This window comes from Dromaius novaehollandiae, chromosome 4 (genome assembly GCF_036370855.1).
Source record: "Dromaius novaehollandiae isolate bDroNov1 chromosome 4, bDroNov1.hap1, whole genome shotgun sequence".
NCBI classification, from domain to species: Eukaryota; Metazoa; Chordata; class Aves; order Casuariiformes; family Dromaiidae; genus Dromaius; species Dromaius novaehollandiae.
In genome coordinates this window covers 87,040,632-87,184,810 of record NC_088101.1, presented here as the reverse complement: position 1 = coordinate 87,184,810, position 144,179 = coordinate 87,040,632, and positions in this window count along the sequence as shown.

The window sequence follows — 144,179 nt, the reverse complement described above, 5'->3', positions numbered from 1 at the left end:
CTCCTGATACTCTTTTTTTCCCCCTGTCACAGAAGAGTATTGCAACTGTTACTCTGACCCATGGGAGAAGATTTCATGAGAATCATCCGCCAGAGGTAAGGCTTGACAAGTTTCCTCTGGTCTTCTGAGGAAAAGAGGGACAGAGATCTCTGTTCTGCTAAGACGACAAGCAATGCTCCTTTCCCTGACAGCAGATACCTAGGAGACAAGAGAGTTTGTGCAGCCCTCAGCTAACTTCCAGAGCCCACTTGTGGATTGCATTGCAAGGAGAATTTGCAGGCTGGGCTGGTGAAAGAGCTTTCTCCTGAAAACCAGCAAGGACTCTTATCTGCCATTTCCTTCATGAGGAATGTCTTCTCACAAGTCTCTCTGGAATAACCCAGGCAGAGCCTTGCAGAATGCTACTGGAGTCCCATCCTCTGGGGGAAAAAAAAGAAGAGAGTATTTTTGTTCTGGTGAGAATGAGAATTCATTGACTTGAGAGATGGATGTACAACTGCATGGCTGTGGGGCCTGGGCCCTGCACTGCCAACAGTTTTCTGTTACTTATCTTTCACTTCATTTGCGCATGAGCATGCTGGACCTTCTTGCAGCAAGGGGATCGGAATGGCTGTGAGGGCAGCAGCCAAAGGATTTGCTTCACTAACAAGTATAAAGTCTTAGATGTCAAGGCTGAAAACGGGCACAGAAAGGTTAAAGTCACTTACTCAAAGTATGCTTATTTGTCCAGAGTATTGCCAATGAAAAAAGACTGAAAAGGCTGGTACTCTTCAGTTTGGAGAAGAGGCTGGAAGAAGCTTCTGTTTGGCTGTAGTGGGTAAAAGCAAGCTTTGCAAAAAGTAAATCAATCAGTAAACTGAATACAGAACTGTTGTTCAAATCCTGTAATACAAGAACTAGAAGGCATTCAGCAAAATTAGCAGATACTTCAGACAGCTAAAAGAAAGTACTTCTTTGCACGAAATGTAGTGAATGTCTGGAAGCTGCTGCTGCATGAAGCAGACAGGATCAACAAAGGATTAGAAAAATCAATGGACAAGTTCATAAGTGAATTCTAAAGAGACCAGACAGGGCTGGGCACTGCAATATTGCCAGAGCAGTGACTGTGGTTGATGGGGGATTAGGGTGCAGTGGACTACAGAAAATGGCCCAGAATAGCCTCCCCACTGCTACTGCATGTGACAGAGCCTGGGCTAGCTGGGTCATTGATCTGATCCCACAGGACATCTCATGTTCTCATCCACCAACCTGTAGACAAGGCTGAGCAGCACCCAGGTCTTTGGAGTCCTAGTCCTGCGGAGCTGGTGAGGACTCCACCACCAAAACACACCTCTGGCAGTCTCGCAGATGCATCTACATTGCTCCTCTCGCTGCAGCTTCTGAGCATAACTTGCATTTGTTTAAGTATATTTCCCCCCCTCATTTGGGCATGGCATGATGCTACTTATGTTAAAGATGAGAAAAGAAACCCAGAGACTGGATAGTTTCCATGGTGGGTAGACACCAAGCTAACTTCTAATAAGACTACTTCTGTAGCCACATAGTTCTGCCGCACGGAGTTATTAGCTACCTACCATTTCTTCAGCACTGACTGCTGCTTTGTGGTGTGCTTATTAGCTGGCTGAGAGTTCAGTGCAGACACCTGGAGAGCAGATGACATGAGAGGAAAACACCATTAGTTCTGCCCTTCTACACCCTAGTACAACCATTGTGTTGATTTTTTAGATAGTACTTGTAGGATCTTATATAGAGCAAAAATGTATGGATGGATAGATGGGAAGGTCGGTAGATGAGCAGTCAGATCGACAGTATAATGCACTACCTTTTCCTCTTCAGGCAACTGTGTTCAAAACACATCATGAGCACAAAGGTGAAGGCACTATATAAATATATCTACATAGCTCTCGCTGTATTTGTAGAGACATACACATACATGTGCATAGAAATCCTCATATGCCTATTGGATTTCTAACTACTCACAAGAGCAGAAGCTCTTCCTCCCCTGATGTTAGCTGACAAATGCAGACACCTAAATTTAAGTGCCTTCATACAGGTATTTGGAGTGAGCCTAAGCTCCCGTCTGAGGCTCTGGAAAGCCAACTAATGCAGCCGGAGGAGCCTAGAGAGTCTCAGCTCACTCACAGACCCCTGAGATTGGTTCAGTTGCCTAAATGCAGGTATCTAGAACCATATGGGATGAGCTGGAGTATCCCACCAGGCACCCCCTTGCCAGCACGCAAAGGATCAGGTCTTACAAAAACCGTGGCTTATCTGCCAGCTCTGTGCAGATGTCTCGATGTCCTAGACATCTCCAGGGTACCATTTTATGTACCCTGTTGAACACGAGCTTTAGAAGGGATGACTCCCTCCAGTAATGTAGAAGAAATGCAGTTGATGAAGCCAGAATCTGCTCCTTGTAAATCTAGAAAAAAAAAATCCAAAAACTCTGCAGACTTAAACACAGCAGAGAGCAGCATCTGGCTCAGAAACCAAATTCTTCAGCACTCTCTGTTGCATCACTATAGGAAAGGGAGGAAAACAAACGGCTTGATGCCTATAAACAAGGGCCATTGTTAAATGTACTTGAGGATTTTCGTGGAGACAGAATCAAATTTCAGGCTTCCTGCTACTAAGTAAACGCTCTCTGATATGTGGAGGCTGTTGCTGTCTCTGAGTTTGCAAAAAGAAGAATTGCTAGTATGTTAAAAATGTAACAATTATCTTCCTTCCCTGCAGTATCTGAACTTTAACTTGCCTTGAACTAGGGTCCAAGATACAAAATAAACCCAAGAGAAACACAGATGCAGGCTCCATGGCATGAAAAATCCCTTGTTCCAGGCTAAAAGACCAGTGTATTTGTTCACCCAGCTAGATCCCAGTTCACCTGTGCTATTTGGACTTAATACAGATTGTGTGTGTTGGGGCTGGGGATAATAAATTGGGCCGTGAATTTTGTGTTGGATGTGAACTGGTGCTGGTCCAGGTGTCAGGAACAAACCACAGCAATATCTCATGGCCTCATGAGAAGATTCGCTGCTCTGTCTGATGGCACAAAAGTGGCTTTTGGCTCTGGAAGAGCAGAGAACATTTCCAGACATGCTGAAAACCAAATGGGATCTACCTACCCCATCCCCTAAATTCTCCTGCTTTTGGCGTGAAAGTTGCAACCCTTCTTGCACATCACTGGATCATGTCAGTGAAATTCTGGGCCAGAGAACAAGGCTGAAGAGGGAACATCAGACTTCAGGAGGAGAGCACGGCCACGGGAAAGCAAGAGCAGCCCATGCTGCTGCCATTTGTAGCTCTGATTCCTCTGTGGAAAATGGACATACTGGCATGTTCACTAAAGACCTACTGGCCTAGAGTTTGTGTCTATCCCATCTTTATAATCCTGATTTACTCTGCTCTTTCCTCACCTTCTTCCAAAAATGCTCTAGGCAAAACCGGTTCTGGCTGAGACAAGAGAATGGACTGAGACTACTTGAAGTCATTTCCAGCTTTTTGGTAATTTCATAGAACTCTGGATTGTAGGTTGATTCAAGTATGTTTGAAATATTAAGTGAATGAGCATGTTTCTGGAAGATCTATACATGCCTATGGCAGCACATACGGCAGAAGGCAGCTCTATATGTAACCTAATGGCTTGAAATCTGTCTGTTATCAGATTCTCTGCTGCTGCCCATCTTGGTATCTGCACCTCCTCTTCATGAAATCAAAAGCAAGAATTTCCTAGAGTAAGAGGTTTTGGGGTTTTTCTTGCTTTTTTTTGGTTTTCTTGGGGGCAATGAAAGAAGGCATGAGAGAGTAGTTAGAACCAACCAGTCCAGCAAAGGGGAGGTGGTTTATTCACACTGATATTTTTCCATGAAACAATATTAATTCCTCAGAGATATACTTGGCAACCAAAAATAAGGTGGTTTTCATTTCTTGTCACACCAGCCCTTGCACTTGTCCTGCAGCAGAAATATACAGAGGAGGCAGTGTAGATTCATGAGAAAGCATTTGCCAAAATGGCCATTTGGGCTGCAGTGCCCTTTACAAGTGGGAGTCATCGGAGCTGTTTCCCACTCCATGGAGAAGCAGTGTCTGCGGTGGAAAACAGCAGCTGTTTTAACAGCAACTTGCAAAACTCCACAGTAGCAGCATGAATATCCCTGCAACTTCCTCCAATTCTTATTGAGGGTTTTCAGGAGGGGCAGTGGGACAGAAAACTTTGCTCTGGGGAGAAGCATTTTGCAAGCCCAAGGACCTGGAGTCTGTGGACTTTAGATCCCCCATCTCCTTCGGGCAGCCCTGCTGCACTACTGCCCTAGATAAGAGTGCTGCCGTCGGCGGGCAGAGCAGATCCCTGCTTCCCCTAACTGTTCCTTGAACCCCTTCCCTGGAAACATTCACCCAGCCTGACCTTGCTTAGCTGGAAGAAGCTTAACACAAGCATCTGAGGGCTTAAAGCAAGACAAAAGCAGTTTCTGTAAAAAGTCTGTCAGGGCTGATTGAAACCATATTGGCTGCTTCAACTTGAAAGGCCCTAATCTCCGAGGGACAGTGCGACAGAGGGTTGCAGGATTCTGGGGCCGGTTATCTGCCTTCGTAGCCCGCATCTGGGTGGACTTAACTTCAATCCCGCCTGTTGCAGCAGCCACTGGAGGTGGGCAGCCCATCTCTGGACCAGGGGAGGGAAGGCTTGTGCTCCTGGTTGTCTTGAAAGGAACCATCAATCATCCGCTCAAGAAAACACCCCCTGAATCTAAACAGCATCCATAGCAGCTGTTGGAGCCCTCATCGATGATTCCCCCTGTGCACAAACAGAGATCCTGTTGTATTAAAAAAAAAAAAAAAGAAAAAAAGGAGGAGAAAGAGAAAGAAAAGCCCTACCAAAACCTGAGGTTCTGAAAGTTCACTCAGAAGACACGTCCAGGCTTATGAGAGGCCCGTGGCGCATGGCCAGCGCAGTGTGACCTACAGGCTGCTCCCCCGATGGGACTCGGATTACACTAACCATCCTGTTCCTTCCAGACGGTACCATTAGCGCTCGACGCCTATCGATCATCCCGCCGGCTCTCCGGCCTCGGGAGCTCTGTCGTGCATGGGATGTGCTGCACAGCCCCCTCCTCCCCCAGCTCCCTCCATTTCTCCTGGCCGCCCCTCGCTGCATCGTGCTCCAGCTCCGAGCTTCTCTCTTCCAGGCACTGAGCTCATCCCTCTTTCGTTACATGGTTTGTTTTTCCTTTTTTTTTTTTTTTTTTCCCCTTTTCACTCCCAGGCTGCTGACACATAGATTTATAGCCAAATGTCAAAGCTCTCTGGGTTTTGGACTAGTTCTACTTACTCTGGGAAACTTCTGGAAAAAGAATTCATGGGCTGGAAAGGCTTAAATGCATCTGTGGCAAATTCAGCTCCTTGCTGTTAGCACCCTTCAGAAGAGCTGAATTCAGGCCAGGTTTTGTTTATTTTTCCTCGGAATCCCTTCCCCCCACCTTTTTTGCTCTCCAGTGCAGAGGTTAAAAAAAAAAAAAAGTCTGATAGGACCTCAGTCTTGTTTAGTTCCCGTTTCTTTCCCTTTCAGCATCTTATCACAGTTGCTCCTAATTCCACTCCCTCCCTCCGCTGCCTCCCCCAACACCTCCTCAGCATCCTCATAAAACGGGCTCGGTGGCTGCTGGAATTTCCTTCCCATCATGACGATGGTCATGGCAGTTAGCAGTTCCTAATTCACGCTCGCATGCATGGAGACTTGGCTACTGCTGCTCAATTCTCACCAGTCTCAGCGTGGAAATTCCTTCAGAAGCCGAAGATCTCTCTCTGCTGCCAGCCGGCAGGGTAATGATCCAGAACTAGAGTCACCACGTTCATGGCTAGTTTAGCAACTTATTTTATTTCCAGCACCATGCACTCCTTGCCTAACTCTCAGAGGTTTCCAGTTTTGGACTGGCAGCCCCATTTTAACCTGCAAAGGTCAAGCCCCTTGGGAAAACATAGGTAATTTCATTTTCCAAGTTTGACCCCAGCGTAAGGGAGACTTTCTGTGCACTCACCCTTTTCTGTTCTGAAGAAAGCATCATAATTTTATTTTTTGCTGAGATCTCAGTTTTGATTGCAGGTCAGGTTCTGAAACTCGTGCAAAGCGAGGGCAGATTGCGTTGGAAAGGCCAGGAAGACACTGCAGACAGCACAAACTGTCCTTTCACAAAGGTGTGATTTCTACAGCTGTCTCCTAAAGCCTGTCCTCTCAACCTGATTTTCATACACTGACCAAGAGGGCTCGTGGCCTTCCTCCTGCTCCGTGGACCCACACCGGGCACATTTGGGTGCCTAGCTCTGAGATTTGCAGAGTGACTTATCTAGTGTCCAGGTTCTTCAGCAGCTGCAGATGTGTCATCAAGTGTACTGAAGAGACCTCTTCTGAAAAGGTTAGTCCCAGGCCAATCTCTCCCTGAGGACCCTCTCTTGGGTCATATACCACCTCCCCACCATGTCATATGAGCTACCTGGGGCTGCCCCATTTCATGGCTTGATGTGGCCCTGCATCCTATGCAGGGCAGGAAGATTTTACGGAGAAATGGGATTGCCCCCATTCAGAGGTGACAGGTAAGGCTCCCTGCAGGAGCTCGTGCTCTGGGTGAGGTCACACAGTACGGACGTGGAAGGAAAAAAACAGAGGTTTCCGCTTTAAAGTGCGTTAAGTAGCTCTGCAGACTGCAATGACTGGATCTCCAGCAACTGCATGGGAGCACAGAGAGCCCATGCATGTATAGATACCTGCATTATGCACACTTTAAATTAGGGGTCTATGACTGGGAGCTGAATCCCATTTCTTAAGTATGGTGAGATGAATCCTAACAGTCGCCCCTCCAGGACTGGGCCACGTAGAATCCATTTCTGCGGCAATGGGGACAAATGAGGCCTACGCTCACCTTTCAAACTTATTGAATTTTAATTCTACCTTTCTCCTGGGATTTTAGGGCCTGATGCTTCTATTATCTCCAGTGGTGTTAGCATCTCTCCTGCAAATAACTGCCCACCAGAAGGTGTAGCATGTCCCTGGCTGAGAAGGTGCCTAAGACCAAACTCTATCCCAAAATAGCCTCAAAGTGTAGATGCTGCCATGCCTGCATCAGAGAGTAGGATTTGTCCCTTGGACTGTAGACCTTACTGGATGGACACTTCTCAGTTTTATGTTGCCCCATGAGCTTTCTTGAGCTTTCTTGAGCTGGGTTGTGTGTGTTCAGCTCTTAGCAAGTCTGGAGGAAATGGTCATGCCATGGCCATGGCAGAAAGGGCTTCTTATATCCTGGTCGGTTACCTCGGCACTTTCCTCCTCTTCCTCTTTCTCCTCTGCTGCCTTATAGCCCGAGTCTTGGTGATGTGTGATCACAGGACAAGGGATAATCCTTCCCCCACTGCGCTTATCATCAAAGCCATGCATGTCACTTACGATCACAGGCCACGGAGTTCAGAGAAATAATGCCCACTCTTAGCCAGCATGACAAATGCAGTCTTAGCAGCCCAGCAGACTTGTTACTGTCAAGGGTCTGCATCAAAAGAGTTTTAGAGGGGGCATAAAACAGGATGATGATGAGGAATATCTCTGAAAATGTGGGGCAGCATGTGCTAAAGGTGTTTAACAGGTGGGTGAGAAGTTGCCCTAGAAGCTGCAGGGACATTGATCATGAAAGACCCTGGAAAAGAAGAAGGTAAGATTGGTTGGACAGAGAGAGGGGAGCCAGAGGGAGGGAAAATGTGAACACGGATAATGTGGCATGAGGAGGAAAGTGGCATGGGTCACCTCTGACCCCGCATGCCAGGGAACCATGAGTTGAATCCTTTGACTGGATGACTCCCCATCTTGTCCTGCATTGGCAGGCTCTTTAAAAGCTAGTCAGGCTTCCCCATACAGGGAACTGCATTGTCTGAAGGAAACACAAAGTCTTGCATGAGTCAGCCTTACCTGGAAATCTTGCTTCTACCCAGGCCAACCTATGAGATGAATAAAATGACTTCATTCTGTCCAAGTACAGGTCAAACCCAGATTGCAATCTTCATCAAACAAAGCCACACAACAAAAAAACCCAAGAAACGCCTTGTTTATGCTACCCAAAAGTAATTCACAGATTCTGCAGATGTCATTTTCTGAAATTCTCCCCAGACAGCAGTACGGAGAGTATATTCTAGTGATGCAGCTCTGCTTCAGCCTGGCTGATGCTCGAACAGGACTTGCATGCCGCATATGGCTGCAAGCCTCACCAGTGCCGCTTCTCACAGATGCTTACACCCTGTGCAATCTCTGAGGAGCACATTTGGTACGGTGGGGAAGATGGGAAGCTCCAGAGAGTACAACAGGCTGCAAAACCTGTGTCAGCCTTCCTGCAACCGACACTAACCGTTTCTTAAATTCTGAGACTTCCTGATGCTGGAGAATGTCAGAACAAAAGTAAATCATTTCTTTCCTGAGGAATGTGGAGTCCTTCATCTCTGTCTCTTCCCCTTTGGCCCTGGAGTAGCTGCTCTGTGAGGCTCTTTGGTGGTCATCATGCTGCTAAACTTTTCAGCTTCAGCATTCCACCAGCCCCGCAATGTAAAATCGAACGGTCACACGTGTGTCTGAGCAATTTCACAGGTTCAATTTGTAACGTGGATCACACCAGCTGGGATTCATCTCATTTAAATGTAGGCGTCGACAGTGTGGATTTCCCTACCTGTCATCTAGTCTTCCTGTACATTTCATGGCAGAAACAGGAACTTGCAGGCTGCAATTCATCTGACTTATTTTAGGTATCTGCATCAGAATGAGGTGAATCATGCCTGAAAGTTCCTTTTTGTCTTCCCCATTAACTATAAAAAATAATACAGTCTAGACTAGATTTGAGCTGCTGGCAAGACATCCATAAAGAAAAGCCAGAAGGACAGGTCAAGACTTCAGTCCGGACAGAGAGAGAGACTTTTTGGAAGACAGGTGGATTTGGGAGTCGTCAGTACAGACGATGTGTTTGTGGACGAGACTCCCAGAACAGTATAGGGGCACAGGGAGGAAAAAGAGACCATGCACAAAGTCCGGAATATTCCCACAGGCAGTGAGTGAGGAGGTAGGGAGAATCCTGCAAAGGACACCAAGCAGGATGACTAGGAAGCTAGGAGGAAAACCAAGAGAAGGAAGAGGAACAGAAATCAAGAGGAACAAGATCTCAAAGGGAAGACAATGTCTAATGACTGTATGGAAGGGGCTGACAGGTCAAAGGCATTTAGGCATGGAAGGTCAGCTTGGAGCTTGGCTGGGAAGAGGTCAGTCAAGAGTTTAATGGGAGCAATTTCAGCGAAAGGCAGTAGATGGATGCTGCGTTACAAAAGATCTCAAGATCTAGACTTGGGGGTTGGGAGAAACCCAAACATGTTTGCACTGACAGAAAAAAGACAAAAGAGATGAGGTGGCTGAGAGATGGCTGGAAAGTAAGACGAATGGGAGAAGAATGGAAATGAGGAGTTGGGAGGTGCCAGTGGAGAAAGCAATGTCAGAGAAGATGAGAAAGAAGATGAGAAAAGTTTACGTCAGGAATAAAGGAGAAAGAGCCATGATTTATGTCTAGTGACAATCTTCACTTTGGGTATGATTTGACTATGCTATGGAGCACTCGGACAGGAATTTCCAGGAATATGAACGGTTAAGAATTCAAGAATAGTGTCACCTTTTGGATGCAATATAAAGCTTCCTGCTGAAAGCTGAGCTTTAAAAGGGGGAACACAAACTGATTTTCCTTGCGGAGAGGTTACTCCACAGAAGTGAGGTCCTTACATTGCCTCTACTCATCTAGTGCTGCCCATTCTTGGAGATTGGCTACCAGGCCCTACTTCTGGTCTGATACACTCTAGTCTTTCCCTGTTTCTCAATTTTTATAACAACTGTGTAAATTTTTAGCTGAGACAACAGGATATGGCTGAATGCTAAACCTGGATTATGTCCCTGTCACAGAGGTCTCACTTACGGACCTTTAGCAAAAGACAAGAAACAACAAACCAAAATACTGCTTTTCTCTTCACCTTTCTCTCCAAAGCTTTGTCACAAGATACATATACTCATCTGCAGAAGTCAAAGCAGTTCTTGTAGGAGTCTAACCTCAGCTCCCCCCCCAAAATAACAATTTCAAAGATTAATAAAATAGGCCAGCCTGGGCCAGATGCTCATGGCTTCTGCAGAATCACATTCAGAGGAGCACTGTTCCCAGGCAGATGCTCTATCTGAATCAACTTCAATAGCCTCCGTCCAAATCTGCCCACTCTGTCGCTGACAGGGGCCCAAGCATGGTATGAAACAGCCAGAGCTCGATGGTAACCCTGGGGAAGAGCCCAGTGATGTGACTGACCCCAGTGTTATCTCAGCGCAGGATGAGGGAGAGCTCCGAGAAAGCTAGCTCGACCCTCTTGTCCCCTCAGTGGGTGAGTAGACCCCGAGTACAGCCAGTGGCAGTGTTACAGATGGTGCCACCAGCATACCAGGGCACTGTGTCCAGCACTTTTGATGTCCTTCTACCGTAAAGGCCTCTGAAGCCCCAGGCAGATAGCACTGTGTCCCCCGTACCTCACCAAGGAGGGGAGGAATTGCTCAGCAAGCATATCACAGGGATGCAGAGAGAAGAGTCATCCCAGGACCTCAAGCCCAGTCTCTGGCTGTGATGGACGAACTCTTTTATAAATTGATTGAAAGCTGTCTTAAGACTGACTGCTCTAATTAAGACAGCCTGGATTCTTGTAACTCCACTAATAAACCTTAGTCTACCTCCCAGCTTACCCCCATTGCTCAGCATGATTCCTTTGCCCTGTATGATCACAAGCAAAGTACCAGATTCAAGCAACTTCCCTCCTTTCATCTCCAGGTGAGCTATTAAGGACTGTCTAGAAATTCTTGATAAAAGCATCTGTGTTTGCTTGCAGGTGTCTCCACTTTGCCTTTCTTCTTCCCTGAGCAGGAGTGATGGCATGTGTCCGAAATTACAATCATCTGTCACTCGCTGCTAGCTGGGGGACGTGGTTCAGGGGACAACTCCTTCACGTGCACCTGAGATACACAAGAAGAAAGAGAGCAGGGTGAAATCACAAATCTTTTGGGGTGCCATACACGTACTCTCACGTGTGCTAACTGATGCATTTAACAGAATGAGTTTATTCCTTCTTTCCTCACATGGAGCAACTGCAGTGTGTGTACTGAAAAGGGATTTACGGGACACTATTCCACCCTGCCTTCCTCGGACGCCGATCCAGTCTGCATCTGACTGGAAACGATCCCACAAGAGGCACTCTCCAAAATGCCAGACGCAGAAGCTGCTCACGTAGTCCAAGGCGTGTCTCAGCTCAGCCGAAGTGTGAACCGATCACTTCCCCACCGACAGCTTGTCTGCATCCTTCCTGGCACCCCAGGAGCCACCTGGGAGCAAAGCTGCTCAGGGTGCTCTTGTCTGGCACTGGCTATTTCTTGGGCTGTGAGTGTGTTGGTGTGCTGTTGGTGTGAGCGGGTTGCCCCCCTCCCTTTCTTTTTCTAAGTGGGTGCACGATCAAGTCGACTTGGCTTCCCTCAGCCTTAGTAACCCGCTTTCCTCCACGTCTGAATCCTCCTTTCATTCTGCTGACATCCAGATGCAAATTTGTTCTCCCCCTGACCCTGCTCCTTCCCCTCCTGATTTGAAATTAGCTTACTAAAACATGTTTTCTTTTAAGAATCCACAGTCTAATCCAGAACAAACAAAACACATTTTCGCAAACCACCAACTGCATGAACTTCTGCCCTGGCCTTGACCGCACTCTCTCCGCCCCTCGCCTCCCAGTCCCCCCCACTCCCGCCATCACCATGTGAGTGAGGTTTCCAAGACATTTTTTTTCACTGACGAATACAGTTGCAACAGCTCAGAAACTGTGGAATTTTTTGGCAGCGCTAGAGATGTTATTTTATTTACTTTCCTTCTGCATGCATGGATTTGGAGCAGTGGATTTGGAGACATGCATGAAGAAGATGAATTTGCACACGTTGGTTTTCTTCTGCAGACTGTGCTGTAGGTGGAGAAATGCCCTGAAAAGGAGCATTCTTCATTCTTATTAATCTTAGGGGAGGAGCTCTTAATACTTATTAACCTTAAGGTTTCAGAGAACAGATGGTCTGGGACTCAAAGAACTGAAACGAGACTGAGATGAGGCTGTTTGAACAGAAAAGTTAATTATTCCAACAACACACAGGCCAATAGTTGTCCTTTTTCAACATTTCCTATGAATGGCTAGGTTGTTTTGTTGTTTATCTTTTTGGTTAACAAAAACCCCTCACTCCAGAACACACGAATTCAATCTTGGCTTTGCAGAAGAAGAAAAAGTTCGAGTATCAATGCTCTGCACCTCGATCCCATTCTAAAAAACTCATGACATGCAAAACAGGGAGGCGGTCCCCATTTCTACTGTGATTATCACTCACCTCTCCACCTCGTGCTGAAGCTATATGAGATGGCTCCATCCTTGGAGCAGGTTCACCCTTGTGTGCAGAACCTCAGCTCAAGTCTCCTGGTCCTACTTGTTCTTGCTGCTTTTAAGTATCCTCTATTCTCTATAATATCACCTTTTGTGAACCAGGAACGGCATTCACAGCCCATCACCCTGCAGTACCAGGCACAGAATAACACCCAGCTGACCCCAAATTGCTCACCTCTTAGGTGAAAGATCAGAGAGGAGATGAACAGAGGAAGATGCGGGAATACAAAGAAGCAACGATGTGATATTTGCTAGAAATGTGGGTAACCATGTCCACAATTCCGATGGAATGGAATTGTGGACCCCAAAAGATCCATCTGAAATGGATCTGTTCTTGAGTCACAGCTTCAGGGGGTTGATTCAGGAAGCACCAGAAGACAATCTGGTCTTATACCTTCTAATGTCAGCAAATTACTTAGTGATTCCTGATTGATGAGAACTCTGAAGGTGACATTTTAATAATCAGTTCATCAGTCAGAATAATCAGAATAGTCAGTCTTTCCCTCCATCCCTCCCTTCCTTCTTTCCTTCCTCCTTCCTCCCTCCCTCCCTTCCTTCCTTCCTTCCTTCCACCTTTTTCCTGGTTTATACCTCCTAACCCTGAGCTATAGGGCTATAGAAGCAAAAGATTTCAATTCCATGTTGATGAACTCTTTTGATTTTTTAATAGTGCTGTACAAAGTCAGCTGGTCTCGCTGGAGACAAGCTAACAAACCACAACAATAGATAGGTACGGAAGAGGTTTTAAAGTTGTTTTTCTGTGGTAACTGCGGCAAAGGGAGTGTGTTGTTAGCTGTGTCATGGAAGAGTGGCAGGGTTAGCTCATCTAAGCCGGTCTTATGATGGGAGGGAGAAAGAGGGAAACTTAGGGAGATGGGAGAGATTGAATTACTTTCTGAATCTTTTACTACACCGTGAAAAATAAGCATCTATGGAGACCTCTTTTGGCCTACTGATGTTGGTGTATCTGCTCTTTGGCAGTGACCGATACCTGTACTAATGATTAATACAAGTAAGGAAATTTAGATTATTAAATTCCTTTTTAGGGCCCATCTACTCTTCTGTTATGCTGGAGAAAAACTCTGGATCAACACATGACTCTTTACCAATCCACCTTATAGTGCTGATGCAGTTATTCCAATATAAAGGAAATTTATACCAAAATAGATCACCCCAGATTGAGAAAGGTCATGAAAAGATCATAATTTGCAATGCTCTATTAGAATAAGTATATTCCAGATTTCAGGATAACAGAGGAAGGGGTTCTGGTAGGAGCTCACCTCACTTTTGAAAACATCAGTATAATAAAAGCATTACAAGATTGCTAGTTAGATACCAGATTTTGCAATTTTTTTTCTATAGGTCCATGATTTTGTTCAGCATCTCAAATGATGAACAAAAACCAGCTCCCCTTTTTCCCCTTAAAATGATCCTTCCAGAATTTGTCTCAGTTCTGTTTGCTTTTTTGTTCACAGTATAATCCTCAGCCCTCTGTGCTCTGCTCTAGATGTAGCTGCACCACTTTCTCCATTGATAAGTGTCAATTAAGAAAGAAGCAAACCCAAAAATACACGCAGAGTATTTCAACTTTTTATAAAATACAGTTTTAAAACACTTAATCCAAACCCCAGAAGTTTCTTCATTTCTGAGAGTACATTAGAAACCTGCCTGGAAGAACACCTTATCCAAACTCAAATTACTGAGTAAAATACAGAGTAAACGTGATGAAATTGTTCAGGCTTGATTAGAATCAACAAATCAAATTAAAAGGTTAAGAGCCACTTTCCACCTTTTAATCTATACATCTATGAAAAACAAAAGTAAAAATGCAGCCAGGTTGTCAGGGAAAGCAAATATTGTTTTCCTAAATCTTTTCACGTGTTAGAAATCAACTTTCCAATGAAAAACAAGTTCAAGGGAACATTTTCTGCCTGTCCTAATTGTCATCCCCCACTCAGAACTGCGCACACAGCCTATAGCAACCATATTTCAGGGAGCTGACAAGGCACACTGCCTGCTCAACTTGCTTTTAGCTGAAAACCCACCGTTAGTTTAAAAATCACTGCCTGCCAGTTTACTTTTCTGTGCTGAATAGCTGTCTCAGATCATTTTTCTCCAGTAGTCTTAACTTCCATTTTCCAAGTGGAAGATTTTGTGTATTCATTTGCTGACCATGTTACTGATCTCTGCAGATCATTTTCTGTTTTTGTTCATTTATTTATTTATTTTTTCCCATCCACATCCTTGTCCTAATTTTGAATTTCATTTCTGGTATTTTTCCTCCTTTCATCTAGATTGCTAACAAAGATATTTAGCAATAATAAGTCAGACTGACCAGCTTCTCTCAGAAAACATTTTACCAATAGGTCACATGTAAACATTCCTCTTTATTTGTATAAATACATAAATACAGGCTGCCTGAGTGGCACATGTGTCCTGATGGGGGGTGCGAGATATACCATTTTAATGATGGTACATCTGTGTAGGGGCAATGACAGAAGACAACTAGATAGATAGATAGTTAGGGAGAGAGAGGAAAGGAATGTCTACCCCTGAAAACCAGAAGTGAAGGAAAAGGCATTTCGTGCAGACAGTGAAAACAATGTTCAGTCCCTTTAATTCAGGGAGCCTGTCCTGAAATCTCAGCCCCTCTCTACCCTTGGCTGGTAGAAAGAGACATTACAGTGAGTGTAAATGGAGCTCACACTACCAGATCTGGAAACGCCTCCCTAACGTAAATGGGAATCATCCTAATAGCGCAGGTCCCCTGCAGCTTAATAAAGCTGTATAATAAGAAAAGACATCGCTGGAGATGCCCCAGCTACAGTGTGTGTCTGAGGAGGGGGCAACCAGCTGCTGGGGAGGGTTTGTCCCCAGGATCCCAGGGAAATGGGAGGGCTACCCAGCACCAGTGTTATTCCTTGCTTCCCTTTGAACTTCGACCAGGCCAGTAAGGGACAGAAACAAGGACGTAGGATGGAGAAACCAGGCTCACAGAGCAGGCTGGGCAGCCAGGGCATCTCTTTGGAGAGATCCTCTGAAAGACGATTCGTCACAGCTCTTTGGCAACACTCGAGAACAGTGAAGCTGGTCCAGGTCAGTCTGGTCTGGCTGGCAGTGGGCATCTCCAGGAGGAAATGTTCTCTGCCAGGCACAGCTCACCCTGCTCTGAACCAGCACATTGCCAGAACGCCGATTCGAGCACTCCTGGATCATCGGGAGGGTAACTCATCCGGAGCATCCCGAGCAGACTTAGCCTGGAGGTTAACTGGGTCAAAGCATCTGGTTTTAATGAACCGCATGGATAAAACATTAAAAAAAAAGATAGAAGAAAAAAGAAAAAAGGAAAGAAAATACAAAGGAAGCAATAATACAAAATGAGATACGTTGCTGAAATCTTGCATAATTAGACGTGTTCTCCAAGGCTGTGAAAGGAAATGACATACCGCATGACAATACCACTTTTTGCTGTCAAAGAGGTTCTGTAGCCTTCTGACCCAGAGCCTGTCCAAGTTGTGTCATCCGAAGTTGCATTCATCACCTCTCTTTCCCTTTGTTTATTCCTAACATCTGAGTCAGTGAATCAAGTGTCCATCGGTCAGCAGCTAGTGCATGAAAATGGCTCCCTGGGAATGTTTAAAGCTGAACGATATTTGGAGGATGATAGCATTTCCGTGATTATATTTGGGGCCAGGATGTGAAAACCGGTGAGTATCAGAGAGTTGTTCCCAGCCACAGATTCACAAAGTTGCAAACTATTTTGCAGGTCAGGGGACTATGCAGACTCTCTCCCCCCACTCAACCTACCGCCTGGGCTGGAGTCCTCTGTCTTAGATTCATTCCCTTCTTTCTCCCTTTGGTTACATTTTTTTAGTTGTACTTGGGGTTCAGCCTCTCTGCTCTGAGACTTGGCACCGTAAAAACAAGATGCTTGTGTCACGCAGGGACGGCAACACTTGGTCATTCAGGATTTTGGTTCCGGGAGCCCCTAGCTGCTCAGGAAGGTGGTACTGCGGTATAAGTCAGTCCCGCATCAGCTAACTCTTGATATGGTTGGTGGGAGCTGCACTGGCTTGAGCAAAGACCGTTGACTTCTCAAAGCCAGTCCTTCCTCTGGTGTCACTGTCGTGTCGGAGCCAGCTACAGCGATTGCGTGCCCGTGTGTGGGGCGAAGGGAGGTAGGGAGGAGAGGGGAAGCTGCTCTGTCCCACGGGTTCCCATTACCAATAACTCTCTGCCTTGAAAACCACAGCGTCGTGACCCCTCTGCCTGTCACAAGCCTCCTGGACTTCCCCAGGGGAGAGATCGTTTAGATCGTCGCTGTTTCCAAAATTGCAAACAGATGGGCCCCCTCTATGATTGCTCAGCCTGAAGGAGCTCTGACTCATCCTCGCGCCTTAGCATCCAGAAGTTCAGGCTCTGTGCAGGACTTTTCCCATTGACCCTCCAAGTTCAGGCTGCAGAAGGGACGAGGGAGCACTAGCCACACTAGGACTTCGTCATGCATCCATAAGCAGGGTGACTAATTGCGCTTACTAACCAAAATGCCAAGCAAGATTGCTTATCCTGCTTCCAGAGGGGTTAGACCAGAGGTCCAGAAAACCTCCAGAGGTCTCTTTCAATTGAAATTGTTTTATGATTCTATGAAATCCATATTCTTGGAAAAGTTGGGGAGTGTTACTTGGTAGCAGTCAGATTTGTCATCCTGGGAATGGGTTTTTGTTTGTTTGTTTGTTGTAAGAATTTTTTTTTGAATTACTTCACTGATTAGCAGAAAGACTTTCCACTTGGATGCACTTTCCACGAATTAAAGCATGGCAAATTCTTCCTGCCTCTAAAGACCAGGGATGAAACCCTGGCTCCCTGACCTTGACAGCTCAGGGAACATGCTACAGGCTGTTGATCCTTTTAGTACATGGCCTTTTACCAGCAAAGCCCTGACTTACTTCCAGTAATTTGGCCCCAGCTGCTGATCCAAGTCAACAGACTGAACCTGACGTGGCTTCATCGAATTCCTTTGGAACATGCATCCAGGCTGCAAACCCTCCTATTGTGTTACGTGGCTGCTATGCTGACAGTCTCAGCAGAGGCAAAGGGTCACTGATAAAAATATTTTACCTCTCCAGTAGTGATGGAGGCAAGTTTGCAAGGTCAGCCTCCAAGGGGCAGCTTTGCCCCATGGCTGCAGCGCTCATCTGTTGCATCTCCCCTTGCCTGGGAGCATTTTTGCAGACAGAGGCTAAACAGAGCAAGAACTGCCTCTTCTTGGAGGAGAGGCACAAGCCACCTCATTGATAAACCTCCTCCTGCCTTCCACACATGGAGGAAGAATTTGGTCCCAGAGGCTGCATTTGCATGGGGCAGGCTTTCCCAGTGTCATGTCAATGCCCAGCCAAGCAGAGCTCAGTCCTGGAGGGGTAGGCGTTGCCCCCCACCAGCGCGGGAATCTCTTCCTGTGCTTCTCCACGAGAGGGAAAACCTTCCCCGAGCAGCCTGCCCTGCAGAGGAGCTCCTCACAGCTGGGACTACAGGGATTAGCATGGCTCTGAGCAGAAAACAGCCTGGTTCTTCCCTTTGCTCTGCTCTGAAATGCAAGCAGCGCAGCCCCTGCTCTGCAAGAAGCCAGACATCTTTCCCAGGCATCTCCGAAGCATCTGATCTTGGATGGGCTGAGCACGTCATCACCTTTGTTCAATGTTTGCTCCTTTCCTTTGGGCGCAAGAGTCCACCTGAGGGTGAACTGGTCCCGGAGAGAGTGAGGAACTCAGGAGCAAGCAGACCAGGATCTGGACCATTTTCCTGTAGCTAGGAAAAACCACACTCTTGCACTTGGCAAGGCCTCCTGCTTTTCAGGGACCGGCTCTACCTAAGAAAACTACAGCCTCTTGCAGGTCAACCAAGGAATTATAAATGCACCTGAATTTTCCCCTGGACACCGAGGACAGGCAGTGCGAAAATGGGATATTGGACCTGTGGCTCCAGCTACATAAGTTTGGAGAGAGCACAGAATGGCAACAGTGATAAATAGAGAAGCAAACCTTTGGTTTTGGTGGCCACAGGAGTTCAGAAAGATTACTCAGTACTGGCAAGTCGGTGTGTATCTGGACAAAGATGTTAGGGTATAGAGCCAGGGCTTTTTAACCTAATTAAACTTCAGCATGCTCAAATGTGATTCCAGAAAATCTTAAGCACGAGGACTGGAAGAATGGCCAGGATTAGGGTTTGCATTTTCCATTTTATAGGAAGGCAGTGCATGGGCCTCTGCAAATGTCCCAGGGCAGGTCCCTTGCTGGCCCATGGGCTCACAGGGTGGGTGTTGCTACCTCGGGCACAGATGCCATTTCACACCAGTGACATTTTCACAGATGATTCCATAAAGGAAAACATCTGTTCCAGATGACAGAGTCTGTATTTGGTCAGCAGCATGTTCCCTATTTATATAGGAGTTAGGCCAGTGAAACTGCTATTATCTCCTTGCCTATATAAAATGTCCTGTGATGCTGGTCTGACCACAAGTGGCCAGCGACTGTGTCCCACATCTCATTCCAGGGATACCCTGCTAATAACAGCTGGCTTTTCCGCAGCATCCTGGGTCATTGCTCCCATCCTGTGGCGGCTGGGCTGGCCTTTGAGGTATCCCCAGTGGCCAGCGAGATGCCCCAAGGTACAGCGTGTGTCACTATGCCAGGAAAAGGCGGTGTGGGAACTCCTGCATACGTGCATACTGTTTATGCGACTGACTTTGTTTGCACACGTCATCCCAGGGTGTATAGGGACATTCCTGGGTTAGCCTCTTCTTGGTCAGTACATATCAATTAAGGCTTGAGCACGGGGACTTGTTCTCCGCATAGGATCCGCACCCTTCCACAGCCTGATCCAAAGAATCAGCCTTGCTGTCAGAGTTATAAAAGCTTCATTTCCTCTGTGCCTCCTGCCTGGACAGTCCTGAAACTTTTCCTCCTCCCCAAGAGGTTCTCAGATACAAATGGTTGCGCTGTGCACACACGTCAGCAGCCATGTGTGTGATTCACACATGTGCGTGAGCATTGATATGTACACGCCGGGGGTGGGTTTTTTCAGAGAAATTCTGTCCCCCTGGGCTCGCAATCTTTTCTGCATTAGGTTCCCTCTGATGTTGCAGCCAATGGGTTTTCTTGGCACAAGCATTCAAGGAAGAAGCATGTGCTAAAGAGGATTTTGAAGAAACCCCACTGAAAGAGGGGAATTTTTGCATGCCTAAACTTTGAGCTCCTCCCTCCAACGCACTCCTCTCTGAATCCTTGTTCCAAGAACTACCCTCATTCAGCTGGATCTAGCCTCATTCAGCCCTGTCCACTTCTCATTCAGGCAAAACTCAACCAACCCGCATAGCTGGGTTTTCAGCCCTCGCAGAAGATTTTCTGCAAATGAGCTTCATTCAGAAAGAATTACTCCTCTGGGAGCCACTCTGAGTAATCAAGTCAGGCAACTTCTCAACTCCTCAGTGATCATTTGGAACCAGAGAAGACAGAGAGGGTTTTCAGATGAAATGATTTGCTTTATGGGGACTGATGGCTTCTTGCTGTAAGAAGTAACAGGGTTAGAAGCCAGTTGTCCGGATGGTTTGGACTCGGTGGCTTCAGAAGATGTTAATTTGCCTGGTCCTCCTCACAAGCCACCTTAAAGGAAGCTGTGCTCCCTGGGAGAAGTTCCCCACTGCCACAGCTATGCACAGCCTCATCAGCCTTGTGCAAACCTTGGGGGTAACTTTTGAGTGGGGGGTGGCTGCCAATCTATAGAAGTGGGAAGAAGGAAAGCCAGGGACATTAGACAGCCAGAGCACTCTGAAGGTCTGACCTTTGGTGTTTCTGGGCTCCGGTTTTCTGGATGCTACACGCAGTACTTGGGATGCTAGAGTGTTGTGTTAACAGGATCAAGTAGGTAACTGCAGGGAAGATCTTCTCTGAAGCATCACTCCAGCAGCTCGATCTTCTGTGACTTTAATTTCCAATATACTTTTTTTCCCCCTCTTATATCACCCCTAAATGTACTGACACCTTTGGGGTTCAGCTTGACCTGGTGAGACCAGGTGAGAAGGTAACTACCATGATATCTTTGGGATTTTCAGGCTGGTTGGTCACGGCAGATTCCTTTTATCTCCCTCATGAAGACCCTTGGTATCTGGCCATGGCTCGTGCCTAGGTAATGTGGTTAATGTGGTATTTTTTTTTCTTTTTTTCTCTGTATCTGTATCTGCCATGCATGACCCTTTCATCTTCTGTGCCCTTTACATCTTTCCTATGCTTATTTGTTTGCTTTTGTTTTTGCTTTCATTATTTTCAGACAAGCTCGGCTGCCAGCGCTTGCTCTCCTTATTAACCAGGAAATCTTTCTAGCGGAGGTCAGTTTTTTGAAGAGGGAGAAAATGGGACAGGCTCCAGATTATATGTCACCAGACTGATTGCCTTCCCTGCTCTTATAGACCCACTCAGAAGGGAAGTGGAGGAAGAAGTGGATGGGATGCTGAGAGGCTCTCCAGCCAACTTGACTTTTCCATCAGTGCCTTGTTAAGATCGCATATAATTTTCTCCTGGAAATAACCAGAAAAATCTGCTTGGGCCAAAGCAATTCAAGAGTTTAGCAAAAGAGGAAGGAGGAGGCAGCAACTCCTTTGTGTGTGTGTGATCCTAGTGTCAGCCCCTGGCATCTTCCAGCCCTATGGGGAAAAGAAAATGTTTGGGCATAATAAAAAAAATATAATAACTTGAAAAACAAAACAGAACAGTGTGAAGTGTTAGAACCAAAGAAAGCAATGGCAGCACTCCCACTGCTGTAAGCAGGCCCAGGGTTATAGCCTTTCTTCTCAGAATCAAGCAAAGATGAGGCCTTTTCTGAGGCGATGATTAGGAAAAGCCCTAATTTCCCAGGACACATCTGTCCCAAAGCAGAATCTGAGCGAGAAGCCCTGGACACTTGCCATCAGCAGACCTCTCCTTTTTTTTGATTTGCCCTCACGCCTGGCAGGGATCTGTCTAACCAGTGCTCGGAGCCGCCCGTGCTGCCTCCCGGTTACCATCAGTCTCTGCTTCCTTATGAACAATTGCGTCTCTGTGCCTCACTTGTGCTCTTGGCCCCACTTCTAACACCTGCTTCACAGATGTGACCTGAGCCACTCTGCTAACCCGATGGCCCTTGTTGTGTTCTGCATTTGCCCTGCTTTCCCCCAAAACTGAATGCTAAACTTAGGAATAGGCTGGGATATGAGCACACATCCCAGTTCTGTGTAAGACTGCTTTGCTCAGAGCCCCAGCGATCATCCCTGACGGTGAAAGACTAACAGCGACGAAGGAAGGCTTGCACCCTAGAACCGCCCTCTCGATACTGACAGGACCAGGGACCTCAATGACAAAACTTTTCTCCTTCTCTTCACTTTCCCACCTCTCTTTTTAGACATGATGATGTTCTTTTACATATAACAGGTCAAAATTAGAATTTCGGAGCCCCATCCTTTGCCGTAAGAGTATCCTGGATGTGGACAGCAGGTTTTGGACCTGGGCTATCTTGAGCTCTTAATGAAATGTCAGAGGCAGTCCTTTCGAATCTCTGCTTGCTGTGAAGGGCTAACTACTAAGCCCTGTTACTGGTGCAGTGTCTGTGTCCTAGTGAGGTGTGCTGGCGGATGGTTGGTGTGCTGGCAGCCTGCCAAGCCACAGCGTGCTAAACATAACTGTTGAAAGGAAGGGAGAAGAAGGGAAAAGAAAGGAGAAGAAGGGAGAAGAAGGGAAAAGAAAGGAGAATAGGAATGGGGTGGAGAGCAGAGGAGAGCAGAGAGGCTCTGTGACAGTCACAGGTACTAATGGTAGGTTCAAGGACCCATGCTTTTGTTTCTCCAGGGATTCATCCTCCTAAAACGTCTGCAAGAATGGGGCTTCCCATATGAATCCTCTGACTGTGTGTATATATGATGCATGAATACGCAAGTGGATAGGGGATTTATGTATGCTAACATGCAGACCCACAAACGAACATGGACTTCACAGATGAACATTCATGTCTTTGTATTTGATGAATTTCAGTTAAACCTGGCAGAAAGCCAAGGGTTTGCTCTATGAAACATTTGATCCACCGTTTCTTGCAACCCATTGGAGAAAAGATGCATAGCTGGATTTGTGTTTATTTCTAATAAGCTCTGTCTGAAATTGTGTCTGACACTAGGAGCTGTTGACAACCTACCATTACAGACACCGAAGAAGAAAAATACTCCCTCATTTAGCATGTCTAACCTTTCTCCAGCTTTACCACGATGCTGGAAACAGCAATGCACACTGCAGATCAGAAGACTCTGGGGCATCATCCAGAGGGAACAGCAGTACCTTGCCCTAGGGTAAAGTTTGCACACTGTTCTTTTTCCTTTTCTGCTTGGATTCTGTGGATTGTCAGCATTGTCTGGGGCCAGCCTTAAGGCAACAATAATGCTGTGAGGAAGAACTGTTCTTGTGGAATTTCTGGTTCCTCAAGCCCAGGAAGTGCTGTGCACAGCAAAATATTTCCTGCCTGATTTTCCCATTCAGGGAGGTTTGAATCAAATGCAACCATGATAAGCAGTAAGGGTCTGACACTTGTCCAAACCTAAACCTAAAGTTTCTGAGAGTTATCAGTTATACAAAAAACCCTTAACTTCATCTTCCTATTTCTTAAACTCTCTAATAAGGGCACACCGACTTTCAGCTTATGTGTAAGGATGATTAGCTACCTTATATTTCCTATACCTGGAGTTCAGCCAAAGTATCACAATTTGAATCCAAACTTCTTCAAAGTTCCAAACTCTGATGATTTTTTTTTATGAACAGATTTGCAAAGGACCAGTAAGATAATCAAAAGTAACTTTCCTGGTAATTCTAAAATGTCATCCATTAATTCCTACCTTGAGGCCACTGTTTTCTGGCTGAGCATTTATGTTTCAGGGAGAAGTCTCATCCAATCTGGGGGAGAGCTGGTTCTTTGAAAGCCAAGAGCCAGTCATGAAGGTTAGATCCAAACATAACCATTCTCCTGGTTTTGGACTGTTAAAATTAATATATTTTGGAGTTTCCAGCACTTTCATTTAGGAAACCGTCCCGTAGCTCAATGGAGTGCCAATTCTCCCTGTATCCAGACTATATGTCTCATCCATTCCACACTTGCTGAATGATTCTCTCTTTTGACTCCCTTTCATGGTTTCTGATGCCCAGGTAGACTAGGCTTTCCAGGAACACTGGGACTGTTGATGACTTGTCCTAGTTTCCTGATAATGGGTCATGCAGGCTTTTGTCTACATCATCTGGCAGCCCTCCGTTCAGCTGGACACTCAGCAGAGACTGAGCAGTCTTCTGACTGCTCCAGCTGGCTTGGGTCATAGGTGAGGGAGGTAGTGCGGCTTTACCAGGGTGATGTGAAGCTTCTCAAAGCCAATAGCTATTATACAGGGTCCTGGTTTTCACGTGCATTTCTTGTTGCAATGCTACTGAAGACTGCAGTATTCAAATGGGATTAAGATCCAGGTTCAGGGAGAGCTCCTAGTTCAGTGGAAAATGTCCAGCTTACTCCCTTTTGCACAAACTATTTGGTACTGAGGTATCCAGACAGGAAATGAATTCAATACGAGTTTAGGTTTTCGTTGACTTTCACAAAAGCAAGGATAGAGGGGAGAGCAGAAACTTCAAGCAGTGTGGGCACGGAGGGGCCTTTGCAATCATTTCACTCTAGTGAAAAACAAGGCATGATGGAGCAAAAACGCCGAAAGAGTTTTGTTTGGGAATGCTAACTTGGGGATCTGTGTCCTGGAATGGTACCCCTAAAGAAATACAGAACAAGGAAAAGCCATTACAAGTGCCCAAAACCCATTTGCTAGTGTGCTAAGGTCACACTGTGAGGAACCCTGCAAGGACTTCCACACCAGGTCCTTTGCTGTCCCACCCTTGACTGCTCACACAGTGGAACAGTTCGAAGCAGACCTTCGTGATTAGACTTAGCAGACTGTGTCCTTCCTCACTGTTTCTTCAATAGGGACAAGTGGAAGGAAGGGGAAACCCAATCCTCATGGAGACTTTGAATATTAACGCTCATGTCGCTTGGCAGTATCCTCCACAGGAGGAGTCTCTGCCCGTGACTATCCCCTGGAGTGGGTTGAACCAACAAGTGCCAGGATTAGATAAATCCACAAATCAAATGGAAATACAACACCAAAGGTTTTCTGAAATACTCCAGGCAAGGAAGGAGTGCTTTGAACTGCTGATTTTTCGCACGAATTAAATACTGGAGTGGCTGGAGAGTGATTTGTAGATATGCTGGGAGGAGACATGGGAAAAAAATACAACTGTATGCATTTACCTCAGAGCTGTGAGATGGCATCAGCTTTCCCGTGGCAAAGTCTTAGTTATTTTCCACATTATTACTGGATAATGCAAAGGTGTGTCTCAAAGTGCTTCCAGGCAAAAGTATTCGGAATTTCTATTCAGCTGTTAGTAAGGAAAAGTCTCCCCATTGCAGATTTATCTGGTATTACAGGAAATCCCCCAGCTCTGTCAATATTCCTCCCATTGGACAAGGAATTCTGTAAAAAGTACTTCTCAGCCATCACATCTGCATTAGAGCTTCCTAGGAATACTTCAGCACAACCTCTTCTGTGTTAAAAAATGATTCTTCATTCAAACTGAATGTTTCAATGGATGAAAAGAAGAATTTCTTGACTCACATCAAATCTTGAGTTTTGAAATTGCTTCATTTTGATGTGTTTTATGGATATTTTAAATGACCAAATGATGTGGGCTTTTGTTTGAAATTAAACCTCACTGGAATACAAGTGTAAACATGAATCAAAATGATTGAAATAAAAATGAAAATATCTATTCTTTTTTAAAAAATGTTTAAAACCAGACAATTTCATTGAACACCACTATCCTCTTTTCTCCATCACTAAATTTTTGAGTATCAGCACTTTGAATATTTCATCTTTTTATTCCAATTTATTGTGGGAAGCTTGCTGAGATTTTAAAATAAAATTCACAGAGTAGGAAAACAATTTCACACCCAACTGTCACACTCTGTGGACAGACCATGTTCAGACAAACATGCTAATGTTGTGAAAAACAGATTTCTTTACTGCATTTGAGTTTCGTAAAGCAGATTGAAGTGTGGGATTTGGAGGGATCTGGAGTCAGGTCAGTCTTCTACATCATCCACAGAATTGTTTACTGAGTTGGCTTTACATGAATACATTGTTCACATCTGCTAATAGCCCAAAGGTAATGGGCTTACATCAAGCCAAAGTCTGAAGAAAGTGATGTCTCCCAGGTGTCTTTAGTATTTGTAAGAAGGCCAAAAATGAGAGAAGCAGAATCTACTGGGAAAGTGTTTTGTGGAAACTTCCATGGAAAATGTAACTCTTTTCTGTCACCATTATCATGCCATGAGAAAAGGCATCCACATTTTGAAATATTGTCCCTAGATCACTGGGCAGCGCATAAAGAAGGAGCATTAAAAATGCCCTCTTGTTGTGGTATCACAACTGTGAAATTTTCATGAAAAATCCATCTTAAGAAAAAAAGAAAAATCAAAATTTGGCAAACGAATACTGACTAGGCTAGGAAGCTGACTTCCTAGAAAGATGGTGTACACTGAGCTTGAAAAATCAGGCTGTATTTCATTCATTTTCATTTTCTCTTTAGAGATCTATACTTTGAAAAGGATGGATAAACAGGGAAACCAGTAAAAGAACTTGTATGATCAACTTTGACTGAATAAGTGCTTCTCTAAAGTTAAGCATCAGAATGAGATCTTTATTCAGTACAGCCTGAAGTAAACTGCTCGTTAACAGGATGAGGTAATTGCTTGAGGATTGGGACCCCAGACAGTCTGGTTGATGCCTCCACAAATGGCCTTTTGAAGCTTTCCATCTTTCAAGGGAAACATGGAACCTCTATCTTGTTTTACTAGAGGATTTTAGATGAACTCCAAACAAGCTGCAAGTTGGCCTGATGCCACAGTATTACTAACAAAATCTGGCAGCAGGGCAAACAAGCTAACACTGAGAAAAAAAAAAGGCCTTGTGTTACAACAAGTCGATTCTTTTGGAAAATTGCAGTCTATTGTCTGGTGCCAAGAACATCCAAATCAGGTAGATCATTGGCTTTACTTTGTGGGCAGCTTTGATTGTATAAGAATTTAATACTAATGTGTTTGGAGCCGTCAGTACAAAACTGAACTTCCCCAGTCATCTTATAACGTCTGGGATCTCGCAGCAAAACAGCACGTGACTGTGTCAGGTAGAGGGGACGGGGAACAATAGGATTACCTGGCGTGAGATCTTTTCCACCACGTGGGCCAAAAAGGCCCAGGGCTTATCCCTTTGGCCTTCCCTAAGAAGAGAGATCAAATGCTTTGCTGTCTTAGGGATTATGGGAGGGAAGGAGCATGATGGAACACTTCTGACAATGGAAGAGTTGGCCCTGGCGGGAGAGCTGCGGAGCGGAGAGGAGTTTATGCTGGAAAATAAGAAAGTAAGGTGATACGGCTGATGGTTGAAGTCTGAGAAGTCTGGCCTGAGGTCCTCCTTGGGTCAGAAGTGAAAGCAGTGTGCTCATATCACAAAACCCCTCTGTTTGGGTTAGCATAGCTGTGGAAAGTCCCAGGATGAGGAGCAGAGGCAGAAGAGCAGCAGATGCATGGTCAGTTTTCCATGGATGAGCAAGCTGCTGCCTGTCAGCGGACTGCAGGTAACGCTCTGCGTGAGCCCTCTCATTCTGCTTTCGTGGGGAAGGCGGTGACTGAGCCTGCCTTGCTTTCAGTACAGGTTAAATGCACCCAACTTACCTCATGTTTACTGCATGCTGAGTGCGCAATGTAGTCATCGTGCCTTGATGGACACGCAGCAGCTTGGAAGGTCGTGATATCTTGAATAAGGGTCTGGGAACTTAAAAAAACTGCTAACCAAATCAGAGCCAGCCTGGGAAGAGTGTAAGAGAGGGAAGACTAGAAGGCAGATGGAAGAGAGAGGGTGTGTTTTCTTACTTTCAAAGCCCCAGGCCTCTAGGACAGATGTTGTAGGAGAGTCCTATTGAATAATATAAGGCCTGCAACAGGCAGCTGAGCATTTCTACTTTCTGGGAGGGAGGAAGTACATGGGACATGTGCCTCCATGTAGGCAGGTTCTGATGGTAACACGGTGCTGCTATTGTAGGTTACCTATTACTACTGCAGAGGACTGGCTCCAGGACTTCAGGTCGGTGTGGAATTGCCCTGTAGATGGTGAAGCTATGGCTGAGGGACTGCAGTTGATAGGATCATGGGATAATTCAGGTTGGAAGGGAGCTCAGGAGGTCTCTAGTCCAATCTCCTGCTTGGAGCAGGTCAGCTGTGAGGTCAGATCAGGTTGCTCAGCATTTTGTCCGGTCTTGCCTTGAAAACCTTCAAGGATAGAGACTGTACAACCTCTCTAAGCAATTCTCCATCAGGAGAACCAGAGGACATACCAGGACAGAAAGTGCTGGAATGCCTTTCCCCTCCTAACTCCTGTGGTAAAGACGGTCCTGGCATACCTGCATTCCAAAATAACTAACACATTCAGTAATAACTTCAGTGGGCAGTGGGCTCAGCTTGCCTTAACTTCCTTAACATCTGCTGCTGCACATGGTGGGAAGGTGTGGGAGGCTCAGGGAGAGGAGGAACCATCCCTAAATGTCCCCTTTGAACCTGTGCAGCACTGTGTGAGCACTCCGGCTGGCAGACCTGAAAAGCCCAAGCAACTTCTGCTTTCTGCCAGAGTCGGAGGCCCATGCGACCCTGCATCCTGCCAAACCCCATCTGCGTTTTTCTCTGGTTGTTACCTCATCTGGCCAATCTCTCCAGAGCACAGTTTGGCTGTTCTCTCTTTCTCTGATGCCTTTATCTGATTGGGTTTTGTTCCTGGCACAGCTGCACAGCTGCTGGGTGACCTGGGGTAAGTCATTCCTTCTTGGTAAAATGGGGACAGCGCTCACAGCCGCCCTGGGAGCGCACAGTGATGGACTGTGAAATTCACCATGATAATGGGACACAAAGCATTCTTGGTAGTTTCGATGTTGCTTTTATTACTTTCTTAGAAGGAAGGTTCTTTGCCTTCTTTGTCATATGTCTACATAGTGTCTAGGACAACATAATGCAGTTGCACCCGTGCATGGATGTTTGTTACAATTACTTAGGCTGTCCAAACTTTTATTTGCCAGAATTTGATTTTCATGGATTGTTGACCATGAAATTGGTTCTCCTTAAAGCGCATTCTCTGACAGACAAGTTTGACAACCCTGCCTGTATCCCACACCATGTGTGTAGTGCTCCATGATGCTGTTTGGCACAGTCAGCAGCAGAGAAGAGCTGGGATCTCTATTTCTGACTGGTGGCATGAGACAGGATGGAGAGGTTCAGGACAAGCATATGGGCAGGGATTGCAAAAGCAAGAGACGAGTATTGTCTCAGAGTTTTCATAGCTAACCTACCCTTTGAGCAGAATGTGTCTGCTACATCCTGTTCTCCTAAATCAAGTCTCCTTTCCCATCTCCTCACAAATTTGACTCTCATCTGCTGCTCTCTCCTCAGCGACTCCATCCCATCCAGCTCAGATCTGCTCTGTCTTATCAACTTCCCCCTTCCCTCAGCTTCTTACCCCTGTAACAGTTATGGCTCTGCCATTAAGACTTAATGGCTGATTTCACTGCTGAGTGGGGAATATGAGTTACGATACAGGGAATCACCTCTGCAGACCTGCCTGGGACTCTGTTCCCATCCCGTCTATGCCCTCAAAGGCTCACATGCTATTGCCAACTTCTTAACACCCTGGGTAGCTTTCTTAGCATGGAGGTGAAGGACTGAACAAGAGTGCAAACCAGCTGTTCCACCCCCTCTGTCTAAATCTCCCTTTTTCTCTCTCAGAAGTTACTCATTCTTCAGCCATAATAATAATTTTTTAGAAAATGCAACCTCATTGTGTAATTTTGATCGAAATTCATCTAAAAGTTAGGGAGTTGTTAGCTGAAAAGAGGGAGATTGGTTTGACAGGCAGGCAGATACAGTCAGGCACAAGGTGAGTGCTCACGAAATCCTTCTTTTGTCAGGAAACCACATCATGAGATAGCTGACAGATTCAGCACAGCAACTGAGCAGGGCTATTAGGAGAAGAAGCATTAGGGTTTGGTTATTTTTCTGTCAAAAATCCATATCCCTACAGGTGTGAAAGTTCCCTCTTCCCAGAAATCCTGATGAATGGAAAGTCTTTCCTCAGCCAGTCTGATGCTCTTTAAATATAAATATCACTTGAAGTGTACGAATGGGGAGACAGCCTGAATGTCAATGAGTGGAAATGACCTTTCCCTGTGAGGAAAACAGAGGGACAGGGTAGAGTTGTAAGACCTGTCAGCTCACAGCCAGCTGCTGAAGAAGGGTAGGAAATGGTATTGCAGCCCAGGCAGGGTACGTGCACGGCTGACATGGCTGGAATAGGGCTTCTCCTCCCTGATCACCTCTGCAGTGGGGAGAGGGAGCCGGCAAAGCTCCGCGGTGCAACCCAGATGACTTCCAGATGTGGGGGAGACGAACAGGGAGGGGTCATGTTTTGTGCTGAACAGGGATTGGAAAGAGGTTGAAGAGAACCACGGAAGGCTTTGCTGAGGACGCCAGGAGCATAATGCGGAGATGCTGGTGACAGGAGGAAGCCCTTTGAATGCACCATGTGCCCACAGGGCAGTTGCCTGCGTGGGAAACACCACATTAGCTGCATGCCTCCCTCTCTCCACCACCAATGATCCTGCGCGGAATGGAAAAGTTGACTTTAAAAGGGCCTAAACTGTCCAAAATCCAAGCCTTTGGCTTATTTCCCCAGAGGTTGCGTGGCCCAGCTTCCACCTCCTTGGAAATGGGAATGCAGCCGCTACGGATGTCCCTCTCCCAAAGAAGCGACAGTGACATGCTGCTGCAGGAGACAGGACGGCGGAGTCACTATTTCCTCATCAGGTTCTTGTGCATTTTAAGACAATTACTTCCATCCCACAGCGAGAGACAGATACCTCTGTCTGGGGCAGGAGCCAGGGATGAGGCGATGGGAGAGGAGCACTTCCAGCGGTGGTCCAGGGTTCCTCTCCAGGAGGGCTGGGAAAGTGTCATGTCTCTAAGTGCTATGTCCTCTGGGACTTGGAGCAGAGACTTTCTTTTGCATAAAGTCCATGACTGAGCTTCTTAATGCGTGTGGGAATAGAGAGAATGAATTCGGACAGGGCCACCTCATGATGACCCATTTCAGACATCTTCTCAGCTGTGTGCCCTCATTGTACAGCTGCTAGGTGCAACTTACGGGGCTGCAAACATTGTGCTGCATTTGTATCTGACTCCAAATATGTGTGTATCAGTCTCTAAATACAAATAGAAGGAAAAACTGTAGAGAATGTAAATGGAAACAACGTGTGGTTCATCTTGGAGCTCTATCATTTACTTTCCGCAAACATGTCCTTCTAGATCTTCCTCTGCTCACTCGTCTCTACCTTCCTATCTTCTAGGTATGTCTTTGGCTGTTGTTAAAGTCAAGTCTTCATATCCTATTTTGTCCCCTTTAGCAGGGATTACATAGCCATTGGGTAGGTGAGGATATTGTGCATGCAGAGATAGTGTAATTCCGGGAAAGAAGGTGCTTTTTTAATGGCAACCTGAGAATAACAGGCTTCAGGATATGGTCACATCTGGTGTTAATTCTTCCAGTGACTTGCAGTGAGAGCTGAGTGATTTTTTTCTTCTTTTTTTTCCAGAGGTAATAGGACTAAAATGATACAGAAATTCAGGGAATTGTTTCCTACGGGAGAAAAACAATGCAGAGGACTTTCTTTAAAAAGAAAAAAACCCAACAACAACAAAAGAAGTCCTGCCTTTTAAGAATGAAGCATTTAGAATTCTCTGTTTCAAAGTGACTCCCCATCTCAGAATGGAATTTAAACGTTTTTGCAAGGATTAAACAAGCTGAAAACAAAACAAAGCACCTTGGAGTGAAACAAAACATTCTGAGTTGCTCTGAAATAAAAATGCAGTATTATTTGTTCCACACAATAGAAATAGAAACAAATCTCTCTTTTGGTCTGATGCTAAGCTGATCCACTTTTCCAGCAGTTCAGCTACAGCTCTACTCAATGTTCTCTGCAAAAAAAGGTGCAATTCTAAGCATAAAGGCACCTTCTCCTTTTGCTAGTGCAGATATGAAGGGGCAGGGGGGCTGCATAGAAAGCGAATTCCCTTCTCAAGCTCAGAGCAGCCCTTTAAAGGCCTGCTGAATGAGTGAGTACAGGTGGGGACATTTTTCCAGGCAAAATCTGTCCTGTTAGGTATATGGAGTTTCACCCTCTAGGCAGCAGTATAAATTTCACGCAAGTCCCTGTATTTAGTGTTTCCTGTGCAATTACAAGAAGGACAAATGCAGACCCAGTGGAAATAGGTGTTAAAGGCTACAGATTGATTTTTTTCACAGTGTTGTACTGACCTTACCGAAAACCACAGACTAAGCTGCCTTTACCTGTTAATACGAGGCTTCTCATTTGGGGACCAGCTGCTTTGTACACAGAATTTCCTATGAGACAAAAACCTTACTCCCTTCTGTTTCTCCTCTCTTGGACTGGGATAAATGACTTTCTTTGAGTACCTCATCTACTGAGGCTGTGAGATCTTCCATGAAGGGATCGTTTTTACTACTTTCCCTGAACAGCCAGTCCCAAGCATGAGGTGCAGTCCATATCTACAAAGAGCTCTGCTTTTGGTGGCCAAGTCTGAAATGCTGTTCTCTCTGTTTAATAGATATGGAAGGGAGAGTTATAGAAAGTAAAGCTCAGATTCACCAGCTAAAATTCTGCCCAAGTTCGGGTGTGCTATTTTCCACAGGCTGGACACTTCTAAAAGCCTAGAGCTAGTCCACTGGAAGCTCTAGTGCTGGGCCTTGGGTCAGTCTTGGACTGGAGATGTAGGAGTCAAAGAAATTTGGCTGAAATGACAAGAGAGGTTGGAGGTTTGTTAGGAATTGCACTCAGATCTCCCAGATCTTCTTCTACCAACAGAACCCATTCTTCCTTTGCAGTCTTTCTAAATACTGAATAAAGGGGATGCCACAAAAGACTGCATCATGATTGCCATCCTCATTGAGAGTAGTATGTGCATAACAGGGCTCTCATGGATGCAGAAAATGGAATGCATCAGGGGAGGCTTCTGAACTGCTTGCAAAGCAATCTCTGAATTAATAACTGTTAAGCTAAGATGGTTTAGAGGGATGAAGCCTTTTCCAGTCCCAGGAAGAAGGGTGCCCTAGGAATGTAAAGTATTCTTGAAATTAAAATTGTACTTTCCAATCCATGCGTAATTTAGATTTCTGAGCCTCTGGAGAATTGGAACTAGTATTCATTTTCTGGCCTGAAAAAAACCTTCTGTGCCTGTTGATGTGTTCTGAGCAATTCACAAGCATCTGGGAAAATCCTCTCAGCTCTAGTGGAACAAGAACAACTATAGAGTTGGTTTGAACTCTCTGGCAAGAAACAAGTTGAGAAGTGACGAGCCCAAGAGTGTGATTCTCTACTGAATAGCGAACAACTTCTAAGAAGGAGCTGGAAGCAATTCAGACCTTCAGCAGAGCTCCAGAGGCCTAGGAGCCCGGTTTGTAGCCCAGTGCTCATATCCAGTTTGCGTTCAAGTAGGCTGTAATGGAAAACAGCAGGCACTGATAAGTAACAATGGCCATGCTAAAAATGATCTCGAACAACAGGAAGGTTCTCACAAGCTACTGCTCTGGCAAGTCCTGACTCCCAGGGGCACTGGCTACACGGCAGCTTCACTGGCAGTGGAAGCAGAGCATTTGAAATGCTCTTTAAGAGATGGTGGATGCATGAATTGTGAGGTGCTGCAGCATCTGCAGGGTATCGAACAGCCCACAGGACTCTACCCCGTGGGTCAGGGGAGAAAATAAAGCCATTAACTAGGAGATGGGGTGAGGTAAGGAGTCAGTACTGATGGCAACAACCACCACACACTTAGGCAGCATTATAATCCAGGGTCTGCCCTTTGCCCACCTGTGTATCAGGGACACCTGGCCTTAGCTATGGGATTTTTTGTCTCACTAAGTTGTTGATGTGGCAGGTCTACAAAAGTGTCTTGCAGAATCATGGGTCTTAAGGCCGGAGGCCTCAAGTCTGCACAGCCCAGAGAAAATCAAGTGCCTCCTGCATTAAGCCCATGTCTTATGGCTGAGCAATTGGGCTAGACCAAATAGCTCACCTTTTGCGTGCAGCAAAAGGCTTGACCACCAACTCCACATAAGGACAGACACACGCTGCCATAGCCTGTGGGAATGGAGATGTAGTTTTAAAACCATGACAAAACCTGTGTCCATCCCTTTTTGTAGACAAACAACTAAAGCTAATTTTTTCTATATCCCGTTGCTTTGAATTCAGAGTTTTGCAGGCTTGCATTACCTGGTTTTGAAATGAAGCTAACAGTGATGCTGAGCAGCTTCTAAAAGGAAAAATGTGGTCTTCTGTGGCTGGCCTACAGGCAAAATTCATTTCTATGAAGACAGTGGCCATGAGACCAACTTTACATTGAAGCCTTATTCCAAACCAATGGATTGGCTTTGTATGAGAGTGAATCTCCAGTGTGGAGAGAATAATTCTCAGGAAGGTGTTTCTGACACAGCTGGATGCAAGAAACATTTCAAGAGGAAGCCTGATTTCATGAACTTTACGGTGCAGATTAGCAGAGGATTTGGTTGGCATTCCTGGCCTAATCCTAGAAGTGCTTATGCAGGCTTTGTGCTGGCTGTTTGCACTGGATTTGGAAAATTGGATTGGATTCAGAAGAATGACATGTTATTCCAGCTCTGGCCTGCTGGGGGAATGTGGAGAAGCCATTTCTCTGTGCCTCAGTTTCCCCTACATCGAAGACACTCCTTTGGAAGTTGTTTTGCACCTTACAGATTAAAAAAAAACTAGATAAAATCTAGACATTTTCAGCTGCTAGGACCAAAATCTTTTGTGATGACATCCTTAAATAAAGCGAGGGTCTACTGATGAGTCTGCTTGAAGAGCTGAGTCCATACTCAGCCAGTTTGCTTTTTTTTAACACAGCCCCATAATGAACTATTGCTTATACGTAAGGCCAGTGAGTGATCTTCACAGAAGAAGAATACAGAGCCTCTTGCTACTCCCCCCAGGCAGTAGCTAGCTGTGCTCGGCCCTTTGCTGCCGAGGAATTTCTCAGCCTGAGACACGTGTGGTTCCCTGCTCAGATTTGGAGGAATGGGGATGGGGGAAAGGCATTACAGCACCAGACAACCTTTCAGATCTTTTCTCTAGAGAGAGAAGCAGAAAATAGAACAGCAAAGAGACTAAATATATACTTGGAACGACTAGCCTTTTCCCTACCAGTATCTCCAGCGCTCACTGCAAGCACGTATATGCATTTAAAAATGTTTCTTATCTGCACCATTGGCTGAAGAACTGCTGAGATTTCCATCCACTGGGGATTCTCATCTATTTCAACCTCCTGCTCTGGAGAGTGGGTCAGGCTTCCTGAGAGTCTGTCTCTATGGCATGCAGGAAAAGACAGTGGCCCATTACAGGAACGTAGGGTTGCCAGAGTAGCTGCAGACCAAGTCCTGAAGGTGCCTGAAAGCAGAGGTTTTGAGGCTGGTGCAGGAGCATTTCACAGGGGATTGCAAGATTATCTGCTTTCCACCTACACCGCAGGTGCAGAGTTTGCTGCTCTGTGCAGCGCACCGAATAGCTGGCAGGCAGCAAGATGTGCATTGACAGCACAACGCTCCTGATCGATGCAACAGTAGCGTTTGACATTAATCGTTTGCAGATCCCCTCCCAGCACAGAGCTTCTTCGCCATGCCTTCTGCTGCTGAGGGCCTGAGTTTGCTCCAGACATTCTCCATGCTCACCAGGCCCAGGACACAATGTGGGAAGTCTAGATAGCAAAAAGGGATTTTAACTTCAGACATAAGGGAAAGCAGCCATGAGTGAGAGTCGTAGTCCCCTGGAGTGGACTGCCTGCACAGGGCAGAGTGGCCATTTCCTCCGTGAGCAAAGGTCCTCTCCTGGACACAATGCTGAGACTTTGCGAAAGGATTTAGCGAGTCTTTACACATTCAGAGCTCTGCCTTCCCATGCCTCTTTTGACCCTCTTGGGAAATTAATCTAACATGAAAAATAGGTGTACAGGACCTTCTATGGCCATCAGGTCCCTTTCTCTTCCCCAAGGGTGGGATCAGCTCTACCCAAAACAGCCCTGAGCATGAACCATCTGGCCCTAAATGACTTGTTGACAGGGGAAATCCAGGCCGGGTTGGAGATCTAAGGCAAGGTCCATGCATTCTTTGAGCCTGGCAGTTAAACAACACACTGGCTTTTTGCTGGCATCCTTCACGGTGATTTTTTTCCCCCAAGTGAGTTTATGGCTCAGCCAGAGACAGTAATGCCGTGCCAGCATTTTAACAAGGCTTTCCTATAAATATTTCTCTTTTAGCTTATGATAAAGGCAGTGTCTACTCAGATGGAAGGGAAGAGAAAGGCTGGGGAAATCTATTTGTTTTCCCATTTAAGCAAAACCACGCATCCTCGTAATTATAACCAGGGAAAGAAGCAGCATCCTTTGGCAATCATGTTCCTCTTAACTTGCTTTTTTGCTGGAATTATTTATGTCCTGTTAGCTGGAAATATACAGAGTATGGTGATAGTAGAGAACAGCCTTCAACTTCTGTAATGCGAAATGGTTCCCATTTGTGACCAAAAAGAAAAGCCCTAGAGAAACAAACAGAAAACAATTGTTCTTACAAAACATCTGAACATCTGTAGGATTACATTAGAACTGCTGATTGGAAAAAAAATTAACTTAATTTTTTTTCAAAACATTGTACTTATTTTTCAAAATCCCTGTGTTACATGTGTGTGTCTGTGTGCGTGTATGGAGTGTTTCTCTCTGAAAACTGTAGTTAGTTGCATAGGTGGTTATGGAAAAGAAAAAAAAAAAACATGGTGATGACTATCATCAATGTTTCCCAAGGTGAGTAATGTGCACCACGGTTGGGAGAGGAAAAATCAACTGAAAAACAAAAACATCGATAGTGATTTCACATTATATATGAATTTGCAGCCATATGAATGGTTATGTGAACACCCCACAGTATTTGACATGTTTTGCCTTCTAGCACCTTCAGGAGACAGAAAAACAATGTTATCTCCATTTTTCTTACAGACAACTGAGGCCCAAAGAAGAGGAAAGTTGGATTTGAAAAGATATTTATACAACAAAATGATGAGACAAAACATTTTGTGAACTTTCACAAAGCAAAGATGCCCAAATCCCATGGCAATCCATGAGCTCAGGAAGGTAGGCACACACGGAATTCGGAAAAGCCCACCAGGGCCCTGCTTCCATTTCTAGACAATTAGGTGGAATTCTTCTTCTTTAACATCATATCTAAAAGTTCAAAGTTGAGCTTAATCTATTCTTCAAGGTTTCCTCCATACTCAAGAAGAGACATCTTCAGGAGATGTGTCATCCCACCCATGGTGGGATGAACTACCATAGGAGGTTGCCGACCTCTCTTCATCTAAAACAGAGGACATCTTCACTACTGGCTTAGAACTGGCCAGGAGCAGGCTCAGGTGAGATGGATGCCACTGAAACCAAGCACAAAGGGCATATTAGCACCCACAGACCAGCTTGTAATTAACAGTATTAATTAACATTTACATTAACAATTAACATGCTCCCCTCCCACAGATTTTATCTTCTAATAGAGAATTGCATTCTTGTTAACAAGTTATACAAGGATCCTCTTTATTAAACTCCCAAGTTCTTTGACTCAATTCCATAGAGCTCTACTAATTTTTTGTATCATCAGATCGATTTTGTCCTTGTTGCTTTTTATGGGAATTTTCCACACTGGAAAAAAGCAATTAGAACCAATGATGACAAGAGAAAGCATGCAGAGAACTGATGGCATGTTTCTGACAGCCCTGTCCCTCTGAAGCATCCGGCTGCGACTTCAAGAAGCACTTCAATAGTTTAACTCTTTTCAAGTACTCAGACACTTCCTACACTAAACAAAAATGTAAATTTACATCTCTCTTCTGGAGGAGAGGCAGCCCCAAACTCCTGATTCCTTTGCATTTCTTAGTGAAAGGGTGAAAGGGATACGTACAGCAAACTGCATGTCTTATGTCTTTATTACTGATGGATCCAGGCTCAAATTTCCCAAAAGTCTGTATGCTCACATCCAAGTTTTATGCTGTCCCTTTTATAGCAAAAGGGCTGGTTTTTAGGCTAAGTCGATGCAGCTTTGAAAGCACTGTCTCCATATTGCCCATGACAACAGGACGGACAGCTTCCTGCCTGTCTCCGGTGCATATGACGTCTTGGCAGCTGGCAGGTGAATCACGGGTGGTCCCGGTGGGCACAACGGGAAAACTCTCTCCATGGGAATGCTGGATCCCAGAGTTGGGATCTTTGCCCCAAGTCAAATGTCCTTATTTTCCAGGGACTATAGATTCACGTTGATCGAGTGATTATGGCATAAAAAAGCAAGCATCTCCTCATTTATTTGGTTTTTTTTTAAAGCCACTGTCAGATCCTCTTCTCTTGTATCTCCACACTGCAGCATGGCATTTGTAGCATGCTCTGGGTGGGATTGTGTCTCCTGGTTTCCTTCCTGCAGACTGGCAGAGCAGTTAAAAAACAACAACTATTGGGACCATCGGAAGGAAATCCCATCTCCTCTGAAAGTACGTTCAGTAGCTGCTTGGTAGCAATGTTTAACAAGATGCAAAGTCTCCCAGAAGACTGTCTTCCAGTTGGAGCATTCAAAATGTTTCTCTTGGGTGTAGGTTCTCCAGTGTCTAACACTGTGGTTAAGATCCCTGTGCTGCCTTTCCTCAGCTGCCTGCTTTTGTGAATCTTGTGTGAAACTTAATACCTTTGAGGGTCACATCTATTTAAAAGCACCTGAAGATTTAAAATTACTAAGGAGTTACTGGACAGAAAGTCCCTCTCATACACACACACAAACACGCAGAGCCCTGCTTCTCCTCTCACAAACACCCTCTCAAACACATGCAGCATGACTGCAGATGGGGAAATTATTCCTAGCTCTGATAATTTACTTTCTATGGCTGTGAATAAACTTGAGAGCTGGCAGAGTATTATGATACATTTTATTTTTTGGTTGAAAAATACTGATTTGTCTATATCAATACCTTTCCCAGAATGTGTTCATTTTGACAAAGATGTCAACGCAAACATTATTTGAAAAAGAACATTAAGAATTTTTCTTTCGAGAAAAAGATAAATGTTATTTCTCTGGTTCCAAGTGTCTTTTTGTTTTGGAATGTAAGCTAATAGCCTAGAAACCATATAGTGTGGTCTAAACTGCAACAGAAGGTTTCCTGATTATTAAATTGAAATTTCTTAGCTGATCCAAATTCATTCCCCCCCTCCTTGGTTTGTGGTCCAAGATTATATGGAAGATTTTCTTTTCTTTTTCTTTTTCCCTCCCTCATTTCAAGTGGGGAAGACATTTCAGTATCTTGAAAGTTTTCGGGGATTCAGAAAGTCGCATTTTCCTCTGCATCTTTTTCTCACAGGTGACCGAAGCCCATTGACATGGTGAGAAGACACAGAACAAGAAATACAGATTATGTGCCCACATTCCCATGCTCCTTCATCCCTTCTTGTTGAACCCCATCGCCACAAAGAGCTGTGAAATCTCTTGTAGCCATCTGGATGATTAGTTGTAGATTTTAACAACTTGCTGTAACTGTTGAGTGTTATGTTAATCTTACAGGAAAAGGCTCTGAGTTTAGGGGACAGATGTTTGTAATATGGATGTATTGACTACAAAGGAGCCTTGAGCCCCACCCCAGAGGCAGCTGCACTTCATTGTAAGTAAAGTTCTTTTTTCTTAACCAATCCTGTAGACTATTTAGCAGGAAAGATGTGCATGTGCTCAACTCTGATAAGAAACCCGAGCTTGAGTCAATTCAGTTCTCTGGGCTTCAGCTTCCTCACCTATAAAATGTGCCCAATGCTATTATGGCTCCTTTGCAAGGTGCTTGGAATTTCTCCTGCACAAGTGATAAGATTTAGTTTCATGATCGATGACTGTGAGAAAGAACAGAGAACGTGAACACCGGCGTGGAATAAATAGCTCCAATATACTGGCATCAGGCATGGACAATGTGAAAAATACGCTTCAAATGAAATCTCCTCAATGTCAGTTAACACCATTCTCCTGTGTATCATTCCCCAGATTGAACGCGATGGGAAAACGTTCCTCGCCCTAACTCTCACGGGCTGCTTAGAGATAACACCCTCGTATCCCAAGGCTTTCTGGTAACATATCGGTGTGACTGGGTTGGTACTGTTGTTCTCAAAGGGCTGAGAGAAGATGACCACATCTGTTATTCTTACTGCATCCAGGCCCAACTGCACAGCCCAGCATAGCGAGCCGGCTCTTGGAAACCATCTCTGTTCATGATTAGAATTATTTTCTTTAGAAAAGACTTAATGGCCAGCGTGGATTCATTTTTCCTTCCCTGTAATCGAGGTTAGTTAACATTTGCATGTGGTAATCTTTTTCATAAGTTCCTGGACATAAATCACTCATTAAGGAGAGTCTGGTGGCTTGGGAACAGAGAGCAGCCATGCAAAACACCACTGTGTGGGCCAAAGGTTGTGTGTGCTCCTTTCTCCACAATTACAAATATCAGCAGAAAAATGAGTCCAGCCATGCTGAATGGTAGTGCATTAAGTGCACTAAGAAAAGTGACATTTATGAAGAGGTGGTGTTAGAAGTAGAGAGCTGGTGCAAGGTGCTTTGGCCTCACTCTGATTTCATGTGCTCTTGAGTAAAACAAATACTCCTCTGATGGAGTTACCTGTCTGGAAGAGGTGAGAAATCATGGAGAAAGTCCTTGGGATTTTATTAGCCTGGGCTTTGCAACCTGTACCCTGTCCAAATGCAGGCTGAGTGTGAAGCAGGTTTGGATGTCACCACTCTGTTAGAGTTGCCTGCTACAAAGTTTATGCTTGAAAACAAAGATAACAAAAATCAGCATCATCGGTATAGACGTTTAGGGTAGATTCTTAAACCATAGCAACTAACTGATGCACTCACTTACTCAGACTAAGGTTTACATACCGAAAAATTAATCCAAGGCATGATTTAAAAAAAAATCACTGAACATTCTTAAAGCACTTTTTAGATGCACTTGCAAAGTCCAATAATGTAAGATGGCTCTAAAGGTAGACAAGAGCCCCTACACACAGGATTAGGGTGATCTGCTGGATTAGCTAATCCAGTTTATGTTTTCACCTGGAGCTATGTGACACTGTCTCATATGCTCTCTTACAAGCAAGCCACACTCACACTGCTCTGTTTTAAGCATGTGTCCAAGGGAGCCCACCATGGATAATCTGTCCCATGTATGACTAGGGAAGAGGACAAGGAACCCAGGGCTTGGTTCTTGTCCTGACTCTGGTCGTGGTGTTCGAGGCCAGTCCACCGCATGAGCAACAGGGTTAGTGGTAAAGTGGGTTTTATGTGGTTGCCTTGCTCTGTTACACTGGCATATAAAGGCTGAAATTGGCCCTGCGAATCAAGATCCAGGATTTGGGCATCCCAGTCGCTGGACGATGCAGGCCTTAGAGTTGTGTCCCAGGGATGTTCCTCCAGATCTGGAATCCAGCTTTGAAGAGAGACTTTGAGTTGCTCTGAAGACACTTGTTTGCATCAGTATTGATATTCAGGCACTGCACTGCCCCTTCCTCACTGAAGCCCCTGAGGGCTGGTTAATGCCATGGAGTTTCACCACCGGTTCATGCAGCTTTCCCTGAGCAAACGTAACCTCCTGAGTCCAGGTCCTGCCTGCGTCTGTCCCCCAGAGGAAAGGATGCTGCTGTTACAGGCTCCATGTACTGGCAGCACCCTACAGTGCACAAAGGCAATTTATGCCATGGCAAAGCCTCCAAGGAAAGTCAACCAGTGAAGGAAGCTGGGTTTGACCGGGCTGCCAGTGCTCGTAAGCTTTCAACCTGCTCAGCTTATAGCAATTGCAGGACATCTGAAAAAACCTGGAGGCCTCCCAGGCAAGTATGGACCAGATCTGAAGCCTACGTTGCTCACAGGATCCCAGCACCTCAGTGGGGCCTTGGCACATGTCCATACAACCCCATGAGATCACTCATGCATCTATTATTTTAAACATTGTAAGCATCACAGAAAAATAACTGTTTCTTGATGGATGTTGCCTTCACCTGGTCCAAATCCTGAGTGAATCCAATGAAAATCTGTTCGGCAGGAACTCAAGGAGCAATAAAACACATGTTACTGAGTCATGAGACCTAGTCCTGGCCTAGCATGCTATGCCTATTACAGCTCCACTCCACTCTGCTAACTAGGCAGAGAGCTACTAAAACATAACTTCAAGTTTATTATGTTAAAACTGTAGTAAATCTGTCATGGCCATTCAGGCACTAACATGTGACTGTGGAAAATATGTTGGCCTATGATTTGATAGCAGCAGATGGGCACTTTGCTATTGTTTCATCACCATAAACTACAGGGAAACACTTAGTTACAAGGATCCAAACTCTGCAGGACAGATCTTTGGCTGGTGTAAAGCAGCCCAGAGCCAGGGGAGTCCATGGAGCTCTGTCCGTATAAACCATCTTATCCCTGCATTTCCAATTGCCATCTCATAGGGAGATGAGAATGGTCCATCCTGGACCAGAATGCAGGTTCATCTAGCTCAGTGTCCTGTCCCCACCAGAAATAAGTGAGTAGCAAAAAAAGTGTAAGAATGGAGCAAGTTTAGAGTGACCCTTCTTCTAGACAGAGAATTCCAGCTTCTGGCAGCTAATGAGTTAGGAACATCCTATGCCAAATGATCACATTTAATAGCTGCTGCTGGCTCTGTTTCCATGATTTCTTCTGTTCCCTTTGGCAAATCATCACTTATGACCCTGGCAGTGTTCTGTGACAATGCACTCCACATCAATTACACAACATATGCAAAAATACCCTTTTTTGTGAGTTTTTAAATTATTACCTGAAAGTATCTGATTGTCCCTTATTACTTGATTTGTGAAAAGGAGTGGATAACACCTTACTATTCATTATCTCATGCCATGCATGATTTGGTGGACATCTATGATATCTATCTATCTATCAGTCTACCAAATAGATATCAGATAGATACCTATCATAGTCAGTCATTTCTTTTCCAAGGTGGGGAGTCTCTGTCTATTTAGATCTTATTTTTCTCTACCAGATAAACTCTTGAGATGACAGTTTGAGAAAATCTTCCAAAGATGGAAAACGCATAATGTGCTTAGTCTGTGGCCTGAAAATTACTTTATATTTTAAGGTTGTGATTAAGCTGATAGGAGGGAAAAATGAAAAGACTTGAGAGTCTGCATGAAAATGCTGAGCATCAATTGCAATAGGTTTCACTGTGTCTAATGAGGCCTTGTACTAACAGGGCTCATGGGCGTAGGCACTGCTTTACATACCTCATCATGAAACTTTTTCTTTATGTCCAGTTGGAATTCCCCCTGCTGTGACTTGTGCCCTTTGCCTTTCGTCATTTCTCAGTGCATCTCTAAGAAAATCCGCGCTCTTTCTTTTCTACAAATCTCATTTAAGTTTTTGATGGCAATAGTTAGATCCCCTTTCTGGCATCTCTTCTCCAGGCTGAATAAACCCAGCTCCCTTGGCTTCTCTTTGTATTTAACCTGCTCCAGACACTTGACCATCTTGGTGGCCTCCGCTAAACTCCCTCCAGTTTCACCATATTTCCCTGGTCTAAAGGGAGTCCCAGAACTGGATATGGTACCCCACTATGCAGTGGACAGCAGAGCACATCCCTGATTTTCTGTGTGTGTACAACAAAAAAACCTTCTGCTTCTGATTTTTGCCAACCCTTTTCAACAGCCAGTGTGCACAAAATCCCTGGGGGCAGGAAAATTTTATTCTTTACTTGCTTATACAGTTCCTAGCAAAGCAGTTCCTAGTCGTGATTAGGCTCAGCAGTAGTAACAGTAATAATAATAGAAGAATTAATCATAAGCAACATTGCCACCAGTAATAATTAATAATAATATTAACTGGTAATAATACAACACACTCTTCTAGGAGCAGGGGGAATATGCCATTTCAGTGACAGTTATTTGCTCTTGTAACTCCTAGTCCAGAAAATATGTAGGGTTTCGGCCTCTGATCCTTACTAAATCCCTGAAAAACATTGTGGCAAAAACCTCATGGTGCTGTCTGTGTTTTACTAAGATTTTCAGGGCCCCACTTCTGGTGAACTTATTTTTTTACAAGAGGGGTCAAACTTATTCTATATTCACTGAATTATTTGAATTGTTTTCTTATTAAAAAAGGGAAAAAATAAATGACATCTTCCATAAAATTACCCTTGTTTTTAGTCAGGGGGAGGAGGGCTCTGTAGCTGGTTAAGCTTTCTGGATGTCAAACTTCAACCAAAAGAGAGCAATTTGAAAAAATCAGTCTTTTTAACCCATTCAGTGTTCTCACAGGTCCATCTCAGCTTCCCCAGTGGACGGGGTGGTGGCTGGATGTCCTCTCCCAGGCCCTCTGTGTACCACCACTGCATAGGGAGCTCCCTCGAACTGATCCAGGCAAATCCAGCCGGATTATCCTTCGGGAGCTTGCTGTTGGAAGTGTTCCTGCAGGCTGCTCTGCCGGCACCTCGGCCGTGGCTCATCCCCTTCGCTGGGCCGTGATGGGCAGTTCCTCTGCTGGCATGTCTGGAACCAGGAGGGGACAGTGGCTGCCTATGGTCTTTGCCATGAGCATGGCGAACGGTCCTTTACAAGATGATGGGCAGGAGAAAGTGCCTCCAATGTGGCTCAGAGTGATGCAACAACAATTTTTAGGGGTAGATCCACTATCTTAAGGGTTCATGCAGCTGGGAAGGTGACGTGAGTAACTACTGCAGAATAAATTGTCCATCTGGGGTATGAGTAAATAAAATAGGCCAGGGACTGTCTTCTGGCTCTGGACAGCTTATGTCTGTGTAACGAGACACTCTTCCATCCCCTCCCAAAACAGCGTGGACAAATCTCCACAGCCCACTGGGAGAGAACTGGTCCTGGTCAGGAACAATTTCACGAGGTGAGCGCTTTCAGGTCAGTGCCATGGCACTGTTTAGCCTGCAAATATGAACACAAAAAGCTGAGTTTGCTATCTGAAGGAAGAGGCATGCTTGGCACCAGCTTTGGGGTGACACAGCTGGACAGCAAGAAAATTCAAGCACAGGCTGAATTTCAAAGAGCCCTTTTGTTGCACTTCCTGCCACATCATAGAGAAACAGGTACTGGCAGGAGGCAATTTGTGTCACCTAAGTCACACCCATAAAATTGGTCAGAGGAACCACATCTTGGAAATGTCGTATCTCCACAGACAACAGAGAATCTCAGCTGAAGAGGATGTTGAGTTACGATGTACCTCTCATTGCCAGTGTGGGCACAATGGATTTAGGTGGACTCTTAGGCCTTCCTAAACCCAAGCATTTCTATTGATTTAGGGAAGTTCAGCTCATAGTATTGTTTTCTTTAACTTATTACAATTTTTTTGTGGGCACACTCCTCCCTCCTGTGACTCAAAAACTTTTTCAAAGGCTCAGAGGATGTCTTTACCTCAATGGCAAGAAAAAAAAAAACCTTACCTGAAAAAGAGCCTCCTAAGAAATTCTGTTCTCTCCATGCTTCCCTTTCTCTTTTAACAAAACCAGATGCTGAAATGGACAGCAGAACTCCTGTAGGCATCAGAGAGTGCAGAACTGAACCATCAAGAAGTTGCAAGAAGGTCTGGATATAATGATAGCCAGAAGCTTGGAGAAGAGAATAAAAGGAAGCCCACTCTGTACATGCCACGTCCTTAAGGTTTTGCTAAGCATCCACTAAGACCACTGCTGGAAACAGGATAAAAGGCTAAATGGACTTCTCCTCTAATCTATGGCCGTACTTAGGTTTTTATAAACTGGCTTCTGTCCAGGCAGGTTGAAACTCCTGCATTTCCTGGGGTTAACCATAGTGTCCTACCAGAATGGAAAAGTCCACAGGTTCACCCACAGATCTGAAGACCAGAAGGGTCCATAATGATTATATATCTGACCTTTTGAATGGCCCAGCCTGGTGTATTTTACTTGGCAGATCCAACATCAAGAACAAGTCTTGTTCTAACTCAAAACAAAACACACGGCAAGCAAAAGGGAGTACTTCACAAGCCGGGTCCTGACCTCTGCCGTGAAACCCTCCCACTGTCACCTGTGTTAGAGATAGGGAAAAATGGCAACACCGCCGAACTGATTAAATCTGCACACAAATCCATATGTTGCATTATTGAAAAAGGAGAGAAGGAAGAAGAAAACAAGCATTTGTAGCAGGATGAAATCTGGGAAAATGGGACCAAGAACTGTCCGTAATTCAAAGCAGTTGTGGGAGTTCTGAGCCCATAAGCCATAAATGACTAAAACATGTCCCTGCATTTTGGATTATGAAAAAGATATTAGGGTGGGTTTTTCTCTCTTTTTAATGGGATTTGATGTTATGCCAAAATATCAGAGTTTGGGTCTTTCTCTTTTTTTATATTTTTTAAAATGGCTTAACTTGCCAAACGTGCTCATGAATGCAATTTTCTCTAAAAACACACCGACTTAGGAGGAAAAACACACAGACACACACAAATTGTCTCATGTTACTCAGCATGTAAATCTTTTTTACTTGTATTAAAAAAAAATGAAATAAAACATAAGTCCTCCAGCAACCTGGTAGGTTTTGCTTGGAGCTGGTGCTGGGGCCTCCTGGAAGTTGGGAACAACTCTTTTTACACGAACGAGTCTCACTTTTGAATGAAGGGTGTCTCCTTGCTCCCCTCCTCTCCCCAAAACGTTCTTATTTCTGACTTTATGTCACCAGTTCCCACCCTGCCCCAAAGCTGTGGCATCGTCCCAGAGCTACTGATTTCTGATGGCTTTATATCAGTTGAGTTCCACCTGCTCTCCAAGACTGGTGGGGACTGCTGTCTGCCTGCAAATTGTGGCCACTTTTGGAAATGTACAAACTAAAAAGGGCTGATTTATTTGTAAAAGGCAAAGTTTTCTGAATGCAAACGTACCATATGTGTAGACAGCACACAGTCTTGTCATGAACAACAGTCAGTAATAAATTTTCATGAGGTACAAATTTCATCCTTGTATCAGGCTGGTATTTTCAAGCTGTCAGCCTGTATTGAGAGTCTAATACCATGTCTCTCAATACAACGTTCACTCTTTAGAGAGTGCAGTGGTTTTTATTACCATAATATTAGTTATAGTAGTTAAAGAGAACTGAAGGCAAGTGATGTCTAGACATTTAAGAAAGCTGCTATTAAGAAGGTCGTTTCAAAGCTGTAGTTGGCAGATGTCTGGGAATCCTTTGAGCACTTCAAAGGCCTAGAAGCAAGATAACCAAGCTGCGTTAACTTATTGCCAGAAAGCTTCAAGTCACTCAGTGGGGATGGCACATTCCCTGGAAGCCTCTGCAGCTTTGCAAATAAAAAATGATTGGAAACCACTACCAGAGAGAATAGCTGGGGTCTGTGAAGTGATACCATTAAGGAGTACCAAAAACCTGCCTGTCTGCCTTGATAAGGTTTGTCTGTGGCTTTCCCGCAGGTGAGCCTTTATTCTAATAAACTGGTTATACTCCTTTTTAAGAGTTGGTTCAGTGATGATTTATGGAGGATGAATACATGACAAGCAGAAATCACGAGCATGTCCAAGTTACAGGTTTGAGGACCATGTGCTGCAGACTGTAATAAACACATCAATAGAAAGCACTATAAATATTTCTGCGCAATTTCCTGAGCTGTTGGATTGTATAATACTCTGTAGCTCTTTGTGAACAGTTTACTAATTCTTTATAGACTAGCCACGACTAAAATCTTGGGTTTATGTAGGACCAATAAGTTGCTACAGGCCTGGAGTATCGCCCAGGCTGAGGTTTTGCTGTTGTGATTCTATGAAATTATTTGTCTTCTGCTAAAACAGAAGGTTCCCTAAAGCTTGGGAATACAGCCACAAAGGAAAAGGAACATGTTTGATAAAGACTCAACAGTCCCTTTTCCTGGCTGAGCTCATTGCGAGCTGCACATTTACTTATTTATTTATCTTGGATTAGCCTAACAAAGCCAGTATCTAGTCCAAGACCTTTGGGCACCCTCACACATCATTAACAACACACTAGTGACCCAGCAGTGATGAAGCCATTATTCGGCAAGAACTCAGCTTGCAGAAACTTTCTTTAGCCTTGTGATGACCAAACTTTGAGCCTCTCCAAGAATCCTAGCAAAACAGATGGGTCATTCAGTATCTTTCTCAACACCTTCCACCAGTGTCCAAAATGTCAGGCACTTGCAAGACTTTTCCTTCTGCTCTCTGAATCATTTTCTTGGAAAGAAGCTCCAAGGAATGGAAACACTCTTGTTCCCTGTCTGTCACAAGGGACTTAGGCTGAGAGGGACTTGTTTGGTTGTTTGCAGTATCACAAGGGGTGACTCTTCTGCAGGGCAAACGTTTGAAGGAAATGGTTTGATAACACTGCAATTCTTATAGACACATTGCTCATCTGTTCATCGAGACAATGATTAAAAACACAAGTTGGCCACGTCAGCTCACAGACATTGGAGAAGTTCATCTGACAGATATTCTTCAGGGAAAAAAGTTGCCCAGCATCTCAGAGAGTCCTGGCAAGCACCCTGAGATGCAGGAAATGAGAGCAGAGAAAGATCACAAAGCTGTGGAGAGGTTTTTCTCCTGCCAAGTGAGCTAAAGAAAACCAAGCATGGCTGAACATCACAGAAAGAGTTGCCTCCATGTTTCTGACCAAGATGACAAGAGAAATAGCAGTCCGTCAGCAAAAGCTGCACCCGAGTTCTAGAGTACGGGTTGACAACCTCACTGGAAAGGTTGGAGCTCCAGCTTTAGTGATATTTCGATAAACATGCATCCTGGCTGAGGAGCCAGGATAAAAATGGAAGGCTGTAAACACCCCTTGATCAGCTGCAAAGCTCCCATTGACGTCACTGTGATGAGTGCGCAGAGATCAAGGCCAAAATATTGGCGTTGTGTAGTACAGAATATGAAGTTGTTATTATTTATTATTTGTTGAGTACGTCATTATTGCCTACAGTCTTACTCAGTGGGAAAATCTGTCTTTAATGACAGCCAGCATCTTCCCCTTTGTTTCCTTTTCCCTTTTTTCTTGGTCCCTTTCTCCAGCTCTCGTCTCCTTTCTTGCATCTCACCTCCCATCCTGAAGGTTTCTCGCCTGCTCATCAGTGGAATAGCCATTGCTTCAAATGTCGTCGTTAGACAATAAAGTCAACACATCCCTGAGCTAAAAACCACATGGAGACGTTCTTCCCCTCCACTCCCTCTGCCTCCCAAGGCTTTAGAGTTGTTCAATGGCTGTTTGGTGAAGTCTCAAGAAAATGACTGCATTTTGAAGTTTCTCCATGAAGCCCTGATGGCCAGAAACTCATTCCCTGTTTTGCACCTGAGACTTGAAATGAGGTAGAGTGTGAACACTTTCCATGGGCCCACTGTAGACATCAGGAGCCTGGATGCAGCCAGGTGGCTGGGCATCAGCTGCTGCAAGTTGTATGGCACAGATGCTGCTGTTATGTAAAGCTGTCATGTGTGGTTTGGAGGGTAAAAGGTTATTCTACACAGAGAAGAAAAAGACTGAGTGCTTCATATCACCAGCTACAAGTTCCCAGAAGTCATGAAGCAGCATTCTGCTCCCCCTTCCCCTGGCACACATTTTCCAACTGGCTTAAAAATCAAGAGTTTAGGGAAAAAGGATGGCTTGTTTTTATGTCTTCTCCAGCTTTAGAACACTGAACACTGTGAAGCTTTTCCTACCAACAGACGGGCTAGATTCTCACTTATGTTTTGAAAAGAAAACTGAGATTCTCCAAAGTCATATCACTCTGGCTTTGGAGCTATAATATTGTGGGAGTTAGAAGACAATGTTAAATAAGCAAAGAAGTTTGCTAATCACAACTCAGGTCAGCCAGCTGCAACAGGATTTGAACTTTGTGCTATCAACTACACATTAAAATTATGTATTGAAATGTATTGATTCTACAATACTCCTAACGTTAATGTGTAGAAGAGAATAAAATTTACTGATGAGTTCCTTGATCCCAGGAGACAGAGCACCTGCATCCTATTTGGAGCTCTGCCATTATTTGAAAATTTGCCCATCAATGTCCAAAACCATGTTATAATAACAAGTCCTTTCCTCATCTCTAATTTCTGTGATTTTATGAGTACAGCCCTATGCTGTCTAAACTTCTTGGGAAAACATACAGGGCATGCCCATGACCGTGCTTTTGAAAGAATTTGTGGGATTATGTCAGACAGTTCCCAGTGAGCCAACATCAAAGATATTGGGTTGCAGTTTTTAATAAAGCTTAACTGATCGTGACAGCTAGTTCATTCAATATTTTTGAGCTGACAGGATGGATTGGAGGAAATACCCAATTACAGGAGATTATGCGTGCATGAGGACAATGGATGCTGCTGTATATTATTTTTACTGAACATTAGAAAAATAATAAATTGAAGTAGAATTAAAGATGGGGCTGTAAAAGAAATCAGATCTGAACAGGACATTCATACTTAAAATTTCAGGCTATCAAGTGACACTTTGACTACAAAAACAGCATGAGATACATAGAAAATGGATAGATAGATTGATGTAGCCATCTAGAGCGTTATTTAGACCTACTACTTCAGTGCCAATGCAGAATTTAGGTCCAAGAAGAGCTAATTAAAAAGCTACTACACAGGAATGCCTGACTCTGGAAATACTTCAGGTTGCATCGACATCACCTAAATTGAGGTTTACAATGGAGCAAAATTCAGCAACAATTTGAACGTCTAATTTTTTGAAAGAAAGAGACACGTTTTTTCAGACCTCTTTGTTAGGATGAAATGAATCAGGCACTTACAGGTTTCTTTCTATAGATTCTTCATGACGCCGAAGGAAGTATCTTGGATACATATTGGGTATGCACTAAAGGTATCTCCATTTGGTCTGATCAACCCATAGAGCCTAAAAATTGTCTGCCTCTCATGCTCAGTCACACCAAATTGAGCTACTAATAGTCTAGCTCTCCTCTAATTGTCCTCACGAGCCAAGGTTGGCAGGAACACACTGAAACAGGCCTCTGGGAGCCCTGATGGGGCTGGGCCACTGAGCACCAGTAACTCAGACTGACTTCTGCATTCTGCCCAATGCATGGGAAAGCCGAGCTCTGAGCCTATCTCAGCCCCTAGGGCTCACCAGCAGCTCCTGTTTCCTCAGGAGACCTGACCTATAAGCAAGACTTCTGCAGTGATGCTTTTCTTGCTGATGTTGGGCCTTTCTGCGGAGAGGAACACAAGGCTCATGGGTCCACTTGACAAGCAGCTGCCCCACGATCCTGGCACTTTCCCAGGCAGTGGGACCTGGGGAATTTAATGCCTTTTGACTGAGGAGCCCTGGAATCCACCTCCGACACTTAATGGGAAAGAGCTGTAATTATTTTGACCAATATGCAAAAGACAGTCTGCTTCTTCTCACCCCTACGTGTTGCTCTCAGGAGGGGACTTGGCATCCTGAATCCTACCCTTTCTCCTCCACATACCCCCTGTTTCCTAGGGCCTGGATCTGGCAGCTCTCCATCTGACATGCTTGAGCACTTCTCTGTGCTGTTTATATCCATCAGCAGCCAGCCCTGGAGGGACTGCAGTGAAACTGATACCAAGCACCCAGGATCAAGTGTAAAAACAGGATATTTGGCTTCAAAATTTGCAGTTTTTAAACAGTAGGCTAGTTGTTTGTTTGTACTTGACACCCATATTTCAGCTGGTAGGGGGCTGTATGTTCAAGCATTTATTCAAATTTATTATTAATGTTTATTTTTTCAATGATCATGGTGTGCAGTCTTCCTCTCCACTCCCTTTACAACAATTTTTGCAGAAAACTTTGCTTATAGCAAAAGTATAGCAAAAGCTATTACTGCAGCCCCTTTAATCTCATGGTGTGTCTACCTTGGTGAACACCAAGGTGTTTCATCCATTCTGTTAAAGTCATATTTTGGCTTTATGTTTTGTTTCAAATGCTTTTGTGAAGAGTCCCATGATCACATGCATCTTACCTTGGTAACTCAGTCATAATCCAAATCTCTCTCTGGTTTTTCATTTTTTTGTGTCTGTGAACGTGGCTTGTGATGGTACACCAGCTAGTTTTGGATGTTTCATTTTCTTAGCAAAATCAATAGGTATTTGAGGAGTTTGTGAGCTTAGTGTGTCTTTTACGTACTCTGAAACTCACTGTCTTTACTGTCTCTGCTCTCTTCCTCCTGTCTTTAACACTTTCTTCTTCAGACATCTCCCTCACTGCTCGTTAATAAAAGGCTTTGCCAATCGGATGAAATTTTCTCTTACTTCTCTCAGCAGCCATTTCTTTGATCACTTTTTTTCAGATATTTCCACTCATCTCACTTTGTAGTCCTTTGTTTTATGAAAATTTCTTTCTGTTTCTTTTTCAGAAAATATTTTTAGACATATTTTATATTTTATTCCATTTCTCTTTCTTTTGCGCAGTACCACAAATCCTTACTAATCCAGATGTTAGGTATGCTGTTCATGAACACAACTGCAGTCACTGTAGCACAAAGACCAGAATACGCCAGTGTTGACTTCTTGTGGCAGATCTTAAGCCTCGTAGCGTGTGAAATCTGTTCTTCAGCTCAGTTCAAAACTGCTGTTTCAATGCTTTTTTCTGTTTTGACAAGGTTCAGTTTGACCTGGGAAGATCATGTGTCAAACAGATTTTTCACCCTCAGAATAACCATCAAACCAAGTATCAAATGGCAAAATCCACACTGAACAGATTTTCAGAAGGCATTTGACAGCCTTCCTTATGATTCACTGTGGGATACCCTGAAGTGTTGGGGTATTCCAAAAAAAATAATTAACATCATCAAGTCTTTATTTTTTGTCAAAGGGCCGCTTTCACAGGTCAACCAGAAGCATCCCTGAGTTTATGTATTAAGGTAGATACTGATATAAAATAAGGATGAATTATATCACCTGTCCTGCTTGGAACCATCCCTGACTTCTCTTTGGGGTATATTACCAAAAGATGTCAGTTTTGCTGATGACAGCTCTCTTGAGCAACAGCTCAGCTGCTCCACAGGCAGCAACCAAATCACAGTCCGGCGTGACAAAATCCACAAAGGGGTTAATAACTTACGATGAAAATAAAATTAGACTGACATTCCCAGCAGCTTCCAGCTCAAGGATTGCCTGTTAGAGGGCATAAGGTTACAAAAGGTGAAACTTATTCACGTGCCTTGGCAGAATGATGACTGGTGAGGAAATTCAACAGGAAATAATATCATGAATTGGCAAGGCAGCAGATGATATTCAGGAGCTTGGATCATTGAAAACCTACAACCAACAGATCATACTCTGTCTCTTCAGCTCAGACTTTCTTTCCACCTTTACACACAGATGTGAATGCTGGAAATCCACCAAAGGTATAAACAAGATATCTCAATGCTTTGGAAATCAAATGCCCTAGGAAAACAAAACAAAACCCTGAGGATTAAATGGAATGAATTTGTAAGAAATACTGGGATTCCTCAAGCTTTTGACAACCCCTTATCTCCAGCAGGATGTATTTGAGCTATGTGGAAAACACGAAGCCAGAGCGTCTGCCACAGCAGGTGGGACAGTAAGCAGAAGGAAAAACATACGAGAGGAGTTGGCTGAAAGAATATAAATATCAAAACCCACTCAATGAGGGAAAAAAATAGAGGAGTAAATGACAAGGAGGATACGCAAAAAAACAGAGGATAGGGAATGGCAGAGAAGCTGTTTTGAAGTCTAGAGGTTCATCAAAGCAAAAAATTATGGCCAAGACCCAGACTCAAGCACTGGTCTGAGGACTTGGCAGTATCATCATGGAATAAAGTGTGTTGGAGGGGAGCTCTGCAGTTCTCATATCCAGCACCACGCACAAAGCAGGCACAGTGTAGATTGGAATGGAGATTTCATAAACTCTCTAGATCCCTGGTCCAGCGCTTGACCACCCTTATGATAAAGAAAAAAACAAAACAAAACACGCACATACATAGGACCTCTTGCTTCAGTCTTCAATGTGGGAGAGAGGGAGAGAAAGCAAAATGTAGTTTACTGTCGGCTTCTCTTTTCTCACGGGCTAGCTATGCCAGAGCACCCCTGAGAAGCCTGAAGAGCGTTTTGAATGCTGCCTGCAGAAAACTGTTTCCAGAGCTCCTCCGGTGTGTGCTTAAAACATAGACAAAACCACCAGCTACTTTCTTCATTTCTCTCTTTTGGAGCAGCTTTAAGGCCAGTCCCCAGAGCCTTAGCACAAATGGATTTTAAAGCACTTGCCCAGCCAGAGCCTTAACTTGACTCTATAGCCTTGCTCTGAAGCATGCCATCTTCATTACCTGGAACGCTAACCACTATTACATTACCTGCTCTAACATCCCTGGTGAGTGACAATGAGGCTGGCACACAGATCTAACAGTGCTTGAGCAGAGAAACCGCAAGAAATGCACCATATCAGCAGCTACATGCCCTAATCCAGGCACGTGAGCATGCATACATACATGCATGCATGCATAAACAGGTTTTTAAAAAACTGGGATTCTGCACTGAGCTCTATAGGAAGGAATAAGCTGCAGTTACTTCAAGCAATGGCAGCTGAACTAGCAATGGTCACCAGCTGTGACAAATCAAAATAGCTCTTCCTCAGTCTCCAGGTGATATAAATCAGCTGAGTTCCAGCACAGCTGACCTTGGGGTAGGTGATAAATGTGTGTAGTGCTTATGTTTACTCTTTCTGTGCTGGGGACAGGTGCACCTGATCTTCTGGACTAGGAAAGGTGATGGTAAGCATAGCTTTTTATCTTCTTTGGCATTTGGGGAGTAGCTCAGCCAGGGCTGAGTATGCTTGTCTACAGCAGAGGTATGACCTAGGGAGGTGAAGGAGACCAAAACAAGGAAATCTGTGAGAGATAGAAAGGAAGAGAGGGAGGCCATGAAAAAAAAAGGAAGAAAATAAGAACTATGGCAACAAAAGGGAAATGTGGACAGCAAAGAGAGGATAGTAGCAGATATGGGAGAGACAACGTTTCAGCACAGAGTGTTTCAAAGAAGGGAATAAGAATGGAAGACAGGGAGGATGGACTGAGGAAACCATCAGTCCTTCTGGTGGAGGAAGGACATAGTTTTTCCCTAGTCTTCCTTCAGCGAGACTGTTTACTGAGGCAGCGGTAGCCCTAGCCAGAGCTCTGCTGAGCAATTTGTCCGTGTCCCCCAGCCCCTCCCCTGTGAGCCTGCCTGCCATCCACGTGTGATCTGTTTTGACAAAAAACAAAGCCAAAGTCTCGGCGACCCTCTCCTCGGCCCCCCGCTCCCTCCCACACGTGTGCACGCAAACGCTAATTCCTAACCAAACAATTCAGGGGCTGTTGGCTGGGTGCGTGTCCTTTGGCTGCCCTGGTGTAACCCCCAGAAGCAGTGGAATTAAGCCCTTCTCTTTAAATATTTTTGAACGATTTGCTCCAGTGCAAAGCGAAATCTGGAAAAATCCTGCCGTGTGCGGGAGCTGTCTGAGGTCTCCCCATAAGCCCCAATCCCCACTAGAGCCTTCACCTCCCCTGGGACCAGAGGCTGAGACCAGAAAACTCATTCTGGGCTCCCTTCCAGTTTTAAAAATATATTATTTATAGTACACAAATAGCCAAGGGGAATTTTTGTTTGTTCTTTCCATCTGTCCCCTGCAGTATTGTAATCCAGCCTGCAAAGGGATGCTCAGGGCACCAAAGGTGACGGTCACGTATGGTAAAAGCGAGGCAAGGGGAGCTTCTTTTTATGTGGTACTCAGCACTACAACCAGCCACAGAGACGTAGGAACTGTTCTGAGACGGGCTAATCCAGTCACTGCTCATCACATCTATCTGGAAAAGGACTTTTCTTTGACATCTTCCTTTTTCCAGAGGCTGGATAAAATAATGTCTTTTAGAAAGATTTAAAATCTTATCTTCAAGTGAGAGTAAATTCACTAGCTCCCTTCACCTTCTCCTTTTCTTCTTGGGAAATTCATAGGAAAATGTGAGATGATCCACGGTTGTAGGATAATACATCTTTCCTCCCTTGCCCTACCTTGGAAAACTATTTCTTGACTCTCATTTGTTAGAAGCTGGCATGCGTCCTGAAGCAGGCAATTTTGTGGGAAAATGTTGTGGGTACCAAAAGAGATCTGCATAAGCCAGGTCTGAACATTTTCCTGACTGTCAATGAATGAGCTTCCCTTCCAGTCCGTGCTCTGGACATAGCTCACTCCCATGCCTGCATGCACCCTCCTTTGGAGGAATATTGTGCAATTCACCTCTACTTTTGCTGGCTTTTGTCTGCATTCTTTGTAAGGACAACAAAGGCCTAAGACAAGAGGCTGCTTACAAGCCTTGACTTCTAAAGAAGTTTGATGTTTCCCTGGATAAAAATAATAATAATAAAACCCCCTTCTTTCTCTAACTTTTCTCTGTCTGGGTTCTGGAGACTGTGGGGCAAGGATGCAAGTCTAAATCTCATGTCTGGACACATGCAAACTATAGACAAACCAAGGCTTGAAAGCGGTCTCCCAAATATGGGGCCAGTCAGATCAATGATAGAACATTACCAGCAACTCCTGCCTAAGTAATAGGCAGAAAAAGAAAAGTCACAATTTAAGGGAAATCTCACTTCAAAGCCAAAATTCCCTTTGGCCTCTTGGGGAGAGGTGTGTGTTGCAACAAATTGTGCCTACACTGCAAAGGCCATATGCTTAAAGGTGGGCTACCTACTACACAGATGTTTTCTGTGTTTCAGAGCACCTGAAACGATATGGAGGCTGTGTTTCAGCTCACCAGAGTGGTGTTTTTATATATACACATATCTGAGGGCTGTATTGCCTCTCCTGTGGCATGGCATGAGTGCTTGTTGAAGACCATGCAAGGTGTGCTACAACCATGATTATGGATAGGCAAATGGAGCCAGGAACACCTTTGTTTCATCCCTACTGCCTGTAGGAAGAGGGCCATAGTGAGAACTACTGCTAGTCTGGTATCAGATCTGTCTTGGAGGGAATTACCTCATTCAACCCAATGGGGTGAAATAATATCCACGCAGTGTGCATGGTCAGAGGAACAGGACCAAGCTGTGAATGAGGGAAACAAAATTATTTGACAGTGCAGAGGGCTTCTGATCTGTTCTTCAGATGCAAACACAGGCTGCGTGTTGTGTTATGAAAAGCAGCCAGCCCAGATCACACCTCTGCTCTGTTTAATGTGGGTTCTGCCTGTCTTTAGCCAAAAAATGTTTGCACCTGTGTGAATGCTGCAGGAGGCAGGCAGTGTGTACACTTCCTCATGAAGGTCTTACTGAGGTCTTTGCTATCTGAAGCACTGAAGCAGGAGCTTTGCAACTCCTTCCAGGTCATTTTGAGGTTGAGAAAGTTCAGATAACTTCAGTGACCTTGCCTTTTATCTACCATGAGACATAGGCTGTTTATAGCTGATCTGTTAACTGCAGACAATACGGCTGACCCAGGATGAAGGGAAGCAGGAGTCCAGGGAAGGATGTGCCTTGCTGGAGCCTTGAGCAACACAGCTTAGATCTTCAATAAGATGGGAAAAGCCCAATGCCAGCCAAACCAAGGGCTGCCATGCAGAGGAGAAAGGCATGTCCCCCAGTCATCCCTGACCACCTCTGTGCTTGCATTTGCTGCACACTCTTGCACTGGTGAGTTTGTCACCAGACCGTGAAAGGGAGTTAGTTGCATTTGGGCCCTGGGCTTACCTTGTACCTGTTAAAGGCGAAAGAGGAGAGCCCAGTCCCAGGTGGTGGTTCTGGGAAAGGAGTTGGAGGGAACAAAGGATGCAAAGGGAAACAACTTCTGCTGGTGGTAGAGGAAGCATAAATGAACACAAGGGGACCTGAATGGCAGAAGGAAGGGGAATGAAGAGTGCAAAAGCAAAAGAAGAGACCGCAGCTGAGGTTTTGGCTGGAAGCAAGAAATTTGCAACTGCAGAGAAGAAGCTGAGACACTTGTACTTGAGATGGAAAAAGCAAGAGACAGAAAGATAGGAAACACAGGGAAGGGGAGGAAAAGGGCACCTGTGTGGAAGTTATTGATTCAGGGTTTTTTTTGCCACCACATTATAGAGCTAGACAAGTGTACACTCCCACAGGTGAATCTCCTGACCATGTCCTCTCAAATTGCAGTTCACCAAAGTTCACTCTGAGCCCAGCTGTTGTATTTATCTCTGTTTTCCTGAGCCTTTGAATAGAGGGCATTAGCATGATATGCTTGACACCCCTTCTCTTCCCCTCCAAAGTCCCTTGAAAGAGAGGGAACACATCACCACCTAACACTGAGTCATAGGAGTTGGGGTGTGTGTGTTGATTTTAGGTTGGAAAGATTGCTAAAATTAAATAAACAATATGCCAGACCACAAAAAATTTTCCTCAGTCCATAACTCCCTGGATCCATTTACAAAAATTTTAGCTCACCAGAAACCAGATCTTTGTTTGGAGAGGGGAACGCGGAAGGGAGACACTAAGTTGTTAGTTGACACATACAGGATAAAAAATTAGAGTATAAGAACATAGTATCAGAAAGGCCTTTCTGGGTCAATAAATCCACCCCAGGCAAACCCAGACAACCACAACATATCATTGCGTTCCTGCAGTGATCAAGCCTATGTTTAAAATGCTGAGGTTATTTGCTCGCATTCGCCTTTTCTGAGGACCATTGCAGAACCTCCCTGCTCCAGTGGTTACAAACTTTCATGTCCAACCTAAATTTATCCATAGCCAGTTTATAGCCGCTTTGCCAGTACTGCTTCTCCAGTGTTTCATCATCCATGTGTGTAACTAGAAAACAATCACAACCTTCTCGGCCCTCATTTTGCCAAGTCAAATACATCAACGTTATGTAGTCCCTTATTGGAAGATAGTTTCTCTTTTTCCTGATCCTCCATTTAGTGTTAGTTTCTCTGATTTGGAAGACCAGAAGTCTGCAGAACTTGAGGCAAGGTCTCTGTAGACCTACAGCAAAGGCATGGAGACTGCCTCATCACTGTGGGAACGACCGTGTTTGATATATCCTACAAGGCTTTTGCACAGACATATTGCGCTGAAAGCTTATAGCTTTTTTTGAAACTAATTAGTATACGTAGGTCTTCTCTGCATCACATCCAACTGAAGTAGCAGAAATTCTGTCTGAAAGTCCCGAATTGCAGGGCCTTATATTGTTTTCATTATGCCACTTAGCGAAGTCATCTGTTTCTTACTTCCTATCCTACACTGCAATCCTCCTCCTTAATGAGAGTGCTTCCCACCGCTCCCTTAGTAGCAGATTTCGTCAGGATGATCCCATGCTTAAGATGGAGGTTCAATAAACTTGGTTCCCGAAATCATCCCTAAACTGCTCCATTGTACGAACCTCTTTCAAGTCCGGTACAGTCTTTTTCGACAATATTTATTCTCATCTCCTTTTTAGCTAGTTCTGGTGTGCTTTCCATTTACTGTTCAAATCCCTGTCTTAACTGTCTTAATCCTCTTCCCTGTCTTAATCCCCTTCTTAGCTAATGACTCCCATGTGGCACCCTATCACAGTCTTTACTGAGCACTAGGTGGATAAGACCAACTTCATTTCCTTTATCTAGAAAATATTTCACTAAATATGCTATTAAGCTGGTACACTCTGTCTTTGTTATACTCCTGTCACCCCTTCTTCCACCTCCCGTTTATATCCATGCCTTTAAAAATTCTTTCTTTCTAAACTTTTTTCATGTTTTGTCTTGCTGAGGTAAGACTAGTAGACACTTAAATTTCCTGGAAAGTTAGTTTCTCCATTTTTGAAGGTAGGACTCACCTTTGTGATTGAGCAGTCAAACAGTTCTAGACCTGTCTTGACAGAGATCTAAAATTCATATTATCAGATTTTCAGAGTTATATGTCAGTTCCTTTTGCATTCAGAGATGTCTGCCTTCATTTCTGTGTACAGAATCACCTTTTCAAATAAAAACCCAGATACTACTCCTTTCATTTTTACACCATACTCAGAGTACCTTTTCTCTCAAGTCCATATTGAATGAAGAGTGATTGTATTTCTTATTCCTGTATTCTCTTTTTATTTACATAGTTGAAAAACTTGCTGCTCTTTAAGTAGCTCTGAATTATTTTATAATTATTATAATTATTATATAATTTTGTCAGTCCCTTCCTGGCAATGCTCACTTAATCCCAAAAAGCTGCTAGTCTCCCAGCTACCACTTTCTGGGCAATTAGTTTATTTTGTTATTATATTTTTTTCTTTCCTGTTCTTTCAAGACTCCCTGGTTGTTCCTAAATTCTTCTGCAGAAAGTTTGATCTGGTTCCATGTTCCTTTTTCATGACATTCAAAATCCTGCTAGATTTTTCACATTCAAAAAAGCTCCAGCCTTCTCTGCTGTTCCTTATCCATCCTGAGTAGTTACAGTTAGTTGGAAACATCACAAGAGAGAGAAAGCCTTCAGAAGAACCATGCTGTTATGAAATGCTTTAGCTTCATCCATCTACCTAACTATCTATTAGTCTATTCACATATGTTTGGGCAGCTCATTGGTAGATGTGATAGCTGAAGGGTTTAATCATGAAAATGTCATTGAGCATGTTCACTTCTTGCAAGGAAATGGCATACGGGGGATGGTCAAGGTGCAGTTGAAAGAGGTGAGGAAAACTTCCTTGAGAAATTTCTTTCCTTTTTTCTTGTCATTTCTAATGTGTATCTTCAGGCATATACTGGTTTCTGATTGTATGGTTCAATCATATGTAGATTATCCTAAAAGACAATAACACTATTATCTTCCAGCAATACATTGATTTCAAGTGACCTCTTTACATCCCTGTTTCAATCCTAACTTGGAAATCCTTTTACTTACTAGACATAAATTCCCAGCCCTGTGCAGCCACAAGCTCTTTGTTTAGAAGATAAAGGAATGAATCACTTTAGAAATGCTCAAGTGGTTTACAATATGCGATGAAAAATAGACATTGTGTTTAAAATAGATGGCTGTGCAGTGTATTTTTTTTTTTTTTATAAAATTGTGTTTTGCAACTCATATCCCATGGAGGACAGCAAGCTGACAGCAACAGAAACATGAATCCCGGGTGAGTCAGGGTCAGTTTAGTTTCAGTACGTGGATCACCCCACCTCCTCTGAAAACCGTGCTGTTCAGGAACTTTTTCAGCACGAAAAACTGGTGAGTGTGTGTGTGAGAGAGACAGAGAGAATCCTCATCCCCAGGACATAACAACTAATTTTTTATCCATTGGCTCATTTGTTTATAGCATGTCCTGGATGGCTCTGTCACACGTGTTCCTGCCTCGAGGCCACCGGGTTGTGAGGGTACGTCCCCTCCCCGCAGGCTGAATTCTTCCCTCCGGCACGGGGAGGTTCACTGCAGGGTTAGCAGAGAAGTGAGCCTGGCAGCAGGTCACCATGACACAGCGTCAGACAATACAACCCTCATCTTGTTCTACAAGTCCCAGTCAATCAGAGCCTCCAGCCCCTGAGATTTCATTTTCGGGGGTTATTAATTCCCTGGGTCATGAAGATGTGGAATAACATAAGGATCTGAGCAGACTTTATTCATCCTTTCTTTCTCCTTCTTACTCCCTCTCTGTTTGTGTGCTTTCTGAGCATGAGGAAAAGGTTAAAACCATGAATCCTAAGGCTGCAGAAACTCTGGAAGTCAGGGATAATTCAGTGTGCAGTCTGGATGCTGGGAGAGCTGCATTCAATGCCTTGTCCATAAACTCTGTGTGTGGTCTCGGGGAAGTCGTTGAAAGTCCTGCTTTTTCCACCTAGCCGAACTGCCTGAGTCAGGAGCCAAAGATGCAATTCACAACACCTCTCTACAGCTGTCTAAATGTGAGACGATGAGGCTGGACACTTGGCCATATTCCTTGTGTGACTGATGGAGAGGGATTGAGCGGCTCTAAAGATAGCCTCAGATTTAAGGTAGTGTAAATCACACCTTTGGGGGTGTCTGTTTTGGGGGGTGTTAATGGGGTGTGAGCTACCTGTCTGTCTTTTTCCTCTGACCGTAGAAGTCTCTTAGACAACTGGTTTGGAGGAGGCTCCTCACGTAAGCTCTTGTGACGAGATCTCAGAGATGGTGGGGATCAGTCCGGGCCCTGGAAACCCGCAGGAGAGGACAGTTCCAAGACTCTCTGATCCGTTCCAGGAAAACTGATCAGTTCCTGTGGCACAACGATCAGCTGTGGTGTGTCCGGACTGCTAGCTATGAGAGAGCTTCCTCTGATGTAAGAGGAATAACAAAAACCTCAGCTTCCTGAAGCTGAGGTCTTTGTTGCATTGAGCAAGAAGTTACATACTTTTAAGGACAAACTGGCTCTAAAAGCCAGGGTTCTGATAAAGATAGAAGCTCAAAAGATGCCACTGAATCTGTCTGCCTCAGGAAGCCAAGTAGTTTTCATGTGACTTGGTAGAAACTCTGTCTGGTGGACCAAGGAAACCAGAGCAGGAGCAGCCTCTGTGCTTCCAGACGGGTCCCAGCCACCTGGACACCTTCATGTTGTCATATAAGGGTGCAAAAAAAGCCATAAAATGCAGCTTTTTGTAGGTAGGTTTACTTAATAATCAAGCTTCACTTCTGCTTTCACTGATGCAACTGCCCAAAGCTGTTGCAGATTTACCAGTAATCTACATTTATGTTGATTTTACCGTGCTGCTATCAGGGCATATTGCTAGCAATTCTAACTTTGACATCTGCTCCCCAGTAAAAGCATGCTTCGTCCTATCCCCTTCCTACAGAACTAAGTCCTTGGCCTGCCCCATTGCTACATCCACTTTGTACATGTCTGAGATGGTATCTTCAGCCCCGGGTGATTGCAGGGAGCAAAGCTTTTAGCCAAAATGAAATCAGATCAACCATTCCCAGCAATTCCACAAGCCTCTCTAGCCTAAGGTTTGTAACACCGCAGTGAATCTCTCCAGTGGCAGCTGTGTGATGTGTGCTTAAAAGCAACTAAGTCCCCTGTACCTTGCTACTTAGGCACATGCTCAGTCCTATCGTGTAGGAGATAATTGCATGCTCTGTAATTAATCCTCTGGCACGGTATAGAGTGGATACTTAGGAACATTTGAAGGAAGAGGCCAAAGTGGGTTTGTGGAGTGTGTCATATGGCCAAGTCTTTGCAGATTCTTTTCAGAGTGAGAAACTCACACTGTTCATCTGGTATTTCTTCTTATCATGCCAATTTAAATGGAGTCACCTTAGTCCTCTCTGAATATTCATTCAGCTCCTGGAGATTGCCAAGCACAGCAGAAAATGTGAGACATTATAGAAAGGAAAATAACCATGAAAAGAGAGCTCTCTGATATCCCCAAATGACACAAGACAAATCACAGTTATGAACTGAATTAGGGAGGTGAAGGAGGGAGGGAACAGCTCCATTTGCTGGACCTAAAATCCAAGCTGAATCCTGAAGAAACCCCTTTTGAGTTATGAAAACACTGAGTAGACATTTATTCTGGTGGTGTTTCTTCCCCCACCCTCTCCATTTTCACATGCTTTGGTATTACTTCAGTCTTGCAGGATCAGACACAGAGTCACCACATCTCCGGAGAGCACTTCACTTTCCATTTGTCCTGAGCCAGCCATTATAGACTGTGAGTTTTGGAACCTGAGATCTTGCCTGAAGGGCTCTGAGTAAGTGCCACACTGAACCCTTTTGCCTAATAACATTTTTTTCCCCCTAAAACTGGAACCAGCCTTCCACAGGCTGCTTTGGACCATTTCGGTTGTGTCTACACAGCACAGAGAAGCAGTGCACCTAAGTCCCTAGGACAGCATCAAGCCTCGCTGGTACATCCAGACTGTGGTGCAGACTTGCCCCTGTTCCTGGGGGGGTTATCAGAGCCCCATGCTACAGCTGTCCCACATGCAACTCTCACCCTTGCTCATACCAAAATCGTAGAAATCTCAACAGAGTGCTCTGCTGTGCAGAGCTGTCCTTGTCCTTTCTCTCACTGAGGTTGACAACTAGCCTGAGTGGTCATATGAGCAAAAACAGAAGTCCTGCCACCTTCTCTCTTCGTGCAATTGTTATTCCTGCTATTGATATAGTAACCAAAGTGGTTTAGCTGCTTTGCACACTTGTAGTCAGAAAAGACTATCCCTGCCTCAAGGAAGGAACAGCCTCATGACCCAACGTAAAGGGGAACCACAGGGAGTGGGCTGGAAAATTACGGACTCAGTGGTGACGCTTCACACATGCCTGCCTAGTTAAAATACTATTATCTTCAAAGTAATTGTTCTGGACGCGTTTGTGGTAATTCTTCTATGGTTGGGAAACGCTCCTTCAGAAGACAGAAGTATATGTACTGGGGTAACAGCCACTAACTTCTGACTCAAGTTTCTTAGAGCAGATCATTGTTTTTTCCCAGTAAACTGGGGTCTGTATGAATTTTTTCCTGAAACACCAGGCAAGTGCAGTCAGCAGTTTCTTTGAGCAACAGACCAGTGCGAGGAACGTTTGATTTTCCTAGTCATTTCCAGCTTTGCTGACCAGCTACAATTTTTATCCCTCCTGCCTGCTACTTTTTACAAACACATTGCAAGTAAGCCTCAATGTAGCAACATTGTCACAATACTGAAGAATTATGAATGGCAAAATAAGAAACTAAGATATTTCAGATGTCCTGAAATGGGTTCATACATTCAGAAAGAGAGAAATGTGACCTTCTTGTTTCATCTCTGTATCTTTCTACGGCTGAACTGGGAGAGTATGGCTTACAATAAGCCTTGAATTTCAATGTAGAGAAATCAAAGGACGCTGAATCCACAGTGCTACTTGGTAAACCATTAGAGTGATTAATTGCTTTCTGCTTTAAGGAAACTTGTCTTATTCTTAGCCGGACTTTGTAATTCAAGTACTGAATACCTCTTTTTGGGGGGATTTTGACTGTTGTAACATCTCAAAATCCTTATTGCCCACTTTTTCCATGTTGTTTGCCTTGTAGATGTTGACACAGAAGCTCATTGTAAAGGTGGTTATCCTTCTCTTTTCCCAAATCAGCTTCACATAGGAGTGATGCTAGGAAGTGGTGAGTGATAGGGATTGGAGAGACCCGAATAAACCATCCCTCTTCTTGCTGTGTAGTCCTAGAGCCTTTTTTCTGAAAAGCCAGAGTTGTTTATTCATTTTGCCTCTGGAAGAGGTCAGTCTGAACTCAAGGCAAGGCTGACATCAACAACCTGGGCATGCTGTCCCACAAACTTGCAGTTTAGAGTGGGAAAAGCAACTATAATATTTCAAAACAAAGATCTGTTCCTAGCCATCACACAACTTAAAGCACATACGATGTGCTCCTGTGGAGCTCACCACCAAATGTCGTGTTTGGTAGCATCCCTACCACTGAATTAAATGGGGCCAGGGTACAGGCTTGGGCACTGGACTGCGAGCATCTAGATTAAGCCATCTTGTCTAATTGAGCATACCTGAGATAGTTTTTGGTGTGACAAACAGCATTTTCTCTAGCAATGCCCAAGCATGGGTCGGGAGTTAGCTTATACCAGTTCCCAGCAGGCAGTTTGGATGAGGCCATGCTGCTGTTGAGAGAAAAGAGTTGGAAGTTCAACCATCTAGATGCAACTTACCATGTACCACTTACCTTCACAGCCCGTGAACTCTCCATTGGTCATTTTATTTATTAGAGATGATGTAGCCTCCCTGTTTTCAGGCCTCCTTTGAACCTGCCAGGCTTTACTTGGTTTAGCTTCCAGTCAAGGGCTTTTCTTTAGGGCAGAACAGGTGGAGCTAGCGGTTCTTTTGGTGGGGATGAGAAGGGATTTCACCAACAGAACAAACAACAGAGCTGTGAAAAATGTAACAGTAATCCTAGAAGGTACCAGGTGAGATATCTGCAGTAGAGAGAGGGGAAAATTAACGGTGTTGTACAAGGTGGACATGAAAACCCAACAGAGAGGTGAGCACGGTTCTGTGGTGCAGAAGGTCTGGTGAGCAGTGTTCAAAACTAACGGAGTTCAAGTGGAGGCACCCAAAAGCTGGGGTATCAGGGTGCTGATGGAACAGCTCACCGATATCACCACAGCTGGAGAAAGAGGTTCTCTTTTTCAGCCTAGTAAAACAGAAGCTGCTGAGGACAAAGTTTCTCCTTATAAATGCATTAGGGGGCAAATACCAAAGATGAAAATGACACGCTTATGCTAAGGGAAATGTTGGATAGCAGAATAAATGGGAGTCACTCAGCATGGATAAATGTAGGCTGGAAGCAAGAATCAGATCCCTGCCCACTGGAACAGGCAGATCTTGCAGCAGCCTCTGTGACAAGAAGGGAGGAGGGCAAACAAGCCCAGCAAGGGGCTTTCAGCAGGTTAAAGAACAGCTCGTGAAGGGCTCCAAATGACAGTGGATGTCTGCAATAGCAAAATAGTTTGCAAAGGGGATCAGACTCAGTGATCCGGGAAAGGTCTGTGTGCCCTTAAACTCCTAATGCAGGTCTTCTATGTCTTAGTCTAGTGCTGCAGCTTCATCATCTATCTGAAGTGCAAGCTACATTTATAAGCATAAAAAGGTGCATGCTACTAAAGTGAATTAGAGCCTTTTATTAATTAAAGGTACATCTAACTAACGGATGACCTCAGGGAACATTATTCTATTTCTCCATTCCTAATGAAAAAGTGGGGAGTTCCTTAAAAAAAAGTTCTCTTCTCTCTTTCTTCCCCCCGCTACTTTTAGGCTGAAAAATTTTTTGCTTTGAGTTCCAATTTTTTGTAGGAGCCAACATCTTTTTTCTATTTTTTAAAAAGTGAAAGAGATCAGTTAAAGCATGAAATAAAAAAAAAATACTTTTCTCCAAAATGTTTGCAGAGAGCAGTAACAATTTCCCAGCCAAGTCTGTTACGGATGCAGAGAGACACAAAGATTTGGGAGGTAGCATGCACTGCCTGTAAATTTACCTTCAAACAGGAATTTCATGCTGCCTCCCCTCCAACACTGACCCCACACGCTGCCAAAGAGCTCTAGCTGACTGGTTGGGAACGAATGTAAGGAAGTATGCTATATTCAAATGGTCCCTCTGAATTTAGAGAAATCACTCCCCCCTGCTTCACCTTTCCTAAGCATAAAGTGCAGACGATTGTGCTTGACAGCTGATCTCAGAGGAGTGTTGGTAGAATTAAGCCAATGTGCGTAAAAGGCTTTGAACACGAATAAGTGCTTGTTACTATTAGATAAACATTCTGAAAAGTTCATTCATATAAACATCTGCATTGTTACTTAGGAAATTCCTTTGAACTGAATAGTACTTAGCCATTCGGTATGACAAACATTGTCATGCTGAATGACCTCTTCTTGCCCCCAGAAAGTAATCAGGCTCTGCAAAGAAGCACTCACCAAACCTCGGCTTTCGAATGGGGCCCAGCCATCAATGGGACAAGGCTTTATTTTCCAGAGCTCAAACTCTCTGTCCTTCAGAGAGAAGGAAACTGAGGCATGGAATAGTTGAAACGAGTGGTGTCATCAAGGATAGACTTGTATTCTCCCCAGCCTGAGTACACATCTGTGTCCAGCAACTAATACTGTTTTAGGTAGCATCTCCAAGAAGCTTATCTGTTTGTTAAAAATCCAAACTTTTCTTTGGCTGCCATATGGCTGATGGCGACTCTCCAGTTCTGGGGTTTAATTGAAAAGCTTCTTAAAAACAATTAAATGCATTTATAAACTAACTCTTCTGAGCTCTTTTCTCCACTACCCTCCAGATGCCCTTAATGAGTTGAAGCTTTACAGCTCACACACTGAAGGCTGTTGCCCATGTGAGTTTTCCTTTGTTTGGGTTATTCTGATTATTGTTTACTTATACTTCTAGATTTCTTCCTGTTGGGAGCATGTGTCATTTCCTGACCTGCTCTTCTGGGTAAATCTGGGGACGTCATGCCCCTCGTGTTCTTGTGCAGGGTAACGCAGTTCCTCATAGAAAGGATGCTGATTTGCTTTTCCTTGTTTGTAATGGTGATGCACAGAGCTCTGTAAGTTCATTCTGCATTCAAGATGACCTGGAAGATTTCAAGCAAAGCTGGAATAGAGCATCTTCTGAATACACCCAAATATATTAGCAGTCCCAAATAGGATGTGAGCATTCTTATACTGTAAATCTCCGATAGGACTGATTGTGCCATTTTATGAATTCTTCAGACAGGTTTTCACAATTTCATAGGGACAGCAGGAGAAAAAAAACCAGACATTTTTAAGAACGAGTTAGAGAAAGATCTGGCAGGGATGTCTTAAGGTGAGCTGAGCTTGTTTTGAAGTGAGGGGATGGACTAGACCTTTGGATTTCAGCCTGTGGGCCATGGACACCTGGAACTGGTGGGTTATTGCTAAGAAGCCTGTAAAGCAGTCTAAGAAAAGCAAGTTTGTGCTATACAGCGATCTTCATATGTGAAACTCCTGCAGGGAGTCACACCTCTACTGGAACATTTTCAGAGATTCACAAATTGAAAAAAGTTTGGAAAGCACTGGAATAGGAATCTCGGCCAGTCCTGTTTGCCCAGGGTTTTCATTACCGTTACTTCTACACAAACCTCACCCAGACACTTTGTGCGCTAAAAATTGTCATAGCGAAGACTAGAACTCAGAATCTCTCTGCCCTGCAAGCACAGCTTCCAGGACCAGGACAGAGGGAGGACCCCTGTGCTCACCCCCAGGTTGATGGCATGCAGCTGATGACTTCTGATTCCCTGCAGTAGAGGGCAGCAATGACACATAGACAATAGCCCTTGCATTACAAATGGATTTGGAAAAAGAAATAATGTGCCTAAAAAAAGAGGAAAAAAAACAAACAACAATAAAAAGACCTAGCTCCTCTGTAATAAGATCTAAGGTCAGGACCTTGCTTTATTTTTGCAGTGACTGGTTTCATTAACATCCGAAACAATATGAGGAAAGCGAGAGGGGAGACTCCTGGTAAGGGGATGTGGTGCTATGGTCATTGAAACGGAGTAAGTGCCCACAGCCATTGATTGCAGCAGGAATCCCTGAAACCTTGTTGCTTCTCTGGAGGACTTGAAAGTAACAGCCCAGGAAGAGGTTTGCAAGCTTGGGTGAAAGCAGAACTGAACCAGCTCCTCGCCACGAAGTCCCTGGATCTGGACAGGTTGGCACATACTTAAGCTCGCTGTCTGAACTCTTCTAGCAAAGTTGTGGTCTCAGGAAAGCAGGAAGCCTTAGGAATTCAGCCCAAGGCTGACAAGGAGGCTGAAGCTACTCATGGTGCGTAGCCTGGGAATGCACTATGTTGCTGGCGTTCAGACCTGGCTTTGGAGTTCCGTTCTTTATAGCACAGAAAGTTGAACTGCAGGTACAAGAGCAAAGGGGACATGAAACCTGTATGCATCAGCATACTGCACAGAGTGCAAGGCAATAGGAAACCAAGCTGGGAATGGAACTGCAGCTTCTCCCATGAGAACTGCACTGAGAAAGAGCCAGAGATAACAGTCTGAATGGTTTCTTCTTGTTCAGAGATACTGCCAGGACAGCCTTCCATGTGGATACTCTGCTGGTTCTCTGGGCCATCTGATAGCCTCTCCTTGTCTTTTCTTGCTCTGCTTTTGGGTTAGGAAATAACACTTGGGACAGCCTGTCACAGGGGACATGACACATTCAAGCCTGTGCTGCTCTCTGGAGAGAGATATCAGGGCAACCTGGGCAAATTGGTTAGTGTGGTTTTAGCTCCATTTGGATTCAAGAGCCACTGAAGAAACCAACACACAAGAGACCAGGGGGCAGCTATAACTCAAAGCCCAGTCCTCTAGTGCTGTGCATGGGCCAGCACGCTGTGACTGCTCCTGGCAAATGAGAAGTGCAGCATGGCAGGTAAACAGAATAAGGTCTTTTCCAGCAGCTTCTGGGACCATATACACCACTGAAATTGCGGTGTCCATGCCGTGGAAATGCCCCATCTGTGTCCCAGGGACTGAAGGCCATGGCAGTAGGGAAAGAGTCGGAAGTGGGATGCTAGGGCTTTTGTTGAGAAAGCATGGGATGCTGGGCAAGGTAGGGAAAGAGTGAGATTGCAGCAAGGTGGAATCAAAAAAGTGTTATAATCGTTAAAAGCTCCCTTGAACCTGAGGCACCACTAGCAGACATGCCATTTTGTGCTTGTAGCAAGAAAGAAGTTACCTCTTTTGGATCCAGATATTGTATGTTACAGGCTGGGGACTGTGTCCTCAGGACAATATGATTAAAGTGACAATACCTCTGATACTTCGTAGCAGTGCCTGTACCAGTGTTTTCTGCCAGCCAACTACCAGCCCTTCTTTCCAGGCCACTCACCTGTGCTGTGAACCATCTGGTGCATGCTGCAACCAGCCTAACACTGGCAGAAAGCACGTTACTGCCTGTTCCTTCCACAGCACAGATGTGCCCCCCTGTCTTGTTTGTGCTGTAAATGCTTCTGCCTGCAGCCAAGCTCCAAAGCAGCCAAAGGAAGCAGAAACTGGAAATCCTTCCAAGTCCACCTCGTTTTCCCTGCTCTCCCTGCAGATATGCAACTACAGAACAGGTTCAGTGCCCCGGCAGCAGAGGAGGGACTTGTGGACACCCATGATACCAGGTGAGACCTGGATCATATCAGGCATGACTACATGGCTCTGGGAGTGAGGGTCAAGCACATGGGGGCCCAGCTGGTTTTCTCCTCAGTCCTGCCGGTGGAGGAGGAAGGCCTTGAGGAGCAGTGGACACAGATCCTGTGCTCAGCAGTTGATTGCCCAGCTGTAGCTGACTGCAGGGATTCAGCTTTTATGACCGTGGGACCCTCTGTGAGGATGGAGGACTGCTAGAGGACTGCTACCTGACCAAGTAGGGCAAAACCATCTTTGCCAACAGGCTGGCCAGCCTGGTGAGGAGAAGTTTAAACTAGGAATGATGGTAGAGTGGTGGTACACACTAGTGGTGTACCCAGGGGGGGTCAATACTGGGGCCAATACTGTTTAACATCTCCATTAATAACCCGGATGATGGGACTAAATGCAGCCTCATCAGTTTTGCAGATGACATAAAACTGGAGGAGTGGCTGATATACCAGATGGTTTTGCCACCATTCATAGGCACCTCAACACTTACCTCTTCATCTCAGGTCAAAAGTGACTATTTCCATATTTCACCAACTTCCATGGTGTGGCATAAGCAGAAATACTAAACAATAATAATAACAGTAGCAGTAGAAAGTACCTACCAGACCAGACAGCAGTTACTGAGGCTCAGAGGGTTGTGCAGAGAAATATTCTGTGCCTCATTTACTTCATGGGGACATTGAGAAAACAGATGAGTAGATCAAAGATATATGGATAAAGTTGGAGTTAACATACAAAATACTTTGTGATGAGCCACCTGACTGAGGGGACAGAAAACATACTTGGGCAAGTCTTCCTGTTCTTATTGTCTGTGCTTCCAAGACACAGCATTTTCCTAGGGGGCCAGCAAGCATTTCATCTGCCTGCAGCTTTCTAAATAGACAGATTTATTGAGCTCTCCTTCCCCCTCTCCTTCTAGCCAGCTATTCTTCTCGCCAAGTCATCCATCTCTCCTCAATATGTATACTTCTACCCATCTAATCACTAAGTCATTCATGCCTTCATAATATTTATGTATCTGTCCATCTGTCCATTTTGCTTTGCATTAGTTAAATCTTTTACAAGTTCAACATTTCTTGGCCTTAAGTATCCAGTTCCATAAGACTGTCTCTTTAAACATAGCAACACAATTCTATTTGAAATCAAAAAGAAAAAGAAGGAAATCTCACCATGCAGAGAATTGGCATCTAAACCATGCCCTATAAATGTATTCACGGAGGAAGTATTACAATCTTCGAACAGGTTGCCAAACAATCTGACCTAAGCTGGGATTACTGAGCAGAAGAATTTGAGGAGGTCTATCAATGTTGCTTTTTCACATACATGTTTTATTGTATTGTCAACACATTTCTGATCCCTTTCAAGATGAATGCATATTTTCCAGATTTGATTTCCTCTCTGCTTCTTTTGTGGCTTCTTAGTTCAACTGTGCAAGGAAAAGGAAACTAAATTAAATTTAAGCAGCTCGAAGCTCTGCAAGGGATGGCGCGTGGGGTGTATTGGCTCCCATTCGCATCTGGACAGGCGCCGCTGATTCATACATATGAACAAGGAGGTGACAATCATTTATTTCAGAAGCCCAGCCATTCATTTCATAAGGCCCATGCCCCCCTCCTGTTCCCCCTCGGCCTCCCCCTCCCAGAATAATAATACATGATTGAAGAAATCGTATTCTCAGAGAATAGGATCGGAAATGGTTCTGCTGCTCTTCGGCAAAGTCTCAAATAAAATAAGAACATTCTATTATTAACCCTCATTATGGTACGGAATTTTCCCACACTGAGCAGAGAAAATAGCTCAAGTAGGATTCAGTTACGGAGAGTGTCACAGGAGGCCATGCAGCCCGACAGGTTAGGCACTGTGAAAGCTTGGGAAAACCAGCATCTATTCCTGACCACTCCAGTGGTGACCTTCTCGATGTCTGGCAAGTTATCTGGGCTGACTCATCGCTCCTGGACATTTTGTGGGTGGCAAAGTTAGAACTGAAGGTACCTCCAAAGCAAAAGGCAGCAGCTCCTGAGCAGGTCCCAGCAATGTTCCTCTGCCGTTTCAACAAGTGCAGAAGAAGGTTCCTGTAATAGAGATCCCTACTAGGATTCCCCTCAACAGAGGAGGTAGAGGTGATTCCTTTTCCCTTTTCTCCACCTGCCAGTGCGTAAATGCCAACTGGACCTCTCCTCAATAACGTGTCTTACCTGGTCTTAGTGGGAATAAGTGCTGACTGACCCTTTCAGAGATGGATGGTTGGTTGGTTGGATGGATGGATGGAAGGAAGCAAAGAAATGCACATGCAGAGGTGAAAAGAGAGAAGAGGGAGACATTTCTGTGGGAGCCTCTTGTTCAAACATTGGCAGTGCTTCACTGAGTTTAGGACAGGAAGTGATGAATATTTCACTCAATGGAAACCACACAGGGGTTTTTAGCTGCTATGAATATATTTGCCATACCTCCTACCAGTTCTCTAGACATAACAGGAAACTGAACGTTTTATGAATGTGCAAACTTACCTGCCTATAAATAATACAGAATAAATTAAGCACAGTTAAAAGGGGCAAAGCAGGTTGAAAATGTTACTGATCTCTGTCCAAACCAATAAACCATCATGCATTGTCTACTCGGATATTGCTTTCCTTCCTACCAGCTGTATCACTCTGGATCATGAGCATTTTTGGATGTTAAGCAAAGCGCAGGCCTGGCTGGCTGAAAGATGATGTGGAAACAGCTAGAGGTCTTCTGGAAATGGTGTCAGTTGGGGATCTCCATGAAATGCGAGAAAGATGATCAGTTCCCAAGACCTCTGTCTGGGAAGGAAGGTGACCAGCTTGGATAAAGGACAGAGAGGACATCCCAGCTCAGCTTAAAGATGCCTCCAGATGAGAAAAGCAGGGATGTAACTCCAAGTCAGGGACTTTTTCTGGTGTCAGGGAATGGCTTCAGACCTGGTGGCCAGCTCTGAGTGAGGCAGGAGGAAAGGAGAGCTGCTCAGTGGAGGAGAGAGCATAGCTGCTGTGGGAAGGGGTGGAGGTAGGGCATGTTACAGCAAAGTTTCATACATCAGGGGAACCAGGACAAATTGGCAGCAGCAGCCCGAGCTCTCGTCTCAGGGTGCACCATGTTGCTGGACCTGCCTGCTCTTATGCCCTGTGGTTTCACAGGACAGCAGGTCTGGAAGGTTTTGCCCTTAATAAGGATCTCAGTGGCTCTCTGTGCTGTCTGCAACTGAGCCAAACCCCAGCAGGGCATTTTGCTGCACGTCTCTGCACCCCCATGAGTTGGACAAACACAGGAATCAAAGATGCCATCCCTCTTTTCCTTTTTGGAAGATATTCTTTGGTTTGTATGGTTTACTGGTGCTAAAACCCAGGGTCACTGATTTGGGTAATAGTTACTATTAAAGAAGAAAATACTCCCTTTGCTCACGGTACCTAATTCTATTTAACTGCAATTTTCCTTCTTCCCTTAGTGGGTTATGGAGCTCCTTGCTGCTTTCTCTTCTAAATGAGTATATAGTGTTAGGGCAGGTTGCTTGACAGCTACTGTGTTCACATCAGTACTGGCGGAGCTGGAGAGGTGGATGATATCTCCTTCTCTTCTCCTGTCTCTAAAGCAGTTTGTAAACCTCCTGTTCAAAAGGAAAAGTCCAAATTTCTTTCAAAACTCTGACCGAGTTCAAACCACTTCCTCCTCCCCCACTTTGGAGAGTATGCTTCTTCTGCAAAACCCTTTGCTGGAGGGGGAAAAAAAAAAGAAAAAATACATGCAAAATACCCACTGCCAGATTTCCATCTCAGAGGTGGGTAAGAAAATACCAGTGCTACATGCCTTCCAAACAGCAGAAGTGTTTTCACTTTAGTTCTGATTCTGGAAAACCTTGAAGTGTATGTTTGGCCCTTCCTTTTTGGGATAACCTCACTGAAATGACCAGCTCAAGTCTGAAGCTGAAAGTTCTCAAGAGCAGGGGCAGCATTTTCCCAAAGTTTTACAAGGCAGCACCTCTCTTTGGTGTCCTGCCTTCCCAAACAGGGAGACTCAGCAAAGACCCTGTTAGAAAGAAAGCTCTGTAATAATCCCAGAGGTGTTTCTAAATTAGGGAGGCAGATAAGAAGACTGTGAAGTGGCAATAAGGCTCCGTTACCGCTTTCATTGGTAACAGAATGTGAATTTAAGAGCTTAAGACTAGTCATACGGGATCAGACCAAATGTCTGTCTATTCCAGCAGCCTGTCTCTGACACAAGGTAACAGTACATGCCTTGGAAAGAGGCTAAGAAAAGAGGAAAATGGTAATGATAATTGCGGAAAATACCCTCCTGTGCATCTCTGAGTTGTTTCAGCGAAATCCTACATGCAGACACCTCGCAGACTCAGGGAAGGCAGCTGGATGTGTCTGGGCAGGGTCCCTGCCCTGAGGCTCCCACAGTGCTGGCTGTGGATGAAGGGACAGTCACGGACGGCTGAGGAACAAGACCCTAACTTGCAGCAGGAGAAGCAGTTACCCCTGCCCTTGAAAGACCAGCCCAGCACTCATTCATCCCCCGGTCCTCGGTCTCTCTCCTTCCCCGACTGGTCACACAATGTTGGTGTCGGCTGGGCAAGTAATGCAAAACCTCCCAGCGATGTGCAAGAATTGGAGCACCCAAAGCGCTCCCCACCACTGGCACCAGCATGCAGGTCCCACCTTTTCAGGTACCTGGATCTTTTTTTTTTTTTTTTTTGGTTTTCCCTTGAATTTAGTGATGCTCATTAGGAGCTCACCAGCAGCATCTTATGTTGTGAGCTTGTTGCAGCCATGAAAAGCAAAGGACAGCTCTGAGTCGAGAAAATCTGTGCTTACTCAGAGGACAGCGAATCACCCAGATACAGCAGGGATGTTAGTCTGCTTAAAGTTAAGCATCTGCCTAACATCTTGGCTGGGTTTAGGTCACATTTCTGATGAACAGTTTATTTCACAAATTCCACTTTCTCAATTGGCCATTAACAAAGGGCACGTATATTCAGATATAAATATAAATACATTTTAAGATTTGTGTAACTGAACATATACTCCAAAATATTCATTATTTAAAAGCACATACTAATGTATTTTCAGTTTAATTCCTGGTATTTGGATCACTGCCAATATTAATATTGGGCTGCCTTTCAGTTTAATAGTAAAATTATACTTTAATGTAGAAGTTCACTGAAGCTGATTTGACTTTTTTCTTGAGATAGCTTTAAAATTGCTTTAAGAATGACCTTTTGACCAATGAGAAAATGCTAAAAAAGCTTTTTCCTTTCATTTTTGGGCAAACCTTCATAATGTTTAGATGAAAAAAAAAGAAAACTAAAACTCTGAAATCTTTCAGTGTATATATTTCTGCTTGTTTTCAGCAAGAATTTTTAATTTGGATGTGTTGAAACACCACATTCCTTATTCAAAAGACTATTTTTTTAAACAGTTTTTGATGTGTGACATAGTTGTTATTTTATGAGAAACCTGAAACATTTTGCTGGAAATTTTTACTGGAGAAAAAACAAAGTTCGGTTTTCAAACTCTCGCACTCACACGCACAACTGGTATTTTTCATTCATCCAGCTCTAGTCTTCACTCTGGATCTCAGGCTGGAAGGACACAGCATAGGGGCAAAGCGAATTAGCTGAACTAATAAAGCAATTCAGATAAATGCATGAGGAAATGTTCCCTTTTATCGCTGGTCAGTTCCTACTTGAGATAGTCTGTGTTAACATTTAGCCTCCAACATTTTCAGGGCAGGATGCAAACATCATCCAGTTATAGAGATGAAAAAAAGAACGCTCAGGGAGATTAGATGCTTTCCTGTCAAAGACCATCACCTTCACAGCTTGGCCCAAACTCAAGAGCTGTCATGAGCTCAGCCCCTGGGACCAGGCTCACTGGTGAAGTCACTTTTATATCCTCCCCACAAACCATTCTGCTCAGACTCTTCCCATCACGACGGTGCCTGCCAGTCCAATCCGACGGCGACGTTCAAAGGAAAAGGCGTCGGGGACGTCTCTCTGACATGTATTTATAGCGATACCCGAGCTGAGCTGTGGTCACCCCGGCACTGGGAGCATGATGACAGTAAGGAAGGAATGTGTCCAGGAGAAAAGGCTGGTTCGCAAGCAGACGGAGGTAGCCCACAGGCCCAAAATCTAGCAACACTCAGCAGAAAGGACGTTACCACATGGGGAAATCTTGTGCTCCCCCCTCGCCTCGTCACCACACACATCTGTAACGTACAAGGTGCTATTGTTTCCCAGCCTGTGATTTACTCTTCCTAAGGGTGTTGCTGTCTGGAATCAGATGTCAGGAATACGTGGCTTCTCTCTTTACTATCTCCCCATAAATCCCTTCCTTTCTAGAAGCATCTCTCTTCTCCCCAAACACGACTCCCCCAGTGACCCCAGCAGATGCCTACATTTCTATTTCCTTTCTTCTGTGCCCCCAGCTCCCTTTTCCTATCCAGGTATCAAATCCCTCCTAGTTCCCTGCCTGTCTCTGGCACAGACATGCGCAGCAGAGTGCTGTGAGACCAGGCTACTGGAAACAGGGTAAAAAAACCTTTTGCCTAACATTTCTTCCATCTTTTCCTGCTCTCAGTGGCCCATCCTCAGACATACAGCCTCCTGAAGGTAAGAGCATCATCTTCTGGGAAATCCTCTTGGGTATTTTCCTCCAGTCAGTTCAACAGCCCTGAGCCATCTGTGACACTCCTTGCTCTCTTCTGGGACACACTGAGGTTTCTGATGGATTTGGGTCCTTTATCAAAGACTTTAAATTTGACATTAATAGTGGAGGAGTATTTCAGAGCAAGAGATATTTGGGATGATGTTAGGGGAAGGAAGGAATGTGGAGGCATGGATTTTCTGATTTAGGGTTTTTTTTGATTTCAACTCTGAGCAAACACTCTGTATCCTATACTGGAAAGAAGGCAAATCTGAATTACATTCTGCATTGAGGTGGAACATCTCAAGATCTTTGTCTGCTTTAGCCACTGGTAAGCCCTTCAGGATACCCCTAAGTCAACCACTATGCCTCTCCAGGTCTCAGATCTCCTCTCAACAAAATGGGCAAAATATTGGTTCCCAGCTTCATACTTTTTCCAGCTTTACTATGTAGAAGGGATTGAGCTATTGCAAAGCACTTAATTTTTCTTGTACTGGATGAAGCATCCATCCTGCACCCAAAATAATGATGTATTGGTTTCAGTTGTTATTCTGACCCATCTTGTAAACTCCAGGCTGGAAAGCCATGCTTTATTTGAAATTTTCACAGATGCAAACAATAATTCAACATGCACAATACTGGTGAGTTGGGTTGTTTGGCACATTGCTCCTGGCAGACGCTTGCAGCACTAGCTGTGATCCAAGACAGACGTCTTCTATCCAAAGAGGCCAAAGATTGTTATCTGCAGGTGAGTGAACCACACCGAAAGTTAGGAGATGTGCTTTACTTCCTGCTGTGGACTCTCTTTGAGCCCATGGGCACATGGCTAACACTCTTCTTGCAAACTCTAACTCTTCTAAAGGGGAAACATGAGATCAGGGCCCCATTGTATGAGACACAGGAATGGAATCTAGGTTTTTCTGTTTTTTTTTTTTTTTTTTCAATTAGCCATCAAAACTGGCTTCACTCAATGATTCTACCTCTCATTGCTTCTGTTATTTAAAAGTAGGCTGTTGTTACTATTAACATTTGCAAGAGTCCTTAAGACTCCCAGATGAAAGTCTGTGAAATTCATAATTTTAGTGCGTGATAATTACTCAAGTAATACTACCATTCTTACTAACTCTCTCTTTCTGTCTTTTTTTTTTTTCAGGTGTGTTCCATTTATTTATTTTCTAACTCATTAATAGATATGTATATGTTTCATCCATTGTCCCTGTAGATTAAGGCCAAATGGGATGACCTGGTCATAGGACAGATGATACTGCAGCTTTCCTATAGTCTTGCTTGTGATGTATTTTGGAAAGACATCAAGACTTAATTTAAGGACATCAAGTTATGGAGAAGATGCTATATCCCTTGAGAAGCAATATTAATGATTGATTATTCTCTCCATTAAAAATCTGTGAAGCGTTTTTCGAGTCTCAATGTAGCCGAAGTAATAATGGCTTTTAAATGGAAAACAAAAACACCCCCTTGTTGACTTGCAACCTAGTGGAAGCAAAGTCATTCATTTCTATGGAATGATTCCTCTTTGTTGTTACTGGCATGTTAAACATGTTAAGTAGAAACATTTTGGAAATATGCTTTTCATCAGAATAGTGATGATATAAGATAAACCTTTCTTACAGAGCAGTTGAGCTGGTTAGGACATGTCTTTTATCCCACGAATGTCATTAAAAGCAAAGAAATTTAGTTTTCATCAAAATATTTAGTTTATGTCAAAACTTAAAGTGTTGGAGAGGTTTTGGTGAAAAAAAGAAAAACAAATCTTTCCCTTTCTTGGCAACAAAAAAATGTTAGAGGAGAGAAAACTAAAACTTTCAATAATAGTAAAAATGTTAGCTTTTGCATCTATAATTTTTCAATGGAAACTTTAAAAACTGTCAAAGTTTAATGTGTCAATGGAAATTTTCACTGCGATGAAAATCATTGCTTTGTCAAAACAAAAGCGTGAAGAGAACATTTGGACCAACCGTTTTTAGTAGTGTGGTGCCTCTCTCAATCAGGTCTGCTCACTTTTCTGAAGTAGTTTCCATCACATAATTGAACGTTTCCAAAAGGAAATCAGGACTCGGCTGATTCTGTGCACATGTGCGAGCGTGTGAGTTCACAGGCCCTGTTGGTTTATGCACTTCCAAATGCAAAACCTGTACCGCTCCCTGTTTGTGATTTAGGATGACTTATCCCACAGCCCTTAAGCAGAGCTGATCCAGATCAAGAGGAGAACTTAATAGAGAAAGAGTGTGGCTCAGCGGGGGAATCTCAAGGGTTCGCAGGCCAATTTTTGCAGATGCAGTTGACCATACCATGCCCGTCTCAGGAAGGAAGGAACCAGGGGAGGAAGAGGATAAGGAGGAAGAATAACGCATGGTCAGCAGTGGGAAAGAACCACTTTCTTGCTGCACTTGCTGCAGTTACTTCTGCCTTGAGGACTCTTTGCTCTGCCTCCTGTATAGATACTGATGCATTCAGGTTGGGGAGCAAGACCTTCTTGATCATACTGAGTGAGTCCCTGGATACGCATTGTGAGAGGGTCTTTCTCTTTATGTCTATATTGCTGAATAACTCCTGTGCCTATTAAAGTGTCAGTCAGACTGGAAAAGGAGGAAGAGATCTAAAAAACTTACATGAGTTTATCAAACATCATGCAGACAGACAGTCAGATGGAGGCAAGGTACCCTTGAAGGAAAGGCTGCAGTGTAAATATACTCCTTATTAGTCACCGGAGAATCCACAGAGTTCACCCTCCAGGCATAAATCCTTAGAAGACTGAGCTACAGAACTGCTTATTGCTTATAAATAACAGCTCTTGTTACAGCAGTAATTTGAGCAGCAGGGAAGTGGAGGCATGCTATGACTGCACTTGTTCTCTGCAGAGAAGACATAAATCCACATCTTCTGGTCTGCGTAACGGCACAACACACAGTAAATGCTAGGAATGGCTCCAGCTGTAAATCATAGCTGGCTTCCAGCTGCTGCTGCTTTCCTGATCTTTGCAGAGCAGTGTGTGCTAGACTGTGTGTAACGGCATTGCCCCTAGAGGCTGGAGGTGCAAAGAATGGGGCAGGGGGAAGGGAGGGATGGAGGATGGTCTCCCCATCAGGTCCTACACAGCACCGCTAGCTCTAGGTCCACTGGCATGGGATGGGAGCTCTTTGCAGAAATGTCCTCATTATTGCACAATTGATCATTACCATGCACGTAAGTGTTTACAGACAGTGGAAATGCCTTAGGGTCTCGGAGATATATAGCTTGCAGAGATAAGACTTACAGAAAAAACATGCCTTTCTGCAGTGGCGACTGGAGGCCACATGGGATACCACAGGGCTTGTACATTAATGCTCAGTGCCTATGCTTTGGGGTTTGAATCAAGTCATAGTTGCCCTAATTTGAGAGCTAAATGACACCATTGGGTGATTTACTTGTATGCTTATAACTGCCTTCACTGGGTAGAACTGAATTGCTTGATCGTGGTCAAAGTAATCTAGAGTTTCAGCAAAGAGGAAGCGAATAAATTGTTCTCCCACATTATTAAGGACAAGTGAAGAGGTCATGGGTGTGCACTGCAATGGAGGGTGCTTAGGCTGGACGTTAGGAAACACTAATTACAAGAACAAGCGGAAACAGTGCAAGTCACTGGGGAGATTGTGAAGTCTCTACCACTGGATGATTTTAAAAAGAGGTCAGATGTACCTGTCTGAGGTACCTATCTGCCAAGCGTGGGTCAGAAAAAGCTGATCCCATCTCAGAGCAGATGCTCTGGACAAGATAACCCCTGAAAAGCCTTCCAAACTTTTGACTATTCAGGGTTTATATTCCTTGCATTTTTCCTGCAGAACCACCCAAAGGTCAGGCTCCTTTACGGTGGATGGTGTGCAGACACTATGCAGAGATAATCACTGTCCCAAAGGATTTGCAGACTGTAAAGATACACCTCTAAGGTATAGGAATAAGAAGTGATTGTGCCAAAATCATAAAACAAGTCAAGTAGCAGAGCTAAGAATTAGCTTCAGGGCTGCTGACCCCTAATCCGTCGCCTCTAGACTGCACTCCATCACATATTGTTAGTTTTGACTGTTGACCCCTGGTCCTCCGCTGGCCATGCTGCTCTGCCCAGCAAAGGTAAAGGCATTCATAAAAGGCCATAAAGTTGTTGCCAAATGTATTCCTCACTGCTGTAAATAACACTTTGATTTTGGAAAAAGAGCAAAGTATTAGTGAGCCCCATACAAATAAGAAAGAAGGAAAAAAAAATAAAGAAAACAACAATGACTGAAGCTGTCCAGAATTCAATAGAAGTAACTAAGAACAGCTATTTGCAGGTGGGGTGATGGTGAGGCAAAGTTCTGCAGTGGGTCATTGTGCAACTCTAGTTATTTCTCCCGAGTTGGCCTTGTGGAAACACCAGTTATTCTGCTTGCCTGGAGAAGACTTTCCAGTTCATGCCAGGACCTTGCTATAACCACAGGTTCTTTTTTGTTTATTCAACTGCAACCATCATAAACATTTCTGGGTGCAATGGTTTACCTTGACACTAAAATTTGCTGTCCAAAAATTTTTGTTCTTTCCTGTTTTCAATTACACGTTAGTGTTGTGTTGGGTATACATGTGTTTGTTACGGGCTCTTTATGTGTGTCGTAACCTCTTTAGACTTTAATGAATGAACAAGAAGCAATTATCTGGAGTCTCCTCCAGAGCTCGTAAGAGGAAGCAAACAGAGCAGCCTAGTAATTTTGAGAACATTTCTGATTGCATCTGCAGGCACCCTCCGCTCCTCCCACAGGCAACTCTGTTCATACTCATGTTTGTACTCATAGCGCAAACACTGCACAGCCAGTAGTGAAGCAGGAGAACAGGGAGAATGGGCAGTTCTTTGGGATCACTGAATGGGCAGTTCTTTGGGATCACTTCACATGGTAGCCACCAGGTTAAAACACCAGGTGAGGTAAACCTCCAGCCTTACACATGCACGGGCTGCAATCAGAAATGTGCTGCCAGCCCTTTCCTGTCCTCCCGTCTGAGAATTTCACCTACGTAGTTCATGGCCACTGCACGGATCAATACCCCCAGCACTGCCTGATCGCTTCTGCGGCCACACCATCTTTTTAGATTTCAGCCTGTAACTACAGTCTGAAGGCTGTGTAGGGAAGCATATTCTGGCCATAGCAGGGCATGTGAAACAGAATTTTATGGACCGTTTGGATTCAGCATCAATTCCTTTGAAATCAAGGAACTGGAAGTGGCTTATGCAAGATCAATATGTCCTGAAGATCCACTCCCGCAACGCCACTGCAGCGTTTACTCCCTGAGATCAGCACTTCCAGCTCTCATGTCCTGATTTGTCCAGTGCAACAGACCAGACATGGATTAGAGTATTATTCATCCTGAAGGCAGTAGACAGAGGAAATAGGAGTTCCTTGCTCAGCCATTATCACCGAGAAATGTAAAGGTACTGTGAAATCTGTGGTTCAAGGCTATTTTGTCCATCCTACAGCAACTACTCCCCAGGGCATTTGGGTGCAGGCAAGCATAACTTCAGCAAAGTCCAGGGTGAAGGTCAGCTTACATCAGATGTTTTGGGAGTGCAAGAATAAATACAGGAGCTTGGATCTTTTTCTGCCCATCTTTCACTTCCCTAACAATATCATAATAATACACCTAATACTGGTGTTCACTTCAGCACTTTTGCAACCAACACTGTATAACTCTATGAATATACCTGACAAATTCTATCTTAAAAGCAGTTCGACATCAGTCTCCTCAAGGAAAGAAACATCTGTTGCTCTGGGTTTCTACAGGGACAAGAGAATCCTATTCCTGTTTGCCTTTTAGCTGCTACAATAGCAAACAGGACCAACCATCACAGAAAGGCTGCTATCAGCAATAGCTGTGCAAAACAGCTAGAGGAAGATCTATGGGAAAAATGACCAAAGATCCCCTCTCCCTAGTGTACTGCTTTATCTCTTTGAGGATAAAAGGACAGAAAATCAGGCAACGGAACATTTACGGTTTAATTTCTACAGTTTGGAACACTTCCAGTAAGGAGAACGTGACACACAGCATTGTAAAACAAAAGGTGAGAGAGAGAAAAACAAAGACACAGGGCACCATATAATAAAAAAGGCATGGTTAAAAATGAAATCTCCTGCAACCTGGCAGGAATTCAGCATAGTAGGTTCAGAGAATATAGCAATAATTGATTCAAAGAAAGCAGTTTGGCATGGGAAGAAATCTATCAAGTGAAGTGCTAGATAGGGATATGGTAATGAGGACTAATGTGGTAAAACACTGGGAAAATCCTCTCTTGAGGGGGCACAGATGGTGATTTTCCTGAAGCTGAATTAGCTGACAGAGTACCAAAAGGCGATGCCAAAACACTGTAGATCAGAGAGGAAAAAAAGGCGGGAAGGAGTGTAAGTGAGAAGCAACCAAATAAAAACACTCAGAGGAAGCTGAGGCTTTGAGGGAAAAGATAAGGGCAGCCAAAAATCAGTCTGAGTTAATGGATAAGCAGCATAAAAATATGCCTTTACCAATTTTTCAGGAGAAAAAGGAGGGACAGGGCACAAGTGACTCAGACAGCTGAAATACCACATACTTTTTATAACCTTTCATCAACAAGGAAAAGAGACAAATAATAAAAAAAAACAGCATAAAATGAAAAGACATTTGAACAATTAGGAAAGAACCTGTAAAAATAGCTCTTGGTAGAAAAGAGGTAGAGAAATATGCAGAAAATTGGATAAGATGCAAATTGGCCAGTGCCGGGTAATAGGAATCTGGGAACACCATGGTTATAAGTGAGCAAATTTTATCTGCCACCCTGCAGAAACAGGTTGAGAGTAGAAGACTTGGAAAAAGTTAAGGTTGTGCCAAACTTTCAAATAATCAAAAGAATTGCACTCCTGGTAATTACCATCCTGGAAATGTAACCTCTGACTCAAGTACAATAATTGAATAAGTATGTAGGGAAAGGGCTTGGGAGCGAGCCTGAAACTGGAGCCTGAAAACTGAGGCTGAGCATCAAGAAAATCTTCCTGGAAATAAGAAAGATTGATCTATCGAATAACCATCTCCTAAAGAAGATGCAAGAGCCCCTTAGCTTGGAATATTTACATCTACATAGGATGGAAAGCAAAAATTGCAAGGAATAGGCCTGCAATTACAAGGAGACAGACTGGATGACTCAGTAGTGCTTTTATCTCTAGTTTCTAGATAACACAGATACATTATTGGTATCCTGATGGAAGGCACACCTAGAAAGTAAAGTACTTCAGTTTGGGGTGCTGGTGTATCTCTAGGCAATCCATATTGCTCCTGCATTTTGAGGATATTTAAAATGACAACCTCTCATTTTCTTTTTTTTTTTTCTTTTTTTTTCTGGAACAAGCTTTCTAAAAACTGTAGGAACAGGAAAACTTTATTGTAACCATTCATGCTGGCCCCTGTCTGTGCTGCGGTAGAGACCATGAGGGTTAGTATCTCAAATGCTGCTCTCTCATATCCTTCCCCAGATGGACCATGTATTTCCTCTAGCATAATGTTTCAGTGCATGTGCTCAGCGATGATGGGGAAGCAGTCAGATCCCAGAGAGAGAGTAAGAGTAGGAAATAAAAGGGAAACTCCCTTGGGCATAGCAGTGGCTCAATTAGAGGGAAGGAGATGGGGCATCCCGGGAGGAAAAACCTCAGAAGAGAGCAGGGCTAGCAAGAAGGAAAAGAGAGCTCTGAGAGGCAGTGAGGGAGATAAAGGCTTTCTTTCAACAGACTAGCACAAGGCTGGTCCTTCCCAGGCAGCTATCAGGTCAGAAACCATGCTCATACAATGTCCAACGTCCATACCATGCCCATGCAATGTCCAGTGTCCATACCGTGCCCATACAATGTCCTCACACGGCGCAGACCCCTGGGTGCTCTTCTGTAACACACACATAACCTTGGCTCCAACAGATCAGCAGCTTCACATGGCAATGAAGCGTGGCCCAGGTAGGGCACACTTTGCATCCAGAGCATTGCCAGCAATGCTCCAGTTGTGGGGAATTTGTTAGGTCAAACAGCCGGGGGGAAAATTCCATTAAAAAAAAAAAAAGACTTCCCCTTCTGCAAGAGGAAGATATTTGGTTCGAAGCTGTGCAGTCAGCCCTAATAGTGAACTTGGCCAGAGAACGGCATTCTCTTTCGATGGATGCATCAGTCACAGTTTTTGCCCATTCCTCAAGTTCCTTCTCCCTGCTAACCAGCGTCACTTCTGCCTTCTCCGAGCTGAGTCTCAGCAGGTTCCTTCTCATCCAGCTCCCTGTGGCGGCCTGGCCTGGGGAAAGCATGAGGATGGCTCTGTTTGGAGTATTTTGTTAAGCATTGTTTATAGTTTACTCCTCCTGAGCACTTGTATATTTTTGTTTCAGCCCACTCACATGCACAGCTAGCAAACACACAGGCCAGGGCTCCACGCAGTCCCTTAGCACCCCAGGATGCCGCATCGTTATCTGAAAACTGCAGGAGATGATTTTTATTTGAAAAGAAAACAGCCTTGTCAGGCTATTCCTCATCCCCGCCTGCCCCAGCCTGAAAGTCCCCACTCCATGTCCCAAGTCTTTCTTGGAGAGCGATTTTGCATGCCGAAGCTGAGATTGTTCTCAAAGATGCCAGAGGAATTTGGTTCCTCAGCTCCCAAGGAAATGCACTGAAATTGAGGTGCACACACATCCCTGATGGCTCTGAATATTTCCACTAGTAACATTTTTAATAAAGTCTACCTCTCCCAGCCCTTCAAGGGAAAGTATTGCTCTCTTGACAACCCACTGGAAACAATACAGTGTTAGATGTGACTTCCTGGATGCAGTTTATCCGTTCAGCAACAGCTCGTCTCCTGAAGAGCCTGGAGCCTGGTGGAAAGAAGCATCAAGGTAATTACCATTACCCTCTTCTTACCACAGGGAAATGAGGCACATAGAGATTCAGCAGGTTGCTAAACCTACAGTAGAAGCATGAAGAAGCATAGTCAAAGCTTGAATTCAGGTTGCTCAAAGCCAACATGATGGCATCACTGTAATGTAGTTCTTTTGTTATAAGTCCTGGTTTTTATGCCCTCTCTGGTCATAGAGCTTTTCTGGATAAAGTGGGGAATAGGACTGTTGTCCTTTCAGCATCCTCTCTCTTGGACACCATAATGCTCACATGAACACTAGTCACAAAGAGCCCTTCTTCTCAGAAACCACGTTTTTTAGTAACTGTGGCCAACTCTTACTGGGAGCTGCAAGACATATTGTAGGGAAGGAAGTCCCTTTGCACCCTGTGGCTGGCCCCAAGCTGGTTGTTAATGAGAGATATGATGAAGCCATACATAGGCATTCACACACGTATATATATATACATATTAAATGTTAATACCAATGGAGCAGGGAGCAGAAGGATTTTCAGAAGGAGAGTCACAAGATGAAATGAAGTGAAGAAAAATTTGGATGTGCTCTCAGGAAAATATTTGTAAGTGAATATGTGTCAGGCTGAGGACTGGTCTCCCAATGGGAGCAGTGGAAGAGTGGAAGCCCCATGACTCAAGTCATTTCTAAGTGGCCGGGACAAAGCCCTTGGGACTGTACAGTACGGAAAATCCTGTCATGTCTGGGGTCAGCGGATGGACCAAATGACCTAGTGTAATAGGTCTTTTCCATTCCTGATTCCAGTGAGTCTCTGAGAACCCTTAAGACTTAGTGGGAATCATAAAACCAAAGACCCGTGAATACAGTTCACATACCAAGATGTTAATGTCATTGCCAGACCTTTGGTCCTTTTGGCAGAGCTAGCCAATGGACCTGGGAGTTCCTCCAGCATCTTGTTTGGTAGCTTTAATAGCTCCAAATCTAAGTCCTAATCCATCAATCTCTGTAATGGGCTAAGGAGATCAAACTGTAAAGTGTGAAGAGAAGCAGTAATAAAAGCTCCAGAAAGTGCTTTTACTTGTTTCATTTCATATCTGAATGTATGATTGTCTTCACCTCTGCATTCCTCACAGAGGAGACAAGCCAGCTTGGCTGCTTATGGATATTCATGGTATTCTTCAAGGAACAATGCATCAAGACTTCAGTGCGATAGCTGTGAACAGCAAACTTATTTAAGTTTATATTCTCCAGTTCCTTTTGGTTGAAATTTGGGCAAATTGCCACGGAAATTGAAAGGTATTTAGTAGAGCGACGGAATGAAAGTAGCTGAGACTTGGTGTTAGAAAGGTACTGTCCATATGAGCATTTGTTGGCTGCTGTCATGAGGGCTTCTAAGTGCCACAGGACTGAAATGACAAGTGGATATTGCTTTGATTTTATATCCCAATTACATGGTTGTAATTCCAGCTGGCATAACACTCCTTTGCAGTAGGCAGAGACAATGGCTCCAGGAGGGAAAAAAAATAAGTCTGATCTGCTGAGATCTGTTTTCTGACTTGTCTTCTCTGGCCATCTTTTGTCATTGTCTTAGTCAAGATTTTCAAAAGCTTCTAGTGATTTAGGATGTTTCAGTTTTCAAGTTGCCAAACTTTGTAGAGAGGCCCCGAGTTTTCACATGTAAGTTTTTGAGATCATGCTGTCAGTATGTCACAACCTCTTACATGAAATGAAGCTGGGAGTTTTTAAGTGACAGCACCTAAAAACTGTTGGTCACTTCTGAAAATCTTGCTCAGGCCTGCGTGTCAACCTGTCACCTGCCAAAAACTCTCCTTCTGCCCAACTACAGGAATGAACACAGTGGCAAAGAGCTCTAGACACAGGCTGGCTATTCAGTGGCATCTGTCTCTGCACAATTTAGTCAGCTCGGAAAATGTGTCAAGATACGCAGAGGAAGGAGTAATTGGCTGGACAAAAATGAGTCTTGGGTGTTTCAAAGCAATAGTCATATGCAAAATTTTAAAACACTTGGAGGTGGAATTTCTTAGCACAGTCCAAAGGGGCTAAACCCAGGATTAACAGGATGCAATGGAAAGATTAAAAGATATTTCCTGACAATCTACTAAGTAATAGAACATATTCTGACAGAAAGCAATGGGTGACCCACTGCATTGCTTAAGAACAGGCTAGCCAAAGGCCTACGCCAGTCATGGCAAATAGTTGACCCCAGTACTAGCTTTGGGCTGCTACCCATGACAATGATCTGAATGCCAAACTTTGTGGCATGAGACATCAAAAAAGTACACTATCATTATCCTCTGTTGGAGGACGTTGGCAGTGGTCACGGGATGGAGAAATGGACTATACGGATCTTTCTGCTCACTCTTACGATTATCATATGCTTTTCAGAGCCAATCATGTTGCAGTTCAGGGCTATGACATGATAACACTAAGTCTTGTGACCTTTCTGCACCATATTCTCCTCTCTTGACATCTTGATGCAAAGCGGTAGTGTGCCATGCAGGCACTGAAACGTCGTTGCACACTCCATATGAGAGCAGTACCAAGAAGATGAGTCAAAAGGGATGAAAGGTCTTCCAAGCCAGGATGAGAGTAATTCACTCCTTGAGACATTTTACCCAATCTATCATCTATTGCTCTTATTTCAGAGGAGTTATGCAAAGGAGTAACAAATTGGGTGGTATTTTAGGGTGGGAACCCTCTAAGCATAAATTATGTGTTCCAGAAAGTGGTGTAAGTGATGCAATAGAAACCTCTCTTCTTTGCTGGTGCTAAATTTGTTTGCCAGAATTAATTTGAGGGTCTTTCTTTGGTAAGACATAAACCCAAATCCCAGTGGCCACTCCCAGTTATTGAAGTTCTCCAGTGTCTCTCTTTCCTTAAGTAAAAGTAGGTGTAAGCTGGTTTCCAGGCCAAATTCTGATTCATATTCTGCCTAGCCACATTTATTTTTACTGTAATTTTTAACTGGACACAGTTCTTCGGTTGGATACAATCATCCTCTTCCCTTCCTGTGCTAAACTGATGTGTGGTTATGGTTGTGCACTTTCCAACTTAGAGGCAGCTGCATTTTAGAGCTGGGTAATGCAACCTTTACATTCAGTGGATATACTACTAAGTCCATAAACAATGACATGGAAAACCCTATGTGTAAGAAACTTCCAAAGCTAGCCCACAGAACTAAGCAACAATCAGCTCTGAAAAGATCTTTTCAGCTTCTTTTTCTCCATGGAAACACCCAAAGGAGGCAACAGTGATTCTAATTTCTGTCTAGAAATTAAATCAGGCAAAGGAGGTTTCTGTGAAGCTAACTTGACTATTCCTACTTTAAACTATGTGCTGGCCCTAAAAAGCTGAGGTTCCAGAAGCTGAGCTCAATTGATGGTGAAGCTAGAAACCATACTCTGTTTTCTGGGAAATAGAGAAAGATGGTTTTGAAAGAGCAAGTGCTGATGAGAAACAATCTTTTGATAGGTTGGAGTGGGCAGGTGGAAGCAGTGAGTAACAGAGGATCCGGGACACTAACTCAAGCAGGAGGAAAGACTCTGTCATGCTCTGATGAGCTAGGTTCCCGTCCTGGACCTCCTCACATGGATTTGAGCAAGCCATATGTAGTCAGCTCTCTCAGCTGCTTGGCCTTAATAACAGGATTGAAAATGCTCAGTACTTGCTGTAGGAAACTCTGAGAAATTCTGGAACTCAGTTTCCTCTTCTTTATACATGGCCTACAAAGAAGCACTCATAATTCCTTCCCTTTTTTCTGCCATCTACTTGCTGTCTTCTTTTATTTGATTATAATATCAGATTAGGTGTTCACTGAGCCTCGAGCTCAGTAGGAGAAACTGAACCTCTTGGAGTATGCCAGAACCTGCAATAGACTGAGTTCGATGACAGAACCTGCCACCAGACTGCTTAGCAGAAGAAGGCTGGATCGTTGTGGTGAAAGAAATTGCAAACCGTTCGGAAATAGGCAGTGGTTTGCATCAGGCAAGGGTAGTTTTGGCTAAGTAAATCCCAGAATGTTCTCCAATATAAAGCACAGTTTTGTCCCTGGAGGACTGGTAAGAGAATAGCTGTTGTTTCCTGCACTTATATAGTATCACATGGGACAGGACACAGCTATGTACAGCCCTGTAATGTCCAACGATATCCACATCCTGTGACTCCGGTTGCGAAAGGCAGCTGCAGGGATGTGAAGATACTCAATAGAGGGAAATCTTTGGTCTCATCAAGGGCAGAACCAGAAAGACAGACTCTATATTCATTTCCCTGCATGCAGAAAAGGCAGCTTCCCTTCTTCTCCTGCCCTTGCCCTTTGCTAATTCAGCAGAAGGGATAATCCCCTCGAAATTATCACCTCCCTGGGAGGTGCTCCATTTTTAGGGGATTAGCACAATGGAACCTGATTACTGTGCAGCAAACTTCCCCATGAGAAGGGGGAACCCTTACCATCTGCAGTCAGGAACGTCCCTTCACATGCATGGAAGCAGCTCACCATTGCCACTGCATTTGAGCTGACATTTCACTGTCTCTGACTTCAACAGAAGTGGGCTCCAGCTTTTCTATTTTTATTTTTCACATGGTCCTCCTTGCTTGCAGTGCATTAATCAAAGAAAACCAAAATAAAGCTTCTCCCCATCAGAACTAAGAAAGCCCCTCTGAAGGAGGAAGCAGTTGGAGTCAGCAGACATATCAGTGAAAGAATGAAGGTCATACTTTGCATAATATATTTATCTTGGAAAACATAATTTTATTCAGGCTATCCAAGAATTCAAGTGCTGAAACTAACACTAAGTCAACAGCACTTATAGTAATGAAATAAATTCTTTATAACAATCCAGCAGAAGGAGTTGACAAGGGTTTTGAATGGCTTGTTTTTATTAAAATTCTTTCATTCTTGCAAACCAGCATTGTCTGTGTTTCTTGGATATGGCCAATGTAGAGACACCGTGCAAAGTCTAAGCTGGAGTTTATTTAGTCTGCCTGCCTGCAGCAAAGAAAAATAAAATGCTTAATAAAAGATTTCCTTCTGTGGGAGACCCTGCAATTTGCAGATTGTAAGATAAGGGGGCTGTTTAGAGGAAGGTATAATTCTACATCTAAACAGAGATGGCATTCCCAGTAGAAGTTAATAAGAATATATCTTCACCATTTGGTTAACCACAGACCTGAGTGAGAGCCACTAGAACTGAAAGCTTAAACTGTTCTTAATTGTACTGTAAAGCTCAAATGAAAATATTTTCTATGCTCAGTCTTCTTTAATCTAAACATGATTTAAATTCATCTGTACTATTTACCTACTGACAGTAGTATATCAAACCTTTATTTCATGACCTCTCAGATGTACTCTATCCATGCATTTGAAACTTCCTCTCCAGTGGCCCTAAAACTTTGACGTTCAGTTGTGTTACATTTGCCTGAACAGCAAAATTTAGCTTCAACTTCTGACCATCTTAACTTTGCCTGCAGATGTGCTTCAATCATCTCATTATTATATGTGGGTAATTGCTGTGGCTATGATCAGGCACTCCAGGTGAGATGGTTCTTGTCTGTGTGGTAGATACTTTGCGAGGGGGCAGGTTTTGCAGGGGTTTTGCAGATCCTCCTCTGTGGTCAAGGAAGCTGAAAACTTTCTGAAAATCTGTGTCTTCCCTTTCAGACTTCCAATCCACCTCTCAAAATGGTCACCAGGACAGGCCAAGGCCCCATAATTTCATACGACTTCTCTCCACTTACCCCACCAACCAGAAAACCTCCAAGATTTTACAGTCCACACTCCCTAGCTGTGGAACAAAGAGGAAAAAAAATGAATGATTCTTTTGCCACCTCCTTTTGCAGCACTGAGATGAAGGAAACAGTAATATCCTTATTTCACAGGCATTCTGCAAGAGGGAAGAACCCGCTCAAGGCACCATAACAAGCCTTTAGCAGAGCCTAGAAGGCAACCCATGTCACCTGCATCCCACGCTCCCATTTCTGACAACAAAACCATGATGCATTTGCTTTATGTTCCTCAGAACACACAAGCTGTCAATGCCTCATAAGGTTCAGACCAAGTTAACATTTGCATCCCGGGTTAGTTTCAAAGGGTCATCATGTCAAAACCTTTGGAACTTTGAAACAAGAGGAAGTGATCCATATGTCTGATCAGATTTTGGATGGGACTTCTGTCAAAATTTCAGGCCCTACCAGTCGCTGAAGTTCCTATAGTACTTTGTATGGCCTATGATTCTGTTTTAATGGCTATATTGAGATGGTTACATATTCTCTGTCTTATATCCCTCTCTCTTCTTCTCTTTGATTGACCTTGGAAGCAATTTAACTTCTGCTTTCTGTCTTCAACTCCAGCATGCTATGGATATGAATCTGGATGATAGGTGCTTTCCAGAAAATCCCAAGTAGATAAAGTTTGTAAAGCACCTTGGGATTCTTTGGTATAAAAAGTGCCACATTAGTGTGAATTATTACTCCTATAATCATCATTCAGGCAAAAGGGATCATTATCCTCAGTTACGATGCTGAACGCTAGATGTACATGTTAAAACTACATTTCAGCTCAAGCCTGCCATGCACTCAGCTGGCTTCCCAAAATGGATTACCATTCATATTCCTCCTCTTGTGCATATGCAATCTCCCTTAAAAACACTATTTGTACATGTTATATCTTCGATAAACTGGACCATTAGGAGTTAACATTTCTGTTCTACCTCCTTTTAGGGCCAAATTTTGCTATTTGAGCATACAGTGAGCACGCATAATCCACATGTGGCCATATTGTGCCAGACCCTCTGTGGGTATAAATTGCCGTAACCCCTATCTATTTTCAGATTTTGTACAACACCAAAATAATGGCTTTCAGTGAATCTACACCAATTTGCACTAGCTGAGGTTCCAGTTTAGTGAGTTTAGTGCAATCACTCCTGGAATAAGGGATGATACTGTGTTTGGAAAGGTTGCCTATCCTATCCCTGGAGAAAGAGTTATGTTCTTAAAGCTACTATGTTTAAATGTCACTTTTTTAACAATACTGTTCCCTTGATAGCTATAGGTTCCAACTGCTTACTTTATGGAGAAAGCACACTTTATTTCCCTTAATATTTTGGAGTTTCTCCACTTAGAAGAGCCGCAGGCCTCTAAATTAAATTGAAAAATCAAAATCTGAGCACTTTATCTTGATGTCCATGGCAGCCTGCACATCTTGACTCTTAGACCTTGTGTTGGGCTCCACAATGACGGGTGATCAAAAAACACTAGAAATAAGTCAACTCTTCTGTTTCTAAAGTGGGCAAATCTTTTGAGGACTGCAGCACCCCTGTATGTTTTTCTCGTAATATCCTTTTTAGGAAAAGTGCCTGGGGGTTTTGACCATGCATAGTCAGAATGAGCAATGGCAGAGGCCAGCCTGAGGTAGGAGGACTGTGTCTGATTCTTGCACTTTCAAGCCAGGGCACACTGCTGGATCAGTGGTTAAAACAAACACAGGCTTCTGTAGTAGGAAAGAATGATGAACACAGCATTCGCTGAAGTACAAACTGTTGTACAAAAGTGTTGCTTGGACCACAGAGCCCAGGGATCCAGCACAAAGCATTAAAGCTGGGGGGAAAACCAGAGGAAATTAATGATTGAATAATGGATTCCAAATGTTGCAGTTCAAAGTTAAATCCTAATAATACAGTCACTTTAGGGTATGCTGAGCTCCAAAACAGATTGTTTTTCAAGGCAGAGTTGCAGCAAGGAGGATTCTGGGTAATACTATCTGAATTCCCAGTAAGGTAATAAGGTGAAGATTTAGCTACGCTGAACACTGCTCTGAATCTGTTTGCTTCTGTGCATGCAAGAACAATTGCAGAGCACTCTTCCCTTTCTGCTGTTGACTGCTCATCCTGGTGGCAAGTGGCTGCCTGCCATCTGGAACATCCTTGCCCATTAAGCTTCTCCCAGAAAGAAAGAAAATAAGTTACTTAGTAGCCGGGCCAGGTTTTCAGGAGAATGCTTCTGTAGAGCAGCCCTGGGTCAGTGCTCATGGCTAGATGGATTGGCTCAGGCTGTTGGCTCAGCGTATGGGACTACTCGTTCCCCTCTTACAGGGAGGATAAAAGAACGAGTCTACCTAGACACTTCTTCTTCTCCCACATCCTCAGTTCACCTTCTTGCTGTATTTTTCGTAAAGTTACAAGGAAAGCCAAGCCTGGTTTCATTCAGAGTTCAAACATACGATCTCACAGGCCATTTCCAGCTTATCTTGAGGCGTTACCATGAGCTAGAGGTCTTTGTAGAAGACATGCTCCTCACGACAGCAGGAACCCGAAGAAAGAAGCTTCTTCTGTCTCTAAGAAACAGTGGGGAATTTGGTAGTCCATTTTCCTTCTCATTGCCTTTGTTTCCTTTGTTCCTTGCCTACTTTGGTTATAAGCATTTACAATGAGCTCTCAGACCTGTAGCATTTTGCTGTCACATCACAGAAAGCAGGGACACAGCAAAAGCTGCCTAAGAAGCAAGTACCAAAACTTGCCAGTCTACAGCTAAATTCAGGTTTCTCTACCTTATGTTTCAGTTGATGCTGTGACTGCTCTATTGGCTTGCTCAGGGTGTTTGTACAGCATCTACCATAAAGCAATCCCCATCATATCTTACCCATGCTATAATAATAATGCCTTTGCTTTTCCAAAATGGCCAGCTCTAAGGCAATGGCAGTGGGGCTGAGCTTCATCAGTGTTGATTCTTTGGCTTAATTCTGATCCTTTGTCAAAGCTCAGTGGGCCTAAACTTTTCTACTGCGAAGTAGATAATAAGACCAATCCCATAGTATGTAGGAATCTGCTCGGTGTGCAAACATATATTTTAGAGAAATATAGAACTGATTGGTCAGAAATATTGCTTGAGGTGGACCAATCACTATGCTTGCTTTGTTCTCATTAATGCAAGCTATTATGGTTTAGACATACTAATTAACCTTGTTAACCTTCTTCAACATTTATCTCCATAAAAGACCCTGGGGCTGGAGGTTGAAAACTGTTCAGCCACCACCTGGGCACCTGTGTGAGAGGTCTTTCTCATCAGGGATCAAGAACAGCTGAATTTGGGGCACTTTTGTGGACCTAGCCCATGTCCTTCGCTACCACAAGGTGATACTGTCCACATTTTTGCAGTGGTGTACAACCTGTCACTATGGGCCATCTTCAGAATATCGCCCAGCCTGCTATGTGTAGAAGTGTTTGCCTCTGTTCTGTCTCTCCCCCTGACCCCTGAAGGCAGACTTTATTCTCTCATAAACTTTTTGAAGCTATGGAGTGGAAGGTAAATACCTGGAGGGGATCCAACAGCTTCGAGTGGAGAACTGCACTAGTTCAAGAACTAGATAAAGAAGTCACTGAGGAACTTTCAGCATGGTGGATTTATCACTTTACACATGGTATCAGGGCAAAACAAGACAAAACCTTCAAATATGAGATGTATTGCTCCTGTCATTGCAGAGGGAAGGCAATAAGATGGAGGGAGTTTGGAAAAATAAGTCTTTACTAATCCTCTTCTTTATAGAACTGAAAATGGGAACCTAATCCTTCTATGACAGGTTCTGAGAGATCTCTTCCTATTGCACTTTGGTTTCCATGTAGTCAATAGGGGATTGGAAAAAACGGCCTCAACTAAAGCCCCTATGCTACAAATATGCTCACACAAGGGTGCCTATGTCATCAGCAGAGATGGGGGCAATTCCTTTCCTATCTCTAGCTTGCCTCTTGGAAGTATCTGTCTCTCCGTGACCCAGAAGAGGAATCAGTTAGGTATCAAAGTTAAGTGGACAGAGTATCAGAAGCCGCTTGTGTTTTCCAGGCCTTGCTAGGCAAAAATAATGGACAAGGATATGAGAGGAAGAGGAGTATGCTCCCTTGCATTTGCTGTGGGAAGCAGCAGGTGAAGGCAGTGATTGCAGGGTGGCCAGCACTGCAATTTCATGCACTCAGTCACCTCATAACAAACCTGTAGCCCCAGTGAGCCTTGGGAGGGTCTAACTTGGGGGTTCAGCACATTTGTCCCTTCAATATATATGTCGTACCAACATGCCTTGCAGCTACTCAGGCAGATGCATCTCATGACCCTCGTGGCAACCTGTGTGTGTCAGCGCTGACGTGGCCATCTGACTCCCAGGGAATCCAAGCTGCTTTCACTCACGCACTGAGAGGCCAGAACAAAGGAATGTGCTTTAATCTCCTGCTTTGACTAACTCCTCCTCAAAACCTTTCCCTGGCTTCTTGGAACATGTTATACTCATTTGCATTCCCATATCGGCAAGCAGGTAGAAATACAGCCCGATATAAGTGGGATTAAAGGCATGCTCTGAACTGCTCTCCGTTCCTCCAACTCCATCTAATTTACAGAGTACCTCTGCTTTGCAGGACCATGCTTTATGTCTGCATAAGCAAAATAACCTTTCTTACCCGCTCAGAATATAGTCCTAGGAGCTTGGATCAGATGGTGAAGCACAGACAAGCATCTAAACCCCTAGATGTTTATCTGAAGTGAACTCAAACTGCAGATCTTTTTGAAGTTGGCCCATCCCTATCAAAAGCAGCCTGTGGAAATAATTTGAACCAAAATTGGGAGTCTTAGAAGTATCCTGAGCATTATGTTGTAGCTATGATAATCTGAAAAAGAGTGCCAGATGGAAAATAAAATATGCCAGCTTCCCCTACACGCATAAGCTATATTTGTGCTGCTTTGACACAGCTCTACTTCCTCGCACCATTCTTTTATATCCGGTTGACGGATATTTTTCCATAGAGTGGTAATGCTAATCTTGGCAGAGGCTGAGAGCAAATATAGAAGCTTCAATGCGTGCCCGGAGATTTCCAAGCCATCGGGAAGCATGCCTAAGAACGACTCAAGAGCAGCATGAGGAAATATAAAAGAGTCGGAGAACTGGAGAGAGGTTGTTTCACATTTGCAAATTCCCCCGTGCCACTAGATTTTAGAAGGTGAGGGGAACCCCGCCATCTTAAATGATAGGTTGCTGCAGAGCTGGCTGCCAAGACATATCCTGGCAAGGATCCTTGTCAATTATTATCTTATTTCTTTTTACTTCTGTTTCTGTTATAGATATCTGGCCTCAATCATTACAATATCAGGCACCCCACTGGCTTTAATATATTTATCTTTACCACATCCTCTGAGGCAGACAAGTGTGCTGATCCTCAGATTACAGAAGCAGAAGAGGACCAGAGAGGCCCAGGCTCACAAAAGGACTTAGACACTTATATTTCATTTAAGGCAGACTTTGAGCCCCTAAAGAAACAGTTCATAAAATCTTCATCTACCCACTTAAGGCATGTTCATATGTGCATTAGTTTTGGATGCACAATTTTGGCTTGGTTCCACTCTTATGACTTGCCAAAGCAGCCACCATCCTGAAAGACTGAGCCACCACTTGAATTTATGCCCCCTCCTGCTCCAATCCATGCTCAGAGAGATCCTAACACAAAGGCACACCAGGGAATCCCAGCACTAATTATAAAATAATTGTAATCTGAAGATAATGGTGATGCCCTTTGCAAACCAGGTCCATTGTCCCTGGTGTGGGATGCTGGAGCTCAGGTACCACTTCACCTTCTAACCGCTCTGCTCCCAACACTCTTTATAAATTTATCCTATGACTCTTTATGGTTGCCTAAGCATAGGTATCCCACTCAGTGTCCCGTTCCCATAGGCCCAGTGTCATAATGCCAGCCCCAGGCAGGTGAGATATCTCAGTGTCTTTCCTAAGGGTACCAGAGTTAGAAAGGACTCCCTTAGAAGTCCTTTGAATCAATCCTCTGACCTTTGGGAGAAAAAGGAGGTCTACTACCAGGTCCTTTGCTGGGGTAAACAGCTCTCATAAGCAGAGTCGTAGCAGGAGTGGGCAGAGCTCAGAAGGAGCCCACCAAGGAATGCCCTTCAGGTTTCAGTCTTCCTTTTAAGCCACTGCTAAAGCACTGGCACAAAGTGCTTTGAGTTCAGAGTGAAAGCAGTGTAATCTGGTACCACTCAACTCTCCTCAAAGAACAGGTTCCCTTTACACCCACCTAAAAATCTGGCCCAGCACATGCAATCAGCACCTCAACTGGTCTTGGCCCTTAGAGGGTCCTCACGACTGCTGGCAAAACTATTGAGCCCTAGCAAAAATTCCTAACTTGTGTAATCACTTACACTTTGTCTATCTGAAAATTTCCCCCCTGTAGTTTTACTTGAATGTCACATTCCTTTCTCCTGCTCCTAAAAAAAAATGTTCTTTAGGACTTTGACCCACACATGGGTGGTGTTACCCTGGTTGCAGGAGGGTTATCTGTTTATATGGGCCAGCATCCAAGTGACTGACAGGCCCTGTGTAAATCAGGACATATTTTTGGTGGCTAGCCCGGCACGAGAAATGGTGGTGTACATTTATTAAGCTCTTGGTGCCTGTTGAGAACAGCTCTTTCCACAGTGCTGCTTGCTAATATTACCAGCCATGGGTGAGACTCAGCCTACGCATCCACAGTGCTGGTAAAGCTGCTTTTTTTGTACTACTGAAAGAAAAGAGGATGCTTTGTTTGGGGTTAAACCTCACTGGCCCTTCCACAACCCCTCATTGGTCATGCTGTAGATCTTCACTGAGTACAACACACTTACCTGCAATCAAGTCAATTATTCACCAGAAAGTGCCACTGCTAAATAATGCAGAAAAGTGTGGAAAAGATTTATTATAGACGTGACCTTTAGAGACCTTTACAGAGATCGGGGCTTCTCTGATGGATTTAAATTAAAATGAGGGAAACTCAGGCTGGACATGAAGAAAAAGCTCCCATCAGCAAGAACAGTGAAATCCTGGTAAAGACCACTTGGAAAGTCTTCATCACTGAGAAGATTTAAGCACACATATCTGTTTGGAATAATCTCCTCTAATTTGTAAGACACAAGACAGTGGACTGTTTGACCTCTGGAGAGGCTTTAAACTTTGTTTTTCAATAGCACTATTAGCGTAGAAGGAGCTGTACAAGCACAGAAAGAGAAATTCTGCCCTGCTGCTTGTTCTCCTTCTTGCAACAAGGAAATTGGTGGGGGAAAGGAAATATTCTCAGCTTTCATATACAACGCTGAAGCACCAGAAGAATGAATGGTGCACAAAAGGTACCGCAAGGCACAAGTGGAAATGCAGCTGCCCACTTTCCTTCAGGCAGACCTCCCCATCTGGGGTCTTTCCAGGGAAACCTTCCTAAGTGACAGAGACTGGGACCACCAGCCAGCCACCATCAGCCAGTAACCGTGTGTAGCCACTGCTGAGCCGGGCTAGCTGAAGTGATGATGTAGAGGTGAAAGGCTGCATATCCCATTACCAATCCCTAGAGCCATCTAGTCTTCTGTCTGCATTTTAACATGAGTGTGCTTGGACAAAGCAGGACATTTTTTAATGAGAATTGCCAGAAATTTGATGTTCAAAAGTATGGGGGGAGGGAAGGAGGGAAAGAAAAAAAAGGAGCAAGTTCTGGATATTCAAATGCTTTATTTTTGGAATCCGGAGAAAAATGTTGTTGGTTTTATTTTTTTCAAGTGTCTATTTCTGTTAGGGGGGGAGGGGGGAGATGGAACTGTTGATTTGTTTCTGCCAAAAAAATGTAATTCATTTCTCCTTCATTGTTTCCAGAGTCCTTTGCCATTTCAAGAGGTTCTCACACCCACACAGGAGTCTCTTATATAGCAGGCAGCAGACTCTTTCTGCATGACCCTTCTGCCATTGTTGATTTATGAATTATTATTATTAATAGCATGTAGAAAAATTCCAAAACTTCAGGACTTTCCCTTCTTGCTCTTTCAGTACAAATCCAAGAGTCTCCACGGAGCTTCCCTCATGTGTTGCAAGAAGTCCAAGAACTTTTCCATTCTTAATAAGGAGAGTGGATTTAGAGAGGAATGACAAAGTGTGTGCCTCTCATTATTCCTGTTTGTTATTGATTTATAAACTGCTGTTCCCATGTGCAGAGCTCTTCAATGAGGATCAGATCAAAAGAACGGTGATGTGATCACCTGGCATTCTGACGTGATCAAACAGTCTAGACTTAAATCCACTTCTGGATGTCAAACAGTCGCAAGTTGAGGAGTGGATAGATCTTGAATTTCAGATAGCCCAAACAGAGGCATCCTGCTTTACTAAATTCATACCAGACTCAAGTTTGGATCGCCGCTCTTAGGTTGCTCTGAATAAGCACTTCCTTTAAAAGATAAACAGTCTGAACTTTCAAAAGAGTGTCCTCAAGCTGGCGTTTTAGGAGGATGAGCATTGTCAGCCAGACAAACATCTCCTGATGGAACTAACAGGTGTCCTGTACAACCGTGAAAAATCTAGATGGAAAAACACAGAGAAATTGTTAGCAGATCTTAGAGTGCTGGACTTTATGGCCACGTAGATCGTCTTGTTTAAATTAGGAACTGGAGAAGGGAGTGTCCATAAGGAGAATGCATGCTCTCAGATAAACAAGGAACAGCTCATATTGTCCACAAATACTAAGTGTAATGAGTTTGAAGAAGGAGACAACATGCAAAAGGGACATTTTCCTTGGATGTTGTTACTAATCGGACATAGGTGTGAGAGGCATCCCACAGAGACAGGGGGAGTTTCCAGCCACAGGGTGGAATGAGAAATACGGGAAATATGCCATAAGAGAGAGAAAAAAATGGAGAGTCAGAACATAACAAGATGAGTTTTGATCACCAGGGTAGGTGAATTTGTCTGTAGAATCATCTGTGCACACTCCCACCTATATAGACACACCTGTAGGTGTAAATGTATATTCACATGTATATGTATATGTATATGTAATATATATGTATATTGTGGAAATGTCTCTCAAAAAAATCCAGTCTGGAATGGCTATTAGGATAGCAGGTGGGAGAGCCATTGTGAGAGAAAGCACAGAGATGAGTGTACCAAAAAGCCAGGAAGTGGGAAAACTGGTCAAATGGTTTGGGCAAGTCTAAGGCAACATAAAAGCAGAGTAATATTAAGAAGCTAGACTGCACATCAGATGGGGCAATGATGTCATGGTGAATTCTATGTTTTTATTGTATTCGGAGTATACTGTTTGCATCTGAACTTAGAGTAACAAGGGAGATATCCAAGCCTTTGGAGCCCAAGGTTTTTTTCTGTGGCCAAAGCATGATCTGTCCCAGGAAGGAATGATCAATGTGAGAGTCTTTCACCACTTTGTCGTTTGTGTAAATGGACTGAAATCTTAGAAAAGTCTTCCAACATCTAGCTGAGTACCAGAAAATAGAAGAGAAGTTGCTGCCCACTTTCTGCTAGAAGATGATGCAAGGGTAAACATGTGGAACAGATGTTTGGTGCTGCAGTCAAACACAAGAAGGTAGTTCTCCCACTTTCGTGTTGACAGAGCAGAGAAATTCCAGTCCTCTCACTGGCCCTGCACCCTGGCTGGTCTCTTTCCATTCTTACTCTCTTTCTAGGCCTCCCCAATGCTGATAACAATGCCTGGAATTATCTCCCTATCTTCTTTATTGTGCAAAATCTATCTCCTCTTTCAAAAATGTCCGCATTCGGCATTCAATTCAATTCAGGGCTAACCCCACGTTTCTCAGCCAAAGAAAAAGTCAGGGGATGGATGGTGGGTGAATGCTGGGTAGCAGGGAATAGGAAAATTATAGGTTGGACTGGCAGTCGTCCAGACTAATAGTGGCCTAATCCAGCCAAACAGAAAAAAAGTTCACAGGCTGAAAGGAGAACGTTCAAATAAAGCAAAACAGAGCTGGAGCTGGAGGCACGACAGTCTTGGCTATTCATGACTCTGCCATAACCTTTGGCAAGTTAACTCCGTTTTCTGTGAAACAGTGACCTCTGCTCTAAAGTGAAAATAATGTTCATCTTTTGCAGAGGCAAGATAAGCACTTAGGAACTGAAGTCCCTCTGACATCCAAGGAGCTGGGTTTCTGGCTAAACCCTTTTCTGAATCAGGGTTTTTGTGCTGCTGTAAAGTGAGGGAACAGTGAGATGAGCTGATGTTTCTGTGTTTGTTTTTCTTCCTTTTGCACAGAGATGGAGGAAGTGAGGACAGGCAAGGAGAGAAGGGTCTCATCAGTTTGTCTTGGAGAGCAATGCTTCTGCCTCCTCTGTGCCTGTACTTCATTTAAAAATCAACAAAAGTAAAAATAGACACATAAGATCCCTCCCATGTCTGTTATTTGGCTCTTGGGGCTGTAAAGCAGTGTGATCGATTATGTGATGATTCCCTTCAGCCTTCTGTCCTCCTCCTGCCATTTGACCCCTTAACACATCAGCACACAGCCATCTCTCCCTAGATGTGGCCTGCAAGGGACTCCACAGCCCAACTCTGCTGAGCAGCATCACGTGCTAATGCAGCGCATAGGCCACCTGAAGGCTCTTGGAAGTCCACAGCTTTCTCCCCTCCAGCCAGTATTTCCACTCCAGAAGCTGTAGGAGGGAATCAGGAGAACATGAGTCTAGATGACAACAGTATTGTTTTTCCCAGAAACACAGATTAAAGTTGGACATCTTCACAGAAAACCTGGAGTGCCTCCAGTGGCCTGTGTTCACACTCCAGCATCACTTTCCCCAACACCCAGGCTCGGTTGCCTCTATGTCTCTTGATTTCCCTGATTCAGGAAACAGGTTTGTTCCTCTGGTTCTTCAGGAGAAAAATTTTGGTGACCTCCCTGACAACACCTGTACCAAAGGGCCATCTCTGCAAAATACGTGGCCCTGTACTTGACTTTAATGCCTGTGCCTGGGTTCAATAGTGTGGGACAATTTTCCCTACATGCGTCTGCCCCACTGTTCTGACATTAGTGATTCCTGCTGAAAGGTTTTTGCACTTTCCTTTGCAGCATCTGGTACATATCATTCTCTTGGTCTTTTCCTGTTTGAAAACTGTATCTTCTCTCTTCCCCTGCCTCACGCAGGGCTTCTCTACTTGGAGGACAATTAGGCAAAACATCCAAATTCACTTTTCAAGTGGATTATCCAAGGTCCATGAAATCCCAATGAAGAGGCTCTTATTCAGGATTACACTGGCCTTAATGTGCATTAGCTTTATTCATTTTGGTGCTTGACAAAAGATTCCACAATCCAGTTTTCATTTACACTTGTAGTTAAACTGAATTCCTTTCCCCTCATGTTTTTGTGCAAATAGAAACCTGTTTTACTTAGTGGCTTGTGATGAGCATGCATTCACATTTACCTGTGTTGCATTGCTCTTTCCCATAATGAATACCGTTAACTTACCTCAGTCATGTGCTCTTTGTGTCATGTAAACATCTTCCTTGAAATGATCTATTCTATGGAAAAGACCACACCCCTGGCTGTATACAGCCTCTTCAATTGCTAAATTCCTCTCCGATACTCACTACTTTCTGGAAATCTGAGATATTTATTTTGTTAAAACTATGAAAAGCTGAGTCCTGATGGAGATCTGCAGACATAGAGACTCCTAATAGGAGTAGCTCAGCTCTTCACACCTCTAGTAGGAGATTGGTCACCAAGCCTGAGCATCATGGCTTTGTGCGAAAGACTTTATAAACTCTATTCAGGATAGCAGAAGAATTGGAACAGAATGAGAACGAACTGAGAAAAACAGTACTGTATTCCAGAAAAATCTTCCAGAAGTCACGTTGTTAGTTTTTCAGGGAAAAAGGCATATTTTGAATTTTTTTTTTAAACTGGAAAATTCCAAACAGCCCTTCAGCTAGCAAAACAGAGCATAGCCTTCGATAACTGTACGAGCCTTTTTTTAAACTGTTAGTATTATTTGAACTGTTAATGCCTTTTTACTTTAAGTGAAAAAAACCTCCAGCCAGTTCTGATAAATCGTTTATTGCTTGTCTGGTGATCTTATCTAGCACAAATATCTCAGTGCTGCACAAACACAGAGAAAGCCAGCGTCCTTACCCCAGGGATCTCTACAGAGCCTTGAGTCACTGAGTCCTATTTCACTGAGTTTCATAGACTCTTGCTATAGATAACTTCATGAAAGCTGGATAGTTTTTTTTGTAAGTGAGGAGGCTGAGGAACTCAACAAGATGAGGGTGTTACTAGGCGTGACAGCGCAGAGTGATGGGATGAAACTGAGCTAGGGAAAAATGTGATTATGAAGGCAAGCATTTCCAGACTAAGCACTGTTAGCTTGTAGGATTGTCTCTTCAAAGGCAACTCCGATACTTGAGCTATTCAAAACTAACCTGGGCAAAGCAGCCAGCGCTCATTTTGGAGCCAGCTGGGGTCTGAGGGGCTGATTTGATGACATCAAACCTTGCTGGGATTTATCTAGTGGCAATAGATTTTTTCTGATCTCTTCATTTTATGGGGGGGAAGTGGGGACCGGGATGCACTGAGATGAGTCCCCCTGGGACGAGCACCCAGGAGCATGGCAGTGCTTCGCAGTTCCAGGCTGCAGGGAAAGAGAAAGTGCTTTTGAGCTGCAAGGGCAATTCAGCCCTTCTCAGCCTGGGCAGATGGCTTAGGATGCTTTCTGAATTTAAGAGGTGACAGCATGACAAGCGTAGTGATCAAAGAGCATTCACTAGCTTTTACCAGAAGTTTTATAGAACAACCTGAGGGTGTCTCCACAAGATTTATAGACTAATAACCTCTTCTTTACGGCAGGCTCTAGTTATGGCCTTTATTAATTCGTTCTTTTTGTGCCAACACTGGCATAGAGTCACCTGTTCTCTGAGTCATTTTGTCCTGCTTCTTACTCTTTATGACTTCCAACTTTCTTACTCTGCAGGTCCTTCGCTCCAGTCTGCTCCCTGCAGTTTCTTGTGGCCATCACCACTTTCTCCCAGCGGTCGTTTTTTACCTGTTGGCCTCATAAGGGGAATTTTCTGGACTGAAGAGAGGTTGCCAGTTAAAGGCTTTTCCATTTTTTTCCCTGATAATGGTGTATTTTCCCTGAACACCCAGGATCCCCTGTAAGCACCTGCTCCCAAAGGTGTTTGTCTCCTGCGTGATGCCCTGGGAGCTCTCCCACGCCTGCAAGTTAGCACGGAGATCACATCCGAGTTGGAAGCTCTCCCTCGTGTACAGCTGACCCCTGATATTCCTGCAGTCAGAGAGTGGTAGAGATGCTCCTCCCACCCCTTTGCCATCCTCTCTCTTTTGGGGTCAGGAGGTGGCCAGCCTCAGCTTTGGTTGTGGATGTGGCGTTGTGACTGGCTATTTGGATTTTGTGACTGTCTTTGGGAGAGCTTACAAGCCCTGCCTGAGCAGGAGGCTTCCACCACAGCATCTCTACCTTTTCAGCTCCTTAGAGATCCAACCATGCTGTCGCTGCGAAACCTACCTCTTCAAGCCATGGGGGAGCTGAAAACTGGGGATGCCACAGTCTTGGACCTGTAGCTCACAGAGCTATGGGGCAGCCAGGGCCATCGGTAGGAGCAGCCAAGGGAATTGCTCACAGCTGCACGTAGCAGCGGTGGAATTACAGCCCCTCGCTCCTGCAAGTTTCTCCTCCGTCGCACCACCTCAGGGGGCCAAAGAACACCCCAACGCCAGCTTCTTCTGCCCGGCATACCCCTCTCCCCCCGGCCCCCTTCCCCCCCAGGCGACGCGCCACGCAGCCCCCCGGCACGAGCAGCCAGCAGCTGGGCCTCCTCCTCGCGTCCCCCCGGCACAGCTGCAGCCACAGAGCGCATGCGAGACAGCTGGCCAGCATCTCCTCCGCGTCCCCCCCTTCCACCCCTCTGGCTGCCCTCCCCGTTCCCTCGCCAGCCTGGCCGCCCGCCTCTCCCCACAGCCACCCCAAAGGCACCGCAGCCCACGCCGAGGCTCCGCGTCGCCCCTGCCTCGTCCCGGCTCTATGCGAGCGCTGCCGCGGAGCACATTCCTCCACCTCTCCGGTCATATCCTGCTCGCAGCCAAGTAGGATGATGATGACACGGGCTCGGGTAGGGTTTTGCTCTGCCTTGTCCTGCAGCCAACCTCTTTGACCTCTGGATGAACCCAATAAAAGAGAGTGTCTTTGGAGCGCGCTCTTGCCGGTTTTACATCTGTGACCAGTTGCAATTTAAATTCCCCTTCTGTTTTGGGAGAGGAAATGAGAGAGGAGCAAGGACAAGTGAGGAAAGAAAGAAAGAGAGAGAGAGAAAGAAAAAGAAAGAAAGAGGAAGGAAGGGAGGGAGGGAAAGGAAGGAAGAGAAAGAGAGAGAGAAGGAGAAAGAAGGAGAGAAAGGAAAGAAGAGAAAGAAAGAAAATGAGAGAGAAAGAAAGAGAAAGAAAAAGAAAGAAAGAAAAAGACAGAGAGAGAGAGACAAATAGAGAAAGGGAGAAAGAAAGAAAGAGACAGAAAAAGAAAGAAAGAAAGAAAAAGAAAAAAAGAAAGGAAGGAAGAAGAAGCTGGATGGGAAGAAACCAAAACCAAAGAGAACTGAGGCAAATCTTGTGGTTAGAAAGAACTTGGCAAAAAGTGAAATAAATCAATGTTTCATAATAAATTAATATCTGTCTTCTAAGAAAACAGTGGAAAACAGTAACAGGGCCTTATCTTGAGACCATCACTACTTCACATGTATCTTCACAGGGTCACTCTCAGAGGGGGAATGAGCTGAAATTTCACTCATGATAGTTGGGAAATTGCTGAAAGTCCTGGTTTGACAGGTAATCAAGGCTTAATCCAAAGGGCAGGCCAGAACCCCAATTGCATGTCCAACAGTCATGATGAACGTTAATACATCTCCACTGACTAAGCTGGTGGAGACTGAACTCATGACTCTTGGTGCTAAAAGCTTCTAAAAGGCGCTAAAAGGCCGTGTGTCCTGTCCCCCATACACAGCCAAGCCTTTAGCCCAAAACAGTAGCAATATCACAGCCCTTAGACATGGACTGATTGGAGCAGGACAGAAAGTCACACAGCATAAGCTTACTCTGGGATGAGACAACATTGACTCATTCAGCATAAAATTGTTAAGGCTCATGTGCCTCTTCTCAGAGCTACCAGGAAACTTTGCCTTCTTAAATTATTCTACACCTATTAACATCAATCTGTTTTTGTTTATACTCACTTAAATCAGAAATAACTCCGTGTAAAGCAATGGGCAGTCAGTGAGATCAGGACCAGACCTGCAGTGACCCAATCATTGCTTACCTGTATTATACAAATATCTCTTGTTACTTGTTTGGTACAGATGTACGTGTAATGAGGCAAGAGGATATTAACCCTGGAACCTATTTTTCTGTTGTGTTTCTTTAATTATTTCCCAGTACCGCTGCAGGCTCCCAGACTTTTAATGCGCTTATTTCATGAGCTCTTTAGGGAAAAGACTGTCCATCATTATGCATTTGTTCATATCTAACATGTTAAATCTCATTTTCAGTTAGAACTTACGGTGTTATCCTAATTTATGTGCTAACAGACTAAGGACCTGCATAGCAACAGCATCCCAAGGCAGGGAACAGAACTCCAAAATTCCAATCATCAGGAAATTCCAGCATTTTTATTTTAAAAACCTTTGTTCCCATTTGAAATAAAAAATGAGCATTTCAACATTTTCCTTAGCAAAAACATTCCGAAAATATTTCACTGGAAAAAAAAATCAAAACATTTTCCTTTGACTTTTGGTTTGCTTTGGGTTACTTTCACTTTGGAATTTTGGTAGATAAATGAAATGGAGATGTCCCTGGGGCTAGAAATCTAATGGCTCTGAGATCTCCAACGGGAAAACCTCAGGCTCCTCATGTGAAAATGGAAAGCCCAGATGCTCCAGGGAGTCCAGTGCTCTTGAGAGGCTCCAGGATCATAGCAGCATGGCGTGCAGACTGGAAACTTTGGTTTCCCAAGTTTTAGGTCAGTCTAAATAGCCCAGTGGAGCCTCTCAAGATTGTGGAAGCCCTGGCATCTGACCAGCCATGAGGTGAGCTGGAAGGAAATCAAGTGGAAAACCCTGTCCCAGTGTTTCAACAGCAGCTTGTCCAATTGGTCATTACTTTGAAATATTTGCAGTGTGGAAGAAGTAGGAATTCTCTGATGAAACTATTTCACCTGAATAGAAGAGAAAATAGAACTTATCAAGACTCTCTTTTGGATTTCTTTTTATTTGTTTGTTTGTTTGTTTTTTTGTTTGTTTTTTGTTTTTCTTTGAGGGAAGAATAAGTACAGAGAGAAACAAAGTAGTTTTCACAAGATCGAGTCATGCATGGGACGGAGCTGAGACTCAAAGGCAGAAATCCCTGGATTCCAGTCCCCATTTTAAGCACAGAAGAGCAACAGCAGGAAGAAAAGAAAGAAAGGGGAGAAACAGCATTGGCGTGCTCTTTTCCATCTCCCCCTTCCCATCAAAAGTGCAAATGATTTCTGTATCCATCGAAGGGCTTTGCTGACTATTAGCTCAGCTGCAGAGCATTCAAGTGGAAAGCTGCAGAGCTGAAAATTGCCAGCAGCTTCTCCCAAATCCATTAACTTGTTTCTCACACAGTCCGTCAGAAAGGTGGCTGGAAGGAGGGTTTTTTTCCATTCTGAAAGATCACACAGAACAATCATTTGCCACATCTGAAATGCAGCTACCTCTGCAGAGGCATATGGTAGTAGTTTCCCATTGGGTGCAGGTGCATCATCAGACTGGGGAACTAAGGTGGAATAGTTGCTCCAGCTGATGTAAGACAGTTTATAGAAAATGGAATATGAATATTAAAAAAGACTTCTTCATAGTGGCTCTATGGAGAAGTGTTTTGTCTTCCCCTTCAGAGCTCTTCTTGAGTCTGCTCCCTCTCAGAGTTCAGCCTCCCATGGCATCCCACAGGCAACAACTTGGCCATTTCCATTGCCTGCCTGCAGAAGTACCACTGGGACTGGCTTCAACACACCCTCATGGGTCTCTTGGTTGCAAACTTGGGTGTGCTCAGCACTTTCAGTGTGTCTGGGGCATAATTTCCTCCACTATGGAAGGGCCTGTATCTCCAACTGTCCCATTTTTCTATGTGGCAAACATCACAACCGGGATCCTAACCCAGGTCCTGGGGACAAGTTAACCTCAGAATACAGTGTAAATGTCCCCTCTGAGTCCTAGGGACAGGCAAAATGGTAAAGGAGAACAATGGATTTCTTTAACTAAAGAAAGTCAGGAACAGCAAAACAATGAGGGAACTAGAAAGCTTTCCAGTATCATCATGTCTAGTCCCTTGCCCATGTATTATTCCATCTAGAAAATCTCACAATTAATATATCTGAACTTAGAGAGAAACACGGTCCCTAAAGCTGTCTCCAAAGATGACAGTTGCCAGTCACCCAGTTTAAAGCCCAACTGGCGAGAGGTCTGTTAGCCTGAGACAGGCCTGACCTAACTTCTGCAGGACTTTAGATGGCTCATGGCAACTCTTTGGGGAGCTTTTCCAGCTGCAACTGTTGCCGAGTCTGGCCAGCCAGGGATATCTTTGAGCCAGGGACAGTCTCTTGCTCTGTTTTTGCAATGTCTACCAGGATGGACCTCTGGGTCCAGCTGGCACCTACAAGTACTATTAACACAGAGCTGATATCTGTGACAGTGATGATGTCATGTGACTGTGTGGATGAGCGTGACAATGAGGAGGAGGATGGCATGATCTGCATAAACTGAAGTGCACTAGGCAAAAAGATGAAGAATTGAGATTAAGAAAAAGGTTGAAAAGAATAAGACTGCTGAGTTGCTTGGCCTTATGCTTAGTCCATGTTTATCAGGAAAGCTAGATGTAGGTCTGGTCTTTTTCTGAAGATGTGGTAAGTTTGAGTCCTGGATATGAAATGTGTGCTTTCCACTGAGACTGTCATAACGCTGCCCTTATCAAGTGGCCAACATAGCACTTTCTGAATTTGTTCTGTCCTGATTATATTCTAGTTTGGAGCAGGAGAACTGCTGCTTCAGATGAAAAAGGCCCTTGACCTGTCTTCTTTTACCCTCTATCAGCTAATGCCAGACATTTCTGAAGAAGGTGAGGAAAATCATGCTGCATATCTGATCTTTCCTCTCCTACAACTTTGCCCTAGATGGAGGGCCTGAGATACAACAAGGCTATTCCATAATCCAGAGGCACGATGGTTAAAGTTCTTCAGTCTATCAACCTGCATATTTATATGGCCCTTGGTATAAATACACAAGGAAAATTGGATGACCTTAAGCACGGGAGTAATAGAAATAGAATGAAATTTAATAGTATGAAGTCAAGCACTTAGAGACTAATAACAAGAATAGCTGCTTTAAGCTGGGGGTTCATCCACTGGAAGCAACAAACTTGCAGGAGAAAGATATGGATGTGTGTGTTCATCATAGCATGATTAGGCACTATTAGTGTGATGCAGCTATGGAAAAGTAGAATGCAACAGCTGTACGCAGTATGAAAGCTATTTACAGTGCAGTTAGTGAAGTGTTAAGGGCATGGGATAAGATCTTCCTTGGCATATCATGGACTGTTCTGGTTTTCCATGTGCAAAAAAGGTGAATTTGAACTAGAACAGATATAGAAAGGGGCTCCTGAAGTGATCAGGTGGACAGAAAGCCAATCAAATGTGAGGAGACGAGGAGCTTGGTTTGTTTAGCCTAGGAAAAAACAAAGATGCATTTCTCTCTATAAATACATTGGGAAGGTAGAAACCACAGAGGGAGAAGAGCTATTTAAGTTAAAGGACAGTGCTGGAACAAGAACAAATGAGTATAAACTAACTGGGAATAAATTTAGTCTGGAAATTAATATAAGGTTTCTAAAACTCTCAGTATCTTGGATATCTATTATTACTACATCCTTCTCCCTTGTTTTGACCACTACAAAATTCCCCTGCTGCTGCTACAGGGTCGTTCCCCTAGCTGCCATCTCTGCATCTTTCCCCTAGTACTTCTTTTTCTGCTACATCAATTGTGTTGCTCAATTTGCTTGTTCGCTGTCCCAAGGCCCTTCCTCCCAACCCTCCTGTCACCTCCAGCTCAGCATCAGAGTCAGCTGCTGTCCCTGGTTCTCCCCCTGCTTTCAGGCTGTATCATCACCACTTGTTAAATTTTCAATATGTCTGTGAGGAAGGCTCCCCAAACATCTGGAAAAAAGCAGAAATGGCCACAAGTTGTGGTTTGGGATGTTCAGCCTGGACATGAAGATATTTTTTTTCACCAGAAGAACAGAACAGCATCGGAACAGATTGCCCAGAAAGGTTGTGCTATCTCCATGGTTGGTGGTTTCTGAAACTTGGCTAGACAATCATGGCCAGCCTGATCTAGTGCTGGCAATAGTGCTGCTTCAAGTAGAGCTTGGACTAGATTATCTCCAGATCCCTCCCAACCCCTATTTCAATTAAATTAAAGGGGTCTGGCTGAGTTCTGTCTACAGGCCAGTGCTCTTAAAGTTGTTACCAGCCCAAGAAAAGTAATTGTGTTTTAACTTGGCTTTCTGACTCAGTTATAGCATAACCAGGGGCCTGATTATGAAATAACATGTCATCTCTGTGCTCGTCCCGTGATTGAGCAATGCTGTGCAGTTCTCAGCTCCTCAGCCTTCCACCAAACATGTTACGGAAAGTGCTGAATTTCAGCCAGCCTGGAGACATCGATGAGATTCACCTCACAGAACTTACGTCTCCAAGAATTAAAATGTCTAGAATAAGCCAGCAAGAGGGGAACAACTAGAAAAGAATGAAAGTGAGGAACTAAAAATCTTAAGGGAGAAAGCAGACATCAGAAAAAGGTGGTTGGAGTCCAAAAGAGTTACAGAAAAAAAGCTTTTCCGAGTGAACCTGACAGACACTGTAGAGGGTCTCTTTGATGGTCTAGAGGTGGAGCAGCTGTGTCTTCACTAAACTGAAAAAGGCTGTGACCTGGGTTCAAGCACGGGCCTTGGTAATCCAGTGTTAACTTATCAGCAGATTTCTCAGTGCAGTTTGGCTCTTGCCAGCTGCACTGTCCCTGACAGTGCCTGGGAGATGTGTCAAGGACCTTTTCCAGCAGACATTCTTGGGAGCAGAAAGCATTTTAGCATGAGGACAAGGACTGGCTTGTGCCACTTTCCCTCAGGGCCAGAGAATGGTCCCTGGCCTATTTAGTGCCATAGATGTAGCCTTTAAGTAGCCTTTAACTCTTAGTTGCACTTCCTGCAAATAGCCTTCATTTTACAGGTGGAAATGGGACCCAAATGACCACTGATTTCACCCTAAAAAATAGATCTGGTCATGAATCTGCAAGTTACTTCTTATTTAATGGACCTGTTCCTGCCCCTTCTTCTCTAGTCCTGGTCCAGCTCGGGCATTCACCACAAGAGATGGGTGCTCAAGTGTTGGGTGTGTAATGGATGGGGCTGTGTCTCCACCTAACCAGCTTGCTAAGTCACCAGCTAAATGAGCTGCATTGCCAAGGTGCCTTCCAAAACTTGCAGTTGATCGCCCACAGTGACCAAGTGATGGAGACGGCTCAAAACAACACCAAGAAAAACAGAGAAAGACAGTGAAAAGAACAGGAGAGGCAGTAAGGAAGAGAAGACCATCAAACAGGAGAAGAAGAAAGGGAAGGAGAGACACCATCCACGGAGTCCACCCTGCAATGTTCTTCGAATTGAGACTAATTTCCCGTGCTCCACACAGAGCAGCAGAGTCTGACCAATGCTACAATATCAGTGGGAGCTGTTGCTCTCCATATCAGCGCTATAACTAACCAGGGAAATACGAGTTTCACAGGCTCTCAGAAACGATCTTAGCTTGCAGTGAAAATGAACCAGTGATGATGTGCCTGTTTGCATTTGCCTTCTCTTGCCCCCCCATCAACCTCATTTTCACCCCACACAAGAAAAACAGCAGCTGTGTGTTGGTATTTATATTCACTCCAGCCTGAAAAATCACTGCCAACACAGAGCCAGGTCCTGTCTCTGAGCAGACCAGCTGCCAACTGCTGATGCTTGCACCTTCCACAGCATCCCGCTTCGTTTCATCGACTCCAAGCCCATATCCCGTCACCTTTCCTCCGCTCATAGTGGATGATGATTGTGCAGACCCAGCATGTCCTACGTACAGCACACAGACTGAATTTGGCATGCTGGAGAAATCATTTGTGCTGCAACCTGTTTCCTTCATGCTCACCGTTCCTGAGAGCCCCTTGCTTGGGGTTAGAGGGAGCCAAAGAAGAGATAGCTTGTCCCTGGTGCCTGGCTATTTAACCAGAGAGCCAGTGTCATGCTCTTGGTCCTTTCTGGGTCTTATGGTGGGCATGCACAAGCAGCTTGGGTCACTCGGCAGGTGAGCTGCATAGATACAGAAACTAACATATATCCATCACGTGAGGGTATATATTTTGTCAGCTGAACCACCTCCGTTCTCCGCAGCCAGCAGAAAAAAGGGCTGTAAACATATTTCTGCAGAACCAATCTGACCTGTGGCCAAGACACGTGCTCTCCTTTTTGTAGGTCTCCAGGCGTTCTCTGTTCGCTGATGTGCCTATGACAAATAAATGCCACAAGCATTAATATATATTTTAAAGAATTACAATAATCTGCAGGAAAACTAGGAACTAGTAGAATGCCCAAGTATTAATCAGGATTTGTCATCACACCAATAGTTGAACGGGAAAAAAAATGGTTAAAAACAACTACTGATATAATCCCTCCATCACATATAACATTCTTGTCCCCACTGCCCTGGGTTTATCCCCACCCTGTCCTCAGTGCCACCAAGGTCCCTCCTCCCTGTACAGATGAAATTTCTCTCCCACCTTGGCCAGATTCCAGCCAGCTCAGCCCATCGCTGCTCCAGCCCCATCCACTGCCACTGTCCTGACTCTGTACCAGCCGGGAATTTCCAAGTGGAGACCTCTAAGTATCCCTGTAGGTTACGGCAAGGAGAGCCAGCTGCAATGGGGCTGTGAGGCTTTCTCTACTGGAAAATGAAATGAATAATCACTTTAAAAAATTATATTCTGAAATAAAAGATATTGATAGGAAGTCTCACTATATTCGCAAGACCGGCTGCAGGTCCAGGGGCACCAAGGCCTGCTAAACATCTTTTTTCTGAGGTCTAGCCCACCTTCTGGGGAGGCAGACTCCCAGGTGGTGTGACTCTTGGGTGGTGGGACTGGGAGCCCTACTTTGGGAATCACCAGAGTCCATCAGACTCCTTTTCCCTCACGGCATCCGTTGCCCTTACTATCTTGGTCAAACAAGGACAAAACTTCAGCCCTGTAATGCCCGGGGCACATGACATCATGTCTCGATGAGTGCACCCGGGCAGTTGTCCTCAGGACGAGTCAGGCTGGTCTCATGCCCACCAACAAAGCTGCCCTACAAAAACTGGGGGCAAGTACGTGACAAACTCACCGCACTGTCCCCTTCCTTTCTTCCCTACCAGTCATGTTTGCGCAAAGCCTGGGCAGCCGTAGAGTGGGAAGCTAATGATTATTATTTTTTTAATGAATTCTTGGCAGCTAGAAGCCCCTGTTAATCACAGCTCCCTGCTTCAGCCTTGTTTACTGGCTGTGACTTCAGAAGGGACTGGGAGAAGGAGCCAGCATTTCTCACCCAGGTCCTGCAAGCAGTCTCATCAGCAGAGACAGCTGGCATGGGAGTCTGCACTGCCCAGGTTCAGCCTTGAAGTTCAGTGGCTCCATCAGCTGAAGGACAGTAAGGCAGCAAAACCTTGTCTGCATCCTAAAATCCTACTGGTGGATCAGGCAAGGCTGAGTCAAGAGGAAGGGGAAAAAGCAGTCGAGACGTCGTAAAAACTAAAAGACAGCATTTACTCTTAACAGAGGAGGCCGATACAGAGAAAGTGGAGGCTTGAAGGCAAAGCAAGACTCATGCAGCGTCACAGTGAAATTCAAGGCAGGGTTAGGAGCATCACCGAAGGCTTGAGAGTCCTAGCACAGTGCTTTACCCATTAGGCAACATTGTCCAGCTGTGGTTTTAGCTCGGTGAATGGAAATGCATTTGTTAACAGCTGTTGAATCACTGGCCTGGCAAAGCAACCTTTGCAGACGCCAAACCGCCTTTCCATTCTCCTTCCTCCCTTAAACATCCCCTGCAATTTCTGTTGTGCAGAAGAGCCTGCTCTGGTCTGTCTCCTTTGCCATCATGAAATATTACTGCACTTTGCACACAACCTGATAAATGTTGCTCCAAGGTGGCTCTATTGCATGTATTGCCTATGTCCACTAAAACATTTCAGGAGGCTTTGAGATAACGCTGCTGCAACATTTAAATAAACCATGCTCACTCTGTATTCGTCTACAAATCTCAGTAAGGCTTTGTCTCAGTTTCTTGAAGAACTTTTAGCTGCCAAAAATCAGTTTAATAGAGCAGCTAAAAAGAAAAGAAAGGCATGACGCTTTTTTTTCAGTGTCAGAACTAGTCATGGGAATTTGTTGATTTTGATACCATTTTATTTGCACATTAAAAAAAAATCAGAACAAAACCTTCCGTGCGCTAGCTTCTGTTTACAAATTTTAAAGTTGTTCCTATCAAATTTTGAAAGGTTACAGGAAGGATGAAATGGCTCAATTTTCAGAATAATGCATCATTTCAACTGTGATTTGCAGGAAACTTTGGGCACAAAATGATTTTGTGTTTGTTTCTGCGTTCTTCCACTTCAGAGCAAAACCAGATTTCAGAATCATGGCATTTCCTACCAAATAAAACTGTGCAGTTCCCACACAGCTGTCCTGTTCAAGAAAGATAAGGAATGGTTTCTTGAGTAATTGGCAGGAACAAGAGCTGTCCAGAAGAAAATTGAGCCAGTAGAAATTTTGAAGCTTTTCAACTCCATTCCCAGAGGTCAGGCCAAACCTGAACTGATCTGCAAGGGTGAACCACACCAGGAGGACCCCAAAGCCCGAGCAAGAACTTCACCATTACCCATCCCAAGCAAGCTGTACAGTAGAAAGTAGCTTCCTCACTATCTGCACTGGGTACAGCCTTCCTATAGAAGCTCTTATGGAAGTGGAAAGGGGCAGGGGTTGCCCTAAGTAGCTTGGCTGCACTCTCTCTCCAGCTGCTTGGCCTTTCCAACCATGCATATTCCCTGCTTTATTTTCTTTGGCTTATGTGTTTTGAAGCTTGGTGGGTGAAAAAAGAAAAAAAATGGAGCTAGCCTTCCACCCACCACCATTCCCCCTCTTTATTGTGTGACTTTAATGCAAGCCTACACAGCTGCTTTGGATGCCTGTGGTAGCACTCAGGTAAAGGGAAGGCCCTGCTAATTCCCTCACTCATTTTCCATGCCAGTCTGCTGTGTTGCTGTTTGCTGCCTCCAGCCTCTCTGCAGAGACAATTATCTGTGCTGGTTTTGGCAATCTTTACTGAAGTGTGAAATCAACCCGCACTTCCCGACTTGGTCTTGTTTTGCAAATAACTATCAGTACCTCTTCAAAACAGTAAAAATAATAATAATAGAAGAGAAAGATAGAGGCTGGGAAAATTGTGGATCTGGGCTCGCGTGATGTGCCAATGAGTGAAATAAAGATGTCTGTCCATCTGCTGTGTGGATAGCTGCTTTAATATGAAGTCCAGGAGCATTGAAATTAGTAGACAACGCATAACTGTTGAACTGCTGAAACCTAAGCAGGAAGAACCAGAAGCCGGTTTACATGCCTATCACTCATTGACCAGCCCTGATGAACTGGTCACCATTTTTAGCTGCTCCAGGCCAGCTCTAAATAGTTAATCCACGTAGCACTGGAAAAGAAAGGCAGCTGGTGTGTGTCCCTCCGAAGCATGGTACCCGTGGGCTGTCCTCCGGGAGATGTGCCTTCGACACCATTCCCTCTCGGTGCTAGAGAGCAACCCTCGTTTTTCACAGCTCCCCAGGGGCACATGCCCTCAAGCAGCGCTCATCGGATCCTGACCCAGCTCTCAAATCCTCCAGTTCCGGAGTAACGTAAAATACACATCATAAATAGAAGTGTCCCTGGCCCCAGCTTGCTCTGAGCTTTGCTTCTGTTTTCTTGAGCCTAGTCTGCCTGGTTTTCTCCAGTAGTTCAATCATATTTATTAGGAATTTATAGTTCTCTGTAGGGTTTTTATATTTAGCTGCCTACGCTGGAAAACCACATTTTTATAGATGTTGGATACCACACCTTTTTCTGTGGCTCCTCAAGGCTGTTTTTTTTCCCCTTTTTGTGCTTTACATTTGATATCTGTAGCTTAGCTCCATTTTGTCTCTCTCCTCTGCTCCCATCCACCAATACTATAAACTACTTATCGATAAAGCAAACACAATGTCATATTTAAATGATTACAACAGTTCGTCTGGGACTGAATCATCTTTCAGTATCACAGCTGCTTGGGCCCATGACTGACACAGAGAAATAGGAAAAAGAACAATTTTACACCATTTGCAAAAAGTCTGTTGTGTCACCCAGTTTTGTAGAGGCAGAGATGTGAACAAGGTCAACAAGCTTGGACTGCTATATATGGTGATAGACTTTCTTCTAAGTTGTTCAGCTCCAATGCTTTTCCTATCAAAGTTAAGGGTTCAAATCCAGAGAAAAACACTGCTAGCCAGTGAACATCTCCATTACACAGCTGTTTAAAATCTGATTCTACATGAGCAAACAGATATAATAGAGGCCAAAGCCTAAGTGACTTTGCTTTTTGCCTTGCAAGAGGGGCTTGGACAAAGCATATCCATACTTTCTCTGCCAAGGGCTCAAAAGCTGTAAATCTGAGAGAAAAATCCCATTGGTATGTCATTGTCTTAGGAACTCACCACAAATATAAAATAAAAGGGAATGGCAGTGATCTCATTCTGAAAAGAACTTCAGACTGTTTAGACTCTTTAAAGTGTTTAAAGAAATTAATATCATTCACAGTCCAGGCAAGAGATCTTAAGAGACCCTACCCCAAGACCATGAAGAAGATCTTTACTGTAAAATCCAATAGTATTAGCATTTCTTTTTTTCTCAGAGGATGAGAAAATAGCACAAAGACAACTTTAAGCCAGAAGTATGAGCAAAGTCTTTATCTCCCCTCTGCATGTCTACCTGTTCTGCAGACCCATCTAAGACCCCCAAACTATAGCAAAACTCTGTGAAAACATCTTCTGGGATGCCTTTTCTCCTGGTTTCTCCATTAGAAATTTTGTATTCGAGAGGCTGGATGGTTGGCCATATTGCGCCACAGAATGAAAATGAAGCCCAGTCCTCCAGACTGGTGGGAAATGATCAGTATCTCAGCAGGGATTGCACTGGCAAGGAGGAGGCTGAAGGAACACTATCTTCCCCACAAAGGAGAAAGTGCTGAGAGGTCCTCTTAGTCCGCAGTAGAGGAGAAATTGCCTCTGGTGACAAATGCTCAGACTGGATGGTGCCACAGCGGTCCCTCACATCATGAGTGTTGTTAGCAGGGAGCAACGTAGGCAAAGAGTCTGGAACCACCAGAAGAAATGGCATAACGGAGGCAGAAGTTTGCATCTCTCATCAGCATTAAGCTTTCACATTTGCCTGCTACAGATAAGATCCACTAAACCTCCAAACAGAAAAATAAAACTGAGTAGGACCAGAGGCCTCCACTGTGTTTGGCAGAGTGAGAGATGACTGGAGCTACCTACATACAAAATCAGGTAATGATTAAACCAGAGAACTGAAAGTCTTTTTGCAGTCCTGCCACTGTATCTCTTTATGAAGTCTTTTTTATTGTCGTTATGCATTTGTATGTAAGAAATCTCAGCCAAGGTAAGGAGCTGGTGGGATGTATATTAGAAATCTACTCAGTTTCTGGATGGAGGTTGGTACATTGGTGAATGGGACTATATGGCTACACATAGACATGGCTGCTTATAATCATGGATTAATTAAGGTTGGAAGGGATTTCTGGGATTTCTAGAGGTCTCTGGACATACTCCCCATACTCAAAGCAGGTCTAACTTTGAAATTATATCCAGCTTCAAAATTGGTTCAAAGACTGCTTTTTTTCCCATTCTGTGTTCCCACGGGAGCCCCCGGTTGTTAAACCATCTAATAGAGCTACCAAATCGCTGCTGATGCTCCAGAGAATCTGCAAAGTGGAAATGGTAGGTGATTGCTGGTCTTGCTACCACCTTTTTATACAGAAGCCTAGGAAATGAAGTAGTGTGTTCAAGGCAATACGTGGAGTCTGTGGCAAAATTCGCTAATGAATCGGGGTGATCTGAGCCTAGAACTTGCTAGTGGTAATTTAAACCCATATCTACTTTGCTGTTACCCAGTTACTCTTTTTCTACCCAATCTTCTATCCTTATTCATAACAGGCCAAGTTAAGTTACTGAGAAAGTGGCATTTTGTACTGAGCTGCCAAAAGACAAACCAGGCTGCTCCACAAGTGTAATCTAGTGCGGGAAATCCAGAGCCTCCCTTCTTAACACCGAACAAATCAACAGCCTGTAACTACACAACAGCCCTAAAGCTGGTCGAGTCACTACTCTATGCTTTCAAACCTGACTTACCTAGTAATGCATCACTTTTTTTTTAAGAATTTGGAACCTAGTAAAGACTTCAAGTTCCCTTAACGGTCTTGCCCTAAATTAAAGAAACCACCAACAGCTCATTAATACCTCATCAGAAGGCGTGAATACAAGATATAAAGGGAAAGTAGTGTAAAGTGACCATTAGGAAAAAAGAACTGAAAAATCAAATGCCTCCAAAGTAATCTTCTCATACTCACTAATCTATCGGCAAAGGCCTGATCTCATCGCTTTTGTCTTGCATACACTAGTTCCTTTCTTCACTGTAAGTCAGACTGTGCAAATCCTATTTATCATGTTGCCCTGGCATAACTCGGTGCTGGGTGTAGGGTGCAAAACTGGGCAAATTTCAGGATTTCTAATTTATGGGAAATTTTGGCATTTGGAAATTTGTTTTATGCTGACTAATAAAATAAAATTATTTCCTTTAATATTGCCTAATAACTGGAAATTCTGACAAAAAAAAAGAGATTTTATAAATGTTGACCCGAGGATTATTGTTTATATTAGTGGAAATCTACATTATTTGCAAAGCAGAATTTTTTATAATAAAAGTCAACATTCCTCAAATGTACTATTCCTATTTTTTACTGCTCAAAAGTATACTTTTATCATAAGAGAAAACTGCCATGCATTTTGAATGCATAAGCTGAATGCAAACATGCTTGTGACAGCAATGGCAGCAGGACTAGCAGAGGGGACAGCAGTTACCATTCAGCTAATGGACTGTTCCAGTTAGTGACTTCCAAGATAAAGGATTCTACCTGAAAGTACCAAAATGATGACTCTTTGGTATTTTTTTTTTTCTGGCTATAAAAGGAGCAGTTTGTTCCACTGCATGAAAGGTAGCAAGGAAGATTTCGCCTTAATTTTCTAGCACAATAAATGAGAACATGGCATTGAACTGTTCCTAGATTTATTTTAGAAAAATCCTGGCACCTAAGCACAGAAGTCCGGGAATATATAATCCTGCAAGCCATCCATGAGAGTGAAAACTAAATAAAGTTATCCAGAGCAATCCTTCGCAGCAAGAACAACAGCCCAATGGGAGGTTGAAGCCATATTTGCAAAATGATGTGTTGACAAATTTCAGGAACAGAATTCCCTGAATGCCTAAATATACTCGCCCAGCTCAACAGCCAGCTTTCCAGAGATGCTGACTAACACAGAAGAAGGGATTCACCTGGGGAAAAAAATAAATAAATCATCAAGCAAACAGTTTGGAATCCATCCTAGTACCAGAATGATGCTGTTTGCAGTCCCACGTTAAAGCCTTGTCAGTAGTAATGCCTTGGCTAGCATGGGAAGGCCATGATCTAAAGCCTGTTGAAGTCAGTGGAAAGACTCCTGTTGACCTCAGCAGGCTCCTTTTTATCCTCTCAATCCAGGAGAATGCCAGCTGCGGTTTAGAAACTGCTGGTGGTCCGTGCGCCTGCGGTGAGTGGGCTGCATCTGGGCCATAGGAGCATATGAAGCCCAAAGACACATGAGCTACAAAATCTGCATTTCCCAAGCTTGATTGGGTGTGTGGTGGTTTGCAAGAAAATGTGAGGGTTGGCAGGGTTCATCCCAAAAAGTTTGGGAATTACTTCTCTGGTACCTTTACTAAAGGCTTTTTACATGTAGTAAGTGCCAGGACTGTTCCACATAGTCTCACAACGATTTCTGCAAGGTTGGGCATAGCTACTTGTCCTCGTTCCAGCTCCCAGACACTGTCTGTTTTCTTAGAAATCCTTTATTTAACCCTAGGGAATAGATAAAACCGAGACCTATAGCCTAATACTGTGGGTCTCTTTCCACCACCAAAGTGATAGCCCAGCACATGGGTTGATATTTCCTTTTTTGAATTCACTCTCCCTTTCCTTCCATCGGGTGTGCAAGCCATGGGTAAAGACTTTTGCAAACTGCTTTAACTTTCCCTTCCCCGTATAATTAGAAGTGAGTGAACTCCTAGTCACCCTTTACTTGACTGAGGGAAAATTACCTCATGCCTAGTCGTTTCTGTGCGAAAATCCCCTGGTGTTACAACATCTCCCTTTTACAGGAATCCCAGTTAAAGCTAAGAATTTCCTCTAATAATCTTCACACCAAACTTCCCCTGTTTGGCTTACAGCAACTTTAGAGGAAAAGATTTCAGCCCACAAGTTCACCCTGGGACAAAAATCAATCCATTTAGGTTTCTAACATCACAAGTGTGGACATCACAACCGTGGCCCAATATTTTAGCAGTGGATTCAGAAATACTGGAGTGAATACCAGTGCTGTATTCATCAGGCCCATGCTTACATTACCCAAGGTTTCATTAGTCCTCACCCGCACTGCTGCAGAGCTGTTCCAACACCACCGGCTGGTCAGGACTGCTGCTTTCCAGGATGCTGTCTCCAATCTTGTGTGACTTGCATTCTTCCTTTCCCAATTATTGGCCACGAGTCTGGCTGCATTAAAACCATAGGTTGCTCAAATGAGCTGCCCTAGGAAGCAGTCCAGATCACTTGGGTGTCACTGACCTGTTCCTGATGATTTTTTGCCACTTTACTGGAGCCTGCAACATTTGCAAACTGCCAGCAATAATTTTGCACTTTTCTTGGATCAATAAGACATTGATAAAGGTGTTGGATAGCACTGGGTTGGGACAGATTGCTGTGGGACCCCCACTAACTGCACTTCAGCAGATTATGAGTCCCTGTGCACAGATATTTTTTGAGATCTATCAGATAGCCAGTTTTAGTCCATTCAAGACAAAGATTTCAAGTCCTGTGAGCACAACCAATAATCTCTTTGAAAATGATTCCAGTTTTTTCCCCTTTCCCTCCATAGCCTTCCCCACCAGAGCTTTCCTACACAACACAGTGCATCACAGCAACATAGACAAATGATTCAGCACTAACATAACAGGGAGGGCTAGAAACCTTCTGCAAGAGCTGGGAATGAACAGCAGGAGCTGGGAGTCTACTAAAGCTGGTCGGCTGCCGATGAGACGGTTGGTTTCCCTTGGCAGCTCACCTGCTTTTGGAAGTGCCAGATTCTGCCCGGTTTTTCCTCCCCCTTCCTCCCTGCTGAATTGTATACTGAATGCCAAATTAACTCTTCAAATGGCCATGCTGCTTTAGAGGGCCAGAAGAAATATCTCTGGCAAGAGTGAGAGTCTTTTTAAATGATCATCAGGAATTTTTTCTCTTTAGTGAAAATGAATACCACGGAGCCAGACCTCATTTAGCAGCCCCGTACAATGTGGGTCCCATTAATTTTGCATAATCCTAATAACCTGGATGCATTTCTCTCCCTCACCCCCATCTCTCTCCTCCCCATCACAGTCTGAGCCTTCTGTTTCTGAAGATGTTTTCTCCCAGATTCCAAAAAAGCAGGTGTGAGCCAGCCCGGTAGAATTTTAGCCACTCCAGGGTGAGACCAGACTCATTTTCTTGTGGGGGTTGTGCATGGTCTCTCAGTGTTGAGTCCATGCCTCAGTGCCTATCGTAATCCGTTAGTGTTGATCACCAGCATCTTCCGCAGAGGAAGTGATGTATGCAGCACCTCCATGTCGGGGGTCTGTCCTACCCAATTCTCCTGGATCTGAAGCTAGTAGCATCACAGTCTGCCCTTGCACCAACCAGCTTTCTAGAGGATGACTGCTATCTTCACAGGTCATGAAAAGCCATCAGGAATTACTGCATCCTTTTGATTCACTCCTCCATGGGATGTAGAGACAGAGGTAAGAGAGCTCTGCCAGCATGGTTGTCCTCTCCAGCCTCCTTAGGTGGAAGCTGTTGAAGGTTGGCGATCATGTGTGACTAGAGAAGAGGTGGTGAAGTCTGCAAGACATTAGAGTATATCACCAAGGCGGCCTGATGAAAAGCTAATTGGCAACCCTTTTAGCGGTCCTGTAGCTAAAGCATGTTGGTTTTCAAGGATGCCATTACCATGATTTCCACAAGAATTAACTTCTCTCTCTCTTTTTTTCCACATGCAAGCATTTTTCTATCTTCCATCGTACACACTTACCTATCTAAATGAGAAACGCAGTTTTATTACTGAGGTCCATTCCAGTCTGATTCATCCTATGATCCTCTCATCCTATTCTGCTGTGATAGACACATATTAACTTTCCTTCAGTTTGTCCATGTGCTTTGTTTTCCTTAAATAGTGGCAAGTAGAGCTTCCTCCTCTCCTCACTCAAAAATCAGACAATACACCAAAACTTTAGATTTTTCTTCCTGATACCCCCATTCCCATTCTCACTCCACACTGAACACTCCTGTGAAGCATTCTTAACCAATCATGTTGACACCTAGAAGAGAAAAAAATGAAAAACAAAAAAAAAAACCCGAGCCCCAACCCCTTTCCTTAAATAGGAAAAGAAGTTCCAAATTTGTATTTGTTCTAGGCATCTGAAGCCCAGTGAAATGAGTCATCTGCGCTGTGTGGGGCACAGTGTACTTGATGGGGAGAAGGACAGTTCTCCCATGGTGATCGACAGGTCAGTTCAGGTCAAGGCAAGTATCTGTCAAATTTCTCTTTCTTTCTTCTGCTGTATGCATTGGATGGGAGTGTATGCGATGTGCTGGCATCTCTGTTGACTTCTGCTTCTAGGTGCAGATGTAACAGCAGGGCTCTGGGGAGCAAGGCTTCATGCTCAGCCCATGGAGAGCTAGGCTTTTCCCACTGAGGTTAACGAATCAGGATACTCAGCAGTCAGTGTCTCTCTTCCATCCTGGACTTCCACACAACCCAGGCAAAATTGGTTCATGATCTCCATCAGAATCATCAGTGTATTAATGGTCCTCTTCTGGTCTTAAAATCAAATAACATACTGTGATGACCAGCTGTGTAAATGATAGGGTGACCAGAACAGAAATGCCATGGCAGTGGAAGGGGTGCTGGGGAAAGTACAAGCAACAGGAATGTTGTCTGCAGATTCTTGCCCGATTCGTGGTAAACACATATAAGAAAGGCAAGCTCAGCTTGCAATGGGACAGAGAAGAGTTACAATGATAGTAAGAGCTGACCGTACCTGAGGAGGCTGGAAGAAATAGGCTTGCTCAATTCATCAGAAACCGGGACTAGGCAAGTGTATGACTGCTGTCTATGAATATGTTACAGGACTAAACCCCATAGGAAGGAAACAAGAAAATTAAGCAACAGCACAACATAATAAGAAGAAAAAATAGTTATAAACTTTCTGTCAAAAAGGCTGGTCTTTCATAAAATCGTAACAGCAGGAAGATCCTGGAATAGATTCCCACTAGGAAGAGTGGGGATTACACTGCATAATTAGTTTTATGATGAGACTAGATAACCTACAGTGAGGGCTGTAAGGTATGGTAGAAGGGAAGTGGAATCAGCCTTGCAGAAAGTGCCTTGTGGTGCTCCATGCCAAGGGATGCAGTCACACTCCAGGAGCACCTGAGTGGATAGTCTCTGACACACGCGTTCCCATGGCCTTTTGAGGCACAAATGGTGATTAGCACCTGATGGACATTTAGAAAAGTTAGTTGGAGCCAGATCTTACTTCTAAGAGCACCTATCTGGGACACCGTTAATTATCATTGCATGTATGACCCACTCGGTGATGAGCAACACAAAACATCTGCTCACTAGAGCTGTCTCCCTGCATGGTCAAAGAAGAGAGATGCTGATGACACCAAGTTACCTACCTCAAGTAGATGGTTTGAACACAACTTCTGAAAGTTGTCTGGGACATTCAACATTTTCTTGTACCTGGACAGCATATCAATAACAACTAAGTTAGTCATTGAGAGTAAGTAAGGGGAATATCACCATCCCAAAAGTCATGTGTCTCTAAATGAGCAGGGTGGATTACTGCCACCTTGACTGGGGAGTAGAGACTGAATCCTTGTTCTCCCAATATATATTTGACGTCCCTCTATGAAATCTGCTATTTGAGTGCAAGGTTATTCTTGGGGCAGGGATAAAGCACAGAAGAGAAGTCAAGCAGATTGTTCTGTTTACTAATAATAATTGGATTTCAAGGACTGTCTAAAGATAACCCAAGTCCAAGTTACATTCTTGGCACAAGGTGCAACCAAGATGACAGTTGCCAACTTCAACCAAGAATGGAGCACCAAGCACAAATAGAGTTTGAACGTGAACTACCTGTTCTGGAAAAAATGGGAAGGGATGGAAAAAATGTGTGACCTGTCAGATACTGTGACTTCAGGAATGTGACACTCAGCAAGTACACAGAATACTGCTTAAGCTATTTCTGTTAATTCACGTCCTTCTATCCTCAGCTCATTTTGGCTGAAAAACAGGAGCTGTTTGTTGTTGCCAGGGAATCTTGGAGGGACAGGAGCTAAAGGGATTCCAAAGGGGCCATGGGAAAGGAAGAATACCGACTATGCCTACACTGCACCGAACGAGTAAGTCTTTGGAGAGGTAAGCACCGCTCGCCATGCTTTCTTCTGCATGCGTATGGCTGTCTTGCAGCCTGGCTGGGTGAACATGTCCAGCAACACCCTTACACACTGGGGGTGCTTGTGCAGTACAAACCCTCTGAGACCACATTAGCTGGCTTGCAAAACAGAGAGAGGTGAGTTGATCTTGAGGAGGCTTCCAAGACAACAAAAATATCACCCCTATGTGATCTCTACTTAAACGAGACCAATTCAGTGTTCACTTTGAATGCACTCCAGAATGCTTTCTACTGGTCTACCAAACAGAAAGAAGACATTAAAGACTGGCTACATCAAGCTATAGCAGCATGAAAGATAAATGAAGTGGCACAGTGGGGGACAAATGTCCTTATTTAGAAATAAAGTACCTCAGAGGCAGAACTGGCAGGAGAAGGAAGCACACTCATAAAGGGAGTCATCTCAACACAGAGGAGGTTTACAGTGCAGGTGGACAGTCTGCTGACTGCATCCCATCTCTCCTAAATGTTGGAGTTTGAGATGCAGTTGTGCTCTCAAACTCTGCCTGACTCTCCAGCTCTCTGAATCAGGAACCACAGCATTAAGCCAGGCACGAAAATTATCCAACATTTCCTGGAAGACTTTACCCAAATTAACCACATTCTTATTCTGTTACCCAAATGGACAGGCTGATTTCCTGAAAGGCTGGGCACAGAAATCATTGACTTCAAGGACAAATGCTGTGCTCAACTATTGTGCTGATCAGGACGTTTTAGAAAACCTTGATCTCAACCATTCTTTGTTCTCAATCCCTGCTTGCGGCTCTCAGTGAAATGCCTTGCTGAATTTGGGTAAATCCAGAGTATGGCTAATTAAATGTTATGGGAGGAGTCACTAGATGGCAATGTTACCCATGTTCGCCAGTGCAAGATATTTTGGTTAGTACAAGCAAGACTTTAAGGTGAAGAAATACTGTTTTGCTCCAGAGTTGTGTTGTATGGAAATCTTTTGAGAGAAGTTGTGAATAGGCGTCACAGAATTATTCTCTGTTTTAATCCTTGAAAGGAAACTCTAGGAAAAAAAGTTTGACATTCAAGCTGGCATTTCCAGAGCAACAAACTGCTTGTGACAATCACTTTTTCAAGACTACAGTTTGAGTATAAGAAACAAATGGCATCAAGTACCCCTGGACTCCCTCTCATGTAATTTTTCTTTAGTTTTCTGTAGCCCTTGTGCTGCATCTATTCTAGTACATTAGTCAGCGGCTGATTAGTCTGGATTGTCCTGACTTTTACATTGTCAGAGCAGTCCCCAGTTCACTTCCAGCCCTATCCAACTAGCAAGTTCCCAGACAATTCCTGGCCCCTTTTTGGAAGCTTGCACAGACCAGGAGCCATTCCCAGTGGGAGATCTGGATGTAACCACCCAGCCTTAGAAAGTAAGAGTATTTAATCGTACAGATGTGAGCAGTCTGTGTCAATGGGTCTCCAGGCCAGAGAATGGTCCCAGATATATTTAATTTATTAGCATTAGCTTAGCCTTAGTGTCTGAAATGGTACAAAGAAAAAGGGTGTAAACTTATTCTGGTAGCTGAGGAATATTTCAGCAATTTTGAGCAAGGCACAAGGTTCTTGCATGAAGTCTGTTGAGGCTCTGACTGTCTGTCTATCTCCCTTGCCTGTGTGTTTTAAATTATGAAGCTTATCCAAGGTGGATTGAAGGGAGGCTGTACTGCCCTCCCAGTTGCTGTCATCAGAGGAAGCTTGATGTATCCCAGGAGCAGTTTGGTGGCAGGCTTATACTCCTGACAGAAGAAATTATTCCATAATGTAATTAGATGAGGAATTTAGCTTTACATGGGGACTGCCGGTATCTGTGTCTCTACACAATGTAAATCTAAACTGCTGCTAATTTCTCCAAGTCCCGCTCTCATGAGAGGGAAAGGGCCTCCTTCGTCCTGTTTACATTTTCCTAATTACCTCATTTGTTCTGTGTTTACTGAGGGATTGTGTTCTTAGGAGGCCAGCAGGAGACATCACCATACTACCAGGATGGCCCTTGATTGGAGAGGCCCTGAGTGGACCTAAGGAGAGGATCAGATGGCAGAGATGGGGATATGCTAATTATCCACAAGAATTTGAGAGGTTTAAACACTAGCAAAGGAGCTTGGTCTAAGGACATAGAAAGAGAGGCACGATGTCAAGGAAAAAAAAAAGTAGGCAAAGGGAAAAGTGGGAAACATTCCCTACCTGTCCCTCACACAGCACCAGGTGGGTTCGAGCTTCCTGATCTAGCAGATACAAGAAACTTGGTGCAACCCTGGGCAGTGCAACAGCCTGGATCTAGGAAGGGTGAAGCTTGCTGAGAGGGTGCAACACCCTAGGCATGTGTTTGCAACACCATAGGCATCTGTTTCCAAGCGTGATCTGCACTAGCATGTCTGAGCACCTTGTGCATCAGCAGCACCAGTTCCAGGGTTAACTCCCACCAGGTTGGCCCTTATGCCATGAACTCTCTTTGGATGACATAAGCCATAGCAGAAACAGCTTGTTTGTGGTTTTCTGGCCACTTTCTCTCACTGAAGTTGCCTCATCTTTGTACCACTTTGCATGACAAGTGTAAGATTCAGTGGCGCAGCTGTGAAATATCAGAGGAGTGGCTAGTGGAAAGAGGAAATTTAGTCCTAGCATTTGCATGCCTGACTGGGACTTGGATAATTTGGATGCAAGCCATAGACTTGCTAAAGCCTTGTTGAGTAACTCTGGCTAAGTGACAGGGACAAGATTCACCAAGGGAAATGAGGTCTCACTGCACCCAGTGGTGGTCCTAGCAGCTCAGTGGTGACTGGCACTGGGAGTGGAGCACACAATTTGGGTTTGGCCGTTGTGGATTTCAGCGGGGGAAGAACACTCATCCCAGACAGACTGGTACAGACTGGCCCATAACCGCAATGCTCAAGGCTCACACTTAGGGGTGGAAAGTCAGTATCTCCATTGCAGAGACCTTGGCCTGGGCCTTTACTGGAAACTGGTGGTCTCAACTCATAGTTAGTGGTTTTCCTGGAGGGAGAGGGGCAACTCAGTTTAAAGTGCCCAAAATAATAACAAAGCTGTGTTGTAATCTACTAAACAGTGTTTCTGTACCCTTGTGAACGTGTTACATGTCCCAAAGCAAGGTATGGAGCATGCTGAAAAGTGGGAGGCAGGCAGGGACAGCCCAAAAGGATAGTGTTGGAGGATTTCCCTGGGACAATAAGGCAACTTGGTGCAACATGCATCCACACTGTATGTCTGCTGTGGCCCCAGAAGTGAATTACTTTTTTGACTGTAACTGAATTTCTTCTCATAGTGAAACAGCTAGTTTACTTCAGAGGGGAGCCCAGGAACGAACTAGTGTGCCTGCCGTGTGGACAATCAGTGGATCAGGGCTCTAGAACAAAACAGGGGTCAGACTGAACACATATGCATGTGTTCTCTACATAGTGGAAAAGAAGTCATCGCATCCCTTTTTCATTATAGTCTCATAGACCATGCTCATTACACCCAAGGCATAGAAGATCCGTATTAAAGACTTTTCTCAACCATTTGTGGAAAGGTGTTTTATTTTTGGTATTACCTGGGAGAGATGGGCCACTCGCACTGTCCTGAGTGACGGGGCACAGGTGTGTGAATAGGTATTATGAACTCATTATGAATTCAGGAGCAATGCTCTGCTCTCAGCCATTGACTCTCATTGTGGATTATAGCAAACCAGTCCTCCTGGTCCTGTTCTCCTCACACATCTTTGAGCAAAACTCTCTGTGCTTCCATTTCTCCGTTTTTGGAAGAGGTGTAGTAACAGTGACCTAGTGAATAGTGAAGGAAACAGGGAGGCTGAGTTCACAAAGGTCCTTGAAGGAGGAGTGAAATTACTTCTTAGCTGAATTCATTTTCTCTCACTTTCAGAATTCGGTCTTATCAAATGCCGCAGTAAAGTCAAGGACACGATTTGTTTCAAGCCTATTGAAGCTTATAGTTGACTTCAGTGAATCAGGACCAGAGTCCCCACCAAAATGCAGGACTGAGCTCTAGGGGAAAGACTTACAGCTATGCTAGTAAATAAAGCAGTTCAAGGACCACCACCTGTCCCTAAAGGAGCATGGCACAGAATGTCTTATTCAGCTAAGCAGGTTTTGCCTCACAAAACAATGTGGTGTCATTCGTATTTCCAATTAGAAAAAGCTCCTGTTCCAAGTGGGCAACCAGGCCACAACTACCTGCATACACCTCTGTAAACCAAAAACAACCCCATGAGAATGAACCAGCCCAAGGCCAGAGGTGTCCACACTTTGTCAACCTCAGCACAGGGGTGCAGAGGGCCCTGGCATGTGTTTGGTGAGGAAGAGGTAGGGAAACCCAAAGATGCCACCAGTCAGTTACCCACTGACATACTGACAGAGTAAAGAAATTTTGAGTCCTCCCTCCAGCTGCTGCCTTTCTAGGAGTGTCCCCAGTAGATGATCATGTCTGGAGCTTCGTGCAAAAGTTGCATGCATTTCACTTAATCAAGTTTTTAAAGTGGAGGCAAGGAATCCAGCTTTTGCTGAGGGCCAGATGGGCATTTCAAACTTTTATAAGCTTCACATTGTTATTGTTACTACTATTATTTTTGTTGTTATTGATTTTAGAATAATACAGTAAGGAATTTTGTAACAAAACACTTACCAGATAAATATGTTTAGCTTGCATGCATAAATTAGAGAAGGAAAATTATGCAGGAGTGAACCAAATTCCAAATTACAGCACATCAGCCATCCGCAGTAAGTTCTGCCTGCATGCTCTTGCCATGCTGTAAATGTGAGGTCCCTTTCACTGCAAGAATAAGCAGCCTCACATTATTCACCATCAGGTACCACCAGGTAGGAGTGTCCGCAGAAATTGCTCCCTTGGAGAGCTGACCTTATCTAACTCCACAGTCCAAGTCCTCTCCAGGTGACAGATGCAAGCTGAACTAGTGAGCCTTGTTCCTTTGCTGGAAGAGGGGAATTGTTTCCATACCTCGATGCTTTCCAGCAGCTTGGGCCTCAGGTTTCTGTTTTAAACAAAAAGCGTACTTTTTGTCATTAGCATTGTCAGGAATCCCTCAAAATGTGAGCAGAGTGGAGCAGACCCAGAATATAAGTAAGGTAAATCAAGGACAATGGCCTAGAGGTCTGGGTGGCCCATTCATTCCAGTGAAGGTAATTTTAATGTCCAGGATCTTCAAGGCCAGCTCCCTGCTGTTGCAGTCACCACCTCATAAACTTAGCAAGTTCCAGGAATTCATTTATTTGCTCCCTTTGGAAGACTGGGCCAGAATCTCACTGCTCCAGTGGTTAAAAACATCTTCCACTTTCCAACCTAAATTTATTCATGACCAGTTTATCCCCATCTGTTCCGATGCCAAAGCTGTCTTTAAGTTTAAATAGCTTTTCTCCCCCTCTGGTGTTTAGCTCCTACTCTTTTTATAGCGTATGATCATATCTTCTCCAAGTCTGAATTTTGCTGAGCTAAACAAGTCAAGCTCTTTGAGTATCCTAAACAGAGCACTCCCTTTCTCTGATGCTCCTCGTTGCCCTTCTCTGCACCTGTTTCAGGTTGAATTCATTTTCCTTAAACATGATGAACCAAAATTGAACCCTGGAGTCCGGCAGCTTTGTATATTGCCACTAAGAGGAAGACTGGGCTAGAAAGACCCTCTGTGCATACAAAGCCCTTTCAAAACCATCACGCTCCATCACAAGCTAGTGACAACTCTTCCCCTGACACTTCTAGTGCAAAGCTGTTCCCCAGTCTCCACCATTATGTTTATGGACATTTAGAGTTTGCAGACAATTTTCCCTGTGTCAGTATAGGTCCAGTGCTTTCTTAAAGCTACAGAAAGTCCTTTATGTTAAGCATGCACACTCTGGTCATGATGAGGTCTCACTGGTGGGTCATAGTCATCCTGCAGTCAATACCCAGCATCGTTGGAAACTCCTTTCCCCTAATTTGTGGAGTATATTCTTTTTGTGCTTGTTCTTTTTGCATTTGTAATACTGAAACTCATGTTGCTTCTGGTACTCTAGTTCTCCACACATTCACCCTGCCTTTGTACTGCACCTATGGCCATGCTCTGCAAGTAGGCCTATATTCGTACTAGCTAAAGCATGTTAACCCTGGAGTGAACTGTTCTCCTTTTCACACCAAGATTTCCTTAAAAAGGAAACCAAGCAGTTCACTCTGCATTCGAACCAAATATGCGGTACGGGTGATCTGAGGGACAAGGTTCTGGAGTGAAAGAGAAAGAACCATATTATCTCAGAGCTCCCTTCATTGCTACCAAACATCTCACGTAATACTGAAAGCAGGTGGAATCTGGAGATACAATTTCCTCCTCCCAGTAAAAATGAAACCAAGTCCAAGAAGCTTGGAGGAGTCCATGGCATGAGTCCCAGGGATGGGGAGCAAAATGCTATGGTCTTTACAGCTGAACCACTTACTGTGACTCACTCCAGTGACTCATCAGAGCAAAGCCTACTTCAGGTGCAGAGAAGGAAGAACTGCCACCGTTCCCCACTTCTTTTCCCTCAGTCTGATTCCCAGAGCTAAACTGGATGGACACAGAACTTCTCAGCAAGAAATGGCATGAAAAGGGCATTATGGGCTCTGTTTCAAGCCACCACAAAGAATTTTCTTCCACTTACATGTCAGAAACTTCTCTGTTCTGTGTGCAAGAGCATCTGCTGTCACCATCAAAACCCAAACCACCAGGATACGTGGCACAGTGAGAACCCATACGTCTTTATGTCTGCAGTTTACAGACGGGCTGACTGAGGCAGAGGCAGGGTTGACAGGACTGTCTGCCAGTGAGTCACTAGCAAAAGCGGGAATGAAATGGAATCATCCTCACTCCCCAAGCTCCATGGTGGTGGACAGCTTGAAATCAAGCTCCCAGCCTTGTGAGGCAGGTGCCCATTGGTCATACCTTTGCAAGAAAAGCCCTGGGTGAAGATGCTTAGCACTGCTGAGGGCCAGTCCTAATGCCTACCTGCCATGACTGAAAGGAGACCTGATCCCCCCCCTGCCCCCTGATGCCATCAGCCTGTCCTTGCCACCCTGCTGGGAAGAAATTTTCCAAGCAGGAGTCAGGATAAGGGCAGGATGTACTCCATGAAGGGGACACTCTCATTTGCTCTTTGTTTTGCAGCTCAAAATCTGACATTCACCCGGGGAATTTCTCTCTGGCTCAGGATGGGGATCATTTCTTTTCATATTTTCTTTCTTCCTCTCTCTTTCTTTCTTCTTTTTTTTTAATGCTTCATTTGAGAGGCTACAGGCAATCAGGCTGTAATGCAGGGAGCTCGAGGAAATTGCAAGTGACTCAAGATGATGCAGAACATTTCGTCTAAACAACTCAGCTCCTCACTGCAACATTTTCCATAGTCAGAGCCACATGGCTGTGAAAATCCAACCAAATGCTGAAAGGAATGGAAAGAAATGACAAATACCTTATGAACTTCTTGCTGGCCTGGCACTGGAAATAGTCACAGGGCAAATGCAGGTCATGGTTGGTGCAGCCAGCTTTGGTGCAGAGCAGAGCAGCTAACTCACGGTTGCATGGAGAAGAATGCAGGACTGGCTGGGTTCTCCTTGGTTGATCAGATCTGTCCTCTGTTGAGGAAGATTGTACCAAGAGCTTAAGCAGAGTGGTAGAGCTGTCTCCAACTTTTGTAGAACGTCACAGGGGTGCAAGAGAGTCAGATTATTCCTGTTCCCCCATCAGCAAAACGGAGAGGTGAGTCTTCCTTGCCTGAAGGAATGGGAAAGGATCTGGAGCTAACTTGGATGACTGCAAAGTGCATGCAGAGATGCCAGCAAAAAGCAATTCCTTTTGGTCAGTCACAGTGGAGTAGGGGCCAGTCTGCAGATACACCTCTGCTCAGGTGTTGAAAGATAGGTGTTTACCCACATGCAAGTGTTTACTCATATACATACCCCACTACAGCCAATGGAAATCTAGTCTATACAGTAAGTGGAGCCTAGAGAGTGATCATCTCACCCTAAAGTGAGATGCTCCAGGTGCTCTGTTCCATGTGTTGGGTACCCAAGAGCATCACAAGAGGCACGGGATGCCTGTGTGTGGGCAACTGAATCAAACCCTGGCATCATGGGCTAGTCAAAGACAGCTAAGAGGAGACCAGAGTGCTGATGGGTGACCAGGGTAGACACAATCTAGGACCCAGGAGACAGGGTTTTCTCGGCTGGGTAGTTAGGAAGAGAAGGGTCCAAAATGGATTTGACAGAGGAGCTGGTCGCATTAGTGTGTCCTCCTTGTACTGACTGTTTGGTCGTGTTCACCACTGCTGCAGGGGAACCTGGAAGCATGGGGCCATGCATCTCCTCACTGCCTGTCAGGCATTTCAGGCCTGGGGACTTGGCTATTCACACCTCTGGTAACCACATTTCCGCTGGGAGACCTTGGCAGCCACTCGCAGCACATCCTGACTTCGCCACCCGGGGCCACAGCTGGGCTGGTATGTGATTGTGTGACTGACAGATTCCACCAAACACGCATCAATAAGGTCCACATCTCTCTTTTCTCTCCTCTTCCCCCACTTTTTTTTTCTTTTTAAATATAACTCATTGCATTTACGCCAATAAAAACTAGTAAAAAATCAGACTGTTCCCTGCAATTTCAGTAAACCTGCCCAGTGTTGGAAGCCTCCCAGCAGGGTCATGAACTGCTTTCTATAAGTCCTGTGCCTCTATTTTTAAACTGGCAGCAGGAACTCTGACATTCAAATGGCTGTTCCAAGAGGACACGCAGGAACTTCACCGCTATCACACAGCCCTGAGAGGCCTAGACCAAGGTGTGATCCTCAGCCTGACACACAGAAAGGCAGGACAGGCTCCAGAGAGCTTACAAACCAGCAGGCAAAACAAGCACCCCATAGCATCATCCTGGCAGAGATGAAAAGCCACAGAGAAGTTGGAGGCCAGACGCCCAAAGAAATGTTGGCATTTAGCTCCCATTGATTTCCGTAAGATAGCTTTTCAGTTTCAGGTCTATCTCAAGAGTATTCAAGCATCTTCTCCAGCAAAGGACCCTCCCTTTACCTGAAGAACTAGCTGATACCTCCGGCATGTCTGAAAATGGACTGCAAAGTAGCGCCTTTCTCACTCCAGGGACCTGGCCCCATTTTGGCTAATTAAGTCAGAGGAACATGGAGACAAAAACAACATCCTGACTCTTGCTAGCCTTGCAGGCCGTAATGCATGGTGAATGGAGTCCACTGTGACTCATGTAAAATCAACAGAAAAACTAACTGTGTTCCCAGAAGTTTCAGAGACTAGAATTTGTTTCAGTGTCATAGGGAAACTTCCTAACACTAATTTCTCCTCAGGGGTATCTTGGTTGAACGCAGGGACGAATCATTTCCATAGCGCTGAGATCCTTGCAGGAACTGGACACTTTGAAACAAGGATATTACTCCAACCTTTCTTCCAAATTTTTACAACACAACTTGTGGGTATCCTGAGTCTCTGAACTTCAGTAGCATTTAAGAGAGGCAAATTTGAATTTTGGGGTAAAATCCTAAACTGCTGAAGATGATGAGACTTTGGTCAGTGGCGCATTTGGGCAATGGCTTTAATGCCCCTTCTATTTCCTTATCTAGTTTTTCACACTGGCTGTAAGGTCTAGGCCCCTTCCTAGGACCTGAGTAGAGGAAGGTTTCTCTTCTGAATGCACAGGGAAACCTGTCAGAAATCAGGATCGAAGGATAATAGATATTGAACTTCATCAGCAAAATACATGAAAGAGAGGACAGCCTGCTACCAGAGCACTGGAGAGCATCATTGTTGGGAAAACCAAAGTGGTATCACTTACTCTCCAAGCGGTTACCCGTGACCTCATGTAGAGCATTGCTGGGACAGGAAGGCTGATTCGAGATGGCTCTGCCTTGCTATATGTGGGTGCTTGTGATGGCCATTGGAAGCTAAGCAGCATCAATCCTGTTTAGCAACTGGACTCCAATGAGTTAAAGGTCCTGTAGCCAGAAGTTATGGAGTCACAAGTAAACATTACACTACAGAAATCAAATCATCTGAAAAACTACATTTGGCCCCATCGTCACTGCCAGATGAGAAAAAGCGGAAGAGGATATGGGAGATGATTGAATTATAAGGATATAGAGAGATTAATTTGGTTAAAATGCGATACTGTAACAAAGATCAAGAGGATTAACCAGACTACTATGCAGTGAAGGTGGGTAAATATTAGCAAGAAGTTGGCTAATAATGATATCTGAGATCTGTCTTGAAAATTAATTTTAGAAAAATGCTGAAATCATTTTAGAGAAACATGTCTGGAGAGAACTTGTGAAAGAGAATACATGATTTTATCTTTGAAAATAAGACTCGAAGAGACCTTTAGGGCTTTTCTGGTCCTTCCTTTAGTTCCATCACATATTCCTTCAACCCTGAATTCCTTTAACCCTTTCAGACACCTTTGAACTGTCACCTTACCTCCAAGATGGGCAAGGTTTGTAGGCTACAAAGCCGAAATGGACCACTGTGATCAGTTATCTTGTTCTGCCAAATACAAGACAAAGAACTTTATTTCCCATCACTGACTGTTAAGTTACATAGGTGAGGTGCTCTCAGGATACAGGGGAATATTCAGTTTTGTAACCACAGTACCTAGGCTCTCTCTACAGCCAAGAACAAGGACAGGTTCCTAATTTCAGCTCCTAACTCCTCCTGGCCAGCACTGAGTATGCAGAGAGCCTATGGCTAAATTTAGGCCATTTGAAAACAGTTCCATAGATACAGTTTTGAGGAGGTGTGATATAACTATGTAACTAGCTGGTTAGACACATCAGACTGGCCAGAACTTGCCTGATATTGCATCTTTGTTCTGTCTCCTAACAGGTTTTTAGCAGCTTCTCAGTCAAGAAAAAAATTGCAGTGTCTGAGCCAGCTGAGAAGTTATGTCAAGGATGCTTATCGCCTCTAGTTACAACATCAGCATTAAATCCCTATGCTGCCTACGTGTGTTGTCTTGTTGACTTTAGATATCAGGGTCAGTCATAGGACAGACGGGTGAAGAAGGGTGACCAAGAAAGGAAAACTAGGGTTTGCCAGAAGTCGTCTGGAGGGAAAGGTGTTGGGAAACAGGTCAGAGAAGGGCAGCAAGGCCCAGACTGTCATAATTTCATTGCATGTGTACGATGCCTGTGCCTGTGTTTTCAGAGGCAAAATCTGGCAGGAGGCAGGGCAAGAAATGTGGCCACTATGAGAGCAAATACAGTAAATCAAAGCAAAACTACATATTGTCCTTGCAAAGGTTTTTGGCCTCTTCAGTACTCCAGCCCTGGGCCCAGAGTCAACTGGACAAAATTACACCTCAGTCCTTCTGCCCAATGTTTCCTACTGGTTGGCGTTAAGCCCTCAGAGGCACCTAGCCCAAAGGAAGGCCAGGCCCTGGGTCCTTGGTGGAATTTCAACTGGATGAATCTGGGCTCAGATCACATGGAAGAGATTTGAAATACTGGTAGTGGGTATTTTTATTCTTAATAAAAAAAGAGAGAGAAAAAGAGAGAGGGAGAGAGAGAAGGAAATAAGAAAGCAACCAGATTATTTTATCTCTCAAAGAGGAATAGAATCATTTAACAGACTAGTCTGGAATCTACTTATCCTTCTGGGCAGTCATTCTCATCACCATGGTGCTGCTCCAGCTGCATTGCTGCCAACAGAGGCAACATGGCAAATATGCAAATACAGACGCTCACCAGTGCGTGAATTGGTGACCATAGATCAACACGAATGCTTCTTCCATAAGGTCATAAAAAATTGAGAGAAGGAAGTGGAGGCTGGCTATGCAGATCCATGCCAGCAAGGCTAGATCAGTAAAAAGTGATACTTTGGCATGCAGACATCCGTGCCATAAATCATACCTAACTCTCAGGGCAGCACTGAGTTCAGGAAACATGATCAAACCAGTCACGCCCAAAACAAACTACAAGGTGGGGGCAAGAGGGAGGAAATGTACATATTTTTTCCAGCTCGGCATGCCCAGGGGATGTTGCTACCAACAGACCTGACCAATACCTTTTGGAACCAAGGCCCACGTCTACAGGCAGTTCCCTAAATATGCTATACCCATTTGAAAGGATGCACTATGGTGCATTTGTACACACACGGGTATGCATGCACATGTGAGCATGTGCGCACAAATACATGCTTTTCCAACAACACAAACAGCCTCGGGGGCACATTTATTTCTCTTCTAGGTCCCCACCCAGGTTGAGTCAGCCGCTGTTCCATACCTTTTCCCTCTTTTCCTCTGAGAGCTGACACTAAATGCAGTTTTCTCTGCCAACATCTGGAGCTATGCGATGGCTGCTTCACTCCCTCAACACAACTGCACAAGCACGCACACTCATGCACACGGGACCTGCTTGAGTCATCGTGTCCCTGAACATCCCTCTTGGCTGCAGCATCTGCACAGACTGTAATTCAAAGGTCAGAGACCCTGAGATGTTTTCTCATGCAGCAAACACAGATGCAGAGAGTGTTCCTGGGGGATGAGGGGTATCAACAATTCTTCTGGGTCACAGTGTATATTTTTCCCTGGTGTAACACGCCAATGCAAAAGAAGTCATGACCTCTATCTTGCTACAGGACCGAGCAGCGAGGAGACCCAGAGTAAGGAATAGGTGGAGTATAGGACTCATGGATTGACTGTGGTCTGGTTTATTCACCCTTCCCTTGGTCCATCGTATAGAGGGGAATGAGATGAGGATGAAAAGGCACAGGGGAGATGCTTTATTGTTTGTGAGGGACTTTGCAGGAAAAACAGAGATCACATAAAGAAGTTTGTTGATAGCTGAAGAAAGTTTGCATCAATAAACCAGTGAATCAGCATCATTAGCAGGAAGTCACCTGGGAGCACCTTATCTAGAAACAAGAAGATGGAATCACCCTGATCTGTGGTTTTCGAATCCCTAACCACCTCTGACAGCAGCGGTGAGGTTAGTACTGCTGAGTACATGAGCACACAGCATCTGAAAAGAGGGTCATTCGCTGCACAGCCTCAGAGTGAAACCAGCTGGGTCTACATGTAGTTTAGAAAGTAACTGGTACTCTTTCTTTTGTCCTTTCCTTCCAGCATGGAGGAGAAACAGCTAGATTAGTGAATCAGCATCTATGTGTTTATGCTTGGGAAGTTATATCGAGATCTGAGAGTGAGGATGATGAGGGACATGATACAGTTGCCTGTATCATGCCTAGCATCAATCGAGAAGCCCCAGGATACTCCAGACACCCAAACAGGACTGGTACGAATGACAGAGAGCCCCTGGGAAACCTACGTACTGCTCCAGTGGAAGCTGCTGGCCAAGCAGGATAATGCAGGATATCCCAAGGGTACAAGGTGTACTGAACTGAGCCATAGGTGTTTGCTTGGGTTGCTGTTTTACAGGCACATGAGGCAGTGTTTTTGGCATGTATTTTTTGCATGTGAATAGCTGGATTGGGTTGGTTTGAGAGACTATGAGGATGAGATGTGAGAAGAGACATGCACTTTCAGGGAAAGCAGGAGTACGTGCATCTGTTAGCTGAAGAAAGTGGAGTTTGCTTGCCTTGCACTATGCTCTTAATACTGCAACATCATCTGAGGGTATTTGAAGCAACTCGCATCTGTATGATTTAAGAGATCAGAGGCTGCAGCTGTCCACTCAGCCCCTCCAGGGACAGTTCCCCTCCTGCAGCAGGGTCACCAGAGCCAAACCTCTGCAGCCTCCTTAGCCATGGAGCTCACAGACCAGCTCACAGACCAGCTGCATAACTCAAACCACCATTGAGAAGGTGCTTCACTTCTGCCAACCCTGCTAAGTAATCAGTAACCTCCGGCAGCAGAGAGTGTGAGGTGGTAACCTCTTAAATCACCCCCATGTGAGTTGCCAGAGCTTGTCTGGAGGAAACCTACAGCTACCATTCCCTGGCAACTTGCTTCCCAGTCTCAACAGAGAGGCCAAGGAATCAAGTGGAATAAGCTACCTTCTGTCCCTCACAGCTGGTTTCTCCAGGTCAAAACCGAACCCTTTTGGCAGGCAACTAAAAAAAGAAAGCTAACGCTCCAGCTGCTGGCACGTTACCTGGTCTGTGGATACACAGAGTAATTCAATCTCCAGGGCTGTCTTTCTGGCACCTTTCACAAGCCCGAAAAATTCAGTCCACACTGAGAAAGAAAACAGAGCAGGGTTTGTTTGGTTCTTTGCCCTGTTGTAGGAGAATGTGGGACAGTCACTAGGCAGAGAGGCATTTTTCATGCAGGAAACAAAGACTTTTGCCCTGCATAAAGCAAGAAGTACACACATCACATTTTTCCCCCATCTGTTTACTTGACAAAACCATGTGTTTGCATTAATTTTGCGACAGGAAGATACATAGTCCTCTAAGGTACACCTTAAGAAAGTGCCTAAAGGCTGTATTTAGACTGCTTATTACACTGTTGAAAATGGATTTAGGTCACTTTGCAGGAGGCACATCTCTCCTACCTTCAGATTTCTATTGCCTGGACATCTCAACAGAGACAGTCACCTACGATTTCCTCTACAGGCCACAGAGAGAAAAAGAGGGCTTTAGAAAACAATTAATCTCACCAAATCCAGATGCCACTTTTTAGGATCTAGCACTGGGAATGCCCGCTTTTCTCCACTGACTGTAGATGGAGCATAGGGTGCCTTCTTCAGTGGTAGAGGGTTATACTACAACCACTGACGTTGGTCCGTTGCCTACTATCATGTCCAGCTGCAGAAGAAGTATAAGCAATGCAGAGCACCTCCTGTTCAGGTTTGCCAGCGTCTGGCTCCCTGCCTGCTCCGTCGGTGGAGAGAAAGGGTCATGTTGCTTGCTTGAAACATCTGTAATAAATGAGGTGCTTTCATTCCTTACCTCTCTCCACTGACTGTACAGAGAATTAGGCTCAGATAGTAGGTGGTCTGAATCCCTTCAGTCTTATGAATGTGGCCTCTTAAGAGGTAGGTCAAACACAGCTTCAAGGAATACAAGACAACCTGAAAGCTCTGAAACTACCTTCTTTATATCTGTATAAAATCCATATCTAATGTGGGACTATCCAGGAAAACAAAGATGAACCAAACAGAGGTGTGGAGTTCACATGCACACACATTAATTAGGGCACATGCGATCCTGGTTTGGATTCTCCTAAATAAATAAAGCTGATTTAGCTTTAAGTTGTATCCAGCCTGGAAAGGAGTACCTCTCCCTAGCTGAAAGCATCAATTTTGTTTAACATGATGACACAGATCCAGTATCTTGGCATTTAGGGCAGTCTGGATTTAACATGAAGGACTAAAATAGACAGAGATGCTGTAGAAGTATATTATATTGGCACTTACATTTAGACTTTACTGGTTGTTGCTGCTACTTTCTGCTACCTGGTGCTTCTGAGACATGTATCAGCTGAAAACAGCATAGCTGTCCTTGCATAGCGCTATGCCCAGGGGTGAACGTCCTGGCAAGCAGGTATCTTGCTTTGGGATTCCAGGCTGGTACATCAGCAGGGCAATGTGCCAATCTGTGTGAATTTGGACACAGCATTTTGTAGCATTTTGGACAAACTCAAGAATCTCTGCACTATTCTTCATTACTGTGCCCAGAAAGTCATGGAAGTCTGTGAGAGAGATGGAAGCAGTGTAGAAGAACTATACTTCTACTATCAATGGCTGTTGATCTGAATCAGTGATTAATGTTGGTATATTGACCCCATGTCCCCCAAACTAAGAATTCTCCATACCCCAAGCCACAGTTGATTCCAAAACCATAGTTAAGTCCATAAACAAAGCCTGCTTTAGCAAGGATTATGTGCAGAGCTACTGTAGTGAACCAGGCAAGTTGTTTTCCATAGACAATGGTCCACAAGGACACAAGGTAGTTAAGATTATGTCTGGTTTTCTCTGATTTCACCTGGACAGAAAACTTAAATGGCATGGCTCTGGCATGAACCTGGAGTCAGTCAAACTCATACTGGGGTCTGCCAACAGATGCTCTCTTTCCATGGTCATTTCACAGGCTGTAAAATAGTTTGTATTTTCCAAATGTCAAGAGCTCCATCGTCCCTGGCAAAAAGGAGAACCGGTAATAGACCATATCTGGAAGTTTAGATGCTTTATCACTCAGGGCTTTAAATGAATACTAAATGGCTTTCTCTTTTCAGCCATAAATATCCATGAAACTGTGAGAACTCAGAGTCAGTCTGACTCCGTTATCTGAAAACTGAAAAGAAATGTGTGTAAACACATTCTGTGGGGGCCTGTAAAAGACTGGCATTGTTATTAATTGCTGGCTGCCAGGCATTCTTTTACATAAATAGGGTTGGATATTCCTGATAACAGCATGGGGATTAATGACTGTTTCTCTTCTAATGCTATCCTTGCACCTTGTGGTTTCAGATGAACTAGGTTCATCAGAACCAAGAAACATTAAAATGCTGATCCAGAAGCAAGGCTGGTCTTCCGAAGCATCCATGCTGCAGCTCACGAGTGAAGCCAGCCAGAGAAAAAGGTACAGTTATTGCTAGCATTACTTTTCTTATAAAATCACCCTGTCTTGCTCCTTTGGCTAAAGTGGCACTCCATGAAATTAATTAGATGGTTGGTGTGGTTCAGTAGAGTAACTCCTATGTCCTCTGTGATGTAAGTGATTTCCAGAGAAGTAGCGTGACTGTTCTTTCAATTCTTTACAGGAGTCGTCAACGATTAGCTGAGGTCTGGTGGTTACTTAGAATGCAAACCAGTTGACAAGAGAGATGGCCTTTTCTCATGCTGACTGCAGTTGTCCTGTGGTAGCTTGTAATGTTTGGCTTGGCTTCCTTTAGCAAGCCCAAATCCCACAGTCCTCATCAAGACATTCTATGGAGTCATAAAAAGAAGATCTGGAAAAGACTAATTAGATCATTTTGTCTATTCACCTTTGGCCAACATAAAATTGTTCCCTATCATATATTCCCCCAGGCTTTCTTCTGAATGACTCAAGTCCAAGGGCTTCCACTGCTGTCCTCCGCAAGCTGTTCCACAGCTCTTTAAGTTGAGACACTTTTCCTTCTGCCTAACCTGTTTTCCATTACGTGATTTCACAGCATCTGGTAGATGTGGCTCCAGCATCCTCTTAAAAGCCTCCAGCGATGGAGATGCCAGCTCTTCCCTATAGATAATCTACTCCTGTGTTTTGTTACCTTGACCTTCAGGAAGGTGTTTGTAATGTCTAACCTACATTTACATTCAACACTTCTATGCATTAGAGACTTACACATAGATTATTCCCTTTTCTCCCTGTAGTCTTTTACATATATTAAGTTTTTAATCAGGTTCTTCTTTCTACCTTCTCCTGAGCTTTCTTTTTAAGTCATGTTTCCTTGATCTCGAATCACTCTCCTCACTCCAATGGACTCTCCACTTGGTCCGTATCTTTCTTGTAATGGATTAACCAGTACTGACTGGAGCAGAACTATTTTATTCTGCTGGAAGGTTATATTCCTGCCAGTACCACTCAGTTCAATGCTAATCCTATTTTACAACAGCAGGAACTTCTTGATTCATGATCAGTTTGTAATCCATCATTCCTCCCTCACAGCTTCTCTGCAGAACTGAGAACTGCACAGTTATTCCGAATTTGACATTTGTCCAGGTAATTAATCTTGCCCAAATACAGTTTTTGCACGTGACTTCTTAAAATATCATCTGCTTTTTACATCTAGATTTTACAGCTGTGGGCTATGACCGTAGCACATAGATTTACCTGGTTTAGTGGTCTCTCTTGAAGAAACTGCTGTGTGTCAAAAAAACAGTCTCATGATCAAGTCCCTGAGAGGAATACAGGTAGAATAGCCTGATAATTGCTGAGATTGCTTTTACCATCTCTGGATGGGTTTTGCCGCAGAAATATCAACTCAACATTGCTTTTACAGGCGCCTGCACTTTCCATCCACCACTACCAAATAGGTAGCTTCCTAGGTTCATCCGTTGTGGCAAACTATGCTCTGCTATGGTGCATCAGACTGTGTACACAACATAAACATGTGGCTGAGGAAAAGCTGAAGACACCTCCCTGTACAAAACTATTTAAGAGAAGTGGAATATGTGAGGTCACCAAGGGCGAAATGCGTAGGGAACCAGTCTGCGCAGAGTGACTTGCAAGAGCTTTACTGCTGCTGAAGACCCAGGAGAAGAAATGATCCCAGTTTGACTCATATATTCCTAAGGTGAGCTTGAAAAAGCTGCCAGCTTAGAAAGGAAACACCTTTTTCCTTTCATACAGAGCCCTCCCAGGTACAACAGCTTGTACAAAACTATGCTAGAAAATTTAGATTCCCCCACTACCACCACCCTTCAGTCTAGCTGGCATCAAGCGATCTTTCCTCTCCTGCTCCCCAGCCACCTCATGTCCCAG